The sequence below is a fragment of the Marmota monax genome, unplaced genomic scaffold (genome assembly GCF_021218885.2).
Source record: "Marmota monax isolate L192 unplaced genomic scaffold, Marmota_monax_Labrador192_F-V1.1 WCK01_AAM20220418_F8-fsc00063, whole genome shotgun sequence".
Lineage (NCBI taxonomy): Eukaryota > Metazoa > Chordata > Mammalia > Rodentia > Sciuridae > Marmota > Marmota monax.
In genome coordinates this window covers 7,382,510-7,485,002 of record NW_026693726.1, presented here as the reverse complement: position 1 = coordinate 7,485,002, position 102,493 = coordinate 7,382,510, and the positions used below count along the sequence as shown (strand labels likewise).

The 102,493-nt window shown below is 38.3% G+C and overlaps 1 protein-coding gene and 1 pseudogene across 1 annotated transcript; one reads left to right on the top strand and one right to left on the bottom strand.

Annotated features, from left to right (window-relative positions):
* The first annotated feature begins 1,871 nt into the window (after positions 1-1,871).
* On the top strand, positions 1,872-90,670 carry Ca8 (carbonic anhydrase 8). Its single transcript, XM_046460534.2, has 9 exons — positions 1,872-2,254; positions 3,338-3,529; positions 17,653-17,777; positions 51,432-51,527; positions 54,858-54,920; positions 57,071-57,119; positions 58,823-58,935; positions 68,658-68,825; positions 89,657-90,670. Exons 1-8 carry the CDS (start codon positions 2,155-2,157, stop codon positions 68,790-68,792), a joined length of 873 nt encoding a protein of 290 aa, XP_046316490.1. The 5' UTR covers positions 1,872-2,154; the 3' UTR covers positions 68,793-68,825; positions 89,657-90,670.
* Positions 12,018-14,519, bottom strand: LOC124103868 (mitochondrial inner membrane protease subunit 1-like; annotated as a pseudogene).
* Positions 90,671-102,493: the final 11,823 nt, after the last annotated feature.

The window sequence follows — 102,493 nt, the reverse complement described above, 5'->3', positions numbered from 1 at the left end:
GTGATTTTTCTGTCTCCTGGTTTGGTAAGCATCTTTATGTTTATGTGATACTTTCTTTAAATGTAATTGGTGGTTACACAATGGTTACAATATCACATCTATGTACACCTGAGGAAAAAAAGGAAATTATTATTGCTGTATAAGCTCAGATTGGTAAAGTGATTTTATTTCTGAAGTCCTCCTTTATATGGGGTTCATTAGCTGTAGGGTTTGATTAATGGGTGAACATATTTCTAAAAAGAAACTCGAAACAAGTTCAACATTGCAAAAAATGTTTCCAAGTAAAGAAAAATGAGTGAAATCTTTTAGAAGAACTTCCATGGAAAGTGGTTAATAGTTTTGGTAGTACTCACTAGTTTTAATAGCTATGTCTTTAGGGTAGACTTCGGTTAATCTCAGGCTTACTGACTTGCAAAAAAGAGAGAGAGTGTCCAATGAAGAAGCCCCAGAAGACAGTGAATGAAGATTGGATTTAGTCTCAGACTGTTTTGATCCTGTGAATGAGAACAGCTTTAGTGTTTGCAGTAAGGGGAAAGAGAAATTACACAAATGTTTGAAATCTTAAAATTAAGTTGGCAAGCAGTTTTCACTTACTTTACTGAACTTTCCAGAAAGTGGTAGAATTGATTGATTTGAGTTCTTCTCAGTTTCAGACCCAACCCACTTTCTGGAGAGGTTTGAAATAGGCTTGTGATGTGACTTTCTTTTTTTTTTTTTTTTTTTTGACACTTAGGATTAAACCCAGGGGCACTCAACCTATGAGCCATATATATTCCCAGCCCCCCAGCTTTTAAAAAAAATTATTTAGACTTTTTTTTTTTTTAAGTGAAGGTGCTGAGCAGGCATTGAAGGACAGGAGCACAGAATCCAAACATTCCCCAAATCAATCATCTCTATCCTTTTGAAAAATTAAGCATTCATAAGGATAGCATGATTTAGAACAAAGACTATTCAAATTACTAATAGACATTTTGGCGTGTGCATGGGGGCATATGAAAAACAAATTGTACTTAAGGCTAGAATCTGAGCTTATTAGGCATATAAATCTAAAAATGTGGAGTCAACTAGTTTAGGGTTTACCACCGAATAGGGCACTGGAAAAGGGGGCTGAAATCATTAAGCATGTTCAAAAGGTAACAATGTGACCGCTTTGGATCAGGAAAGTTCCTGTTATGCAATGTGTGCATTTCATTATTTACACGGTTTCACTAAATGATTGGGAGCTGTGTACACAGCAAGGTGAGCCTGTAGCAGCCGAGACTCCGAAGCTACAAGCACTTCACTAGTTTTGCCTTTGAAATAATACTTTTACATGCACAATTTCCCTCCAAGAATATCTTCGTTTCGACATTAAAACTATCTTTTTTTTTTTTCCTGAAATGTTTTTAGGAATCCCAACTATCTCAGAAAAATTTCCACGTTCGTTTTCACTGTGTTCTAAGGATGAATTAAAAAGTAAATGCTGAGTAATAAAAAGATTCTGGGGGAGAAATCCTTTTTAAAAATTTTGTTAAGGGGTCTTTCAGTTGTCATTTCTTCCCTCCATCTTTCTCCTCTCCAAATCTCTTTTGGTATTTCCTGGAGTAAAGATGAAATAAATAAATGAAGAGAGCGTGTGTTCCAGGCCGGGGTATGGGGTCCCCGAGGGCTGACTTTAGGAGATTCGCGGGGGGCTTTGAAAAGAAGACACGGGGGTGGTGGGGACCACCTCGCGGAGAGGAAGTGGGGTGCCCATATTGCTTCTGTGCTTTCGTCCATAGTCCCGAAGCCCTGTTTCCTGCAGTTCGCTCTGTGGGTCCCCAGGCCGTTGAGCGAAGGGGGCGGATCCTCGCGTGCAGACACGCCTCAGCCGGGTTTATAAATCGCCGGTCGCTTGCTCCCAGTCCTGCCGCGGTTCCCCGTCTGCACCCAGAGTCCAGGCGCGCTGCGCGGCTGGTGGCTGCAAAGCTCCGGGCCGGCTGTACGACCGCCCGCCCCGCACCCGCGGACACTCTCTCGCACGCGCTCCCACGCCCACGGCGGCGCGCACACACTCACACCACGCTGCGCCCCCGCGCGCGCACACACACACTCCCACGCGCACCTCGGAGCGCTGGTCCTGCCCAGGCGCAGTCACCTGTGGAGAGAGAGAGCTGAGACACCAGGGACTTTCTTATGGCTGACCTGAGCTTCATCGAAGATACCGTCGCCTTCCCAGAGAAGGAGGAGGATGAAGAGGAAGAGGAGGAGGGCGTGGAGTGGGGCTACGAGGAAGGTAACCCATTACGCGTCTGGGTGTCGGGCACGGGTCGGCGCGTTAGCGTCCCGCGGAGCGCGTGGCTCTGCGCCCTGCGGTTGTCGCGCGCGTCCACACTTTCTCACGGGGGCACTGCAGTCTTTCAGGGCTAGAGGCGCTTCAGGGAGGCGTGCCCGCCGCCTGCATTTTGCTGCCGCCCGCCCAGGTTCGTGACCTGGGAGGGTGTAGGTGTTTGGCCTTCTTGCCCCGTTATGGTTCGCACCTGCTGCTGCCAGGCAGCGGGGACTTAAAAGAGTAGCCAAGAAGAGTCGCGGTACATATTAATATTTTGAGATGGCAGTGAAACTATTTATTGCTTTGTAGTCTTTTCATGACGGATAGTAACAACGCTCAAGTCTTTAGAAAACTTGTCCTAAGTTTCAAACTGGATCTGTGGGCTTGGGAGAAGGGGTTGACTTTTTATCAAAGAGAAATTTAGTTTCCCAAATTTATCCCCGAAGACGTAGGGTTCTCAATAGCTCACCTTTAGCGCTGATGTTTACTACATATACTGAAATATAGAATGTACAGTTTTAATTGTAAAATATTTGGAAGGAGTACATTTATGTATATCTAGTTATCCTTATGCACACTTCACTGAGTTTGCATTTCTGATAAGACAGTGATAGTTCTTGGCTCTCACTAAGCATGTTGAAAGTTCCAGGTTATTTCCTAAGTCCTGAACATAATTGAACTAAAGAGTCCAGGAATTTTTTTTTTTTGTGTGTGGTATTTTTTTGTATAGTCACTTAGAGATGACTTTAATTTTCTAGAGCCATTAATTATTATATCTATGTAGACAAAATACAGATTGTCTTAACAAATTCATTAGTTAAGGATTTTGTATGTGTATTTGATAATATCAGCTCATTTATATAATGAGTGCAAAAATTCACATACACCATATTTCATTTGTAGAGCTGTGGTAGTCAAAATCCTCTTCATAACATCAAAAGTTATAAGACTTTAAACTAGTTTTCACATGTTAAATTTTACTTTAACTTACTTTTTTTTTCTTAACCTGTTCCTGATTTTTTTTTTTTCTTTTCATTGTGTCCTTAGGTGTTGAGTGGGGCTTGGTGTTTCCTGATGCTAACGGGGAATACCAGTCTCCTATTAACCTAAATTCAAGAGAAGCTAGGTATGACCCCTCCCTGCTGGATGTCCGCCTCTCTCCAAATTACGTGGTCTGCCGGGACTGTGAAGTCACCAATGATGGACATACTATTCAGGTTATTCTGAAGTCCAAATCAGGTATTTTAGAAAACATGTTCTTGCCCTCTTGAAACTAGAAGTCATTAGGAAGCTGTAGACTCTGATTTAACTGTATGTTAAAGGTACAGCCAACAAAGCTCTATTTTCAGGAGATCTTTTTATATCATAAAATACATTTTTTGGGGGGGGTATTCTGAAACAATTCTGAAAGGCTAAAAGGGTGAAATTATGAAGATTTCACTTGTTAGTATTTTTTCATGTAATATAACTGGAACTTAGTTTTGTGAACTTTGTGAAATATAAGGGAAAGTGTACCAATTATATTTTGTTTTAAATTGTTAATTAGCTGAAATCATTTAGATAATTATAATTCTGTTTTGGAACTTTGTGAAACTGAAGATAGAACTCATTGACATAATCTGGCACTGGAGATAGACTTTGCAAATTAGTTGTCTCTATTAAACTAACATTAATTAATAGCACTAAAAATCCTCAAAAAACTAAAAACATTTAAATGGCAAATGAAGCTCTTGCTTTTATTTATTTTTTAAATTCCCTCTATACCTGAACCTCTTTGAGATGGATCTGAAATATTTTGTGGAAAAAGAGTAATTTTCAAGGAAATCAGTTTTGAGTATAAACAGATTTATTTAAAAATTAGCATTAATATCATGTTTTTTTGTAGTGAAAAAATAACTATCTTTCCCTCTTGGAAAGAATGTAAAATTAGAGTATTTTGAAATATTAGGATATGCGTGATAAACAGAAATTGTGTTTAAATTAGTTTCAAATCAACAAATTTGATACTTTAAGCCATAAAATGTTTAGATTTATTATTAGGTATGGCAGGTATTGATTTCCAACTATGGATTTTTTATTGATTATGAATGTCTCTGAGGTTTAAGTTAGAACCCATGAGAGAGCTGTAGATCCATGTAGTCTTCCCTGTTGTTTTGATAGTCAACATGGGGGCATCACCCTAAGAGATCCTTCGTTTTGTATATATTTCGTCATGAGACATAGAAAACTTAAGTCAGAATTTTTTTGGGGAAGGTTTATCTATGATGGGACAGTAGATATTATTTTTAAGTATATGGTAAAGTTATTGAATGCTGACTGTTCTGGCATATAAAAATACTTTAAGGTAGTACATGTGTATGATATGATGTGTTGACTGCCTACAGTCTGAATGGGATATCCATTTGTACTTCTGGAAATAAATGTTTATAGATTCATACAACAAAAAGTCATTTCATGTTGGGCACCATGATGAGTTTGGTTGTATACAAATGTATAAGAGCGTTCTTGAGGAGTCATGGTGAAAACACATTGTTAACAGCTCTAGTGTAAACATGATATGAATCTTTTATAAAGTATTGAAGCATAGAAAATGATAATGTACAAATACCACATTGAATGAGTGTGAAAATCAAAAATCAAATTTACTCATCAAATTGGACTTATCTTTCTTTTTTTTTTTTTGTAATTGGGGATTGAACACAGAGGTGCTTCACCACTGGGCTATATTCCCACCCCGCTTTAAAAAAAATATTTATTTTTTAGTTGTAGTTGGACACAATACCTTTATTTTATTTATTTTTCTTTGTGGTGCTGAGGATCGAACCCAGGGCCTCCCTTGCATGTGCTAGGCGAGTGCTCTACTGAGCCACAACCCCAGCCCTTCTCCACCCCTTTTTAATGTTTTATTTTGAGACAGGGGACAGGGTTTTGCTAAGTTGCTGAGGCTGCCCTCAAATGTGGGTTTCTCTTAGCTTCCTGAGTTGCTAAGATCATAGATGTGCACCCCGACAACTGGCAGGACTTGCCATTTTCTTTCTTTCTTTTTTTTTTCCAAAAAATATTTATATTTTAGTTGTAGTTGAATGCAATACCTTTATTTTATTTATTTTTATGTGGTGCTGAGGATCGAACCCAGGGCCTCCTATGTGCTAATCAGGTGCTTTGCCACTCAGTGCTCTACCACTGAGTGCTCTACCACTGAGTCCCAGCCTGTACTTGCCATTTTCTTAAGGTGCCTTCAGGATCTTACTTCTTTACTTCATTCCCATGCAGAGACGTCAGGCTATGTCTCCACCATCTAGCCATGAGATGTTTCTTCCTCACCTACCTATTTTCCTTTCCTCCTTCCCGCGTCCTCTACCCTGTCCACTGAGGAAGAACTCTGTATTTCTGTCTAGGCTGATGTGGCTGCACTTATTCTCTTCCTCCTTGGAGACCTTCTTCCTTTCGATGCTCTGTCACCTTCCTGCTACTTTAATGATTTCTTCCTCATGGTTTCTTCCCTTTCAGTATTTCTGCAAACTCAAAAAAAAAAAAAAATTAACTAAAAATATATTTCTTGACCAGTAGATTATTTTTTTTGCTAGAGTATTTATACTTCTTAAAGAAAACGTCTGTAAGCCCTTTCTCTTTACCTGTCATTCATTCATTTAATTTTTTTAATCAAAATGGAATACAGACATATTTAAATAGCCAAATATTATTATAGTTCTGTCTGCCTCTGCTAGTGCTCTAACCCTCCCCACTGCAATTTCTTTTCTCTAGTGACAACTGCTTTGAACCTTTTTAGCTGTTTCTCATGTAGTTACCTTTGTATTTCCTAATAATGTGGTTATCCTGTTGTGCTCTGGTGCTTAGGATATTTTCGAATGTCCTGCCATGGAAGATGAAACCAGTTCTCTTATTATTCTTTCCTCTTGTAATTTCACTACCCCTATTGTCCTCATATACTTCAATTGTATTTATATTTAAATCAGTTCTCAGTGATTTTATTATTATTTACAGCTAAGACTATATTCTGTTTCCTTTATCAAACAATGTATATTTTTTTTCGTGGAGTTAATGTGGTTTTGTTCCTTTATTTATTTATTTATTTATCATAAATTCATTTTCAAACTCTGACAGATCACAGATCTTCTCTCAGTACCTACAGAAGCATACAAGTCTGTCCTCCATCCACCTTGTCCTTTCTTCTGCTCCTTGTTGTTCTTCCTGTTTGAACTGCTGGCTTCCAAGGCTCCTTTAAGGCCATCACTTGCACTACTAGGACCTCGTACCTTTGAAGTCCCTTTCTTTCCTTTGTTGGATCCCATGTTTCCTGAAGGCTGTATCATCTGTCATCCTCTTTTGGGGTTGCTCTGTCATTTTAGGGGGTTTCTTGGTCTGTTCCCGCCTATGTTCATCTTCCAGGAACTTCCTGAGAAAAAGGGCACATCAAGGGCAAATGATTGGATGCTTTGTGTATTTGCAAAGGTGTCATTATTATACCTCACACTCCATTGCATTTGCCTGGGATGGTGCTGGTTTGGGAAATATTTTTTGGTGTCATTTGATGTTGGACATCATCACTCCATTGCCTTCTAGCTTCCAGTCTTGCAGTGGAAAGATCTTGTGCCATCTGTTTTTCGACTTAAGTCATATGGTGTTTTTTTTTTTTTTTAGTGTTTAGTGTGGTGTGGTTTTTTGATCCCCTCCCCCTGACTCTCTGCTGGGTTCCTTTTGAGTCCTTTCAACCAGAATAATTGTGTCTTTTATTTCTCAGAAATTTTCTTATATTTCTTGTATGATTTCATGAATATGTTTTAACTTTTTTCTTTTTCCATTTGTTTATTCCTGCCTTTCTCTTTACCTTTTTTGTCTGCTTTCTGCTAGATTTTCCCAATTTATACCTTTCAGTTTTTCTGTTAACTTTTATTTTATTTTTTTTTTTGGTTCTCATTTTTAATTTCTAAAAATAGGTGCTGATTTTAGGGAAAAAATATTTCAATTTTTTTAAAATCCGGAATCCAGTATTTCATGAATGTGAGTTCTTTCTTCATCCTTTTCTGTATTGCTCCTTTCCTGAGTCCCAAGTGTGTCTGTTTATTGTGGGTTCCTTCTTCTGTTTGTTTTTGTCCCTCTCTTTTATTTTGGAGGTGTTTATCAAACATCTAGTGATTTTGGTTCTTTGTTCCTATTTAAGAATGAGTTTAAAAAGTAATCTATAAGGGCTGGGGTTGTGGCTCAGTGGTAGAGCACTCACTTCGCATATGCGGGGCCCTGAGTTTGATCTTCAGCACCATATAAAAATAAATACACAAAATAAAGGTATTGTGTCCAAATACAACTAAAAAATAAATATTAAAAAAAAGTGGTCTGTAAACTCTGCATATAAGCAGGGATTGAGGTGTGCGTTGACTTCTTGGTAATGCGATCAAGCAAGGACCTGCCCATGTGGAGAAGGTTTTGTAGGTTCTGACACTTTCTAGGAATTTATCTGCCTTTTGGTAGTGTTTTGGGTTGGGGGATGACTCATACCTGACTGCCCACATTCTGACTGTTGGCCCAGACAGGAGAGTGGCACTGTTTGGCATGTTCACATTTGTTTCATCCTTTGTCAGGGAAGGTGAATGGTAGCTGCCTGGCCCTGGGGAATGAGATCTGGAGGCCTGACTGTTCTTTTTAAATAATTTAAATCTACCTTCTGTTTTTTTCTTTCCCATTCTGTACCTCCACATCCTGAAATCTCTAATGCCTGTACTTCTTAATTCTTTCCTGGTGTCTTACTCCATTTGGCTGCTATAACAAAAGACCTCAGACTTGTCTGGGAAGTTCAAGATCAAGGTGCAGATGAATTCGGTGTCTGGAGAGGGCCCACTCTTTTCTCCATAAATGACACTTCTTGGCTGTGTCTTCATGTGGCAGACAGACAAAAAGGGATGAATGGGCTCCCTGGAACCCCAGTAAGGCACTAATCCCATTCATGAGCACAGAACCCTCATGACCTGATTACCTCCTGATCACTTCTAGCTTTAATGCTGTTGTGTTCGGGAGAGGGCACAAGCATCTAACCATAGCAACCAGATTCTGTGATAGACTTGTCCACCTCTTGTGGGATTCCCCTTCTTATAGCTTTTGTTTTGCTCAATCATTTATCTTTTAGGACACTTAACAGCTCCCTGAAGTTTTTGTTTGTTTGTTTGTTCAGTTTTTGTTTTCTGCATTTGTGTGCTGTTCTCTCTACTCTTGTTCATTTTACTACTGCAAATTTTCACTCTTTTAGTTTAGTGAGGATGGAGAAGGGAGGGAAGATAAATGTTGGAGTACAGCCCTCCTTGTCTAACTGGAGGTGCCCCCTTCAAATGCAGTGCACTGTCTTTTTAAATTAAAAAAATGCATTTTATATGCACAGTTTTTTTTTTAAATTAAGGCCAAATTTGTATACACCACTGTGCTGAAACCTGAGACTGTCAGTGGCCTGGGATCCTTAGATTTTCCTTTTCCTTCCTCCCTCTCACCTTAGCTCTTTTCCTCCTCTCTTCCCTCCCTCTTTCTCCTTCCCTCCTCCTTTGGTCTTTGTGTTCATCTGAAAAAAATCATAGAGAATTACCCAAAAGGGTTACAACAATTGTAGCATATTTTAAATGCGTATACTTGCCAAAGTAAAGCTTGGTTTGGAGATATGGTCTTACTTTAAATTTGAGGCATTTCATGAGCATGTGCTTGCTGCTCCATCCAACTACCCATAGTTCTGCTGGAACTTCTCACACTAAGGTCACCAGTGACCTTAATGTCCCCTAAATCCAATGGGCACCTCAGTATTCTTCACTGCATTCGTTACCTCTGCTGCCTTTGAAATTTTGGAACTCCTCTCATGTTGGTAGCTGTGAAACACACTGTTCTGACCTTTCTTAGTTTTGATTGCCTCTTTTCTGCCAGGTCTTCATCCTCTATGATCCTTAAATAATGGGGTTCCTCAGGATTTGCTCCTTGACCTTCTTCTCTTCTTATGTTGCATGCACTCCATAAGCAGCACTCCCATACAGAGTGTGTGCTACTTTATTCAGACAGTCAATGCATTTAGGAAAGGGTCTGCAGTCACAGATTCTCCATTTGAAACAGGTCCCAGTAGGGCAGTCAATCAGTCTCCCTTCTCAAACCATCTGGCAAGGTTTGGGAGCATCAGCTTGAACAGCTTAGGGACGGAAATTCATTTTGCATTTGAGCAATTCCAAAACTCAGAAAATTCTGTCATCTTTCCTGTTGCTTTCTATTTTAGGACTCTGGACCTACATAGAATAAATATAATTGTACTTCCACACAAAATTCATTAAAGTACTGACCATTGTCATGGTACCACACAGTTGCCACCTTTTTCCCTTGAAGACATGTATTTTGATCATTCAACTGATATGATGGTCCTTCATCCCTCAAAAATCATTAATAGTAGTTAAAAATGGACTTGTCTCTAAGAGCTAGACAGACACTATAAATGTCAGCAGCCAGGCAGGAGAAGATTGAAAATAGCTACTGACTTTCTGCTTCATCTGTGATGTTGGGAGTCAGCATGGCCAGGAGGAGACCGCGGGAAAAAGACAAGCTGCGGAGAGCATGCCTGGTTTTCCAGGTGTTTGATTGCCAGGAGAAGCTGGAGATGTGTACCTGTCTTGCATGTTTCTTGGTTTCCTATGGCCCTGAAGGTTGGAGCTTGCAATCTTTGTTTCACCATATGCAAGGAGTTATATTACTTTGGGTAAGGTAAACCTAAATCATACCCCATACCTATCCTCTGGGAGGTTACACTGGAAGGTCATGGAAGATAGGTATACAGGGAAAGATGATTTTGAGTGGGAAGGATCAGGGAATGGTTTGTGGAGAAGGTAATATTTTGAAATGATCCCAAATGGGTGAAGAGCATATGGACATGGTGGGAGGAAGAGACAGCATGCATAAGAGACATGAATGTGGGAAGGGTCCAGATCTGGACCGTGTAAGGAAAGGAAGATCCTTTAGTACAGCTAGGAGGGAAGACTCATGGTAAAAGGAAATGGTAAAGGTAATGGGAAATGTAATAGAGAGGGTGTGTTGAAGCACATTTATGAGGGGCCCTGAACAGACTCTAAAGAGTACAATATATTTTTTTTCCTGTAGAATAAACTCACAATTAACATGTTGTTTTAGGAAAATTAATGTGACAGTATGGAATGAAATGGTATCTGAGAGAGATTTGGGAGCTAGTTTCAAGTTCAGTGCAAGAGACTGAATTACCCAAGACCGAAACCATCACAGGATCAGTGGAAAAGGAGGGGTGACAGAGATTTCTGAGGTGCAGTTCATAGAACTCCAGGAATTAGCCATGTGGAAAAGGGAGAGGGAAGAATCGTTAGAGGTGTCCGCCTGTTGGATCTTGCCACCTTGTCTTTACCTCCACACTGAGCATATTTTAAGGCAGCTGAGTTCCTCTCAATGTGGAGTTGAACCAATCATTGTGTTCTGGGGGTGACCTGACCACACCATTGGTCCTGTTATCTCCTGGAATTTTATTAAGGTTTATTAAGTGTATTAAAGTTTATTAAGGCTGCCCTATGTGTCATTTTATTTCTCAGTAGGACAGGTGAATCATTGTATGTAGGAATCTTAACACTTAAGGTTCATAGACAAATTAAAATTGAACATATTTATGGTATGAACAGTAGCATAAATACAAAAATACAGTTGTAAAAATATAAAAATTATAGTAATCCTGACTTATTGATGAGTGTTAGGTTCCAAGACCCTCAGTAGATGCCTGAAATGGATTATACCAAATTCTACATATATTATTTATTTCTATCTTATATACCTATGATAAAGTTTAATTGATGAATTAGGTATAGTAAGAGATTAACAGCTTTAAATTATAATAAAATAGAACTATTACAAAAATATACTGTAATAATAGGTATGTGAATGTATCTCTCTTTCTAGAATTTTCCGTTCAGTATTTTCAAGTTGTGTTTGACCATGGGTAACTGATACCACAGAAAATGAAGCAGTTGATGATTGTTACTGGTGTATATATTTCTAGCCTGAGTGATTAGATACTTAGGTAGTGAGAAGGTGGGGGACTGCCCAGGCCTGTGCGGTAGCATGTGATTCCATCTGACTATTAGGAATATGTTAAAGTAATGACATTTTTAATGGGCCATCAGTATGGGAGAATTTGCTGTTCAGGATAGGTCATTTGTTCCCTTTGTGGAAACTTATTATAGAAACTTTAATTAGGAAATTTTACTTCTGGGTCTTTTACAATTCTCAATACTAATTTTAGGCCAGATGATAATTATTAATCACACCCTTCCCCCAAAATGTGACACCTTTTTATGGTGTTTCTTAGCAACCTTGCTGATGCAAAGATGGAGTTGTCAAAGATATTTTGACATTGTTTTTGCTGAAGAGGTTCCAAATTTTTTATTTATATGAGAGGTCAGGGTTAAATTTCTTTGTGACTATCTTATTTATTTGGAGAACTTGAATTACCTGGACAGTTGCTTTAATCTGCTTCACTTTTCCCAGTGTGACCAACTGACCTACTATCCATGCTATTGCTATGATTTCTATTTTTTTTTAATGCTGGGGAACAAATGGAAGGTCTCATGAATGCGACCTTATGAATGCAAGGAAAATACTCTTAACACTGAGCCACACCTTTAGCCCTGATCTCTGCCTTTAAGAGCTTGAATATATGTGTATGTATACATATACATGTATGTGTGTATGTGTGGATACACATACATATATTGCACAGCAAGTAGTTTGTTGGTAAGTACACGTTTTCAATAGCTGTCATCAATTTACTTGAATAGGTAAGTCATAAAAATAAATGCTTTCCAGTCATCAGAAAATCTGTGGCCACTTAGGCTGTCACATGGAAATCCAGAATCGCTCAGAGTTCAAATCTTAAAGAAGTTTCCTTCTCTTGTTCATCCAGGTAGAGTAGGTTTGTAGAACCTGGATTTTTAGAATTCTGTAGATTATCACCTTCTAATTAAATATTGCCTGTTGGTGCATAATTATGGCTTTTAAAGAAATCTGATGGACTAGTAGTGAGGATTTTGTCTTCTTTCAAACAGATCATTCTTTTACCAATGTTTGATTTTGGGTCACTTGGGCTTTTTGCAATCACAGTAGCATCTCTTTGGATACCATAACAATGTTGGCTAAGATTTTCTGCAGGACAGTTTTTGGATTTTGAATTGAAAGCCCCACTGATGGTCTGGAGCACATTACAATACCACCAGCATATCCAATTATCATGGGCTCATAAAGCCATGTTAAATAGTACAGCCAACAAGTTGAAAGGTGTTGCCCACAGTACTATGATGCACAGTTCTGTGTCAGTTCTGCCATCATTTGGCAATAGGTCTGTTCCACAACACATTCAGTTTTTAGGGTAGTTGCAGGGTTTACAGAAAAACAATCTAAAGCATGTTTCAAGCCTGTGTGGGTGATCCATGGTTTCTGGACTCCTCTGACCCCAAAGACTCCTGGGAGATCCTTACACAAGATTCAGACAGGCCTTTCTCTGAGAGCTGAAGATATTTATTCTTTATATGAAATAGAACTATATACTAAAAAATGAGAAGAGTAAAAAATATTGATCTTTGCTTTAAAGACTTAAAATGCTAAAAACAAATATTTCTTTTGGAATGTTTAAGAGCTTGAATATATGTGTGTGTATACATATACGTGTATGTGTGTGTGTGTGGATAGACATACATATATTTTATCTGAGGTTATAAAATCTTTAGACCTATAAAGAATAAAGTGTTTGAGCCTTTGGGTCCTTCAGGGGATGTGTCAGGGACCGGCTGGCATTTCTCCTCTGGTTGGCGTCTGGCTCTAGCAGACTTTGTCTCCTGCCCTGCCGTCTTCACCTGGGCCAAGCAGCAGCTTTCTCACTGGTGAGGCTTGCCCTTTGGTATTCTGATGTGTGTGCAGACCCTGGAGTCGCATTTCACCATGCAAAGACAGTCCTGTTAGTTCCCTGCACAGAAGCCCTCGATGGTTCCCTGCAGGATAAATTCTAGCTCCTAGGCTGCAAATCTCCTTCTGGGGCCCATGTTATGAACCTGCCTCTGACTGTTGGTTACCTCTCTTTTTATTTATTCTTGGAATAAAGTTATGCTGTTTCACAACCCTAAGCCTTTCTAAGCTTCTTCTCTTTGCTTTAGTTGCACTTTTTCACTTAGCATAGCTATTGTCGTCTTCAGAAAGTCTCCCCAACTTCCTGATCCCCATTTGTTTTTGACTTGGCTGGGCTCCCTCTTACTATCTGTCCACATTCCTTTCCTGTCCCTGATGCCTCCTACTTGGACTACTAAGTGTGATTTCTTTAGCAGTTTGAATGCTTGGCTAGTACTAAGACTGGATCCCTTTACTTTGTATATTCAGTGGTCAGCACAGGACCAGGATGGAGTTATCTTGTGTCAAATTCAAGTGAAATGAGCATCAGCCTTCAAATTATCTGGAAAATTTGTTTTTCACAAAAGATCATAGAAGCTTAGATTTAGGTAAATGTACATACACCGAGTCTCTTTGTGATTCTCAAATTTTGCAGGAGATTCTTCTGGGAAACTTCTCTTTTTAAGTCTCATAAGCTTAATAGCGATGCTATTAAAGAGCATTTAAGAAAATGAGGTAGTAGCAAAGACATCAATTTATTATGTAATTCTTTTCACAAATTTGTTATTTTAAGGATATTTAGCATGTTGTTTCATCGTACTTTTATTGAGTCTAATGTTAACATAACTAATAAGTAGCCATATAATAACCAAATATCATTCAGCAAAATTTGATATTCATTCATGTAGGAAAAGAGCACCCCTTTTGGGATGATTGGTTTCTTTATAAAAAAGATGTAAGCTATAAAGAGGGAGAATAATACTTTAAGAGTATGTTGCCAAATGGATAAAAGTGAGCTGCAATTTACTTTTAGTCTATAAACAATCACTCTTGGGGAATGAACAGGTAGTGCTTTTACCTGGCACCTCATAAAACTCTAAATTCCATATTTGTCCTTTTTTTAATGGCTTTGTACAGCTACATGATTTTAGTGTGGTTTAACTTTGGATTATTCATCTGTAGCAAATGAAAGATACCCAGAGCCTGATTCCGGGCTGAAAGCCACCTCATTGTCCCCTCTCTCTGGAGGACCAGGTCTGGGCAAAGAGCTTCCCTTCTCTTCAGCCTCATAGAATGTAAGATCCATAAGGATCTGTTGTTTCGTTGAAATTGTATTGAACATAATAACTTTGCAACTAATAAACTTGTCATGTAGAGACCGAATAATATGCAGGAAAATTTGATCTTCATAAATCGTTGAGTTTACATTTCAATAGAATGTAAGAACCATGAGGTCAGGGATTTTGTATGTGTATCATTGTATCATGTATCAGTGTGTGATTCATGCAGTGCTTGGCACAGGATAGTAGTTGATCAGAAAACATTTATAAATGACCCCTCTTGGGGCTTTGAATTTCTCCCTATCAAAACATGGATCTGTGTAGCCTGAATTTCTAGATATTTCAAATAAAAGGCTTATCTCCCTGCTTTAAACACCTTATGGCTTTTAAAGAATTATTGGGCATTGGGAAGTCAGATGGGAAATATAGTTTTGTAAGGTGGATCTCTTTTGGGTTCCCTGAAATCACTGTTAGGATTAGCTATGACTTCCATTTCCATAAGAAAGTACTGGGATAACGCTCTCTAACAGTTAGTTTCAGAGAGAGATTGAGAGCTAGAGAGAGAGCATGTGCTTGAGTGTATGGGGTGAAGATTTTTTTAAATCCTCTTTCCCATTTCATATGTGCATCATTTGATGCCACTTTTTTCTTTCTGTGCAACATGGAGCTGGACCTCCTCTAAGAGAGTTTTTTTGCTGCCTTTTAAAAGTAGAGGGTTGCAGAACTCACTGGCTGAAGCCCCAGGTCGGGTCATTGCTGTCTGTGATGAAGGGTGTACTTGCTCCTTTTGCTGATGTGGGCTGGGATGCCTTGTGAGGCAGGAAAATCCTCTCCCTCTTTGTTTTTTCTTTCTGGGTTGGGTTGTAATGTGTGGAGGGTAGACTTATGGTCTCCTTCCTGATTTTTCTTAAGACCAAGTTTGGACAGCTATGGCAAAGGAGGAAGTGAGAAAATTGTTCAGAAACTGTGACATTTATTTGAAGTAAAACATTTCACACATTTTTAAGTCCCCATCATGTGATGTTTATTGAAGAGGAAGATGGAGTGAGCCTGCACCGTAGCTATGAATGTGTAAACCTTTTTGATCCATGTATTTAGATATTTTTGGGGGTTGTCTTGGAAAATAAGATGAAATGTAGTTCTCAAAGTAGGAGCTGCAGTTCAGAAATCTAGGCTTCCAGGATTCATTTATAGTTCACACTTCCAGATACTGTCTCTATGTCACCCCAGGACGCAGGCCAGGGGATTCCAGCTTGGGCCTTGGTCCTGGGCTTGCTAGCTGGATGAATATGACAGGTCACACTTTGTCCCTCTTAGCCAATCTTTCTCTTTTGTCCATGGGGATGATAACACTGACCCCTATGGCTTGTCATGTGACCTAAAGCAGGTAAAACATGAGCAAGAACATTGAAATCCTGTGAGGTGATCTGATGCTAATGGCCATACACCTTGCCTTTGTCTACTTGAAAAATCAAAATCAATTTTTCTTATAGATACTGTTTTTATTTCTTGTTCCAGCCACTAGAAAGCTAAGAACCAGAAAGGGTCTTGTTAATAAGGAGTTCATGTCCTTCATTTTCTTTCTTTCTTTTTCTTTTTTGTGGTGGTGGGGGTACCGGGCGTTGGATCAAGGGCATTTGACTACTGAGCCACATCTGTAGCCCTATTTTGTATTTTATTCAGAGACAGGGTCTCACTGAGTTGCTTAGCACCTCACTTTTGCTGAGGCTGGTTTTGAACCTGCCATCTTCCTGTGTCCACCTCCTGAGCCACTGGGATTACAGGTGCATGTGGCATGCCTGGCATGTTCTTCATTTTCTATGATAGATTTCTCCATCTATTCTCAGTTTGCCTTGTTGTTTCCCTCTGTTTTTTTCCTATATAACTTACACTCTGGCTCTGTTTTATGTATATGGATATAATCAGCCTTAAATCCTATTTAGAATAAGTCATAAACTAAGAACCAACCAAACAAATAAATATCTCTTCATCAGTTTGCTTTCTCATCCATTGAATTTGGGGATGAACAGCTGTTCCTCAAGGTCAAGGCTCTTTTTTTTTTCCTTCTCAGAGGCAACTCAAGTGTGAATAATAATCTGTTTCAAAGATCCTACTTCTAGGGTGGTGGTGGTGAAGTTTGTCAGCTCTTTGACCAAAAATAACCTAAAATTCTTAGCTACGACTGTTTAGAATTGGGACTAGCTAGAGGAAACTTGCCCGGAATTAAACCACCTTTATTTGTGTTGAAATTTTGTGTTTGTAATAAACTTTATTTCAAGATTTTACATATGATATTAGGGAGTGTTTAGCTAAAATATGTTTTCAAAACATGTTGTCATGCAAATGTGCTTTTCATTATCATTTGATGTGCCTTTTTTGGGATAAAATTCTGAAACATATCCAGAAATGAGAAATAGGGACAGGGCCCCATAGAACTGTTGTTAATATTTTGCATATTTTTTATGGTTTATCAAGATTTAATTTGCATTTGTTGTCTATATGATAATGAATGGTTATCTGTTTTATAAATATGATTTCATTATCAATTGACTTAATGCTTATTCTCTTCATGAATCTTTTTTTAAATTTTTTATTTGTATGTGGTGCTGAGGATCGAACCCAGTGCATGCCAGGTGAGCATGCTACCGCTTGAGCCACATCCCCAGCCCTCTTCATGAATCATTTTGTTAACCTCTACCTATTCTCTAAATAAACGCCTGCCAGTGCTGATCAGTGATGTGCAAGTGTGGTTTAATTTATTGATAGGTCTATAGCAAATTACTGGAGACTCAGACCATCTTCTTGTCTCCTGACCAGAGCTAAGTTTAAGTTTCAGGAGGTTTGGCTTTCCTTCTCTGCACCTGGACTGAAAACACATGAGAAGTTAAAATATTGCATATTATTACCAAGTTTTTTAGGAATTCTGTATTTCTACTATATCTGAATGAGCATTGCGAGAATTTTGGACCAACCCAAATATGGTAAATGTGCTTCAGAGTTGTGATGTATTTCTCATTTTTGCTTTGTAAATTTAATCTGTAGAGCTCATAAGAGCTTTTTGGCCAAACAAATACTGACAGCACAACCTGAAAAACCTCTAGTGATTATAATGCCGTGCTAAAAAATTTGTGGTGTAATTCAATAAAATTTATTTTTCAGTTCTCTCAGGAGGACCTTTGCCTCAAGGGCATGAATTTGAACTGTATGAAGTTAGATTTCACTGGGGGAGAGAAAACCAGCGTGGTTCCGAGCACACGGTTAATTTCAAGGCTTTTCCCATGGAGGTAAGAACGATGATCATTGTGTAAAAGTCTTGTTGTTCAGAAAAGTATTCAGTGATCGGCTGAGAATGGTTAAGTATAAATGTAGATGCATAGCTCTTGAATTTTGTCAGTTTAAATTAAGAAAAAAAACACTTAACAAGATATAAGCTTGGGGCAGCAATTGAAGCTCCTTACCTGCTTTACTGGGCTTGGAGTGTACAAGTGAGCAGCTAGCCATAACAGTGATCCATGCTAGAATTCTTACTGTTGTAGACATTCTGTGGTCTCGGCAAATTCATGTGGTCACTTTTGTAGCTCTGGGAAGGTAATGAGCTAGAAACACATAACTGTTGGAAGAAACTCAAGAATAATTAAAACTCTAGCTTATTTAAAATTGCTCCCAAAGCTTTTGGGGACAGGGAGATGTAAGGAGAGTGATTCTTTTGTCTAGTCTTCCCTCCCCGACTTAATCTTCTTAGTTGACTCCTGGGCTGTCTTAGTACCCAGTGTCATGTTCCTTCTTCCCTAGGCAGAATTTACCTCCCACTCTTTGTGTACTAGATAGATCATGGTAGGTCAGGGCCATGCACTGATCCCGTGGACTGGCACATGTCATGTCCTCTGTGTCTTTCTTGTTGACTGAGGATTTCTGAGGAGGATCATTTCCCTCTCATTCCCCTGTTGACTCTGTCATTTAGGCCACTGTAGGCATATCATAAATAAGTAGTCCGTGTTGGTAAGGTTGAGAGGATGTCCCTGTTGGTCCAAGCCTTATTGAATTGATGTTTCTTCTTATAAGGAACCTCAGTTTCTCCCAGGAAATTGCCCTTCAGTGGTATGCACAAGTGTGTTTTCCTTTCTTCCCATCTACCTGCCTTCCTTACCTTCCTTACTCCTCTCTTTCCTCCTCCCTCCCTTTTTCCCTCCTCTTTTTCTCTTTCCTGTGTGATCTATTCTATTTCTAAGGCTTTGATTCTCAACTATATCAGCTCCAGATTTTATCTTGATCCAGAGTCCTATAGACAACCATCTAGTGGGTTTTCTGACTTGGGTGCCTAGTAGAGATGATAGATTAAAAACGATATAACCCTTAATAATAATAAAAAAAGAGTATATTGTGGGGGCTGCGGGAATGCCAGTCTTCTGTTATTCCCATCTGTACATATGCTTAATATTAAATATGGAAGTGCTCACGACCAGATAGCAGGTGCAGTATTACCTCCGTGACCGGAAATCACTAATGTACAATTTTGTATAAATGATATGTGTATATTAAAGGATTAGATTGGAGTGTTTCTGAGCATTAGTGTAATGATAATTTTTACAAATCCTTTTGAAGCTTAGGATATCCATTTTATTAAAGAGGCCCAAGTCTTAAAAGTGAAATGTGAGATGTTTTAAGGATGGAGGGGAAGAAAACTGCATTGACATCTGTTGAAGATGAAGACAGAGTGAGGACCCTGAGAGGGGGCAGCTCCTTGGGGGCCTGAGTGCTGAAGGTGTTGATGGTCTTGTAGGGAGCGGCCCTCTTGGTTGCCAAGAAATGTTCTCTCATTTCTGCTGTCTTAAAACAACTCTTGTGTCACCTCTTCCTACTGCCCTGTCCTCAGCCAACCTCAGAAGGAAATGCTTACACCAGAACACATCAGAGGAAAGGGTTCATTTGAACCTCCTGGGTGGTGGAGGGCCAGGGGGCTGGCCAGACAAGCCCTGTCCTCTTCTTTGGGTTTCAAAGGACATTTCATGATTTCGTACCAGTCAGTCCTCAAATAATCCATGAGTTTAGGGAGAGATGGGCATGATGGGGTAGGTAGGAACTTCTGGATGAGGATTCAGTGCCTTTGCTTGTGACACAGTTTCCAGCCTTGAGAAAGTTTAATTAGATTAGGGGAATCAGTGACCTGTGCTCTTGGCTGTGTTGTGAGAGAGAATTTCCGGACCAAATGTTCAGACTGGTCTGGCTACTGGGTGGCATTTTAACTGCTCCAGACCATTAGCACAGGTAATGGATTGTTTTGAGTGAAGATTAAATTCTGGTAGTGAGGCTTTGTGTAGAAATATTTATATTTAGGATAATGGAATTCTGACTGTAATTTTTCCCAAATAGGTAATGAGTAATATTTATATTCTTTGTTATCCCAGATAATCCTTGATATAATCCCAGAATATTTTTTTCAGTCATCTGACATTTGTTTTAGGGTCGTAACTGATTGAATACATAAATGTTGTGAGGGTGCAGAATTAGAGGGAGATTCCTGCAAACCAGCTTTTTTTTTTTTTTTTTTTTTTGAGGCTATGAATACTGAGCTGGGTTTTAAGGCAAATAGAGCTCTCGTGTTGTAATGACAGAGAAGGGGACTCCAGGTGCAAGAACATTCCAGGATTGATAATGAATTAGCAAATACAGAGTTGTTTAGATAGCTGACTGCTGGTCACCTGGTCCTGAACAGCCACCCAGGGTCACCTTAAACACAAGAATGTGGTCAACAGAATGGTGAAGAGTGAGATTTGGACTGGGTATCTTTTTGAACTCATGAGATTTTTCAGTTTTTTTTTTTTTTGAAATACTTTTTAGTTGTTAATGGAACTTTATTTTATTTATTTATATATGGTGCTGAGAATCCAACCCAGTGCCTCACACATGCTAGGCAAGTGCTCTACCACTGAGCCATAACCCCAGCCCAGGTTTTTTTTTTTTTTTTAGTAGAGTGTCCATATTTTATTTACATTTTTTTAAAGAGAGAGAGAAGAGAGAGAGAGAGAGAATTTTTTAATATTTATTTTTCAGTTTTCAGTGGATACAACATCTTTATTTTATTTTTATGTGGTGCTGAGGATCGAACCCAGAGCCCCGCGCATGCCAGGCAAGCGAGTTACCGCTTGAGCCACATCCCCAGCCTTTTTATTTACATTTTAAAACCAACTTTAATGCCAGAACCACATACACATTTGCTTATTTCCCTTTTTGTTGATTTCACTTATAATTGAATGGCTGTTTTGTAAAGCAAATAGTATAAACAAATAATTTATCGTGCCTGTGACCTGTAACATATAGAACAGCTTTTAACAGAAATCTATCAACCTCTTTCCCCTTGACTTTTTAAAATTACTAGCTGAATGTATAATAACAACTCTGAATGCATTTTCCGCTACCTGGAGTCAGCACCAACATTGCTTCAAAAGTTAGCGCAGTTTGTGACTTCTGACCCTTTCAGTGCAGCTCTTCCAAGAACAAGATGGACAAAGCCCACGTGTGTGCTTCACTTTGTAGAGATTTATGGTTTTCAGCAACACACATGCTTCTGCAGCCCTCTGACACTTCTCATTAGGCTCTCATCTTAAACCTGAATTCTGTTATGGATTCCTTAGGTTTATGCCTAACTGACAGTCCCTTAACAAGAGAAAAAACAAAAACATACCATGTTTTCTATCCTGGTACCTGAAAACATGGTGGACATACACATGTTAAATATTTTCTTACAAATGTCTGGGTTGTATTTACCAGCTGGAATTTTTTTTCCTTAATGTGTGTGTATTTTGCCTTTTGCTTGTTGATTTAAGACAAGTTTGAGAGCAACTAAAACTGATTCTTGTCTGTTTTGCTGGCCATGGGTAATTATTTTTTTTGGACATCATTAGATATCTTAGCTTGTGAGGTTCGACTTCAGTATTATGAACTTGGCCATTTCCCCTCACTGGTGTGCTCTGTGCATCTACTTTTCCACTGGAGTTATTTATTCCATTCACATAAATTTTTATTCTACATCTGGACCTTCAGGGTATTCACATCCTGCATTCAGACCGTATTTCTGTACTTTGTGGACACTGTCATTTCTTTGCTGCTTCAAAGTAGCCCAGCTCTGTGGTTTGCATAATTCTTCATAAATGATGACCCGTCTTTTTTTTCAATTAAACTATTTAATATAGAAACATATTGCATTTAGTTTGCATTAACATTATTTTCCTTCACATGTTTATTTCATATATGCATGTGGGAAAATAAAGTTCATCTTTAATAAACAAACCAAAAAAATAAAAACCTCCTCTATTCAAAAAAAATCAGGCTGCAAAACTGATTTGGTTGAGGTGATGTAGTTTGTCAATCATGATGACCATTCTGTATACTTAAAGAGCAACTCTCATAACTTTAGGGGAGAGTGCATTCCACATATTTTGATTTTATAATGGGTCAATACATTTTTTTTAAACTTGGGGAAAGACCAGTGGTATGGCTAGATTTTAATTTTTCTCAGTAAGAATATTGCTCACCCTCTGCTGTTCCCATTATTTGATAAAAGGAGGATCTTTAATAGCCAAATGTAGGAAGGGCATGGTCTCAGAATAAATCATCAACTGGATATTGGATAAGTTAAGCTTTTGAAAAAGTCATGATATTTCTGTTTTGCTCCTTTTACTACAATGCATAATGGTTTATTAGGGACAGCAAAGTAATCCTAGCCACACTAGATCATGTGTGGGAAGTGACTTTCTTGCTCTATGGGCCCAAAAGTCTGGGTTTAAGAGTGACTCACCCAGCAAGAGATTCAGCTCTGTTGCAGGATACTGGCTTATCTTTATTTATATTGTATTGAGAGAGTTGCTATTGCTCTTTGTCCTCTGAAAGCCCTCAGAGATAAACAAGCCACATACCAGCTGTTTGTGGGAGATTGAGTGCATTAGGTAAATAGAAAAAAAAAAAAAGAAGAAGAAGAAGGTCTCCTTGTGCAGAGCAGGGTCTTTTGATTGTGAAGAGTCCAAGCCTTGGTTGCAAATTAGGTAAAAAAAAAGTGATGAAGACCATATTTCATATGAGAGTTCATCATAAACATTCCATTGCCTCTCCCCACTCTGCACTCTCCCCTAAGTGTGCCAGCTTCCCACATGTTCTACATTTCTTTTCTTTTTCTCAGGCAAGTGGGAGTGTCTACCTTAAAAGTGTTCTTTTGGTACAAATGACCTGGTCTTTAGGGTTGCTGCCTCACAGGTCATTTGCATATTCACCAGAAAGAGACACATTTTTTTTTTTCTTTTTTGCTTATTTTACTGCCCTGAGGAGATTCCAGAAATAGTTTACCTGGTTAATACTAAAATTCGGACCTTTTCAAAGTTATTCTACTTCTAGTAACGTCTCAATTAGAACTTCTGGTTTATGAATCTTTTCTAAAAGAGATCCTTCCATTGACTTTCCAAGGAAATGTCATAAGAAAACTTTATGAGATAGAATATGATGAGAATGAGACATATAAGATAACATGATATAAGCATTTTAGATTTAAAAGGAACTTTCCAGATCGCCTTGTACAAGTACCTATTTAGCACAGGAGAAAACTGAGGATAAAAACTTCAGGCCTCCTAGAACAACTTGTAGAAAACCAGGATGTATGGTCTGATTGAAGAGGAGTGCAGGATGGTTAATTATGTATTCCATTTAAGGAAGAAGTATCTCTACTAGTGCTCTTTTTTGCTAATGGATCAGATGAACACAAACAACACAACAGGCTCCATCCCCAGCCCACTGCCCCTGTGAGGGGCTATTATGTCTGCAGGTACCCCAGATGCAGAGGGGGCTTAACCTTGCACAGAAGGGCAATAGTGACACGGACTTTGTGGAGGAACCCCAGGGTATGATGTCACTAAGGTGGGCGCCCTGCTGCTCCCTGAGAACTGGTTGTCTAGTCTCGCCTGCTTTACCCAAGTACTTACCCAGGTCTGGAGAGGGAGGCTATTAGCTCGGAGTCACACCCCTCAGAAATAGAGGTCCATGAACTGACTTCTGTTCCAAGAACATTTTCTTTTTTAATTTTCTAGTGCCAATTTTTACTGGGAAACTCGATTCTAGTTTGAGTTTTTATTTGTACCTGTAGTTATTATTTTGGAATACTTTAGGAGCAAAAAGTGATTGCCATTCAGAGGAAGTAAGATTGATGCTAAAGGAAACAATTTGCAATTTGAACATTCAACTTCTCTGGGCAGTTTTATTATTTTCACCCAAAAGAGGAACATCAGTTTTTAAATATAATAATAATTATGATTATTTTTGTTGGTACCCTGGAATATCCTACTAGGCTGTGGGATTGAACCTCGTGGCTAAGCAGAGGAAGGAATTAGAACCTTGGGCTGTGACCTCTCCAGTGGCCATAGTTGCGGAAACTCTCTCTCTCCTCTTGGCAGGAAAAAGAAAATGAAGAACAAAAAACAAATTTTATGTTTCCTGAATTCTAATGAACACTTGCGTTTTTACTACATAAAAATCATGGTTCCTGCTTTGATTCAGCATGTTTACTTTTTAATTTATTAAAATGAATTTTGTGCAGAAACCTAACAGTTTACTGAATAGAAAATAAATTATGATGTTAAACAAACAAAAATGTTCTTTTAGCTATACCACGTGACAGGGCAGTCTGCCATCCCTACTCAGAGAGACATGGGGATGAGGCCTGTTTGACCTTTGCACAAAGGTCAGTTTGCAGTCACCTTTGATTTTTAAAAATAATTTTTTTGTAGTTGTAGATGGACAGAATGCCTTTATTTTGTTTATTTTTATGTGGTGCTGAGGATCGAACCCAGTGCCTCATGCATTAGGCAAGTGCTCTGTCTCTGAGCTTCAGCCCCAGTCCCTCACCTTTGAGTTTTGCATTTGTTGGTATTTCCTGGGTAGATCATTCTTTGTCATCACTTAAAGATACACAAAAGGTTATTTTGACAAACTAAATTTGAAAGAAGTGTTTTTATTACAATTGGTTTTATAACATAAGGCAAAATCATACTAAAATTAAAAATTAGGTACTACAGGTGAATATGATATTAATTAATGCATGGGTAATTATATACTTGGGTTCTAACAGATCTAAATTCTACCATAAAATATCTAATCTCCCAATATACTTTCAGGTCATAAGCATACACTGATTGGAATATACAGTCTGTACCTTGTGGCTGTCTCCGAACTCAAACCCATCTGTTCATCCTTTTGTCTGTCTATCCATCTGTTCATCCCTCCTTCCCTCCTTCTCTTCCTCCCTTCATCCCTCCATTCATCCAGTAGACAGTATGTCATTACAGCCTACTGTTCAGGCCCTTGACTAGGGAGACGGTGATGTGATTTGTCCCCTCTTCCCCTTTTTCCTAAATAGGTGTCTTGAGAAGATGTATTTGAGTGATTCTGTGTTCTAACCTGTCGATGGAATATGCAAATTGTGGTTACCAGAAGTTAATAACAGGGAGATTTGAAGAGATTTATTAGAACATAAATGTGTCATTAGAGATGCAAGTGATTGTCAACCACATGAAATATTTGTCAGCTGGGATGTCAAAGGCGCTGTGCAAGGTGTAACCCACTCCTGGGTCCTTGTTGGCTAGATTAACTTCAAGTAACCTAATGGTCAGAACCAGTGAGACAGAGGATAGGAACAGCATGATAACAGGGAAGTATTAAGAAAGATGCAGTTCTGGAATGCCCCTAGGAAATGCCGGATCAGTGTAAGTATCTCAGTGAGAACGGTATGGTAGCGAGTTAGAAAACCTGGATTTGATCCAGGCTCTGCAGTCTTGGGCAATCTAATAACTCTCTCTGATTTCTACATTCCTTCCTAAATAAAGGGATAGAATTTAGCTAAGGTGGGTGGAGTCAACCCTTCTGTTTCTTATGACGAGGAAGAGATGGGGAACATCAAAGGGGAGATTATGGTTGGGATGATTAAAAAAAACATGGGAAGATGTTCTGAAGGGGATACAAAAGCTTTTTTTTTTTTTTTTTTGCTACAAATAAGAAATGTGGAGAATTTGAATGGAGAAAACAGTGTGAAGTTTTTTTTTTCTTTTCCTCCCCCTTTAGTTAAATATATTATCTTTTAAAAACTGATATATGGTATTTCCTGATTATGTTTCCTGACATCTTTTCATTATAATTATTATGTATGCGTATGCCATAGAAGTTTTATTACTAGCTTATTACATAGTGAAAGTAAAGTATATGCTGCTTTGAGAAAGATAATTGAATAACTGTATAAAACTTCTAATGGAATCAAATGATGTTGGGATATTTTTAACTCTGTAAGATCTTAGCCACTATAACAGCCATGTGAGTTTTGTGTTTTTGTTCTTAGTGTTTAAGAAGGACATCTTACACCTGTGACTTACGGCAGGGTGACGCGGTGGTAGAGTGCCTGCCCAGCCTGCACAAGGCCCTGGGTTTTGACCTTAGCCCTGTGGGATGGGAGTTGGTTCAGGGATGTAGGTGTTCCTTCTTGTTAGTGCTTTGATGTGCTCGAATACACCTTTTCTTTGAGCTTTGTAGGGCTCCACACAACAAAACTGCATTGGAGAATTCTAGAGCAACATACCATACGTTCTCAGGGGAGATGCTGGACTTTGCTGGGACCCATAGGCATCAGCCTGGGCTGGGAGATAAATTGTTAGATCTGCCTCCTGATTCCCCTTGTCTATGATATTTGCCATCTGACTTATCTTCAGATCTTAGTGGCTTAACTTCAATTTCTTCATTGATACATAAGGATAATAAAATTGTTCCTATCCTTATGAAACCTAGGGAGAGGCTATAAAATTAATAATGTAACATTGGGAATACCATATACCACATTTCTCATATGGTGGTGGAAAATGTTGTTTTAAACAAAATCCAGTATGCACTAAACAGTGCTTTCTAAAAGCATTTTATGGGCATATTTAGGTATATTGGGTATGTTATACAAAATTACATATAAGAGGTTGTGAGGGGAATGGGAAAAAAACAAGGAGAGAAATGAATTATAGTAGATGGGGTAGAGAGAAAAGATGGGAGGGGAGGGGAGGGGGGGTAGTAGAGGACAGGAAAGGTAGCAGAATACAACAGTTACTAGTATGGCATTATGTAAAAATGTGGATGTGTAACCGATGTGATTCTGCAATCTGTATTTGGGGTAAAAATGGGAGTTAATAACCAACTTGAATCTAATATATGAAATATGATATGTCAAGAGCTTTGTAATGTTTTGAACAACCAATAAAAAAATGTATAACAGGGTAATAGGGTTATTTTATTTTATTTTTTTAGAAGCCTTGAAAGAAATAGAAAAAAAGAAATTGGGATTTTTAAGTTGTTGAATATAAAGACATTATTAAGCATAGAAGGAAGACATTTATTCTAAGACTTGACAAACGAAGGGCAGGCCTCTTTTATCCATTAATGCCTGTTCTTGAGGACCCAAAGGCAAATAAATTCTCTGAACCCAGCTTAACGAATCACTTGCCCTCTGGATGAATGAACTTATTCAGTGGAACTGATTTATTTGGCTCCAGCATAATGTATTGCCCGTGGATATTCCTTGGGAACTGTACGTTGGTGAGTTCTCTGAGGAGACTCAATAAAGAAACCCCTTCTCCTTAGCCCGCATTCTGAACAAATTGGGAAATAAGCCATAACTAGAGTCCTCAGATGGAGAGCAGAACACCACTTTTGTTGTGGGTAGGACTGTGTGGGAGACAGCTCTGTGCGAGAGAGGACAGGGTCTCCCCAGCACCCGATGGTTGCGCCCATAGTCATAGTCCATGGGGTGGGTGGTATCCCAAGTAGGATTTATGAGTCTTCTCCCTAGGAGTAGCTTGGATTTCACAAGAGTTAGAAATAAAAGGAAAAGAGGGAGGGGTTGTTTGAAGGAGGGGAGAGAAAGGGCTACTTTGTTTAGGGGAAATCCCTCTTTATAGAAACCTGGAATGGGGAAGAGGCATTTCCTGTTAATGACACTCTTTTTTAAAAATTTCCCCCTTACCCCTTTGTTTTGGGTACTAGGGATTGAACCCAGGAGTGCTTTCCCACTGAGCTACATCCCCAGCCCTTTTTGTTTTTTTTTATTTTGAGACAGGGTCTCTCTAAATTGCTTAGGGCCTCACTAAGTTGCTGAGGCCAGTTAGAACTGCGATCCTCCTGTCTCAGCCTTCTGAGTTTCAGGGCTCACAGGCATGCACCACTGTGCACAAGACACTAGCAAGAGGACAATGAATCAGGAAATGAAATACCATTTCTTTTTATTATAGTTGGGGTCATCTCAATTACTGAGACCATGCACATCCCTTCTTACTTTGCACTATTGTACCTAAGAGTCACACGGTTTTCCACTTTACAAAAAGATTTGGGGGTGGGAAGATTGAGCAGGGATTTTGAATCATGAAAAGTGTTTAGATCCTTTATTTCTCATTTCTTAAGTGGGATTTTTGCTCAATTTGTCACCTCAGCTGGGGCCAATCCCTGTTTGAACCAGGGACATACCTAAGGGTAGTTTATAGACGATTTACTTTTCAACTGCTGTAACTCTACTTCAGCACTTAAATCATTAATCCTCTTCTAAATTTGGGTTGCACAGCACTGGAAATATTCAGCAATGATTTCAAAAAACAAATATCAGCTTGTCCACCTTGTTATGGAGAACAAATATTACAGATTTTAATCAGTGGTCATTGTTCCTAATTAACTTCATCAGCCCTGACGTGCTTTGTTTAATGGTGTTCCTGTCCCTGCTTTTTTTCTCACTAATCTAGGGCTCTCTGCATTAAAGGGTCCTGTGAATAGTGACAGCATGGGGCATAGTGGAGTAAGGGCCACACCACTGACAATGGTGCCTTGCCTTCCTCAGCTGAGCTCTATCCAGCGGCTGCTTCCCTCATAGCTCTTTCTTTCCAGAGACTATTTGCCCCACGATCAAGTGAGAAGAAAAATATTGCTGAATTTTTAGTCTATTAGAGAAGGCAGATGGTGGAGGGGAACACACCATTCAGTTACAAATGTTTAGGTTTCTTTGTTTAAAGCCACACCTTAGGAGAAACATGAAGTGTAAGAAAACAGCATTTGTTTTTGATGACTCCAAAGTCTGTTTGGAGAGATGGAAGTAAGAAACATGTGGAAAAACCTGGACTGAGTGGTTAAATGAAAGTGTGAATAAGTTCAACGCCTGTTTAGCAGACAGCTACTGTGTATTTGCCATCATGCCTCATGGTGAGGGTGGGTGTGACATGGAATGAGAAGTTCATACTCCCTACAGGGAGACAGACCTATGAACAGACCTGAAAAAGGCCTCAGGGGATAGGATTATCAAGGGGAACAGAGATTATGGAATGGAGGATTACTGTCAGGTTCAGAAAGCAATAGAGTTGGGGGCTGAGCATTGATTCTGGAGCAGGAGTTCGCTGGATAAACTAGGCTGGGGAGGCCATTCCACAGTGAGAGAGAAGCATGAGCCAGGGCAGAAATTCTGCACTCCTCACAGTGTGTGGGAAGGGGCACTGGGGTCTTGTGGAGCTTGGCTGGGGAGATCTTACTCCTGCCTGAGGGTTAGACTTCATCTTCTGGAGGCAACACCAGGAAGTGCTAGCACTTTTTTTTTTTTTTTTCAGTACTAGTGATTGAACCCAGGGTGCTTAACCACTGAGCCACATCTCCAGCTGCTAGCACTTTTAAGCAAGTAGATTGTCAAGGGCTAAAATCCAGTGTGGTAGAATTGGAATGGGGGGAAAAAGCATACAAAAAAGAAGAGGTAGATATGAGAGACATGGTAGAGGATAGATGCATAGGGCTGGATAAGGGAGAAGTGGAACTTGTATAATAGAATATCACCAGAATGGAATTTTTAGAATAATGATGGAATTACAAGCGAGTATCCCTTATCCAGAGTGCTTGGGACCAGAAGTATTTCAGGTTTTTTAAAAAACACAATAATATTTGTATATGCATAGAGTGATATGTTGGAGATGGTACCCAAGTTTAAACACGAAATTCATTTATGTTTCATAAACACCTTATGCATATAACCCGAAGGTGTTTTGTATAATAATTTAAATAATGTGCATGAAACAAAGGCTCATGGTGTGGAATTTTCCACTTGAGTCATGCTGTTGCTCACAAAGTTTTGGATTTTGGAGTATATTTTGATTTCACAGTTTTTAATTAGGGATATTCAACTTATAGTAGGAAAAAAACGAAAAGGAATCAGAATGCATATAGGTGCCATGATGTCCACAGAGTGGACAGGGGTGTCATTTCACCCTGTTACAGTCCACATTTTGCTTCCCCACACTTTCATATTACATAAAGAACAATTATAGTTGGGTAAATTTGTAAAGCTGCCCTCAGCTGAAAGTCAGGTGGAGAGATAAGAATGTGTGAAGCTATATTGAGCCTTAAATAATTTGAGTCTTAATCAGAACAGTGCTAATCTCTCTCCATCCCACAGAAGAGTGAATTAAACTAATGATTACTAGATTTCAGCTTTTATTTATTGTTAATTGGAGTTGATTTGAATTCTTAGGGGGAAAAAAATTCAGCTTTGGAATTACCATTCCCTTTTTAGTCCAGTGGTCTTAATTTTACTGATTTTCACAGGGTAATATGTATTTCTGCTCAGGTTTCCTAGGCAACATGCAGCAGAAACTCTCTTATCTGGTGGTGTTTTCTGAAGACCTTTGTGTTGAGATCCACGCTCCCTGAAATTGCCTCAGCTTGCCATTGTCAGTTGCTGTTCCTACAATCTCTTTTTTTGTCATCCACTCCCGTTGCCTATGATATTTTTCAACATATATGTTCCTATCCTGTCAGTATGCCCTGTGCTCTCATAGCTTTCTGTATTTTTATAAATTAAAAAAAGATTTTAGATAATAGGTCTCAAGTATATTGACTCTGAAAGCAACAAATGAAGATGTATCCGATTGCATGGATAATCTGCATTTACATATATCTAAATTTTTATAAAGACTTAATTTTGAATTTGATGTGAAAACCAGTTTTGTGTCAAATAATACAGATTTTTTTTTTTAAGATTATTAGAATTTGGGCTGGGGTTGTGGCTCAGTGGTAGAGTGCTCACTTGGCACGTGTGAGACTCTGGATTTGATCCTCAGACTCACATAAAAATAAATGAATAAAGGTATTGTGTTCAACTACAACTAAAAAATAAATATTAAAAAAAGATTATTAGAATTTGTTTTACTGGCATTATTGATGTGGGGTGAGCTGAAAGCTTTTGGAGTACTAAACTTTTGCTTCTTGATTTCAGTTAAATTTGAATTCTCCTTACAGGAAGAATTATACTTGTGGAGTCTAGTTTCCGAAGCATCTAGATTGTGTCTGTTATTGAATGAACATTGTCTTCTGCGAGGCAAAGATTTGAGAGAATTTCAGATGAATACTCTTCCAACTTTCTTTTCTTGGAGGATCTGGGAGAAGACAATGGGTGTAAAATTGGGATGACCAAATACTCTACGCTGTTTTCGGAATGGATTTCAGTGAGCATGTGTGTAGTGTTAGGCATTAGTTGAGATTTTCGAGTGTGAAGCTTGGGAGCATTGTGTGTTGTTGAATGACATGGATATTCTAGGAGGTAGAGGGAATTGGAGGAAAGTTAGTCAAACACAGTCATGCTGAAGTTGAGATTGATAGCGATTTTATGAAATTAACCTCAGATGTAAATTCTAGTGATTTTTAAATTCAGGAGTTTGCTTTGACTTCTATTAGAATTTTAGTTCCTGGCATGCCGTGAGCTCTAATGAAATACAAGCAAGTGGGTAAAAGAAAGGATGAGAACACTTTTTACATAGTGCCGGGTACTGAGGATGCAAAGAAGACAGAAGTGTCCTTCTCTCAACTAAAGGATTTTTTGCTTGTTATCTTCTGTATCTGGAATGTTTTCTCCCCAGTAGTCACAGGGTTTGCTCCTTCAGCATCATTAGTTCTCTGTTCAAAAGCTGCATAATCAGTGAGGCAAACCTTAATTTCCCTAAACCTTCTTGGAGTCTGTATCCCCTCTCTCTGTTGTATTTTTCTCCATAATCTTTTATAGTAATTTAATGGTACATAAATAGAGATATAACCACAGATAAGTATATACAGTTACATAGTTGCTTATATGTATGCTACGTAGTATAAACCTAACAGCTATTTTATAGTAGTCTATTGTAACTGGAGTTTAGGGCATCTGGAAACTAAGTAGCTGGAGATAAAATGGAAGAATAGCAGGTTGAGGACAAATAGTGGAAGCTTCTGAATGTCAGGTTTTCATTGAGAAGCTGTGCTGTGGTCAGATGTAGGTTATGTAGGTGGGGTTTGACCAAGAGCTGTGGGGTATTGCTGCTCAGCATTTCACAGGATAGACTTTCTCATACATTAAATATTTATTGAGTCCCTATATTCTAGGGAATTTAGGAACTGGGAACACATCAATAAAGAAAGAGGTAAAAAATGCTTCTCTTGTATCACTTTCTTCTGGTAAATTGCAGTGAACTTCTGTGATCAGAAGAGGTGATGCCCTTTAGGAAATCGTTGCTAAAGGCCAGGTGTGATGGTTCATATGGCCTCGGCTGGGATGATGGCTTTGACAAGGAAGAGAAGGGAGCATGAGAAGCAATGTGAAGAGAGAAGCTGTGTAGCTTTCAGAGGGTCTTGGTAGTTCAGAGATCAGGTAAAGAGGAGCTCTTCTAAGATGAGATCCTTGGGAGATAGAAGAATCTTGGTGCTCTTAAGGAATGCCAGAAGGGGGTCTATTTTGATGGGAAATGATTGTAGCATATAATTTGAGATGTTTTGGATTTGATGGTTGCCATTCATCCCGTGGAAATGCCCAGGAACAGACTGGAATTGTAGATTTGTAACTCAGAAGAGAGGTCAGAGACTGGGATTTATTGTAGCAACTAATATTTACTCATTTATCTATTTAAATATGGCTCTAGGTAATACACAACATCTTTTCTTCATCCAGTGTCATGAGGTAACAGTTGAAACTTTAATTTGGTGTCATATCATCAGTGCTTATCAGTCTCAAAGGAATATGTACTGTTCCCATGGTAGGTTAATCATGTGGTCAATACTTTATCAAAGGGAAATTATATTTCTGATCCTGCATAATGTCTATTTTATGTCCTTAGTTTCCATATTATGATTGTGGCTGTAATAGTAGCATATGTTGTCCTTATCCATATCAACAATCAATCCATTTTTGAAACTTATGAAGTTACTCCCAATAATAAACTACTGCTAATAAAATTTACTGCTTGATTATTAGGAAATGTTGATACAAGTGAAAGAAGTTTGTATTAGATTTACACTCTTAAAAATATCCTTAGTTGATGATATATTTTATGGTTTTCAATAACTGACTTAACATTCCTGATGTCTTTTCTTTAAATATTTTGAAGTAATGGTAGAAAATGGTAGTAAAGTAGAAAAATGCCTTTATATCTTTGAGAAAAGCTCTAAATCAGAGCAAAACGAGCTGGATCTCCTTGTCTATTCTTAGATACCACTTTGTTTTCAATAGATCCTACCTTTTGTCTATCAGAAGACCTTGTTTAGATTGTAATGAAATTTTTTCTTTTATTTATGAAGTTATTAATGCTATGTATGCATATAAGATTTGGTATAAGTAATTTAGACATGGAGTGCTTTTGCTCATCATTTTATATCTCTTGCAGGAGTATGTTATTCTCAGGTAAGTAAGAACTAACTGGAAAATAATTAGGACTACTTCTCTCTACATTAGAACTCCTGAAGGGCAGTTCAAGGTTGGTTAATTCAAGTTGCTCAGTCATATTTCCAAAAACCCAGTTTTTTTTTCTTGTTTTTTTTTTTTTTCTGTTTTTCTGCTAAGCCACTTCTGCGCTTTGGCTTTTCCCATTTGATTTGTTTACTTGTGGTTGCAAGATGGCTCCATCACCTGTAAGCATCAAATCCTGACAAATTAGTGATTAAAGATTATGAGAGGAAGGACTTTCTTCTCTTGCATTTTTGTAGTAGGTAGCTTTGTTGAGATATCATTTATACGCTATGGTTTTAGTGTATTTCCAGCATTTTGCTTCCATTACCATACTTTCATTACCCCCAAAAGAAATAGCCCATTTCCATTCCCTCTCTTTCAGCCCGAGGTAATTACTAACCTGCTTTCTGTCTCTCTGGATTTGCCTGTTCTAGACACTTCCTATAAATGGAATCATGTGTTATATGGTCTTTTATGACAGCATCCTTTCACTTAGTGTAAAGCTTTCAAGGTTCATTCCTCCATGTTGGGACCTGTATTAGCACTCGGTTCCTTTGTATTCTTGGAGAGCATTGTGTCACATGAGTACATCATGTTTTACTGATTCATCCATCAATTTTTGGATATTTGATTTATTTCTGCCTTTTGACTTTGATGAATAATGTAGCTGTGAACATTGAGCACACGTTTTTGGGTGGATGGATGCTTTCATTTCTCCTAGATGTGCACTCTCAGAAATGAAATTTCTGGGTCATATGATAATGTATATTTAATATTTTAGAAATTGTTAATCTGTTTTCCATGGTGACTGTGCCAGTTTCCAATCCCAGCAGCAGTGTATGAAGGCTCCAGTTTTTCCAAGTCTTAATTGCTTGTCTTTTTTGGTTGTAGCCATTCTAGTAGCTCTGCAGTGATATCTCATGTTGGTTTTGACTTGCATTTCTCTAATAAGTAACTATGTTGAGCATCTTTTCATGTGTTTATTGGCCATTTATATATATTTCTATTAAAAAACTTTGCTTATTTTAAAAAAACAGTTGGGATGGTAATGTAGCTCAGTGGAAGAGTGCTTAAATGAGGCCCTGGATTCAATCTCCAGCACCCCATACATAAATAAATAGAAATAAAAAATTGAGTTATTTGTCTTATGATTGAGTTATAAGAATTCTTTATTCTGGATACAAGTCTTTTATCAGACATACAGTGTGCAAACATTTTATCTTATTCTGTCCACTACCTTTTCACTTTCTTGATGGTATTAACTTAAAATGTGAAAGTTTTTATTTTGATAACTTCCAAATTACTCAATTTTGGAACCATCTTTATTTAATTTTTTTAAATAGACACAACATTTTTTATACCTTTATTTTATTCATTTTTATGTGGTGCTAAGGATCAAAACCAGTGCCTCGCACATGCTAGGCAAATGTTCTACCACTTAGCCACAACCACAGCCCCATCTTTATTTTTTAAAGTTAAATTTTTATAAATTTTAAATTTGAGTTAAATTTTTGATTATAAATAAATTTGGGCACAGAAAATTCCCTAAATTATAAACATTCAATTCCTTGAAATTTTACAAAGTAAATATACTTCTGAAACCACTATTCAGCCTGAACACAGTCTATATCCCAGCCACTCCCTCCCAGCTCCTTCAAGGTCAATTACAATCTTGAGTTCTAGTATCATTGATAAGTTTTGCTTCTTCGAAGGTTTTATGTGAATTGAATCACACAGTACACATTATTTTGTGTCTGGCCTTTTGTCATTTAGTATTGTGTTTATAGATTCATTTATGTTGTGATATGTGCTTTTCATTTGTTAATTTTCATGTGTAATTATTTTTAGTATGTGAATTTTACACAGTATATTTTTTCTTTAGTTGATAACATTTAGACTGCCTCCAGGTCCTATCTACTAGAATAGAGTTTCTCTGAATATTCAGGTCTTTTAATGAATATATATCTCAAACTGGAGCCTAGGTTATGAAATATTTCAGTGCAAATAGTTAACCCAAGAGTTTGCACTGAAACACATTACTAATAGTGTTATGAACCTTCTTAAGAATTAAGAATCATTTTCCCCAAAGTCCTTATTACTCCATTTCCCACAGAATTTCCCTTATATGTCATTAGCCAGAATTTCTGTACTTGCAGATTCTTTACACAGTCATTTCAAGGAAAATGATGAGGCTGTAATAGTGTGGCTTCATCAGGACCCACCCTACAGGGCTGAGAAGGGGTCTAGCATTCTGTACACACTTTGCTTCTGGTTGTATCAAATGCAGTTGGGGTTCTGGTAGCATGAAGGTCAGAGGAGAGGAGGAGACAGTGGGTAGAAGAGTGTGCTGGAAGAAGGAATATCCAGATTAGATATTTATCTGCAAATTAGATGCGTTTCTGCAAAAGTGACTTTACCAGATAGAGCTTCTGGAATTATTTTGAAAACTACCTGAACTTTTGGTTTCAGGTTAGTAAACAAGAGTAAGTGCTCAATCAATATTTTCTATAATAATTACTTTTATTTATTTATTTATTTTTTGGTATTAAAGATTGAAACTGGGGTGGTTAACCACTGAACCACTTCCCCAGCCCTTTTTATTTTTTATTTTGAATCAGGGTCTCACTAAGTTGTTAGGGCTTCATTAATTTGCTGAGGCTGACTTTGAACTTGTGATCCTCTGGCTTCTGCCTCCAGAGCCACTGGGATTACAGGTGTGCACCACCATGCCTGGCTACGTTTTTCTTATTTTAATTTTTCTAACATTCTATTTCTTTTGAAGCCTGCCATTATAAGTTGGATATCTGCCTATGTACAGTAGAGTAGTCCTCATTTTTATCTTCTTAACTTATGAAAATGTACCATGTAGTGGTCGACATACAGTGGTTATCATTTTCCTCTAGAAATAATGCTTTTTAAAAGACTTTCATTCTTGGAGCTGAGGTTGTGGCTCAGTGGTAGAGCGCTCGCCTAGCACGTGTGAGGCCCTGGGGTTGATCCTCAGCACCACATAAAAATAAGTAAATAAAATAAAGGCATTGTGTTCAACTACACCTAAAAATAAATAAATAAATAAATAAATGACTTTCATTCTTTTAAAAATCTTAACCACATATTTATATACAGAGTTATGAAAATTGTGCATTCCACTATTGTCATGTATTTACAAAAATAATAAATAATAAAAAGTGAGAAAAAATCTTAACCACATATTAGTTAAAAATTTCTAATACTACATTACATAAAAGCAAAGATAAAGTCACTCAGAATTATCTTCTGAGTTACGTTACTGTAAAGCAAGGATGGTCTTTGCTTTTCTAAGGGCTCATCTCTATGACTATATATGTCAAGATATTGCATTGCTCATTGATATATTTCATTTGTCTAAAGCCAAGGTGCAATATATAATAAAAACTTTTGGAAAACAATACATTCATGCACTGCTTAATGATGGGAACACATTCTGAGAAATACATGGGCATGTGGGCCATTTTGTTATTATGTGAGCTTGATAGCGTGTGCTTGCATATACCCAAGTGGAAGGTCTAGGCCAGTCACTAGACATGGCCTCTCCCTGCAGTCAGGAGACACAGCAGACGTGGGATGTGTGAAGCTGTTGCTGGTGTAACACAGCATATACTTTTATGGTGAACTTTGTCTTTTAAATATACGTAGGTGGAATGCTTGGTAACACAATGAGAACTATAGCATAGAAAATGCATGCATTCGTAACAGTTGTTTGTTGTCATCATCAAGTATTATGGGCTGCACACAACTGTATGTGCCACACCTTTATGTCTGGCTGGTGGGTTTGTTTACACCAGCACCACCACAAAGGTGTGAGCAGTGCATCGTGCTGTAATATTATGAGGGCCATGACATCACTAAACAATAGGAACTTTCAGCGCTGCAGTCACACATGCTGTCCATTGTTGATGAAAATGTCATTCTGGGGTGCACAACCGTAATTTTGTTATTTAAATTTATGTAGGGTTTATGAGAATGGTTTGGATGGCTAAGATAACAAAGAGATCCACTAAGGCAGCATATGTACTAGGTAGGCAGCCAGGACTGCAAAGACCAGGGCAATGGAGAAGTGCAGTGAAGACCCAGCCCAACTGGAGGAAGCAGGCCTGGGGCAGGCAGGATCGGGTGTGCGTGCAGAACGCTTCCTGACCCCTGTTCCCATATCTGCCCTCTGAACATTTAAAGCACTTGTGTTGATGATGATGACGATTCATTTTGGATTATGTACAAGATGCAGTCATCTTGTTTTAGAAGTGTTCCTGTCCAGCCCTCTACATCAGTATGAACTGTACAAAATTGAAAGGTACCACCACATAAACGTAGGTAAAATTTCCTATCTGAATTGTGCCTTTCCTGGTTCACGCCCATTGATGCCTTTCCTGTTCCTAGTTGACCTCGATTTTACCCGAGCTGTTTGGGTACAGGTTCCTGCTCAATCAAGGAAAGTGCTGCTTTGGCTAGTCATTACATTGAACAGGAACTGGACTGTGTTTTAGGTCAGTAGTATGTTAAAGTACAGTTTCTTAGAATGTCCATTAAATAACTCGATTAGTTTGGGGTTGCCTAAAGCACTGTAGGAGCAGGAGAGTCTTAGCAAATCTCAGGGAAGCACAGTCCCCTTTAATTAACACTGGGAGTACCCGTAAGTGTGGTTTATGGTGAGTTTACTTGAAGAATGATTCTTTGTGCAACTCTTGAGCAACAAGTAAGTTGGATTAGTTTGTTGTGATTTTAAAGTAGTTACCAAACTTACATAAATAAGGAAGTACTTTGTGGGAAACACATAGGTATAGATTTCTACAGAGCTTTTTGTCTTTAAGATCAGGGTAGCCCTCCTCAGTTTCATGTAGTTGTAGGGAGAGAGAAAAAAAATCCCTATTCCAGGGGAAAATTTTTTTTTTTTTTTTTGGTAAAATTCAACTACATATGTTGCTTTATACACCTTTACTTGTTCAGCCGGTCAGAGTTCACTCTTCTTACAATATTTTTGAAGATAAAAGGGTTTATATTATTGGAAAGTTTCATATTCCTTGTATTCTCTCATGGCCATGGGGTTAGTGCAAGATGAATTCCCCAGGGAACAGTGGGAACAGCATTAATGCTTATGTGCCAGGCACATGCCACATCTTATTTAATCTCTTCTCGGTAGATATTTTAATGTCTGTTTTTCAGTTGGATAACCAGGTCAAGAGGCATTAAATAAGTTGCCCAAGGTTACTTAGGTAATGGCTGAGACCTGGACCAAGTATTATTCTATTTCCTCTACACTCTTCTCATATTTCTGATAAAATGGTTCTGAGCTTTGCTTTAGATAATTGCAGTTCAAAAAGTGAAAGCCCCTGAGTATGCTATGTTAATGGACAAATACCTTTCCAGGTACAATGAGAACTAAATTAAAATGAAATGTTTTCTTTTTTTCAACATTTTTGAGATAAGTGCACTTTATTGTAAGTTGTAATATTTTGATTGTTGCAATTTGGTTTTGAAAATACTGCTTCAGTATTTAAAAATACCTGAAAATCAGGTTATTAGGAATTGTATGAGGTCTAAAACCTTACTTTTTGGAGTGTAAAAACTGATGATGGTATTTCATAAAGAAATGGAGTATTGTTGGATTTTAAATTCCAATTAAAATTGCTTTATATGTATTCTTATTACTAAAAAGAGCTTATTACTGTAATTATGGTCCACATACCTGAAACAGTATAAAATAAACCATATTTGACCCACCTAAAGACCACAGAGAGACATTGTTTGGTGTATAGCATGTTGAGGGATTAGACTGTACCATGCAGGCAGGAATCTGAGGAGCAGATTTGCACTGTGTAACTGCAAGGTAGAGAATGAATATAAGAAACAACTTTGGAGGAAGGAGACTAGCTAAGAGACTTAGGCAGCAAGTCTAGTTATAGATTGTGGCTATCTAAGCTAGTGGGTGAATTTGGGACTAAGTCAAGTGGGTGAATTTGGGAGATTTTATGGAGGTAGACACAGCTCTTGGTTGATTGTAAGGGAGGATGATGAAAAAGATTTCTGATTTGGGTTCCATCACTGAACCAAGCAAAGGAGGAGACAGGCTGGGAGGGGTAATGGAGAGAATTCAGCTGTGGAATGCCAAATATAAAATATCTCTCTGGAGATATATATCTGTCTGTATCTATGTATCTATCTATCTATGTATCTATCTATCTATCTATCTATCTATCTATCTATTTGTTTAGATATAGATATATTTGGGTGGAGTACCAGGGAATTGAACTCAGGAGCACTCAACCACTGAGCCGCATCCCCAGCCCTATTTTGTATTTTATTTAGAGACAGGATCTCACTGAGTTGCTTAGCTCCTCGCTTTTGCTGAGGTTGGCTTTGAACCTGCGATCCTCCTATCTCAGCCTCCCCAGTTGCTGGGATTATAGGTGTGCACCTATAATATTTTATTAAGGAGATATTTTATTAAGCAGTTTAATTAAGGGAGTTAGATCAAAGCAGGGATTTTGGTAAAAGGTGTTGATTTTGGAATCATGGGCATCTTGGTGACAATTGAAGACACGCAAAGAGAGAAGATCACACAACAAGAATATGCTCAGTGAGAAGGGAAGAGAAGCACAACTGAGGGTGGGGGAAGGGAGCCATGGAGGAGTCCAAGACTGGAGAGGGAAACCAGGGGGTGGACACCTTGGAGCCCAGAGGAAGGGCAGTGTGAGATGGACACCAGGGAGTGTAGATACTACAAAGGAGGCAAGTGTGCTGGGCTGGCACTGTGACTTTGCAGGAAGAAGGCCCTGGTGAACATGGTGAGTGGCAATGAGAGAGCAATTGCAGTGGATCCAGTCTGTCCAATTTCCAGGAGGAAATGGACATGGAGGAGGTGGGTGATGGGGAATACAAGAAGTTCTTGATGTCTGCTGTGCAGAGAAGTTAGTAGGAGGGTATATGAGGTCAAGGCAGTATTTTTTTTTTAAGGGTAAGAAACATCTATTCATGTTTAAATGGTGATCAGAAGACACTTTCAGAGAGCGCGACATCAGGCCGAAGACTCAGGAGAGAAAATAACTGATGGACCAAAGACTCTGAAGTGTGCAGCAGCAGAATGGAGCAGAGAGCAGAGGCAGGTGTTGGGAGGAAAGGATGGCAGGAGGTTCTGGTGGGAAGCAGAGATATATCATTTTGGTGGCTTAGTTTTCTCTGAGCTATAAGTGGCCTAGGCATTAGAGTATTAGTGATGAGCATGAGCCTACCTGGTGGTAGGTTTGGGGTGCTAGGTTTTAAGATGGCTTCAGCTGGCACTGGGTTTTATGATTGTTGGAAATCCACACCTGAGGGCAGGGCTCCATCCTTGCAGTTTTTAAAGCTCTCCCCATCACCGCTTCATGGAGGCATTTGAAGTTTTGATTCTGAGGAAGGTGGCAAGCATCGTTAGTTATCTCCACATTTTAAGAAAGTAAGTTAGTTGACACAGCCTCATGAGAAAATACCTGAGGAAGATAAGTGAGTGCACCTCTGTCTTCAAGGACCAAACTCTGGATGATATGACCCTGCCTGCCCGTTATGGTTTGAATCTGGAATTCCCCAAGAGCTCATGTATTGGATGCATGGTCCCCCATGTAGCAATGTTCAGAGGTGAAAAGATTTAATGAATAGCTGTTACCTCATCAGTGGATTAATCCATTTGATGAGTTAATAATTTGCACGAACCACTGTGTGCTACCTGTAGACAGGTGGGCATGGCTGGAGGGTGTGCTCTTGAACTATATCTGTCCTTGGTTCCCCCTCCTCCTCCTCCTCCTCTTCCTCCTCCTTCTTCTTCTTCTTCTTTCTCCCTCCCCACCCCTCCTTCCTGGCTGCCGTGAGCTGAGCAGTTTTCCTATGTCACTCCTTCTGCCATGATATTCTGCCACATCTTGGCCCAGAGCAATGAAGTCAGCTGTCTGAACCTCTGAAACCCTGAGCCAAAATAAACTTTACCTCCCCCTAGTTGTTCTTGCCAGGTATTTTAGTCACTGTGGCAAAAAACGGATTAACACACTAACCTTTCTGCTGTCATTTCCTGCTTTCTCCACTCCAATTAAGTTCTGTCCAGCACACATTCTGTATAACCCACTATATCCTCTGTATTTCCAGAGAATATTCCTTGCCCTTGCAATGCCTTACGTGATACATACTCTGGTCTGTCTTTTGTGGCTGAGTCTCAAAGAGATCCCACGTAGATTTCCTAGGAACTGGTAACCAGAGTGTCTGCTCACCCTGGGCATGCCCTTGGCGTCTGGCACAGTCTTTCTGGATTTCTGGTCTTCCTTTTGTTGCACAATCTCCAGTCCTTCTCCTAGTTTTTCTTGTCTCTACAGAGAACTTTGTCATTCAGCTATGCTTTGAGTAAACATTCATTCTGTGAATTCCACTCTGCTCACTTTTCCTTGATGCTCTTTGTTGGGGATGAAGTAGCATAGAGGAGGTGTTCAAATCCCAACTCTTGTCACTTCATAGCTTTTTGACCCTGAGAAGGTTATTTTATCTTTTGTGCCTTTATTACCTTCTGTCTTGTTAAAGAAATGACTGTCTTAGGTTATTTTCTGTTGCTGTAACAGAATGCCTGAGACTGAGTAATTTATAAAGAAAAGAGTTTATGTAGCTCACATTTCTGGATGCTGGAAAGTCTAAGAACATGGCATTGGCATCTGCTCAGCTTTCTGTAAGTCCTTTGTGACAGGTTACAACATAACAGGAGTCAAAAGGCCAAGTGGATATTTGTGAAGAGGCAAAGTACAAGGTGTGCCCTGCCTTTGTAACAACCTGCTCTTGCAGTAGCTCACCCAGTCTTAGCAGAAGGAGAGCTCACTACTGAAAGAGTTAACCTAATCCACGAGCAAGTCATTAATCCCTCTTGTAGACCTGGTCATCTTTTATCGGCCCCACCTCCTAACCACCTCCACTGTAGCAATCAGATTTCAAAATGCATTTCAGAGCAGACAAACCATGAGAGTGATATTCATAGATGCTACCATTAGAGAGATGTTAATGAGGATTGAATGAAGTCATAATTGTAAAGAACGGTGCCTGGCAGAGAATGCAGTATCAGTGCTCATTAAATCAGTACAAATACCCACAGCATCCTCCCTCATTTTTACTGCATACTCACCCTTTTGCTCATCTTTTTCTTCCACTGTGCTATAATACTTATCTTTGCTTATGCATACCCTGGATTCTTTTTCAAAAATTATTTGAGGTCTCTGAATTTCTGATGTTGAAAGGAATAATCATTAAAATCCTAGATACCGTTGGTGCTCAATAAATGCATAGAGGAATGCTGCCGTTATTTCAGAACTCTTGTCAAATGTGATTCTCATTTGGAGTGGGAAGAGAGGAATCGCAGCCATTATTCACTGATTCACTACACAAAACAAGCAGGTCCAATCCTATAAATGGCTTACTATCTACAACCCCAAGACCCTAAAGTTACCACCCAGTTAGTCCATTCAAGCAAGGGTAAATGGATTAGGTTACAGCTCTCACGATCGAATCATTTCACCTTTGAACATTCCCACATTAACACAGGAGCTTTAGGGGGATACCTCATAGCCAAACCATAACACTGATCTTATATTAAATATAAAATATTTGAAAATGATGCAGTTTTACCTTTATTTGACTCATACCACTCCTCCAACAAGGCTTTCTGAATCTTTCATAGTGAATTTCCTAAAGGAAGATTCATTTTCGGGAGAAGAGCCTTCTAGTTAATGATGCCCTTAGAAGGCACAATATTAAAGTAAACAAAAGGAAATTAATCAGCATACAGAGAGGACATGATTCTGCTTTGAAAGAAAATCTTTCATTATCTAGAACTAGTGCCTATTTAATTGAAAAGTCTACACCCTAAGAATACTACAGATACCCTTTTTTAAACTAATATATTAATGGATGAAGTTGTTCTGAAACACTCTTAACACATTCTCCCATTTCTCTTTTGCCTAGGTAAGATGATACATAATTAAGTTTAGGCAAACATAACAAGTAGGTGACAGCTAGAGATAGAATTTCAAATAATTCATTTTCCATTCCATGCTTTAGAGCACTTTGTCACTGTTCTATCTGTCTACACCTTGAATGTCCTTCTCTGAATAATAGCTGCATAATATATTGACAATGACATCTTAAAGTGCAGCAGCACCTGGAGATAATATGCACTAAATCTCGATTTATCTCCAGATGAATGGGCTGCTTCACATAATTAAGAGTGAATTGGAGAAAAATGTCACTTTCTTTGTTAACTATTTTCCAGTTATTTAACGCTCCAATTTGTTATTCAAACATTTCACTTCCAATTTCCTTTTCTTTTTTATTTCAATGCTTAATATCTTCTTTCTTTCTCTCTCCAGTATCAGAGGGATGAGATGTAATATTTTTTTTCTTTGTAAAAAAAGCTTCTATAGCTCTCCATGCCTAGCAGGTGTGCAGCCCTGGGTTTGATCCACCCTCCAAACTAATTGTACATATCTTCCCGAGTGCACTGAGATTGCATGTTTTGGATGTGGTAGAGCATGGGTGAGTGAGATGACTTGGCTTCTGAAACTCACGATCTGTTGGACACCAGCTACCACTCTCCATAGTTGAATTTCTTTGACTCTGAGGAAGGCAGGCAAATCAGGACACAGAAAATCATAACCTAGCTTTGATGGTTCCTTTTCCTCTTTGAATTTCTTCTGCATAGTGGCCTGGCTCAGAGGAAAGTTTTTAATGACTGCAGATTGTGAGTAAATGTGGCATTTCCGGTTTAATTATTTCAGAGTTCATAGGTTGCCTCGAATGCTTATGATTTATCTAAATTTACAGCAGCATGTGATTCAGGGTTTAATTTTGGTCCATTTAAAGAATAGATGAAAACAATAGTAAAAGTCAAAAGTGCACTTGGCTTAAGCTTAGGCATTTTGATTTTTCTTATTTTTGAAAAAGTCAATTAGCGCTCATTCAACTGCCTTCTGGTTTCTGATAATCTGGCCCACCTTCTAGGATGAGTGGCCTTGCCCCACTTTTATGCGGATGCCCTTGCGTTCTGCCCCTGTGCTTTCCATTGCATTGAAACTGTCTTCTCAGTAGTCTTAAAAATAATACTTGCAAAGTCTTTTTCTGTCCTTGTTTTCCTCTGCTGCTTTGCAGCTATCGTAGCTTTATTCTAGAAAGTCTCTTCTCGTTGTCCCAATAGCACTCTGGAATTTGAGTTTCCTCTTGTGCATTTGTTATTTCCCTTTCCTTCATCTCACCATGTTCCATGTTCAGACGTTCATGGCTCATGGCACGTCTCACAAAGGGGCCCACAGGTGGACTGATGCTATAAGCTGCATCTCTCTAGGGACATTTGCAACCTGCACCTTTAGCCTCTCCTTCTCAAGCAGCTCTAGTTCTGTCCCTCTCTTGAGTGGGTGTTTTAGTCAGCCTTTTTGCTGCTGTGACAACTGTAGAGGAGGAAAAGTTTATTTGGGGGCTCACAGTTCAGAAGTCTCAGTCCACAGACAGAGGGCTCTATTTCCCAGGGTTTGAGGTGAGGCAGGACATCATGGTGGAAGAGTGTGGGGGAGGAAGCCAGCTCATATGATGATCAGAAGGGAGAGAGAGAGAGAGAGACAGACAGACACTGACTCCACTCTTCAGATGCAAAAACTTCACAGCAATGCCCCCACTGAACCACTTCCTCTAGCCACACCCCACCTGCCTCTAGTTACCACCCAGTTAATCCCTCAGGTATTAATTCACTCAAATCATTTCTCCTCCAAACCTTCTTGCTTTGTCTCACCTATGAGATTTTTGGGGTACAACACGTCTAAACCATAACAATGGGGGCTGCAGGTTTAAACTCTTATCTAAAACTGAACTCGCCTTACTTTTGATGTGATTTTGGTAGAAATTCAAGTTATCCCATTTTTCCTCTTCTGTTTCCCTCATGGATATCTATTCTGTATCTCCCATCACCCTCCGTCCCCCACTCCTCATAGCTAATGTCCACTTTGCAACCTTTCTGTCCCCTGTGAAGGCCTAGGGGGCATTTGCACAGGTGATAGGACAGGGTGGGGAATGGTATTCCCAACTGAATGGGGGAAGTTGTGGTGAGCATTTGGGACCAACTCAGGAAGGGAAGGATGGGGTTAGAGGCAGTCAAGCCTGTATGGTAGGAAATAAAGGGAAGTAGAGATTTTTGAACAGAGGAAATGTGGAGAAAGCTGGGTTCAAGAGAGATTAGTTGGGCTTTATAATGCAAATGACCAGAGGGCCTGGGAAGGCCTTGGTGAGTGGGAGATAAAGGGTGGGGGAGGTCTCAAGCCGGGAGGTCTTCTAAGAGTCAGGGAGAGGGCACCTTTGAAGGGAATTGATGTCAGTTCTAGAAATATTTAGCTTGAGGTGACAAGAAGACATCTGAAAGGAAATGTCATTAAGCATTTACAGATAGGCGATTTCACCAAACTTGTATGAGTGCATAGTGCTGGGGAAAGAAATTTGTGAGTCATGATTGCCTTTTCAGTTTTTACTACTTTTTCCATTCCTCATGATTCATTCTTTTGTACTTTAATGCTGTCATGTTATTTGTTAATAATAAACCTCATTTATCTTGAAGATATCTTTCTGTTAAGCTGCCACAAAATCTTCAAACTTATTTTTCTCAGTGACAAATAAATGATTATAAGGCTATGGCTTGTCACAGTTTCATAACTTTGGACAAATTTATCTATTGCTGTGAGTTAAGTATATTAAGATGAACGTTTCCCAGGTACTAATGGTAAAGCCACATAATCAATGGCAGGAAATTTGAATTTGTGAGCCTCACAGCAAAAGCTCAGCCAAAGATTTTCTTGAAAACTGTCAAGAGGCACTTTGCAATAGTTATTCTGTGGTATTATTGTTGTTGTTATTATTATTATAGTAGTAGTAGTACTATGGATTGAACCCAGGGGCTTACATGCTAAGCAAGTGCTCTACCACTGAACTATATTCCCAGCCTTTTTTATTTCTGAGGCTGGAACTTGTGATCCTCCTGCCTCAGTCTCCCAAGTCCCTGGAATTACAAGAGTGCACATCGCGCCTGTCTGGTCTGATTTTTAATAGAAAGGCACTGTGACTGGTTATCCCAGTCAATGCTAGCAACATCATTGCTTCTTTGTAACGCGTTCCTCATGGTGAAGCTGGGGTTAGATGAGGAGGGGGAGAGAGGTGGTAAGGAGTGAGGAAAGGCGTGGCTAATTTAGAGAAAACCCCCTTTTTCTTTGACAGGCCCATTTTGGAAGGAAGCCAAAATGTCTGCCTTTTGAGAGAGAGTCACTGGGGAGTATGGGCCCTGCTGATGGTTCAGTTGTAGAAATCTCACCCCGCAATTCTCAACCACTGCTATTGCAGGACTCAGCAGCCCTTCGGTACCTGCTATACTCTGTTCACAGGGCAAAGATGGTCCAGGCTCCTGATGGCCTTGGTGAAGCTGAGTCCTGTCTGGGGGTATCTTTGGTTCTGTGGCCCCTCAAGCAGTTAGGTGGCCCTGCACAGTGGGCTGTGTCTGGAGACAGTGATAACACCATCCAACCCTTGGACTCCTTAGCAACAGCAAGCAGCGTGGGCAGGCTTGGCTAGCCCCTCTCCCTCCTCACGTTGCATTCCCCAGCTTGCATTTCTTGGCTGGCTACAGACAGCTAATGCTATTGTGAGCAAAATGTGATAGGAATATAGGGATAAAGAGAGTACTGGAGGAAGACAAGCAGGGCGTGAACAGTCTGAGCTTATGAGATGCTGCTCTCCTTGTGCTCCAGAGATGGATGTTCAAAGGAGGTAGTGACTCTGAAGTTCACAGAGCTAAAGAGTTGTGGAAGTGAAATGAGAATCAGGGACCCGTGACTCCTAGCTTGGAGGTCTTCTGTGAGCACGCAGTGCCTCTGAGAATCATCAGTGGATCTGCGAAGGTGTGCAGTGTGGCCGCCTCTGCACTCAGCTTGCCCTAGCTCAGCCACGCCCCAGAGCCAGTCTGCACTGTTGGGCTTTGAAGCCGGTCCTCTGAGGCCCCTTGGCTGGTAATAGCCATCTGCTTGGAGACGGCTGGGAAGACTGCTTCCCTCCCTTGGACTTTGCTTCATTGTTTTCTGAACCATATCCTTAGTATCATATGCTTTTCCGTTCCCATGAATTTGTCTCCATGTGTCCTTGTTTAACCATTTCCATTAGAATAAACTTTGGAGCAGATATCCTTACTATGACTATATTTCAAAATAATATGTCCCTGCATTAATATGTATAGAGCAATCCCCTATTTCAAAAGGGGATATTTTTCATGACTTCCAGTAAATGTCTGAAGCTACAGATAGTACCAAACCCTGTCTGTATTATGTTTTTTTCTATACATGCATACCTGTGATAAAGTTTAATTTATGAATTAGGCAGAGTTAGAGATTAATAAAAGCTAATAAAAGAACAACTATAATAATATACTATTTATTTAAAACTCTTATGAGTTTTTTTCCTTTGACTTATCCATTGAATATTTTGACTGCAGGTATCTAACTGAGGAAAGTGACAGTATTGGTGGCGGGAGGTGGGGGGCCACTCTTATACATATTATGTGTTTTGTGAAGCAAAGGAAAATTGAAATAAAAGGCATCTCATAGAAATACAGTAGAAGGTCTGACATGTTCCTTCTGATCATTTGAGGGATTTTTGTCCCCAGATTCTTCAGTCTAGTCTTAGGGAAATAATGACCAAATGTTCACTTTAATTGTTAGGGGCCTTTGTCTCCCTTCCTGTATATTTAGCCTTCTTCAGGATTGGACCTGCATTTGCCACCAAATTCAGGGTCTGAAGCGGCCCCAAAGAGGGGACCTCTGCTCAGGATGGCCAGGCCCTTGACATAGATTATAGAAGATAATTTCAGGTGGAGGCACAAGCAGATTTATTATGAAAGAAAGGAGGATGCATCCACAGGAGAACATGGGCCATCTCTAGAGAGCAGTGCTGTGGGGTCTTGGGCTCTTCTTTGAAAGGAAGCTTGGGGAGGCGTGCGCATGGGAAGTATCCAGGATGAGCTGCATCAAAGACCTGCCATCCTGAGATAAGAATGTCATCAGTCTGGTGATCATAGATGGTTTATAGTGACCTGGAAATTCTCAGGATCCTAGGTTGACATCCTCTCCATTATCTGATCAATAGATACATTGGGTAAGAACCCTGGGTTTGTATCTGTTCGTTCAGTCTATCCTAAAAACACATGTATTCATGGGCTTATTACAGTGCACAGGAAAGTGACGATATTGGTGGCGGGAGGTGGGGGGCGGCCAGTCTCTTGTCAGGGACAGGCTTAGACATGTGCTCAGAGTTCTTTGTATGCCCTTTGTATCTCAGTGGCTCCACTTTATGGAACAGAACCAATACTAACAAAAGGCAAAATGGGATAAGATTATAGGAACAAGGAAGGGGCAACAGGAGAACAGAAGTAGATTTGGATAATCCAAGGTTTTGTAAGTGGGTCAATTTCTAGTAACTTTAAGACTGTGAGTGAAGATTTGTGGACTTCCCAGCAATTTGGAAGTGACAGGTCTGGGGAAAAACTAGGTTTGGCAGTGAAGATACGAAGAACTTCAGCACAAGGCTTTCAGATTAAAGTTATAGTCTCCTCCTCATTCCTTTTTCCTTCTTTCTACCTATATTTATTTTCTTTTATCCTACTTCACATGGGTCTTCATACATTTTTATTTACACAAGCTGTATTAGTCAGGGTGCTTCAGCGAAACAGGAGGGTTGGGGGAGGAATAAAAAAGATTGGGATTTAAATTAAGGAGCTGGTCCATTTGATTTTATGGCTGAGGCTGGAAATCCATGCAAAAGTTGTTGCAGTTTGAAGGCTGGAGAGTCTGGGGGGAATTTTGATCTTGTATTCTGGAGACAGAATTCTCTCTTCTTTGAGGGACTCAGTCTTTGCTGCTAAGGCCTTCAACTGGATGAGGTTTACCCATAAAATGGATTACAGTCAACTTTACTCAGTCTGTTGACTTACATGCTAATCATATCTAAAAACGAACTTCGCAGCAACATCTAGACTGGTGTTCTATAGCCTAGCCAAGTTAACACATAACATTTATCATCCCATATCCCTATCTTAGTTTTTCAACTGATACTCTCTGGCAGCTTCCTAGCTTATATTCTGACCTCTAATCCATCCCCCATTCTCCAAAAAGAAACTTTGAAAGGAAGGAGGTTATCATGGGGAAGCTTGACTAATACTAAGCAGCATAAGTAATAATACTCACTGCAATCGTATATTGCTTTAGTGTTTTCCAAAATCGAATGATGACAGAATTAAAGCTTTGAGAACTCTGACCTTTCTACTTTTGAAGCATCATCTCTTGTCAGGGACAGGCTTAGACATGTGCTCAGAGTTCTTTGTATGACCTTGTGATTTTCCTACCTCAGTGGCTCCACTTTATGGAACAGAACCAATACTAACAAAAGGCAAAATGGGATAAGATTATAGGAACAAGGAAGTGGCAACAGGAGAACAGAAGTAGATTTGGATAATCCAAGGTTTTGAGATTTGAGGAATGGTGTGTGTGGGGGAAAACACGCTTGCTCTATTTATTTATTTATTTGGTTTGTTAATGTGTTGTTTCAGAAAAGGAAAAAAAAAATAACCCATAATATTGCTATGAGAAGGAAGAAAAATGTCAGTTTGAATTTTGTCATCTGTTGGGGAAAAAAAAAACAAAACACAACAACTCAACCTTGGGCCTAGACCTTCTTTGTTGATTTAATGAAAGCAGTCAGTTCTTATCTGTACCACAAGGACTTCTGTGCTATTGTTGCTGCCAGAGAAGGAAATAATAAAGTTAGTCTTTTATTATTAATTGAGAAGTCATAGGACATTGTTATCTTGAAGGCGGTGCCTTGACAGTTAGCATTTACTGGCTGCTTCCAGACCCTGTGAGCTTTCCAGGCAGCCTGGTCTTGGTGTGTTCTTTTCCTGGGTTGCTGTTTCTATGCTGGACTTTCTTACCTCCCTCTAGTGGTCAGTTTTATAATCTCAGATTCTATTTGGACAAATTCAGCAGTGAAAAAAAAAAATCAAAGTTTTGACAGTCTGTGTGTTAATTTTAAAAAAATTAGATTCTAAATACATAAATATTGAGTTTTATCTATGTCTTTTTAAATTAAGAACTAGTTTTTAAATGTGGGACAAAGTTTTAAGGTGGTAAGGAATTAGTTTGATGAAAAGGTATACTACTGAAGATGGTATTCTAGACACAAGGTTTTTTTTTTAATTTTTTATTGTTGGTTGTTCAAAACATTACAAATTTCTTGATATATCATATTTCACACTTTGATTCAAGTGGGTGGGCACAAGGTTTTAGCTAGCTGCTGTAATCTCTGTGGCCATTTGATTTTTTTAGTGTGGGAACTAGATGTGGCTTCTTGCAAGTATTTATCGCTGCTGTAGGAACAAGCGCATATTCTAGATCAGCTTGAAAGCTGCAAAGCTGTATGAGGTTAGGAGGAAGGGACCTTGAGCATTGATTGTCCTTTCTTCATAGATAAAATTTTATCCCAATTGTAGGAAATGAACTTCTGTTGGAGATTTACATCAGTATTATTTTACTATGGAATACTTGAACAGAGGGCAGTACTTAAATTTTTTTCTATCTTATGTTATCTTTGGATAGTCCTAGAGTTGAAATAATTTACCAGAACTTGAGAGTGGCTTTGCACATTTCCTGATGGAAGTACTGTGGGTTGGTGATGCTGTGTTTGATTATGTGGGTACCCATCCTTCGAGTGAGTAGTGTTTGTGTCCAGACCTGGAGTTTTGTTTCTTTGAGCTCCAGAGGGAATGTCATTTAAGGAAAGACACTAACTCTATGTGAAATCGGTGAGTCTCCCTCACTGAGCTTCTCCTAAGTTAGGACTAAAACTGAGAACTCAAGAGGCGGTGACCTGTTGCTTCTGTTCAGAGAGGTAAAGGAGGGAATTCCTCCAGAGACCTCCTATGGAGGCAGTAACCTGTGTACATTGGTGACCCCCTTGTTGCATAGAAGACCATGTAGATGTAGTGAAGTCGGTGATGTGGCTTTATTTTTCTGAAGAGAAGGACATTAGAAGTAACCTGTGCATTGTTGCCCACCAGCTCCATCTGATCCACTGGAACTCCACTCTGTTTGGCAGCATCGACGAGGCTGTGGGGAAGCCGCACGGAATCGCCATCATCGCCTTGTTCGTTCAGGTAAATGGTCTGCAGTGGTTATTGTGCTGTTCAGAGCTGCTGCTTTCTAAGTCATTTTGCAAGATGGTTTTCCATTCTCTCCCAGTTTTATTACTTCAAGGTGAAATTAAACACCTTTACAGAGAACACCAATAATGTAAAAATAGAAAACTTGATCTTTGGAGTTCATGAGAGTTCAGCCATATTCCTTGATAGAAAAGAGTTCATTTATTTATTAGAAATTTTCTACAGGGTGGCATTCAGCATCTTTGGAGAAATGATTTTGAAAATGTCTCCTGAAGGCAGAATTCATTTTATTTATGAAAAAGCATTTCAGAAAATGTTTTTAGACTCCAGCTTACTGCAAAATCTAAGAAAAATCAATAATATAATCATGTAGTGGATTACTTTATCTCTTCATTATTAATAATTTTCACTTGAAGATGATTTGAAATTCTTTATAGAAAACACTGATAAAATAAGACTGCAAATGATGGAAGATTTAGCTAACATAAATTTTAGATTTGAGCTGTGTGGTGGGCAAAGAATTGTGTATAAATTTAGCCAAACATACAAAAATGGACCATATGTTCACATAGATAAAATTTTAATCCAGTTTTTACCGAGGTGAATCTTTTTAATTTTCTCTTATCATCTATGATAAAAGATTTAGAGGTAAAAGACATCATGGAAATTTTAGACATCCCTTGACCACCAGTCTTAAGAGACATCAAGGCTCAGAGAGGTCAAGTAATTATTTAGTCACACAACAATGTAATCTGCCAATCTGCACCAAAACTCAGAGGGCCAACTCTGCATGGTTGCAGGTTGCCTCTTGTATAAACTGGATTACAGTCGTAATGTTAATGCTATGGTTTTAGTTACTTAATTTTCCAAAAAGAGTTGAGCATTGAGTCCTTTCAAATATGCTTTCTTGTAGCATATATACCATCAGAAGAGGACAGTCCACTCAGAGAAGGACAGCCTTGTGCATGCAGGTCAGAGATACTAAACTGAAGGGCACTGACCATAGTCTCCATCCTGGGAGGCTGCCCAGTTTTTACTGGAAAGGCCTGAGAGCTGCACCTTGGACACACCCAAGGGGTTCTCATAGACCAGGAGGTGGTAGGAGAGCTTGTCAAAGACAGCCATCCTGAGTCCAGGGAGCACAGTGAGAAATAAGGCAAGAGTGAGGCAGAAATGGAAAAAAAATAGATGAAACAGGGCTTCAATTCCAGGAGAAGAGGCTCATGAGAGTGGTTTGTGTTTTTGGTGGTGGTGAAAGATGGCAAAGGGGAGAGGTAAGAAAGTGACAGATCTCACTGTCCTGGAGGACTCACCGGATTGTGTTGGCACAGGAGCTGCTGCAGGATTTTAGCAGTTGGGTGTGGAGACTGTCATGTGTACTTGGATTTTGGTGGTTATGACTTTTTCACATATGAATTTATTTGGTAAAGAAGAAAGGTGATTGAGCAACAGCTGGAGTTTGTTGCGGGATATAAAGTTTTGCTTGTAAAGTGAAGAATCTTCATGAATAGAAAGAGCCATGAATAGTTATGAAGTGCCACTATATGTAAAATCTATTTGATGCTCTACAACACCATGCAGGTTAAGCAGGATAATGAGTGACATTAACTGAATGATAGTGCACTAAGCACTGTTCCAAGTTGTTTGATTTGATCTGACCTTCAACCCTATCACTTTATCCTCCCCACTTATGAGTGACAAAGGATATACAAGTTAAGTACATGTACACACACGTTTCTTTCTTTTTTTTTTTTTTTTGTTTTGGTACTGGGGATTGAACCCAGTGGTACTTAACCACTGAACCACATGTGCCCCAACCCATTTTTTTTTTTTTTTTTTAATTTAGAGAGAGGGTCTCACTGAGTTGCTTCGGGCCTCGCTAAGTTGCTCAGGTTGGCTTTTAACTCATGATTCTCCTGCCTCCACCTCCCCAGCTGCTGGGATTACAGGCATGCACCACTGTGCCTGGTGAGGCTAAGCACATTTGCCCAAAGTCACATAGCCAAAAAGTGGCAGGGTCGTGATAAGAATCCAGGTAGTCCAACACGAGGGAGCTCACTCCTGACAAACTGTTATGTGGCCTTACAGTACTCAGATTGGAATCTTCTCAAAGAGTTCATGGTCTGGCAGGAGCTGCATGAAATGAAAATAGACCACGGCCAGAGGTGCAGGCATCCAAATGTTGCCTACGAGTTAAACCAGTTAGACGAGGAGGGTCCATTTCTTCTGAAGACGGGGTGAAGGCTTTTGCCTAAGATCCAGCCTCCTACACTCATGGGGACATTTTTCTTTTCTTTTTCTTCTTCTTTTGTTAACTTCATGAAATTTATTTTCTGTTTTTAGAACCTATTTCAGGAATTGCAGACACTTCAAAAATAATGGGAATCTGATTACACTGAACAGATTGACCTATCTTATGTTAGGCTTTTCTTGTCTTTTTTTTTTTCCCCCCTAGCATATTTTACAGTCGGTTGATATTGAGAAAAATAGAAAATGTGTGCATGTTGAAAGTTAGTCCAGCTTCTCATAGGTCATTCTTCAAAAATGTATGTGGAAGAGAAGAAGCTGAGGGATAGCAGTGATTGTTTCCTGAGGTGATAAGTGATCTCTGCTCTTACTTTCTCCATTGTCATGGACCACTGAAAGCTTTGGAAGTGTGAATCAGCTGGCACTTCAGATTTGCAAAGTCAGCATCAAGGACACTAAATATCAAAAAAATAGTTCAAATCTCAAATTTCTTTGGAGTACTTTGTATACCAAGGATATGTGTTATTTCATAATAGAAAGCTATTGAAAGCATATTCTTAAGATTAAATAAAATGATGGCTATAACAATTATGATCAGTGGTAATCAAGAAACGTCTTGATTTTGGTAACTTTAATATAGAACATCACATACCTACTCTTCAAAAAAAATTTCAACTTTGAGAAATATTTATAATAATGATCTATAAACACCAGAGGCAAGAATGCAAGAGTTTGGATATGTACTGAGTGGTTTTAATTAAAATATAGGCTTGACACTTTTATATAATAGTCTTGTTTAATTTAGTATTTGAATTATGGCACAGTGAGTGACACCTGTGCATAGAAATATGAAGCCGAACGGGTTCTTGGGTATCATAGCTAATTTACTTTCTTGTACTAGCTGTTACAACTTCAGATACCTTAAGTAGATGTTGACCTGGCCATAAAAGGAAAGGTCATTTAATTCCCCAGAAAGGACATGCAGGTGGATTGGAACCTCACTTTTGGTTACTATTTTGAATAAAAGTAAAGAATTTTAAAATATTGTGTTTGTGGTTTATGCTTTATACATTTCAGATAGGGAAGGAACATGTTGGGCTCAAGGCTGTGACTGAGATTCTCCAGGATATTCAGTATAAGGTAAGTTGTTCTTTAAAACAGAAACTCTCGTGTCTAAGAGGCCCCTGGACCAACTCTTGATAATTCTCTAGAATCCACAGGACTCAGAAAAGCTGTTCTATTTATGGGATATAAAAGTGCAAAGTTACAGTTCAAATCTAAGTAAAGGGCAGAGGCACAGGTGGGCTAAAGTTCAGGGGAAACCTGAAGAAGCTTCCAGGTATCCCCTCCCAAGAAGGTCTCATGGGGATGCCCCAGTTCTCCCAGCAGCCATGCGTCAGGTGCATATTATGTTGCCAAACTGGGAAGCCCACCTGAGTCCTGGCATCTAGAGCTTTTATTAGGGGTTGGTCAGGTAAGCATGAAGGGCTTACCTAACCACTTCAGCTCATCAAACTCCAGGCTTCCTCCCCACACCCTAGGAAAACCAGGCATCCATAAATTATATGGGCAGGACAAACCTGTCTATTCACACTGGTGCAACTTGGCCCAAGGCTCCAGGCATCATTAGGAGTTCACCATAAATACAGCAAGACCCAGGCTCTCCAGGTCTCTTATGGGGTGGAATGTCCCAAGGGCCCAGGAGTTTTCTACTAAGAGCTAACCAAGGGCTAATACTAAAGACAGGATGTGCAGGGTTTGGGCAGCCTTGGCCTACTGAGTTAACCCTTACTGTTACGTATTATAGGAAAGCATTATAAATGATTGGAACCAGACTTCAAAGTATGTATGTTAAGTAATAACAACAACAATAATAATAGTAGTAATAGAAGGACACATAATCCATATGATAATATACCAGAGAAGGCGATTTAGATCAATATGACCCTGTAATGTCATGACACAGCATTGCTGGGAAGTTAAGCTCTGTTTTAAACAGGACCTTCAATGCCTGTGCTGAGTTGAATGTCAGTAATCTTGTGCCAGGTAGTAGTTTAGTCCTGTTTGGCCACTGGAGATATAGAGCAGGCATTGAGCTTGCTTGACTTAGGGGTTCCAAGTACCCAATGCCAATTATGAGATCAGTCTGAGAATCAAGTGTGACTGTGGTTCTCCACTAGCATAGGGAAGGAACAGGTCGTTCTGAAGGCTGTGATAAAGAGCCTCCGAGACATTCAAAATGAGGTAAGGCGATATGTGAAAGAAAATAGAAAGACTGGTTGTATAAGAGATCTCTCAGACCACCTCCAGGGCCTCTTGAATCAGGGAGAATCTCCCTTAAGTTCTGCTGGGTGGGCTCTTAAGGAACCCAGCTACTGATGGAGTCCACACTAGTCAAAAGAAAACAAGTATAAAGAGGGTGAGGACACTTTGTGAACTGATATTTTCCAGTAGAAATGCACTGAGGAAATCTCCCTCATTTATTTAGCTTACAGGACATCAGTCATTATGGAATACAGAATCTGGGGTAGGACAAAGAGGGCTAGATTCCTTAAAGTATAAAATAATCCCATGAAGGAGGGAAGAAACTTCTACAATGTTGTTTGTGTATTAATAGACAGAAATCCAACTGTCCTCCTGCCTCTGAGGCCTGAGCATTTGAATGACACAATTTAAAATAAGGATCATAAGTGTCAACTGTTGAATAAGGGTGCAGATATTTCCCTTAAAATTTAAATCTTGCTTTGAAAAAAGTTGACTGGAATAGAACATTCATATCTGAATTTCATCTCTCCCATTCTGGATGAGAAGATCACCCAGAATAGTTCTTAGAGTTGAATTTTCAAATGCACATGGGACAAAATGACAAGTTGGGTGTCAGAGATTGTAATGCCCAAGAGGTTAGGAACTGTGTTCCAAACAGGCAAGAGGAAAGTTTCTGAGCCAGGGCTCTGTGTTTTATACCAAGTCTTGGGTATGAGTGTGATAGAAGCAGAAAAAGTAGTTAATATGGGACAGATGGACACCAATTGTAAACTCCACATGAGGAATCACAGGGCAATCGGAACTGCAATAGCGAAGAAAATAGCCATAGACACAGAGTAGAAATGTCTTGTTTGCATCTCAATCTTGTTCTGATGAGAAAGCAGAATGATACACCTACAAATCTAGGGGACCCAATGAGGCCATTCAGAAAAGACTTCAATCTAGAATTTTAGTTCGAATAATATTTTTATTTTTTAAAAATTAGAAATTTTATATTGACATGGAGTAAATTTTTTTCCCCCCAGGGGAAGTCCAAGACAATACCCTGCTTTAATCCTAACACTTTATTACCAGGTAAGCAATTTTTTTTTTTGGTACTGCTCATTGAACCAAAGAGTGCCTTACCACTGAGCCACATCCCCAGTCCTTTTTATTTTGGCATAGGGTCTCACAGAGTTGCGTAGGGCCTTGCTACATTGCTGAGGCTGGCCTTGAATTTGTGATCCTCCTGCGTTAGCCTCCTGAGTTGCTGGGATTATAGGCATTGTCACCATGCCTAGCCATAAAATGAATTTTAATTATGAATATAACCATACTATTTTTCTCAGAGTGTATATATATATATGTGTGTGTGTGTGTGTGTGTGTGTATGTAGTTATATATATGGTTATATATATATGTATAATTATATCTTATTAGTTAATAAAGTTTATTTGCAATTGATATTCTCTGTAGTAAATACTAGTTTCAGATTTCTCCAAATATAGGAGTAGAGACTTGAAACAATAAAAAAAAACATTGCTACTAGTTCCATTAATCCATGAAGAACTTCCTTATGTCTGTCATCTGTAAAAATTGATACCTTTTGTGTAAAGTGCCTGCATGATAAAAGAACCTTGATGAACCTTGATATTCTTTTAAGATTGGTCAGTAAAGTACTTATTAATCTCTAGAGTGAAATAAACTTTGTATCTAATTTCATAAGGTTACTTTATTGTAGTAATACTTTTATCTAGACATTATTCCAATTGTGCTTATGCACACAGGTAATAATTATGCACAAAATATGCACAATGAAACTTGGATTTCAAGGTGGTTTTATATTAAATTTCAGTCTTCACATTTCTCTGCCTAAATTATATTCTGTTTCATAGTGTTTCAAACAAAACCAGATAATTTATTTTGTCCTGCTTTCTACATTTAATTGCTCTACAACCAGCCAATTTCTGTCAAATCTTAACATTTTTCCCATTATATTTAATCATGAATTCCTCTAATGCAAAGCTAAATAATTTAATGAGAATGAAATATTTCCTTCTATATTATGGTTTTAATATTTTGCTGTTGAAGAAACAATATAGACAAGGCTAGAACCACGGTTAGAAGCACAGGCTGCAGCCAGACTGCATGGGTTCAAGTCTGGTTCTGTCGGTTATTAGCTGAGTGACCCTCGGAAAATTCCTAACCTGTGGTTCAGTTTCCCCATCTGAGAAATTGGACTAATAGAAGCATCTGGAGTATTAATTTGATGTGAAGATTAAGTGAATTAATGTTACAATGCTCAGAATAATACCTGCCATGTAGTTCAATAAGTATTAGGTACGAGGGCTGGGGCTGTAGCTCAGTGGCAAAGCACTTGTCTAGCATGTGTGAGGCACTGGGTTTGATCCTCAGCACCACATACAAATAATATAAAGGCATTCTGTCCATCTATAAGTACAAAAAAAATAAAAAGTATTAGATGTGAGTCTATGAAGTAAATCCTCTAAAATGAAAATAGAAACATGGATGTTTTCTTCCTAGATTAGTTAAACCTGATAGACACATATAGTAATTTGCTGATAAAAATCACTATAAACATTCATCATGTTTTTCGTTAGTTATTTTCTTGATGATGATTAGTTTAAGAACACGTATGTGAGGCTCTGACTTAAAATTGTTATGCCCTTCTGAGAAGCATCATGGGGAGATTTGTATTTCTGAACACTGCTGTTGGAGTCTTCCAGATCATTGTCAATTAACCTGCCTTTTCCTGACACATCCACGTGGTCACACAGACCCTCTGCTGCGGGACTACTGGGTGTACGAAGGCTCTCTCACCATCCCGCCTTGCAGCGAAGGTGTTACCTGGATATTATTCCGATACCCTTTAACTATATCCCAGCTACAGGTGAGCACACTCTTAAATCTCTCAGAGTGAAGTTCTGCGTTAAAGGTTAAATATTGTTTCTGTAAAAGGAAAATGTCTGTTTTATGTTTTAGCTCCCTTTAGATCAGTCATACCTTTTCAGATGAAAGTTAAATGTCTCAAGCCAGTGAAAGCAATGGAAAGGTCAAAGAAGAACAAAAATCCAGCACTCATTTATAGATAATAAAGTTTTTTAAAAGTTAGTTTTTACAGAGTAAACAGAAGTCACTGAAAGAGCCAAACTTTTGATTAGTCTAGTTATTCCTTTATGATGTTTTCTCAGGTGTGGAGAGGAGAAAGGTCTGGAATAAAGTGAGAATGCTGATTATTTTTGTCAGCTCCTTTTCACTCCTTCCCTGGCAGTAACAGGAGCCTTCTATGTGTGGAGAGGCCAAGAAGCCAAAAGAATGCCTTGGAATGTTCTAGACTGTTCTATGACTTTACTTTGGGTCATCCACTGAGGCCTTGAAACTCTATAAAGGTTCTCTAAATGCTAATGCATACTGGTGCAGTGTGGCACACCTGTAATCCTGCTATGTGGGAGGCTGAGATGGAAGGATCCTTTGAACCAGCATGGGCAACACTGCAAGATGTTATCTCTAAATAAATAAATAAATACATAAATGCCAGTGGATGTATTTATTTATTTATTTATAGTGGATGGGAACACCCAAGTGAATTGCCACTGGGATGTTAGCTGGTTGAACATGAGGCAACATCATTATAAGGAATTTGAACAATGATTTTGAAGGGACTGGGAATATATCTTAGTGGTAAAACAATGCCTAGCCTGGGTTTGTTCCTCAGCACCAAAAAACAAAACAAACAACAAAAACCAACGATTGTGATATTATTACAAGAAAGTTGCTTTAAATATGTTATGGTTTAGATGTGAAGTGTCCCCCCAAAGCTCACATGTGAGACAATGCAAGAAGGTTCAGAGGAGAAATGATTGGGTTATTAGAGTCTTAACCCAATCAGTGAATTAATCCCCCTGATAGGGATTAACTGAGTGGTAATTGAAGTGGTAGGGTGTCGCTGGAGGAGGTGGGTATTAGGGCATGGCTTTGGAGTGTATATATTTGTATCTGGCAAGTGGAGACTCTTTCTCTGCTTCCTGATCACCAAGTGAGCTCCTTCCCTCTGCCACACTCTTCTGCCATATATCCTGCCTCACCTTGAACCCTGGGGAATGGAGCCAGCGTCTTATGGATGGAGACCTCTGAAACCATGAGCCTCTAATAAACTTTTCCTCCTCTAAAATTGTTCTGGTAAGTCACAGTGGTAAAAAAGCTAACGAAAACAAAATATCTCATGTCCTCCAGAGATGCATCCAATGGACATATTCTAGAAAGCTATTTTCTCTTTATGATCAAGCTCAAAAAGGCAATACTCAGAACAAACTAAGTTTTCTTTAGTAACATTTTACAAATTTTTTGATATCTTCCTTTATTTTTAGAAGTTAAGAAGCTCAAGTTTCCTGCCAACACATTCAGGTCTCTTTTTATTTGTCCTTAAATCTTTAAAATTCTTTTTTGAGCATTTAATATTTTTTCTTCTTTTCTAGGGATTAATTTTAAAAGTTCCCCATCCAGCCTTTCCTCTCCATACTCATCATTATCTTATGGACTTTTATCAAATCACTTCTGAGTCTTCATATTTTCCACATGACAAATCCTGATTCCTTTATTTATTTATTCATCTTTGTTATTATATGAAACGTATTCCTCAGTGCCAGCTTGGCATAGAGGGTACAGAGATTAAAACAGATTAAAGTTTTCACTTTCAAAAACTTTACCACAGAGTTGGGGAGGAAAATGGTCATATAGGTAATCATAATTATAGTAAGTAAGGTGGAAGAAACCCAACCCAGACTGAGAGGTTTAGGGAATAATTCCTGAAAAATATTAGAAAGTTAGTCTGGCGAAGGAGAGTGAAGAAGTTAGAAATTTGAGTTTAATAGTAAGAATAGAGGGTTGCGCTAATGATATCTAGATTTGAGATTTCAAAGCAAAGATGGTAGCTGTTAAAACAGATAAAACTCAAAATTTCAGTTATGTACTGTGGATATCTATTTCACATGAACATTTCAACATATATGTTACTGATTCACATAGAAGAGTCCTTTTTTTGTGCAGCCATTCAGGAATCCAGGGTGAAGGAAGTTCGTCCGCATTCAGTGCCTTCCTCTCAGAGTTGCTCTTGGAAGGGGCTCTTAGCCAGCAGGAAGAGTGTGAAGATCTCAAGAGAGAATTTTCAAGGGCTGGTCCTAAAAAATGGTGAACTCCCCTATGCTTACTTTCTGTTGGCTACAACTAGTTACATGATCACACCTACCTGGGGGAAGGCTGGGAATTGCATTTTTATGTCATGTTCAGAAGAATGAACTCAGTGATCAAATCAGCTACTGATTGCTGCCACCATGGCTGGGGTTGAGTATTAGTGGACATTGCCAGCTGGTGAAAAGCATCTGCAAAGACTTGGAGCCAACAGAAAGCAGAGGGCATCTGGGGAGTGCCCATAGTTAGCCTGAGGGCCTGTTCTTTAGAGGAGGTTGGAGAAGAGAGTAGGGGCCTGACTTTTGTTATCCTGCCTGATGCTGTATTGTGGAGGTGAACTTCATCCTGAAGGTACTCCAGAATCCCTGGAATGCAGCAAGGAGGAGACATGACCAAGTGTCAGTTTGAGAAACATTTCTGTAGCTGCAGGATGATGGTGTGAATCTGAGTTACCATGGTGGCAGTGAAATGAAGGGAAGGGAATCGCTTTAGAAATAATAAGGAAGTAGAATCAAAACTTGGTGGCTGAAGACATAGGAAGGATTTGTGGGGAGGAGAGATCCCTCTGTTATTCTCTGGATGTGGCTTGGTGAATATTAGGTGTCACTTTTCAGCATAACATGGAATCAAAGAGCAGGTTCTATGGAGAACTGTGAGCTCATGGTTGTAGACATCTATACATGGTGGGTGAAGCGCTAAGTATGGAAGAGGAGATCCTTCAGGAAGAGAAAAGAGGTGATTCTGGGAACTGCAGACTGGCAGGGTACCAGGGGTCTTCTTTGTAAGAGGTATCCCAGGGAATGGCTTGCGAAGCAGGAAAGTCAGGAGGCAGGTGGGACATCTGGAGGGAGTAAAAAGATCATGAGTAGCAGATTCTGCACACACAGCAGTTAAGGGCTGAAATGCGTGAATTGGGCTTAGCCCCAGGGAGAAGTGTTAGACCTAGAAATGATATAGGTCAGCTGAGTTTCTATAGTGACATTTGTTCAGCTTTACTTTGTTGAGGGATAATTCTATAATACTAGATCAAATCTTTTAGTGAGAAATAAATACTTTTTCTCTGTAACTACAAGTTTCATTTTATTGAAAGTTGGTTGGGTTTAACCTTGTTGAGCCACAGAAATTCTTTGTTCCTCTTAGACCTCTGTGAAGGATTCCTTGCTGGTATAGCACTGGGGATGTTCATGCTGAACTCCTGAGAATGCTAACTGAAGTCCCGTGGACAGGATATAATATTTTACTACCTTGTTGACCCATGGGCTATTCTGAGATCAGGAATAAACCATTGCTTCTTTAGGTCTCTGGCTTCAAAGAGAACATCGGTTTGTTATGCTTTTGAATAAAGGCAATGACCTAAGTCTAACCATATCTTCCTTAAGGGGAGCCAAAGTCAAAGGAATGTGTATTAGAGAGAAAAATCTCTACTGCCTTTGAAAATGGATGACTTTCCAATTAGCTGTAATCATTCAAGAAAAATGATTTAGGTGCTCTTAGCACATGGCACCATTGCAGCATCTCTTCAGAGGGCCAGAGTGTTAAATATAGACAGTGTGCACACACAGAGAGACACAGGTTGATGTATATTAAAATGCAATTTAGAGTGATTTAGAAAAACAGTGTGATCTCGGGAGAGTGTAAATCAGTCTGTCCTTGACTCAAAGGCTTCCCTTGGTGCTGCTGCTCATATCATTTCAGAAAAAGCAGGGCAAAAACTCAAGAGGTCCAGAGAGGGCAATGAAAATGAGAGGAACTAAAGGGAGAGGGTGTGATTTTAGAGTCTAGATCAAGAAAAGTTGAGATGCCTTATAATATTGTACTTAAAGGGAGGAGAGGCAGGAGGCAGACAGGGAATGTGTGTGAGAGAGAAAAAGAGCTAGCAAGAGTGAGAGTGAGAGAAAGAGAGGGAGGGAGGGAGAGAAAGAGAGGGAGGGAGGGAGAGAAAGGGAGGAGAATATATGGAATATGTGTGTGAGAGAGAATATATGAAATATTATAAAATAATATATATATATATATATACATATATACAATAACAAAAAGAATAGTAAATGGTAGGTAGAGTCTCTACCTAGTTGAATAAACTGAGAAAAAAATAAAACCTTGCATTGAATTAGAGGAAAATGTCTCGTATATCGTGGGTTAATGTGTAATTAAGCTGCTGAATGTTGTTACGGAGGCAGTTGGTGTCTTGAAATGCATCATCTGCTGTAACATAATAGTTTGTGCACTAATGACACTGAAGAGGGTGCTCTGGGTCATGATACTTCCTATTAAATGTGCAGCAGCTAAGATTCAAGGAGGAGGAGACTTCTGCTGAAGTACAGTGTTGATAATTAAGCCCCGAGTTAAGGGTTTACATTGTCCTGAGCACCCTGAGTCTAGAATCCAGGACTAGAAGACCTTGCTTAGTTGAATTTTTCATTATTCCTGATTTGCATTCAATATACTCGGGTGGGAAAACATGATTTGATGGATTTGAATGAATGTAATTTTCTTCTTTCTAGGATCTATAACCATTAAATAAATTTAAGATAAATAATGGTCTAAGGATGAGGAAATCAAAGTAGAAATAAGCAAACATTTTCTTTTACAAATGGATTGTTGCTTGGAAATGAGATTCCATGATTAAAATAAAAATACCCAAACTTCATCAAATCTGACAACAGAAATTGTAAGACACATCCTTATTTCCCAGCCATTGAAATGTGCACCAATATTCATCTCAGAATTGGTAGAACATCATTACGGTTTACTCTCCTTTTCCTGCATTTCCCTCCTACTTATCCATTTCAATTTCTTAGCTTATCTGTATTCTCCTATTAGCTATTTGTCTCTGATTTTTCTCTTTCATTCTAAAGTAATACCAGTGCAATGAAGGAACATGAATGTGTTTACTGTTTTTCACAACATGGGCATATGTCTCTTGGAACTCTGTAAACAACTGTTTTTTTTTCTTTTCAGTCTTGCCTTCTCTTTATCCCTTCCCCATTCCATAATTCTATAGGTTGAAACATGGGTCTTTTCATGGCCTTGAGAGTCCAAGTTAGGACACTTAAGTTCCTGGTCTGTGGGTTGGGCTCTAAGCCTCTTCTTTTTTTCTTTCCTTTTTTAAATTTTTATTTTATTTTTTGGTGTTGGGGATCAAGCCAGGCCTTGCATATGCTGAGCACACACTCCACCACTGAGCCATGCACCCAGCACTGTGCAGTGAAAATGTCTTGTCAGCCACCACCAGCACCTTCAAGGTCCTGCTCCCAGTGACCTAAAACTTTCCACTAAGCCTCATCTCTTAAATTTTCCTCCACCCTCCAGTAGTGCCAAGCTGGAGACCAAGCCTTTAACATGTGGGTCTTTCAGGAATATTCCAGAACTGAACTATAGCAAACACAGACTGGGTAATTTTTAATGAATTTGTTTGACTTGTAATTCTGGAGGTTGTGAAGACCAGGAAGGAGTATGGCACACACATCTGGTGAAGGTCTTTGTGTAGAGCAGAAGACCAACGGAGGGTGGGAGCAAGAGAGAGCTGAGCTTACTTTTGTAAGAAACCGACTCTCACAATTACTAACTCTTTCCCATAATAACAGCATTAATCCATTTGTGGGGGAGAGTTCTCATGGCCTGATCACTTCTTATTAGGCCCTACCTCCTGCACAACATAACATATTATTCTAGCTCATTTGTTTTCATTATTAATAAAGAAAAATGGGAATACTGACATTTTTGTTAAAGTATTTTATTAGTATGATTGACATACAAAAAGCTATACGTATTAAATATAAATCATACACAAATATATGCATTAGGTGAATTTGGAAATAAGTAAATATACCCATGAAACCATTGCCACCATCAAGGCCATAGACATATCTGTTAGCTTCCTTCCATATTATGTATAATGGTGGTGGGGGTGGTGGTGGTGATGATGATGATGATGTGTTTATTTGGTAAGATCACTTAATGTAATATCTATTCCCTTAGCACTTTTCAAGTATATAATACAGTATTGTTAGCTGGAGGCATTATGTTATATAGTATATCTCCAGAATTTGCTTATTTTGCATACCTGAAACTTTGTACCTTTAACTATCTCCTCCCCATTTCTACCTCCTTATATCTCTGGAAACCTCCATTCTTCTTTCTGCTTTCATGAGTTTGACTGTTTTAGATTCCACATATAAGTGATATCATAAGTATCTGTCTTCCTGTGTCTGGCTTATTTCTCCTTCTGGAAATAAAATCCAGAACCAAAGGAACTGAAGTCATATCTTAAAGAGGCATCTGCACTCCCCTGTTTATTGCAGCCAAGACATGGAAATAACCAAATGCCCATAGAGAGAAGAATGCCTGGAGGATACTGATTTTCTGTATTTCCTTTTTAATATGATGACACATAAAATATAGTCATAACAACTTGGGACCTCTTATAAGTTAATTTGTGCCAAACTATGAACCCTGGGAATTAACCCATTGAATGCATTCATAAAGAAAGCAGTTTTAAAGCTGAACATGAGCGAGTAATCTGATTTGTTAGTGAAGGTTGAACAAATGTCTTAGATCTGCTAGAGTGCCTGCCTCTCTGATTCAGACAATAGTGATTTTTCAATCTAATACCTTTAGAAAACTTCTTCCTGTAGTGTTGGACCGCTGTCCAATCTCTCTTTCAAATTGGTTAAAAACAAATACTGTATTGTAATAGAGACACCTTAAAAGACGATGCAATTGCATGTTCAAATAGATATAATACTGATGTTTTCTGCAGTGCCCTGACAGTTGAGTTTGTTGGAGACTCTTATCCTGAGATATGATCCTCTTCATTTGGCTCAGTCCCTCCTTTCTTAGTGGGCTAATGCAGCATGCACTTGAAACCATTTGAAGGGACTAAAGGGGTTTTGAAGGGTGGTTACTTCAGAAAAATTGCCATTTCAGAAAGATGCGTTTTTGCCACCATCCCTGTTGACGTTTGAATCCTTCAAAGCATGGCTGTGATCAGAGAACTGCATTTCTTGTGGAATCGTTTTCTTAGCAAGCAATGATTTGAGGCTGACTGTTGATTTAGATCTGCTTTTCCTGAAGTAGTTTTCACAGAGTGTGCCTCAGGTCGAGCCCTGGGGCTTGAAGAATGTGACTTCTGTTAAAAATACGTAAATATAAAACTCACCTAACTTTAAAGTAAGCTTCAAAGTCAATAAAAATGGAGTCTTTCATATAGCACATTAGGGAGTTAGGTGTCTAGTCCACATTGTTCATCAGTGACCGTGTCTATGGTCCACTCCATTGATTCTGGCTACAGGTGTAACTTATGATTATGTATAAAGTGAATGCTAGAAGAGGTGACTTTACATTTTCTCAGTGAATTGGTTTATTATCAATTGTAGCTAACTATTTATCTCAAAATGCTAACAGTTAGACTTCAAAAGAAGTTGTTGTGGTAAGAGGGCTAATATTTATCAAATATTTTCTATGTCTTTGAGACTATTCCAATGATTTTCATGAATTTTCTTACTTCTTATGCTATCTTTGTGAATTTTTAAAATTTTCATTACCATTGCACATATGTGAAAACTGAGGCTTGAAGAGGTAATGTCATGTGGTCATTTGGGTCACAAGTGGCAGAATGAGGACAGGAACCAGCCTGTGAATATAAAACCCATACAGGATTCCCTGACTGAGGAGGTTCCTTTCTATTCCACACTTAGGAAAACTTTTAAGGTGAATGCATAAAATTACAGGGGATTCTCATGAAGATCAGTTCTAGAAATTACCCAGCTGTCACATGCAGTGGGTGCTACCTACATTCCTACTTGAAGACCCTAAGAAGATCTAGTGAAAGCATATTATGTAGATGAAATAGCAACTGACACTGTTGTGTAAATACAGCCCATAGGCATTATAGAAAAATTAAACAGGACAATCCCAGTTGGGTCACACTTATTTATCCTACCTTGGGAAATCAATCAGTATTTGGAGACATGGAAAAAGGAAACATCAGAACTCAGCTTTGTAACTTGGTGTCTGATCTAACAATTTTGTTCCACATCTCTGTGTCCCAACATGTATGTGAATAGGTGGCATTAGAATCTTGTGGAATTCAACTTTTTTGGAGTCATGGAGCATCACCTTTAGAAAATGCACATATGCAATTTTTCTTATCATTTAGGGGTTTCATGGTCTCCCTGAAGTCTAGACTTCTTTTTAGATCCCCTGAATTAGTTGATCTCATTCATTTCTTTTCTCTTTATGAAGGGAAGAATTCTTTGGGCTTTGTCATATTAAGGACTTTTATAGATACGATCTTGTGATACCCAGTTGGTGAACTTTTGGTGGATTGATGCTATTCAAATCACATTTGCTCAATACCTTGGGATGGTCATGTGTAACTAATAGAAAAATTAATAAAAATTAAGATCAAATAGAAAAATTAACACCTTGGGATGTGTGCAGGATACAGGTTATACAGATATGAGTAGAATTTCTAAAGAGGTTGGAGCTGGGATAAAAGGTGGATTTGGAATTGTCTGATTTCTGCTACCAGCTGATTACGAGATCTTGTTAATCTCTATAGCCTCAGTTTCTCCATTCTGTGTAAAGAATGAAGAATGGCTGTTTTATGTGACATAAAGCAGTTCAATGAAGTAACGGATGCTGAGCCCTGCAGGTAACAAATGATTGGAAATGACCCTGGGGAATGCTCATCACATTTTTGTTGCTATAATACTTCTCAGAGAATTCTGTCTGGCCGGCTGTAGGTTATTAGGAGGCTCAGACCTGGCAAGTCTAAGAAACTATAGTGCCTCTGATGGTTCCCTCAGGAATCTTCAAATCTCTTCACATATCACAGGTGAACCACAGGCCTCCGAGAGGCAATCAGAGGAAGGGAGTGAAGTTGGAGATTGCTATTGCTAAGAAAGGAAGTTGGGCTTAAACTTTTAGAAGATTGGAGTATTCTTTGGATCTGTGTCCTCTAAAGATCTAGATAAGCAGCAAAGTATTTTGATGAAGAAATCCTCTAATTCACTTAATAAATCTAATATGTAATCAGTGTTGACATGCAGTTACATCGGAATGTGTTAATTTAAAATATACAAAGGGGAGCATTTAAGACTGTTTACACATTTGATCACCATTTTGTGTTGTGGACAGGCATAAATGCTTTTTTCACATTCACGAATGCAGTGTTTCCAGGGCTACTAGAGTTGTCTGAATACCTCTATCTTTAATTCTATTGTCTTCTCGTACAAGGACTTTTTTTCTAATGTCTGTTTTCAGGTCTGGAAGAATTAATTCTGTTTTTCTCTTTTTGAAGTTTAATTTTCTCTTTTATGTCATTGTAATTTATGCATATTTTAAAGTCATTTGTGAAACCCCAGTTTCGTTAATGTCTGATCAGTGATGAGCCTGTTTTGTTCTGCTTTTGGTTTTCAGATAGAAGAATTCCGCAGGCTGAGGACACATGTTAAGGGTGCAGAACTTGTGGAAGGCTGCGATGGGATTTTGGGAGACAACTTTCGACCCACTCAACCACTTAGCGACAGAGTCATAAGAGCTGCATTTCAGTAACCAGAGAGCAGGAACAAGCCCATCTTCATCAAGGTATGTGCAGATTGAGAAGGAAAATGAGGTGCACAGTTAACTAAACCCAGCATCCCAAAGTCCCTCTTGCGGTTAACCTGCTAATTTAGTAATAAAACAAGTACACTTGATCTTAATAAAATTTAGGACATATTCTCATGCCTCATTAGCAACAAATCAGGTAGTTATTTTAATTTCATGCAATGTGCATGAAACCTATGAGTCTCATATTTTCCCACCAGAGCAGCCATTAATTCCATTTTACTTTAAATATTGGTTTTCACAGGAAAAGCATATGAGAAAAAGAACAGGGCTATGCCAGGAGCTCTTCAGTAACTCACTATATTGCCTCCTCCTGAAACCATAGCCATCTCCCTGTACTCTCCATGATGAAGGAGCACAAAGGAATGGACTAGAAAAGCATGCGAGCCTCTACATTGATCCTCTTGTCAAAGGCAGATCTGACTGTCTTATTTGTTGGGTTATATGGGGCAGATGTAGCATGAACTGAAATACTATCCTATTTAAGTCCTTTTGTCTGCTCAAGAAGCATGTGTTAATCTTCTGGAGAGGTAAATGTTTTATAATCTACATACGTTAATATATTGAATTGCCAGTATATATATTCCTTACCCATTAGTAGCTAACAAAACAACATCACAAACATGGAAAGGAAAACACACAAAGATACCTATGTGCTGGACTATTTCTTTACCTTGTGTGTTGCCTTAGCATCTGAAGCAGGCCCCTGCTTCCCCTGAGAGGAGGTATCTGCTGGAATGATGCCTAGGGAGGCAGGACAGGGCCTAGACAGTGTGGTGAACTGTTGAAGGTGTGGACTTCTGAAACCATGTCCAGAGGAACTTTGGACTGGGGAGTCATGCATGAGTAGAAATCTCTCTCCTCAAGGAGCTGAAAGTTTCATGAACTGGACAAAGCACATGGGAATTTTCACGGGGGGTCATTTCATCCATGTGTTGCCCAAGAATTTTTCTTGCCTCTCTATTATCCCTGTACAGTACTCTATTCACCCTGCCTTTTATCTTTGGTGAGTGAGCTTTGCCAACTGACTTCCTCGCTACCCCAAGGCCTCGCTCCAATACCATTCTCACCAGATATCTCTGCTTCTCTCTTTGACCACGCCTCACATTGCATATTCTTTCTTCCTTGCAGCTAGTTGTGTCAATCTTATTATTCTCTCTTATTTCAAGCTTCTTAAGGGCTGAAATGCATTTATTTTACTATGAATCAGGCCAATTAGAAGTTCCTTAGGACTCTGCAGGTTGTATCCAAGCTCACCTCCTTCCCATTCTGCATTTTCCTTTTCTGAGTTAGCTGGTACCATTTGTCTCCTCTTTCTAATTTTGGACTTGGCCAGGGTCGGGTAAATTTACCTTTGGTAAGAATGAAAAGAAATTTTCAGTAATACATATATGGTAATGAGAAAAATCTAAGGTGCTTTAGGCTAAACCTTATAATGGAGGATAGTCAATCAGAAGTCATTATTGAGCACCTACTGTATGACTGGGTATTACAAAGCTGAGAAGGACAGACATGGTCTCTGCTCTCATGGTGCCCAGGATCATAAATTGTAAACTGTAATGAATTCCATGAATGAGAATAACAAAGCAATGTGGGGAAAGAACTGCCAGATGGGGGAATAATTTTTTTTTTTTTGACAAAGATCCCGAGGAAGTGCTCAGGGGAGAAGAAGTAAGAATTTGATGCATTGTGGTATCTGAAAGAAAGCCCTGTGAGTCTGGCATGTAGAAATAAAAGGTGTGAAACCAGCAAAGCCCAAATCTCCGACGGTCTTGTCAGCCACTTTAAGGCACCTTTATTTCATTACTGTTATATTTGAACTCAGGGGAGTGACCTGATCCCATATGTATTTTTAGAGGTTGATCCTACCTGGAAAATTGAATGAATTTGATTACAGTGGGCCAGGGCAGGAGTAGAAAGATATTTTACAAGTCCATTGAGTAGCCAAGGTGATAGACATGGAGGCTCAGACCCTAGAATAGAAGCAACAGAGGTGGAGGGATGTTAATTTATAGGAAATAGAAATTGTAGGTGGTATCTGATGATGTATTGGGAGAAGGTGCAAGGAAATGAAAATGCGAAAGAAAACTGCTGAGGTTTGGGGCTTAAGGAAGTGAGTGAGTTAAGAATGCTATTGAGTGACAGTTGGAAACCCGGGGAAATAGTCCGTCTTGGAGTTGGAAATATAGAGTTGAGTTAGAGCACATTGAGAGAGAGATGCCTGTCTTTCACAACAGTGAGCTTGTTGTGATTGTTAGAATTTCAAGAGTAGAGATCAGAAAAGTGGTCTGGGCTGAAATATAAATGTATTTAGCATAGAGATGATTTATCTCTCTATGTATGTGTATATATGATATTCTAATGGATCTGGTGGGATTAGCTCATTAAATGTTCATAAAAACTTACATGAGGCTTTTCAGAGGTGTTAATTTAACCAAGATGCAGAAGTTAGGTCATTGCCCAGAGTAATACAGTTCTTGAGCAGCAAAATCTGGAAGCCTGACCCATGTAGCTTGACTTGACAGGGCAAGTTTTCTTAACCAGAACATGGGCAGAGGTCAAAGAGCCCCCCCCCCCACAGTGGTCAGAGCAGCATAACAATGAAGGATGCATGCTGCATCAGGCCGAAGGTGATAGGAGGGAGGTGTTTAGTGGAAGGCTGCAGCCAGGGAGGGCCTAAGATGGGGGGAGGGCTCTCTATTTCATTTTATTTTTGGAAAAACAAAAGAAATACCAGAACTTGTCTATCATGATGCAGAATAGCATGTAGATAGGGAAAGGCTATTAATCCTACCAGTGAAGCTACTGGAGGGGTCTCAGCATACGGGAAGACTTGTATTTATTGAGGGAATAGACACATTCTATGCTGGAACAGGAGGGAGGAAGGAAGTGGTGGTTTATTGATTGAATGTATTCATGAGTTGATGTTATTTTTTAATGAGAAATGGGATAGTGGCAGGGAGGCATGAGCAGGCAGCGTGAACAGTGAACTTGTGAATTTCTCCAGTCCAGAGTTGATTTCTCTCTGTGAATGTCTGTAACTGTAAATGACTCTTTCAAATGGAATAAGATTATTGCCTTCAATGTTTGATCCATATCAGGTCCTACACCAGAGTTGTCTCTCTCTAAATATCTTAATAACCATCACCATTTAATTTCTCTTTCACAACACACATACACACTTAAATGTTGTTTATGAGATTATGTATGTTATAGATACTTCATTCTATGAGAAGGGACTATTGTATAATTTTTTCAAAAATTTAAATTAGTTACAGTTCACGTTTTTTAAAAGAAAGATGAATTTAAGTTCATATCTTAGTGCCTGAGATTGATTAAAAGGGGTAATTCCTCCCCCCCAAACTTGCAAGAATGGCACAAGAATTCTTTCTAATGGGGCTCCAGTTCTGATTTCATCCTTTTATGAATACATTGTTTTTATCCTTTTATCTTGAAATGTGTAATACAAATCTAGTCATAGTTCTACATAAAATTTATACTGGGAAATCAGACTTATGTATATGTGCTTTTTATTTGATATTTAATAATGCCCTAAGGCAGGTAATTCAAATTTTTATTAAAGTGAAATGATTTGACAGTCAGACTTTGAATTTAATGCATGAATGTTTCATTTAAGCTCTTGGAACTAAAAAGGGGAAAAAATTCCATAGTAGTTAGCTCTTCTCTAAAATAATGTTTAAAATATTTCAGATTTATTTTAGCTATGTTTTACTGAAATAACTTTAGTTTTTGGACATAAAATGATGGGGCTTATTTTATTTTTTGCATGAATGTCTGGACATCTGGAGAGCTTTGATAACCAAGATTTACGAACAATCTGAGACTTTTTAATATTACCATTTAAGAAGTATGAACTGTGGTTTTGTACCTGTTAAAAGACTTAGCAAGTAGTTGGCCAATGTGCTAGAAATTCTTTAGCTTAGTATTGGTAGTTTAGTATTTTGGGAGCCACTTGGTATTAAATTATTCTTTATTCAATGAATTTTTATACAATGCAGAAAAAACAAATCATAACAACAAACAACAAATAGTAACACCAAACTTTATGACTGGTTTACAAGTTATACTCGGTATCATAATATTGGTACTAATCTTGTGACAAAGTAGTTTCTATTGGCCTATTTATTTCATTAAGCATTGGCCCATTTAAAAGGCAATTCTGATGTTTAAAAAACTATTTCATCTATGACTCAAATATCATTAAACAATGCACATGCTCACAAGAACTCTATTGAATTATAATTTTTTACTTTAAAAAAAAAACAATGCTACAAGTCTAAATAGTTTGCTTTTCCCCCCTTAAAAGAGGAAAAATAAATTTGCTCCAAATAAATTAGGAGAAAAGAAGAAGAAGGAAAAGAAAGAAGGAAAGAAAGTGGCATGTGCAAATATCTTTGAATATCCCTTGGTCAAAATTGTCCTCTTTTTTCTTTCTTGGTCTTTGAAGTCTGGGTCTTGACTGTGTTGCATTCTTCCCTATAAATACTTTTGCAATTAGTACTACTGTCTTCTAAACTTGAATAAAGCTATACTTAGTGTCAATTTCATGTTCTCTTTTACAACCTAAAAGATCTGTAGGTCAGAAAAGAAGAAAGCATTATAGGAAAGGAGGTGGCTGTGTGGGGAAAATGAAAATGTCAATTCTAAATAGTTGGTAAAAGCTGTTAACCTTCTGGGATAAATGAAAAGCCCAAAGCCACCTTTTCAGTCATTAGAACTTAGACTTTCCTCACTGTAATCATCTAATATGATGCACACCACATTAGGGTGAGAATCGAAAGCTCTACAGATATAGCTGCTTTTTATTTACGGAATTATATAGATGGATGCCCTCAAAATGGAATGGATTTCGTAAGTGATCACAAAATGATTTGAGTAAAATGCTAAAGCACCAAGGATACTCAAATGATCTAGAATGCTTTGATTATGTGATATAAAATTATTATTAACCCAGGAATGAAAAACATCAAAGCTGCCAAGGCTGTCTTCAGAATTACTGAACAAGGAAAATGATTTCTGCTTTGAAATATATCTCTTTTCCATTTTAGTCTTAGAAGTGTTTAATTTATTATGGATGAAAATTCCAAATTGATTTGGCTTTTTCTTGTCTGATGAATTCAAACAAAATTGTGTTTGAAAAGAAGAGGAGGACATTCTGCAGTCATGTACCAATGTGTAAAGTTGAGCATTAATATATCTTGATGCCTTAAATGTAGTAGATTTCATGATTTTCTTCCTAAAGAGTATATATATATTTTCCATAAGAAAACCACTGTGGCCAGTTTATGTCATCTAAAAATATTCTATTATGCCTTTTACCCATGTAGACACTCAAGAGGTATTTATTGATGTAAAAAAATGGCTTTTAAGTATCAGCAAAGAGGATTTGGTGTAGCTAAAGAAAGAATTTAGTCTTAGAGGCTACCTGGAAGACTTTTTAAAATAGAGAGATGGATTGAATCTCAGATTCAGCTTTCAAGGAATACTGTGACATTAAATGCTTCGGGTTCCTGGATGGTTTAGGTGGGAGCCTATGTGGACAGGAGGATGCTCTGAGAGGCCTCCCAAGGTGCCTTTGCTGGCTTGTGTGATGAATATGCTTCTCTCTGTCTCTGTTCACTTTATCATGGAAAAGAAATACGAGATAGAACAGGCAGCAGGTAAATGAGGAAGAAAATGAAATGAATGCTTTCTTATGAATAAGGATGTCTTAGTCTCCAACTGGAAAAGATAAAGCTAAAAGATTGATTTGAAGACATTACCAAAAAAAAAAAAAAAAAAAACGCTTAAAACAAGTGCAGAAATCATTGGAAATGATGTACAATTATATGAGTGTAACGAGATTTCTTTTTAGATAATGAATCTGGTTTTAAAAAATATTTCTGAACCTTCTAAAATGTAGGATGTTGTAGGAACAACAGTTATCATAAAGAACCTATATGACAGCATTCCATTAGGATCAAAAACCTTAAAAATGAAAGTAGAGGGAAAATGAAACCAAAGTAGGATTAATACTTAGATTAATACTTTTTACAATTAGAAAAACTCAGAAGTACCTAGAAATCTAATTCAGATTAAGATAAGGAATTGACTATTAAAAATTAGATTGTTATTAGGCAGATATAAAGAGTTCATAGCAGACTATAAAAGATGAAACAGAAATCTCTGCTGTTTCAGTTATATAAGAATTATGACTATTAGGGGGAAATTACCATTTTCTTTAACTTTCAGTAACATTTTACCTGACCTACAACTTTCTGTTTGAAAGTTTCTCTTTCTTTTTTGTTTCTCTGATTTCTTAGTATTTGACAGAATTTGCCTGTCTGCCTTATTAGATCACTCTAGGAATTTACCATTCTAATGTGCTCCTTTCTGTCTTTTGACTATTTAAATCCTGTTTAGATTTGAAGGACCAGATTTTATTTCCATGAAGTGTTTTCCAGGTTAACTGACCTTACTTCTTTTTACTTAGAGTTTATTTATTTATTTATTTATACCATATTAGTTTAGTTCTTAATTCTTTTTGGTCTCCTAATAATGTACTTGACAATAAGTGTTAGTCCCACTTACTCCACTACACTGTAAATTTCTAGGTGCTAGAGTCAAATTAGTTTATAAGTATGGTTATCAAATTAGTAAAGTATGGTTATCAAGCTTTCTTCATGAAAAGACTTCTTAGATCCTTTAATATGCCAGGTTCCCAGAGAGTCTGGTATTCAACTGTACAAATTTATTAGACTAGAGAGCTATACAAGGATGCAGGATGTGTTTCGGTAAATGAGTGGCTATCCATAGTGTCTGCTGTGATTTTGGAAGACTTGACTTGGAGAGGTATAGGCAGAGCAGACGTGGGACCAGAGTCTCTAAGAACCCTTGCCTCTTCTTCACAGACCTTCAGTGAACAAAGGGAAGATACAGAATATGTCTTGAGATTTGGCTAAGTTAATTTGGACACAGTATAAAGTGAGGGTAAATTAAAAGATTTGTGATTATTCTACACTTTAGTTAAAGCCTAAAACCCTTCATGAAGACCTTCCAGTAGTAATAGTCATCTATTTTCAGTAGTGGGACTGTGCCAAGCTCAATGTGAGGTGGCTCAAGCATGTGTCATCTCACCTCCCAGCAACTCTTTAGGATGGGCATTTCTTTTCAAAAATCTTTTCAATAAAGAAATTAAGATCCAGAAAGTTATCTTCAACCAATAAAATTAATAGAAATACTCACTGAAAAGTGATGTGCTTGAAAGTACACGTACCTGTTGTCCTTGTATCAGTGAACCCTGATCTGTCTAATCAGCTTCCAAGGAGGTGATTATATTTCCATTATAGACCAATGTGAAATTTCAAATTCCCAGCTTAGGAAATAATGAACTAAACCTAACTGACCAATCTAGAACCTAATTGAGTATTTTACAAAGAGTAAATATTTGTTAATTAAATGAAAGTACTTACTTTCTTCTGTGAACTTTATATTTAACTTTGAATCATTTGGAGATGGTGAGTTGCATTGTGATTGTCTGTATATTGTTCCTTGCATATATTAGATATTATCATTTAATGACATGACAAAATAGGTGTCCGTGTTTTTCTTTGCTAATCAATGGTGAGCATCTTTTTAAAAATTGTTTTATTTGTTCTTTTTAGTTATACATGACAATAGAATGTATTTTGACATATCATACATACATGAAATATAACTTCCCATTTTTGTGGTTGTACAGCATGTGGAGTTACACTGGTCATATATTTATATATGAACATAAGAAAGGTGTGTCTGGATTTATTCTGCTGTCTTTCCCATTTCCATCCCCTTTCCTTTTCCCCCAGTCCAGCCTTTCCAGTCCAGTGGACCTCCCGAGCCCATTGTGAGTCACCATCTGCATATCAGAACATTTGGCATTTTGTTTTTTGGGATTGGCTTATTTCACTTAGCACGACACCTCCAGTTCCATCCATTTATTGGAAAATGACATAATTTCATTCTTCTTTATGGCTAATTTTCCATTGTGTATATATACCACATTTTCTTTATCCATCATCTGTTGAAGGGCACCTAGGTTGGTTCCATAACTTAGCTATTATGAATTGAACTGCTATAAACATTGATGTGGCTGCATCACTATAATATATGTTTTAATTCCTCTGGGTATGTGCTGAGGAGTAGGATACTTGGGTCAAATAGTGGTTCCATTCCAAGTTTTCTGAGGAATCTCTATATTGCTTTCCAGAGTGATTGCACCAATTTGCAGTCCCATTGGTGAACATCTAAAGGGCACTAAATATCAAGGACATTTTCAGATCTCATCTTACTGGATCTCTCAGCAGCCTCTAACATTGACTTCTTGTCATTCTTTGTCCATAACACCAATTTTCTTTTTATTTTTCTACCTGGACCATCTTTGTATCCCCTACATGAATGTAGGAGGCCACTTAATATTGTGGTCCTCAGGGTTCTAATGTCTCTTTGGGCGAACTTGTTCTCACAGCTTCAGTCACTACTAAATGTATATGACTTACTCCTTTATATACCTAGCCGAGTTATCTCAGTTAAGTTCTAGAATTGACTCTCCAACTGTCTGTATAACTTTCTTTTTGGGTATGTCAAATGCATCTCAAACCTAACACATGCAAGATGGAATTTATGATCTTCTTCCACAGACCTGACCCTCTTCCAGTTTACTTTGAAATCCGAGTCACGCGTGACCCCTTGCTTGCTCACTTCTCCAGCATTCCCACTTTATCACCCATGTCTGCACATTTGCCTCCTGACATCTCCCAAAGCCATCTGTGGGTCTCCATTTTCACCATCAGGACCCATAAAGTTAGCATCATCTCATCTAGACGACTGCATGTCTTCTATATGAGACAATTAAAGAACAGTTTATAAAAAGACATGCATGAGGGCTGGGGTTGTGACTCAGTGATAGAGTGCTCACCTAGCATGCGTGAGGCACTAGGTTTGATCCTCAGCACCACATAAAAATGAAATAAAGGTATCGTGTGCCCACCTACAACTAGAAAATAAATATTAAAAAAAAAGATATGGATGACATACAGCACTCAAATTTGTCTGCCAGCTCTGATTAGTTGCTATTAGCTCTCTGGAGAGTGTTGTAAGGGATTCTGAATCCACATGTGAACACAGGGGGGAAAGGGTGATGTGACCAAAAGGCAGTCTCTTCCATGGGTGGGAATGGGTATTGCTATTGCCATCAATAACGTAAGATCGTCTTATTGGCATCTGATTTAAATGTCTTAGGTATGAAGTATGAATGAATTTTGGAAAATTGACCTATATTAGATCTAATGATATGTAGCCAGCCATTAGCAGTTACCTAAGGAATACAGAAACATGGCAAAAATGACTCAAGTTCCCCAACTACCCTTGTCAGTCTTTTCTTCTTCTTTGTGTACAGGTTATGATCCTAATGTTTATATATAGCAAATTGCTTTCATTCATCAAAGCTTAGAGAACCTGAAATCTCAGAATGAAAAAGAAATAGCATGAGGGTGAAGGAATTGACCCAGACCTCTTTGTTAGGGATGGAAGCCCTCTCCTGAAGAAGGAAAAGGGTGAAGTATCTGCCATTAAGGTTCTATAACAAAATAAACTGCCTGGCTTCTAAACAAGAAAAATGTGTTTCTCCAGCTTGGAGGCTGGGAGTCAACTACAAGATACGGTGCTACAATTCAGTGCCTGGCGAGGGCCCACTTCTTGGTTCATAGAATGGTGCCTTGTCACTGTGTCCTCATCTGGAGGAAGGAGCTAGCTCGTTCTCTGAGGTCTCTTTTATCAGGGAGCTAATGCTAATCATGAGGGCCCTAGGAAAGATATCATCACCTCTCAAAGCTGTTACCTCCTAACTCTAACACCTGGGGATTAGAACTTCAGCATATGAATTTGAGATGAAATAAACATTCAGACCATACCAGTAAGTTAAAGAAGAAACCTCACATAACATGACCCTCAGATGAGTAAAGTGCTGGGAATCAAACCCAGGGCTTCGTACATGCTAGGCAAGTGTGCTAGTATTGGGTTACATCTCCAGCTAAAAATATTTTTAACAAAATCATACCAAACTTTTTATTTAGCTGTAGGTTTTAATAATAAAACTATAGGTTTATATTAGTTTTTTTATATTAGTTACGTATAAGTCTGCTTCATTCTTTTGGCTACTTCAATTTTATTTAAACAATTTAGTTAAAACATGTTTTGATAATATACAAAGCTAAAATAATTTAGCTAATACCCAATTATTTAGATAGAATCTGAAATATTTGTTAAACTATATGGAGGTTTCTTCAATCAAGAAATGTGCCATTAAGTAATACCTTCTCCAAATAATTTATTGTTAAAATGATTGTTAAAACCATTCTGATTTTGTATGGGTCTGTTTTCCATTATAGTGCTTCTTAAAACAAACCTTTTCAACATTTCTGAATTTCTTATTGTTCTGAATTCCTGTTGTTCATTCTTTTATGAGTTTTATTTGAAACTCGGAAAGGTCTTTAGGGCTTTTCTACAGAAAGTATTTTCAGAGACATCTTAGAAGCATGGTGTTGAATTGGATTTCAAGAAATTCTTTAGTCTTTTGCCTGAAGAGGTCTTCAACTAAATTATTCTAGAGGTTTACTCCCCATACCTAGTGGTGGTGGGGGGAGAAGCAAATAAAATATCTTTTCTCTGAGAATACCTATTTCAGCATTTCCTTACTTCTGTATAATACAAAAATGATTTTAATAAAACCCTCATGAAATACTCTTACTATTCAGTGTTGGAAAGCTATTTTGATGGTAATATTCTTATTTTCTGTAGATAACTATTTTTGATGAATATAATTGGTTATATTTCAAGTAATAGTTTTTTTCCTTCTGTTAGCAGTATGTAGAAATTCCACCAACCTTTATGCAGCAGAGAAAGTCATGTAATTTTTTTGCAGATATGAATGTTCATTCTGATTTTAGTGTAAGTACAACCAATAGTTCTCTAATGGTATCTTTTCTTTCAAGAATGATTATATTCAGAGGGTCCCAGCAATAAAATTACTATAATGGGGGAATAAAGATTGTAAGTAAGAATAACAATGTTATTAATCATTGAAATTAGTCATTTATGGCACATTCCTGTACCTGAAATATTTCTGTAGGAAACAAGACTAAAACCCACATTTACTTATAATTAGACACAATACAAACCTTCTCTCATTATAATAGTTGCCCAAATCCCAATTCAACTTAATTTCATTGACTTTGATTTCTGGACTAAAGCATTAAGCTTGAACTAGTGAAAAATGTGTAATATGTGCATTCAATTAAGAAGTAATTAGATACTCAATCACCCTTACAACACACCAGGGATTAGGAAAGAAGGAAGAAAAATGTGACTCGCTGTAGTGTATAAAACAGTTTTGTTAATTAGTTTAGTGCTAATTGAGATTGAGAAAGTGTCAGAGTATCACATGAGCTTACTTCTGAATAACTTTAAAAGCTAAGTTTAGTGTTATATAATATGTTAGCACAGAATAATACACAAATTACTAAGTTACGTGATTTGGCCCTAAAGATTGGGCCACAGTTTATATACATGAGCTAGTGAACGATATGCATACAGAAGGAAGAGACACTGTATTGTACTTTATCTCATTTAATCCTCATAACAGTCCTATGAGGCTTCTGCTTTTATTTTCATTTTAGAAGGTCAAGTAACTTGCTCAAGGTCACAGCCAGTAAAGTGCAAATCAAGATCACAGACCTAGGTAGGTCTAACTCTAAATGCTGCATGCACCTTTTTTACTATATCACATTTCAAAATAACAGAGGGCAAAAAATATGCACTTCTTTGTATATCTCAGCTTCCTTATCTGGAAATAAGATTTCTGGGAACAAAAGACCATACATGCTTTCACTTTCCGATAATATGTTGCTGATACCTCTATGAGAGGTATGCTGATCTGTGTTTTCAGCATTGATTGAATACTTTACAAAAAGTATTTGAGCCAACACTTGTCAATCATTCAGGATACTTTCTACCTCTTTATCGTTTTCTTCTTACCCTTCCACTTACTGAAATGTATTCATGTCATCAATTGAAATTGCTGTGCTAAAAGTTTCCTTTGATTTTTCTTTGTTCTTTGTTCCCATGGCTTCAAATATAATACCAGTTCATGGTGGAAAATGCATATGGTACAGAACAAAATGAATCAGCAGCATACATCTCTGAAACACTCCCCTCAGGGAGAGCCCTCACCAGCACCCAGTGTTCTGGTGCACATGGAAGCCCTGGCAGGGATAGGTAAATGTCTCCACTTCCATTCTCAATTATCATTCTACCATTAAGAGCTGTGTGACTTTGGAGAAGTTAGTAATGTCTTTAAGTCTCTCTCTCTTTTTTTTAATCACTTATAAAAAAAGGTCATGATAGTGTCTATCTCAGAGAAGATACAATAATATAAAGCAAATAAAGTGCTTAATGTGATTTGGGTCTGCAGTGTAAGTACCCAATAAACATTACCTTTATCATTTTTTTGTGCATTTGATCTGCGTGTGTGTGTGTGTGTGTGAGAGAGAGAGAGAGAGAGAGAGAGAGAGAGACAGAGAGAGAGAGAGAGAGGGAGGGGAGGGGTGAGAGGAAGGGAGGAATGGCTGTGTATATATAATATATATAATGTTCCTTATGAGGTTATACCGTGCATGCTGTCTTTCTGTTGATGTGAGGATATATCCTTTAATGTCATGAAATAACTTTTAAGTAGTTACTCAGCATATGTGAAAGCATGCATAAAGATTTATTGAACTGTTCCTGTATTACTGTACGTTTTTAGGTCATTTCCAGTGTAATGCTATTATCAACAATACTTTAGTTAACTTACCCACTATTTCCTTAAAAAATTCTTAGTAATAAGATTACCAGATCCATGTTTTATTGTAACATGTATGCAAATTGCTCTCCTCACAAGTTGAATCAATTTATGTTCCCAGTAACAGTGCACCAAACCCTTCTCTTCATTTCACTAGTGCTAGTATTTTGAATCTTTCCATCATTGCCAACCTTATTATGATTCCTTCACATGTAAGTCCTGACTTATTCCTGAAGTCTTTCTTTTCTTCCATTAATATGTATGCTCATGATCATGAACCACAAGGTTGGTGGCATTAGTGTCTCTTTCAGTGCTGGGTAGGAAAAAACTCCTTACAATATTTTATGCATAATTTTCCCATATGTAATTTTCCCAGATAAAGTATAGAACATTTTATCAGAAGGAAAGAAGAACAAAAGAGAGGGTAAGAAAGAGAGAATGAAGGTAAAACAGAAGAAATAAAAAGAATCCTGCTAAAATTTGTCATTTACATTGCATATAATTTAAGGGAATTTGTATCTTTTTAATGTTGACTCAACGAAGTAACAATGCATATATCTTTGTTTACTAAAGGATTTTTAAAGTCATCTATACATTTAATCATTTTCTCTTCTCTCTGAATTTACTCTGGGTGGCCTGTTAGGCTCTGGTGTCAGCCTGGGGTATGGCATGGCAAGGAACACAGAACCTCAGCTTGCTGCTCCCCCAGTGGGAAACTAGTCTTTCAGCCTGTTTTCCTCACATATGAAGTGGAGACACTAAGAATCATAACTTCCTAGGGATGTTGTAAGGATTAAATGAGATATGACAAAACGCACAGCACAGCTCTAAGCAGAGGGTTATAATTCACTAACTGTGAACAATCACTATTATTAATGTTATCATTGACTAGTGTCCTTTTTCATTGTTTTTACATTGGTTAATATTTTTTTTAATTTTCTTTTTTATTGTGGTGCTGAAATTTGAACCCAGAGCCCTGTGCATACAAGGCAAACACTCTACCAACTGAGCTATATCCCCAACCCCTATTTTTTTAAATATATATTTTTAGTTGTAGATGGACACAATACATTTATTTTATTTTTATTTTTATGTGGTGCTAGGGATCAAACCCAGTGCCTCTCACATGCTAGGCAGTGTTCTACCACTGAGCCACAACCTCAGCACCCCAAGCCCCTATTTTAATTTATTTTCATTTTTGTCCCTGGCTTTCTTTTGAATCTTTCATATAGTTGCCAGTGGGTTTCTGTTGATTATTTTGAGTTTTCTATATAGACCATGATAGCACCTGTAAATAATGACAATTTTATCTCCTCCTTTCTAATTTGAATGACTTACTTCATTGCACCACTGAGTCCTTGCAGAATAATGTTGAATAAGTAACTGTGTTTTCTGGAACCCTTCTCCTGTTTCTGATAAGCTTTGATTTCTAGTTCCAATGGTTTGTTTTCTAGTCTCTTTCCTTTGTATCTTCAAAAGCATTTGGCACTATCCATCTCTTCCTTTCTCTTTCTTCTCTCTTTATTTTTCTTCTTATGTTTGGATGCTGTTATTAGTAGGTTCATTGAAAAAGGTGGCTACATGCCTTTGCTTTTAATAGAAGGGCATTTATTTTTAACCCTCTACGGGGTGTGTGATAGTATTCTAGGGACTCTGAAAATATAGACAGAAGCAGACATAGACTTTCCCCTGAAGGAGCTTCCAGCCTAGTGTTGGGTCTATAGATTCATAGTTAAATAGGTCCATAGCTGCTCAGGTTCACAGCTAAATCCAAACCTGAGCAGCATGTGCAGACTGCCCCCAAGGAATTGTCCATAGTTCAGGAGAAAGAGTACACTCTAAAAGAGAACCCTCATTTGGCATATTACTGTCCTAAAAGCTTCTTATTTTGGAAATGTGATCCTGAATTGTTGTACTTAAAGAGGGATGCTTTGAATGGGTTGTTTGTTAGCTGATCTGGACTTCCCAGACAACATGAGCCTGTGACCTGCAGCTGCCTCTGGGGGTAGGATGTGTGTGCACATGTGCTTTTTTATTTTTAGTAGCTTTTCAGGAAATTCCCCAGTAGGGGTTTGATTTGCACTCATTCCCTAGGGTCTCTTCATAGAAGATAATTTAAGGTTCAAAACAGTCATATGAAAGATGACATCTGTTATAATTGCACTGAAATAGCTGATGACTTAGAAGACTCCTTAGGATGTAGCCATCCTTTAAGGTCATCATTATGAACAATGATCATTGCATAATAGAAATTTTTATTTATATTTAAGCTTTCATGTTTAGATTTAGATAAATGGGGACTTGGAAGAATTTCCAAAGTGATGAATGTAAACCTTTGTTTTTCAAAATATCATTTTCTTTTTCTTCCTTCCCCCCTCCTCCTCCTCTTCCTCCCCTCCTCCTCCCCCTCCTCCTCCTCTTTTTTCTTTTCTTTTTCCAGTACTGGGGATCAAACCCAGGGCCTCATATGTGGTAGGCAGGTTCCCTACAATTGAGCTACATCCCTAGCCCCTAAAGTGTCATTTCTTTAGATGTTTTACCTAATACATTTATATTCTAGTTTCCATGTATTTCAATTATTGGAGAAACTTCAGAAAATACACAGAATTCATGAAAAGGAACTTCTGGCATAAATAATGGTCATCCATTTAATATAGACAGTTAATTTTGTTTCCACTAAAACCCGCATTAGAATAACAGGAAAGAGATTTTTAGGTACACAAACCCACAAGGATGGAGAAAGCAAGAGGGGAGACAAAAGTGTCCATATTTTGGAATCCGGAAGCAGATGGTTGTGTGGTAATGGATGTAGCAGATGTGAGGAACAAGCCTGTTACTCTGATAGGATCGCTCCAAGTCCTAGGAATTGGCAACAGGTATCTCTAGACGTTGGAATGAAAGGAGGCTCACATCCTCTGTGTTGGTTAAGAGCTGTTGCAGAAGTAGTTACCTCTTCAAATCCCCTCTCAGGGCCTGGCGGATGTCTGGAGATGCTCTTCCTCTGGGGAGAATGAAAAGAATCTCTGTATGAAAGGCACAACTGAAACTCGTAAGACCTCAACACCACCACCCCCGACAAAAACAAAAGGGTAAATTAGTAATTTCCTCAGAATTCATGCTCCCTTCCTCTCCACTTGGCCTTCAGTACTACTCCCCACACAGAAAACTGGATAGAACTTCTGTGCAGGGTCTGACCAGTCAAAGGGCCAAAAGATCCCCATCAGATTCATCCTGTGGTGAGCTCACGACAGACAGGCCTTCCCAGTGCCCTTCATTGTTGCAGTTGTTCTTCTCTCTTAGATATGAGTAGTTAAGGATTGTTTGCAGAGTGTCTGTGCTATGAAATACCCAAATTAGAAAAAAGGCAAGTTTAAAGAAATACATACTTAACAGGAAGCAAGACTTCAAAATGTCCTATTTTCAGAGAGGCGATGAAAGAAATAGCAACCATATAGAAAGAATAGGATGTTTTTTGGGGGGAAAAGGTAGGTAACAGAGATTGGACCCAGGGGTGCTTAACCACTGAGCCACATCCCCAACCTTTCTTATTTTTTGAGACAGAGTCTCACTGAGTTGCTTAGGGCCTCACTAAGTTGCTGAGGCTGGCCTCAAACTTGTGATCCTTCTGAATTGCTGGGATTGCAGGCATGCACCTCTGTGTTTGGCAAGATGATTTTAAAAAAATATTCATGAATCAAAAAGCTTTTGGAAATTGAAAACATGGCAGCATATTTAAGCACTTTACTACAGACTCTTAAAAAATTTGTAATGTCTTAGTATACAGGGAAGGCTAAATGATGGAATATAGTAGAGAATAAGGAGAAGTAGAGGATTAATCAATGTGATTTATTATTAATAGGGAAACTAGAAAGAAAACACAAAATGAAGGAGAGGAACACAGCAACAGAATCAGTCAAAACATTTTTTTTTTCAGAACTTGGGGACGTAAATTTATAGATAAAATAGACCCAAAGGCTTTCTGGCACAGTATATCAAAATATACTCACATCAAGGCACCATCATTGTGATATTTCAGAACACTGAGAGAGAAATTAGGGGAAAAATAGGTAAATATCAAGGAACTAGAATTCGACTTTTGAGCAGAAAAGCTAAAGGAAAAAGTCAGTGATCATGACCCACAGAAATCTGCAGAAAAGTCTAAAGCACCTAAGGAATTCCTTACCCAAACTCCCCATCAAGGGTGTAAATAGCATAGTCATTTTCAGATATCAAGGTCATCAAAAATTTATTTCTCAAGAAGCTACTAGATGTGTCTCACCAAAGTGAAGAAATGAGCCAAGAAAAAAATTGTGATATCCAGAAAACAGGAAATCCAGCAAAGCAGAAAAGGCCAGGGGGAATGTCCAAGATGATGGTAGAGCAGTCCATAGGCATGGAGAGCATTAAGGTGTGAACTAGGGAGAAAGCTCTAGATCAGCTTTCTCCCGTGATACGATGCTGGGTTTGTCTTAACTTGAGAGTCTGGCACTTGGTAAGTAATTTTGGTTTGAATCAGAAAACTAGATATAAAAACCCAAGATACTTATTCATTCTGACATAAACAAAATGTCATTCACGGAAGGGAATTTGAATGAAGACATGTAGTTCAGTTCTAATAATATTTATATTATTACAATAATAGAAATTGAATATTTTTTTTCAAAACAAAAACAACCATATTTATTTCATGTGTCCATTTGTCACATAATTCTCAGATAAGGATTAGGTAAACAAGATTACAAACTAGACTTATTTATAAACATAACAAGTCTCAACAAAAATTACTGCATAACTGTTTGGAGGATGGGGTGACGGAAAGGGTTTATGTGTGTCTGGAGTGGAGTGTGTGTATGGGTGCATGCACACATGGTAAGTGAAGCTGACAGGGGGTAAGGAGGGCAGATCTTCAACCTCCACAGGGAAAGTTGGTATATAATATGAAAACAAATTGAATGGTAGTCAACAACCATGCCATTTGGCTCTAGAGTATCAATAAAATAATCAGAGAAAAGAGTAGAGGAATATGAAATTGGTTGACACATGGTATAGGGAAAAGATAGTTTTTATAGCAAACATGTTGGAACTATTTAAACCTTTAAACTATGTATAATTTCAACACAAAAAAAGCAAAAGTTCAAGCAGGAGTACTTGCTACTGTGTTCTCCACTTTTCTACACACACACACACACACACACACACACACATTTTCTTGGAGTGTTTGCTTTGGATAAGATGTTGTGCTGGGTCTTAACAACGCAGATGAGACCACACATATTTCTATCACATGGAAACTGACTGTGGGAAGTAAATTTCAGACAAATGACATGGGAAATAATGAGCCATTCTTCACATATTATACTTAGCATATTATACCTACTGTCATATTCTCACACACTCCCTAGGTAGTAGCTATTATTATTTGGGGATCCGAAGGGTCATGGGTATTGCCTAAAATCTTACAGCAACTTGGTGGAGGATCTGAAATTTGAACATGGGTTTCCCTGGTTCCAAATCCATACCCTAGAATGTGATCGATTGAAGTGTATTTCCAGGTAACCTATACCTGCAGTAAATGACATCAAGTGTACATTTGGGAGGAGAACTAATATAAAGATCATTCTCAGAAAGCCTTGGCATTGGGGAATGTCATTTTCTCTGTTTAAACAATATCAGAGTATGAAAACTCAACATCATAGTGTATTATTTTTAGTTTTCTCTGTGAGAGAAATTTGAGGAGAGCAAGTATCCAAATTCACCAGCAGATTATACACCCAGGTAAATTAGAATTCCTTCAGCATACCCTGGGAACCCCCTGAATCATGCCCTTGAGCTTCAAAAATGAAAGGGACATAAGTGGGCATGTGTATCTTTTGCCCTGGTATGTGCTAAGTGTTAAAATGTTGCCTCTTTGGGAAGACATGATCTGGTGGTTAGAGTAACTGCACATTTGCCTACCCATCTCTTCACTGATATGGTAGCTTAAGTTTTGAAAGTTTGTATATAGTCTTAAAATGAAATCATGTTTCATAACTTAGAAAATGTACCTCTAGACCAGCCATTCCCAGGCGAGCTCTGCAGTGCAGTGGCCCACCAGGGTTATGGGTTAAATCAGGAGGGACTGGCCATGTGTGTCTGCAGATTTCCAGATAGAATATCCTCCCTGTGGATATTTACAGTGCACATTAGCAGATTATAGACTGCAGTGGTTTTGAATTAACTCTATTTTACCAGAGTCTCCATTTTTTTGGGGGGGTGGGGTGGGGGTAGCAGGGATTGAACTCAGGGGCACTCGACCACCTGGCCACAGCCCCAGCCCTATTTTGTATTTTATTTAGAGACAGGGTCTCACTGTGTGCTTAGCACCTCCCTTTTGCTGAGGCGGGCTTTCAACACACGATCTTCTTGCTTCAGCCTCCTGAGCTTCCTGAGCTGCTGGGATCACAGGTGCATGCTACTGCACCTGGTGACTCCATGGTCCATGGATTTATTTTTTTCAATCAACTTCTTTTGTTATATGGAACACATTTTGGGAAATACTGGGCTCAGGACTGTTTACTTTTGTAGAAAATTCATATAGTGTGACTTTCAGGCTCCATTTACCTCTGAAATGCAGTGATTTTACAATTTGATTATCATTTTTATATCATTTTATAATTTGGGACTTGTAAAAATATATACACAATGTCCTCTTTTACCTTTGAAAACCTCTCTTTGAGGCTCAATCTTACAGATCTGATTCCAGGAGATAAAGTTGGGAAGAGGTTAGTCAAAGTTTAGAAACTTTCATTTAGGAGGAGACAATATTATTGTCTATTCTTGAAAATGCTAAGAGAATAGATTTTAAGTGTTCTCACCACAAAATGACAACTATGTGAGGTAATACATTAATTTGGTTGATTTAGCCATTCCATTATGTACACAAACACATTCATACCTATATATTTCAAAATGTTGTATATGATAAATATATACAATTTTACTTTTTTATTGGAAATAAATTCTTAAATTTCATCAGGACTTGCTATCCTATTTGAAATGTGGTTTGGAAATATATACCCAAGATTATAAATATTTTCTGAGAGATTATTTCACATACACTTATGTACATGTGAACAAGCAAATCCACAGATACACATCCTAAAGTACTTCACTGTATTGTGATTTATTAAGGAAGGAAGCCATTTTTTTCCACTTCTCTATTGTGAATATCTTTTCACATAAAATCTTTGTATGTTTGGATGATTTTATCTGTATTATAACTTGCCAGGCGTATAATCCTAGGTGAAAAAGTATATGCATTTGGAATTTCAGTGGGTGCTTATTGTCTAAAAGATTGGACCAGTTTACATGAGGCATAGAAGTGTCATGTTGCCATTCTCTTTGCTGGTGTTGCAAGTAGAATGTTGTTGAACTAAAATATTAGCCAATGTCCTTTCCATAAGTAGAAAGCATGTTTTTCATCATCTCAAAAAGTGCTGTTGTCTCATATGTTAAGCAGTACTTATTATTTGTCAATGTATTCAATTGAATTTTAAAGTTTGTGAACCAAGAAGTGTTCTTTGTGCTCTTGGATTACCATTTATCTGTGATTCTTATACATGAATTTAATGGCAGTGATTTAAAACCTCATTTTTACTTAATAGATATGAAAAGCAATTTTTTTTTGTTTATAAAACAGTTCAAACATTTATTTATTTTGGTAGAAAATATTAGTTTCTGTGAAATTTTGGACCCATTATCTGTCATAGAAATAAAATCATGGTGAACTTTGTGGAAAAAAAATGCAGAGATAATGAACTTGAACATCAAGATCTTTCTAAATTTCTTATAAATTTGTTAGCTTTTCTTCTCTGTGATTGGACTGTAGAAAGACTTTTCAGTCTGCTGTGGAGGAATGTCCCTAACATAATTGATTCATTCTTTTTGCCTACAGGAGGAAGACAATGGTCCTATGGTGCCCTTGGATGAGAAATGAAAACTTTTGAGCTGCAGCTTCAGTTTATCCTCAAAGCCTGCATTGTTTGTCTTCCTCTAATCCAGTTTTGATGGACATCTATGACAGTTTCCTGTACAATGCTGTAATGAAATATTAGAAATGGCTGTACATTCAAAAGAAATCCCATATTATATATCCACATCACTGCTGCTAGTATTCATATTTTTGCACATACTGTTTATTGCTAATGTGTAGAAGGAATGAAACTAGTTTTCAGAGTTGTTATTAATATGAATATATATTATGTATTAATATTGAGACAGGAAAAATACATTACCAGCGTTAGCAGTCATTCATTTCCGGTCTCCAACAGAAAATTCGCTCATTCAAAGATGAGTACAATTCTTGGTAATAAAATAAGAATTTTGATCAAGAACAGCCTAGAGCTGCAAAATGCATTGTAAAAAATTAGTACAAATCATGTCTCATGTTATTTTTCAATACTCATACCACAATGTCAGACTGGTTGTCATGGAAAATATTTTGGGAATTAGTTCAGCATCATACCTTATGCATTACATTCTTAAAGGATTTAATTGAACATGTGAATGCAGTCATATTTATTTGACATATCTGAAGCTGTGGTTTCTAAGAATTTGAGAAAAGTATAAGAATCATGATTTTAAAAAGGTGGGTACAGTGTACCAGGGTTAGCTTTCTTTTCCACAAACATAAATATAAATTTAATAGTATCCAGTATTAATTTAGTGCTTTACACTTTGTAAAACTTCAGAGTGTTTTGTTCTATGGATTTCACCTCTTTGTTATGTTAAAAACATTTCTTTCAAAAATGAACAACAATATTCTTATTTTAATTCATTTTAAGTACTACTGGTAAATTGAAGTATATACTTAGTTGCAGTTAAATGTGATAGAATTAGAGAATTTATGTAAAGAAGTAGAGTGCCTGATAAAAAGCAAGTACTCAATAAATATTTGTTGTTGTTATAATTGTTGTAAAACGAATGACTTCAATAACAGTTCCAACTTGAAGGCATTTTGTGATATAAAATGTCTAAGTTAGAAAGGTATAGAATAACTATGAGTTCAGAGGTTTGAGATGTGTTGGGTAGAGGTGGTATGAATAGGAGCATTAATACAAATAAAAATCATACCAGCTGGGTACCATGGCGCATGCCTGTAATCCCAGTGGCTCAGGAGGCTGAGGTACACTGATCAGAAGTTCAAAGTCAGCCTCAGCAACCTATCCAGGCCCTGAGCAACTTAATGAGACCCTGTCTCAAAAAAAAAAAAAAATGGGCTGGGTATCTGGTTCAGTGTGGTCAAGCAGCCCAGTGTTCAATCCCTGGTACAAAACGAACAAATAAAACCAGATTTCACTGAGAATGGAAGCAAGAAAGGTTCATCATGGAGTACTGGTCAGGAGCAGAAAGGACTAGAGCCACAGCAATGAGGAGAGCAGAACTTGCAAAGGGCTGGGATATCTCTGTAGCCCTAGACCACAGTAGGGCAGCAGTAGGAGAGCATGTGTAGATGGACAGAATATCTCAATTTATTTATTTTTGTGTGGTGTTGAGGATTGAACTCAGTGCCTCACACATGCAAGAAAAGCACTCTAGCACTGAGCTACAGTCTCAGTCCTGGATACTTGCTTTTTGTAATTCTTGATATTCACAAATGAGGAGTTAAACAAGCATTTTTGAAAAAAATTGTTGTACATACATCTTACAGCCAAGTACTGTAACCACATATGTGCAAACGTGGGCTGCAGAAGGTAGCCTCCTGTGTAATTAACTTCCGAAGACTAGATCTGAAGCCCTACTTGTATGACCAGTCATGTGGTGCTACTCTTTCTCCTTTGGTAGACCCTCTTCAAGACCAGGGAGAAAACAGTGCAGAGATGCTGGTCTCTGCTGCTCCTAGACAGCCAGGGTCTGTGCTTGGACTTAACTTCTCAGGCTTCCTACAGTCTCCTGCCATCTCTCTTTGAAATATACAATACAGACAAACATAACAACAAAAACTAATATAAATGACTTCCATGGCGATATCTAGTTTCCTATATTTCATTCTCCAAAATGTTTTTCTTTTCTTTTCCCTCCCTCCCTCCCTCCCTCCCTCCCTCCCTCCCTCTCTCTCTCTCTCTCTCTCTCTCTCTCTTTCTTTCTTTCTTTCTTCTTGAAACGAACTACTTGATTCAGATTGTGAGATTGTGTGGAGGGTTAGTATTGTTTAATATGGAAAACCTTTTACATCCCAATTGCATACCTCAGACTCAGAACACCAGTGTTTGTAGGAAGGGCTTTGAAAGGGCAATTTGTCTATCAACAAAACCATAAATACTGATTTCTCTTTTGTTTCGATCCTAGGTGGACAAAGAAAAGTAAAAGCTATGCAATGGGACCTGAAACAGGAGAGGGAGCCTATCAGAGCAAAAGGGGAGGTAATTAGCTGGGGATAATTGACAAATTTCACACATCTTGAAATTTGACTTAGGGTGGGTTTTGTTTTCAAAAACAGCAAAAGCTTTTCATACAGCTTGCAGATATCACCTGCATCTGCGTCTGTAAAGTAATATTGTTCTCAGAAGTTTTGTCAGGTCAGATAATTTGAGTCTTCTTATTTTTGTTGTTGATCAGCCTACCTAAAGGATTACCAATTTTGTTGACTTTTCCAAAGAACCAAAATTTGATTTGGTTGGCTTAATCTATTGCATGTCTATTCTCTGTTTTCTTAATCTTGGCTCTAATCTTTATTTTTTTCATTTTCTTACTTAATGTTTGCCTTGGATTTTATGTATTTTTCCAGTATCTTGAGGGGGAAGGTTAGATTATTGATTAGAGGTTTTCTTTTTTAATTAAGGTGTTTATAGTTATACATTTTCCTTAAGCATTTCTTTGTCTGCATCCTGTGAGTTTTGGTATGTTGTTTTGTTCATTATTTCTTTTTTTGCCCAGGTTCTTACCTATAGTTCAGCTATCTTTCTATTTTCATTCATTTCAAGTATTATCTAATTTTTTTTGGCAGTAGGGAATAATTTGTCTTACGGTTTATTTTTGACCCCATGTTGGGAGTGTACTGTTTAATTTCTGCATATTTACAAATTCCCAAAGCTGTATTATTGATTTATTTTTTTTTCTATTGTGATTCTGGTCTTGAATATCAGGATGGGGTCCTTTTCCCCTTGATACTGAAGATTAAACATTTGAGAAGTGCCAAGGCAAGAGTAGAAAGCAAATTTTATTTAAGAATGGAAGACAGAATGGGGAGGTGGGAGGGAGAGAGAGAGAACAGAGAGAGACTGGCTCCTGAGAGGAGCCTGGACCCAGAGGGGGTGACCGTGGGAATGGTGGTGTCTTGCCCCTTCATAGATTTTAGGTTTCCTTTCTTCTCATGACCCCTCCTCCTCTTATCTTGCCTACATGACCACAGGCAGGAAAAAAAGTAGCCCTAGGGGATAATCCCAGGTGTTGGAAAGTGTGATCCTTCCCCTCCCCTGGAGGTGTTAGCAACTGGTCAGTGGGGAAATGCTGTCTAACTTTTTCTTTGATAACCAGCTACCTGTCCTTTGCCCCTGCCTCAGTAGTCAGAGAACATACTTCATATAATCTTGATTTTGTTAAATTTATTAAAGCTTCTCGTGTACCCTAGCATGTGGTTTGTCCTAGAGAACACTAAGTGTGCACTTATGAAAACTGCATATTCTACTGTTGTGGGATCATATGTTCTATAGATGTCTGCTAGATCTAGCTGTTTGATAGTGTTGTTCAAGCCTTCTATTTCCTTGTTAATCTTCTGCCTATTTCTGTTTAATATTGAACGTAGAGAATTAAAGTCTTTATTATTGATGAATCATCTGTTTCTCCCTTCAGTTCTGTCATTTTTTTTCCTTCATGCATTTTGGGTTTTGGGTCTCTGATTTGGAAGTGTGTGTGTGTGTGTGTGTGTTTACAATTGTTACATCTTTTTGATGGAATTATCTTTTATCATTATTATAAAATATCCATATTTTCTCTGATAACACTTTCACTTTAATATATACTTTGTCATATACTATTATAGCCACTCCGTTTCTTATAGTTGCTGTTCACAGGATACGTTTTTAAAATTCAGATTATTTATATTTTTGAATATAAATTGTGTCCACGTAGTCAGTTTACAGTTGGATCATTTTTTAAAAATTCAGTCTTACACTGTCTCTGCTTTACGGTTTATTTAACCCATTTACATTTAATGTTAATTTCTTTGATAGTTGGATTTATGTCTATCATTTTGCCTTTTGTTTTTAACATGTCTTTTTTTTTTCTGTTATCGTTCCTCTGTTCCTCCTCTACTGATTTTTTACATTAAATAAATATTTTTCAAGCATAAGGATTCAATTACTTTTATGACATTTTTCACTTTTTGAGTTTATTTTCTTAGTGGTTGCTCTAGGGCTTTTCATAGATGTGCTAACTTATCAGAATCTACTTCCAATTTATATAAACTTGGTTACAGTGAGCTACTTAGTTACCTCTTAAACAGTTCTATCTTTTCTTCCTTTTTTGTGCTATATTGTTGTACATATATATTTACATATATATGTATGTGTGTATGTATATCATTCAATAATGGATTTTATCATTATTACTGTACATAATTATATGCATATTAAATAAGTTACACAAAGAAAGGAGACTAGGTATATGTGTATAGAGCTTCTTGTATTAGCCTTCTTGTTTATTGCTTCTGGTTTTCATTTGGTCCTGTGCATTGAGGTAACCCTCTGTAGTTGTTTCTTGCTCCAATACTGCTTTGCTCTCAGCTACCTTCTTTATGCTGATATTGTTAAATACATCTGTATATGTTCTAGGCCTAATGGTATAATTATATCATATTGCTTTATACAACTGTTTTTTTAAACAAGAAGCAAGAAATGTGAATTTACTCTTTTATAATTACCTAATTAGATTTACTTTTTTGTTGCTGTTGTTATTGAGAACTCAGATTAGTGTCTGGGATCACTTGGCTTCAGGCCAAAGTCTTCCTTTTGTATTTCTTAAAGGACAAGTCTGCTAGCAAGAGGCCCTCTTAGTTTCTGTTCACATGGAATGGCTCCATTTTACCTTTATTTGTGGAACTTGGTTTTGCTGGATGTAAGATTCTTGATTAACAACCTTTGTTTTTTGATATGACATCCCGCTGCCTTCTGGCCTCCATTGTGTCTGCTCAGATATCATCTTCTAAACTCAATGGAGCTCCCTTCCACATAACAAATCATTTTTCTTTTGCCTGCATCAGAATTTTCCTTTTCCCCCAGCATTCTTACTATGATAGGTTGGTGTGTGAATCTGTGTGTATAGTACTTGGGGTTTTCTGAACTTCTTAGATGTGTATGCTAATGTTTTTCATCAAATTGGAAGAGTTTGGGCCATTGTTTCTTGGAATAACTTTCTTCTACATCTCTTTCTCTTCAACTCACATTAATATGAATGCACTTAAAGGACTCCCATATTTCTGTGAACTTCTGTATTCTTTCTGATCCTTCCCTTCTTCACCTCCGGGGGTTGTTTCTGTTGTTGTTTGCTTGTTTATTTTCTTAGTGACTTAGATGCACTATTTTTTATCAAGTCTACTACTCCTGCAATGTGAAGCCTATGATGTGGTTCCTCAGACACCATATTCCTAGACATATTCATAGTCACCCTGAGTTGATGGTATTTTAACCTGTGTTTTTCCTTGGCTATCGAAAGTATCTGTTAGATTCTTCCAGTTGCTGGCTGGCTGCTGTATTGTTTTGGCAGTGCCTTGAGACATAACTTGCTCCATATCTAATTCTTTTTTTTTTTTCTGATAATCAAGGTAACCCTGTGTTTACAGAGCCTTAGCAGAAATAAAAGATAAATCACCTCTAGAGAGAGCTGGTTCATCTTAGGCATTGTTTAAAATTATTATTATTTTTTTTAATTTTTTATTGTTGGCTGTTCAAAACATTACATAGTTCTTGATATATCATATTTCACACTTTGATTCAAGTGGGTTATGAACTCCCATTTTTACCCCATATACAGATTGCAGAATCACATCAGTTACACATCCATTGATTTACATATTGCCATACTAGTGTCTGTTGTGTTCTGCTGCCTTTCCTATCCTCTACTATCCCCCTCCCCTCCCCTCCCCTCTTCTCTCTCTGCCACCTCTACTGACATTCATTTGTCCCCCTTGTATTATTTTCCCCTTCCCCTCACTTCCTCTTGTATGTACTTTTGTATAACTCTGAGGGTCTCCTTCCATTTCCATGCAATTTCCCTTCTCTCTCCCTTTCCCTCCCACCTCTCATCCATGTTTAATGTTAATCTTCTTCTCATGCTCTTTGACCCTACTCTGTTCTTAGTTACTCTCCTTATATCAAAGAAGACATTTGGCATTTGTTTTTTAGGGATTGGCTAGCTTCACTTAGCATAATCTGCTCTAATGCCATCCATTTCCCTGTAAATTCTATGATTTTGTCATTTTTTAATGCAGAGTAATACTCCATTGTGTATAAATGCCACATTTTTTTATCCATTCATCTATTGAAGGGCATCTAGGTTGGTTCCACAGTCTTGCTATTGTGAATTGTGCTGCTATGAACATAGATGTAGCAGTGTCCCTGTAGCATGCTCTTTTTAGGTCTTTAGGGAATAGACTGAGAAGGGGAATAGCTGGGTCAAATGGTGGCTCCATTCCCAGCTTTCCAAGAAATCTCCATACTGCTTTCCAAATTGGCTGCACCAATTTGCAATCCCACCAGCAATGTACAAGTGTACCCTTTTCCCCACATCCTCGCCAGCACTTGTTGTTGTTTGACTTCATAATGGCTGCCAATCTAACTGGAGTGAGATGGTATCTTAGGGTGGTTTTGATTTGCATTTCTCTGACTGCTAGAGATGGTGAGCATTTTTTCATGTACTTGTTGATTGATTGTATGTCCTCCTCTGAGAAGTGTCTGTTCAGGTCCTTGGCCCATTTGTTGATTGGGTTGTTTGTTCTCTTATTGTCTAGTTTTTTGAGTTCTTTGTATACTCTGGATATTAGGGCTCTATCTGAAGTGTGAGGAGTAAAGATTTGTTCCCAGGATGTAGGCTCTCTATTTACCTCTCTTATTGTTTCTTTTGCTGAGAAAAAACTTTTTAGTTTGAGTAAGTCCCATTTGTTGATTCTAGTTATTAACTTTTGTGCTATGGGTGTCCTATTGAGGAATTTGGAGCCCGACCCCACAGTATGTAGATCGTAGCCAACTTTTTCTTCTATCAGACGGCGTGTCTCTGATTTGATATCAAGCTCCTTGATCCATTTTGAATTCACTTTTGTGCATGGCGAGAGAAAGGGATTCAGTTTCATTTTGTTGCATATGGATTTCCAGTTTTCCCAGCACCATTTGTTGAAGATGCTATCCTTCCTCCATTGCATGCTTTTAGCCCCTTTATCAAATATAAGGTAGTTGTAGCTTTGTGGATTGGTTTCTGTGTCCTCTATTCTGTACCTATTGGTCCACCCGCCTGTTTTGGTACCAGTACCATGTTGTTCTGTAGTATAGTTTGAAGTCTGGTATCGCTATACCGCCTGATTCACACTTCCTGCTTAGCATTGTTTTTGCTATTCTGGGTCGTTTATTTTTCCATATGAATTTCATGATTGCTTTCTCTATTTCTACAAGAAATGCCATTGGGATTTTGATTGGCATTGCATTAAACCTATAGAGAACTTTTGGTAATATCGCCATTTTGATGATGTTAGTTCTGCCTATCCATGAACAGGGTATATTTTTCCATCTTCTAAGATCTTCTTCTATTTCTCTCTTTAGGGTTCTGTAGTTTTCATTGTATAAGTCTTTCACCTCTTTTGTTAGGTTGATTCCCAAGTATTTTATTTTTTTTGAAGATATTGTGAATGGAGTGGTTGTCCTCATTTCCATTTCAGAGGATTTGTCGCTGATATACAGGAATGCCTTTGATTTATGCGTGTTGATTTTATATCCTGCCACTTTGCTGAATTCATTTATTAGCTCTAATAGTTTCTTTGTAGACCCTTTTGGGTCTGCTAGGTATAGAATCATGTCATCTGCAAATAGTGATAATTTAAGTTCTTGTTTTCCTATTTTGATGCCTTTAATTTCTTTTGTCTGTCTAATTGCTCTGGCCAGTGTTTCGAGAACTATGTTGAACAGAAGTGGTGAGAGAGGGCATCCCTGTCTTGTTCCAGATTTTAGAGGGAATGCCTTCAATTTTTCTCCATTCAGAATGATGCTAGCCTGAGGCTTAGCATAGATTGCTTTTACAATATTGAGGTATGTTCCTGTTATCCCTAGTTTTTCTAGAGTTTTGAACATAAAGGGATGCTGTACTTTGTCGAATGCTTTTTCCGCATCTATCGAGATGATCATATGGTTCTTATTTTTAAGTCTATTGATGTGGTGAATAACATTTATTGATTTCCGTATATTGAACCAGCCTTGCATCCCAGGGATGAATCCTACTTGATCATGGTGCACAATTTTTTTGATATGTTTTTGTATCCGAGTGGCCAGAATTTTATTGAGGATTTTTGCATCTAGGTTCATTAGAGATATTGGTCTGTAGTTTTCTTTCTTTGAAGTGTCTTTGTCTGGTTTAGGTATCAGTGTGATGTTGGCCTAGTAGAATGAATTTGGAAGTTCTCCCTCTTTTTCTATTTCCTGAAGTAGCTTGAAAAGTATTGGTATTAGTTCCTCTTTAAAGGTTTTGTAAAACTGTGCTGTATACCCATCCGGTCCTGGGCTTTTCTTAGTTGGTAGTCTTTTGATGGTTTCTTCAATTTCCTCAATTGATATTGGTCTGTTTAGGTTTTCTATATCCTCCTGACTCAATCTGGGCAGATCATATGACTTAAGAAATTTATCGATGCCTTCACTATCTTCTAATTTATTGGAGTATAAGGATTCAAAATAATTTTTGATTATCTTCTGTATTTCTTTCTTTTTTTTTTTTTAAATATTTATTTATTTATTTTTTGGCGGACACAACATCTTTGTTTGTATGTGGTGCTGAGGATTGAACCCGGGCTGCACGCATGCCAGGCGAGCGCGCTACGGCTTGAGCCACATCCCCAGCCCTATCTTCTGTATTTCTGAAGTGTCTGTTGTGATATTGCCTTTTTCATCCCGTATGCTAGTAATTTGAGTTCTCTCTCTTCTTCTCTTTGCTAGCATGGCTAAGGGTCTGTCGATTTTGTTTATTTTTTCAAAGAACCAACTTTTAGTTTTGTCAATTTTTTCAATAGTTTCTTTTGTTTCGATTTCATTAATTTCAGCTCTGATTTTAATTATTTCTTGCCTTCTACTTCTTTTGCTGTTGTTTTGCTCTTCTTTTTCTAGGATTTTGAGATGAAGTATGAGATCATTTATTTGTTGGTTTTTTCTTTTTTTAAGGAATGAACTCCAAGCAATGAATTTTCCTCTTAGAACTGCTTTTAATGTGTCCCATAGATTCCGATATGTTGTGTCTGTGTTTTCATTAATCTCTAAGAATTTTTTAATTTCCTCCTTGATGTCTTCTATAACCCATGGATCATTCAGTAACCTATTGTTCATTCTCCAAGTGATGTATGCTTTTTCCTTCCTTCTTTTATCGTTGATTTTCAGTTCCATTCCATTATGATCAGATAGGATGCATGGTATTATCTCTACTCCTTTATATTGTCTAAGAGTTTCCCTGTGACATAATATATGATCTATTTTTGAGAAGGATCCATGTGCTGCTGAGAAAAAAGTGTAACTGCTTGATGTTGGGTGGTATATTCTATATATGTCAATTAAGTCTAGGTTATTAATTGTGTTATTGAGTTCTATAGTTTCCTTATTCAACTTTTGTTTGGAAGATCTGTCCAGTGGCGAGAGAGGTGTGTTGAAGTCTCCCATGATTATTGTACGGTGGTCTATTAGACTCTTGAACTTGAGAAGAGTTTGTTTGATGAACATAGCTGCACCATTGTTTGGGGCATATATATTTATGATTGTTATGTCTTGTTGGTGTATGGTTCCCTTGAGCAGTATGTAGTGTCCCTCTTTATCCCTTTTGATTAACTTTGGCTTGAAATCTATTTTATTTGATATGAGTATGGACACTCCTGCTTGTTTCCGAAGTCCATATGAGTGATATGATTTTTCCCAACCTTTCACCTTCAGCCTATGTATGTCTTTTCCTATCAAATGCGTCTCCTGTAGGCAGCATATTGTTGGGTCTTGTTTTGTGATCCATTCTACTAGCCTGTGTCTCTTGATTGGTGAGTTTAAGCCATTAACATTTAGGGTTATTATTGAGATATGGGTTGTTCTTCCAGCCATATTTGTTTATTTCTGTTACTAAACATGGTTTGTTTTCCTCTTTGATTATTTCCCCCCCTTTACTGTCCCAGCTCCCACTGTTGGTTTTCATTGTTATTTTCCATTTCCTCTTCCTGTAATGTTTTGCAGAGGATGTTTTGAAGAGATGGTTTTCTAGCTGCAAATTCTTTTAACTTTTGTTTATCGTGGAAGGTTTTAATTTCATCTTCCATCCTGAAGCTTAATTTCGCTGGAAACACAATTCTTGGTTGGAACCCATTTTCTTTCAGTGTTTGAAATATGTTATTCCAGGATCTTCTAGCTTTCAGAGTCTGTGTTGAAAGATCAGCTGTTATCCTGATTGGCTTGCCCCTAAACGTAATCTGCTTCCTTTCTCTTGTAGCTTTTAAAATTCTCTCCTTATTCTGTATGTTGGGCATCTTCATTATAATGTGTCTAGGTGTGGGTCTCTTATGATTTTGCACATTCGGCATCCTGTAGGCTTCTAGGATTTGGGATTCTGTCTCATTCTTCAAGTCTGGGAAGTTTTCTTGTATTATTTCATTGAATAGATTGCTCATTCCTTTGGTTTGAAACTCTGTCCCTTCCTGTATCCCAATGACTCTTAAATTTGGTCTCTTGATGTTATCCCATATTTCTTGGATGTTCTGCTCATGGTTTCTTAACAGTCTTGCTGAGCTGTCTATGTTCTTTTCAAGTTGAAATACTTTATCTTCATTGTCTGATGTTCTATCTTCTAAGTGTTCTACTCTGCTGGTAGTATTCTCCATTGAGTTTTTAAGTTGGTTTATTGCTTCCTGCATTTCTAGGATTTCTGTTTGTTTGTTTTTTATAACCTCTATCTCCCTGTATAGTTGATCTTTTGCTTCTTGGATTTGTTTATGTAATTCATTGTTGAAGTGATCTTTCATTGTCTGATTTTGCTGTCTGATGTCTTCCTTGAGACTCCAGATCATCTGAAGCATGTATATCCTGAATTCTTTATCTGACATTCCATCTGCTGCAGCTATTACCTCTTCTAACGTTGAGTTGACCTGCATTGCTTGTGGTCCTTTCTTTCCTTGTCTCTTCATACTGTTCGCGTTCCTTTCTACTTGGTGAAACTGTTGTGCTATTGAATTTTCCCCCTATATATTTATATTGGTCTTGTATAGTTGCAAAGTCTCCCTCGCAGGCGTGGCGGCAGCTCTGCCCCTCCTCCAATTGGGGCAATGTGCCTACCACGCCGGCAGGCCGCTGGGCCTGCTCTGCCGGTCGGTAGCAGGTCTGCCTACCTTGCAGGCGCGGGCGTCGGCTCTGTCCCTCTGCCGGCCGCTAGGCTTGTTCTGTCGGTGGTCGCAGTTCTGCCTACTTTGCAGGCGCAGGCAGTGGCACTGCCCCTCTGCAGGCCTCTGGGGCTGTTCTGCCAGTGGGTCGCAGGTCCGCCTACCTTGCAGGCGCGGGGGGGGGCGGCTCTACCCTTCCTCAGGCCACTGGGCCTGTTCTGTCTGTCAGTTGCAGGTCTGGCCTGTTCTGATGGTGGTCACAGTTCCACCTACCTGGCAGGTGCGGGGGGTGGGGGGCGGCTCTGCCCCTCAGCAGGCTGCTGGGCCTGCTCTGTGGGTGGTCACAGTTCCCTCTACCTTGCGGCGCAGGGGGAGGGGGCGGCTCTGCCTCTCAGCAGGCCGCTGCTCCTCTTCTGCCAGTGGGTCGCAGGCCCGCCTACCTTGCAGGAGTGATTGGAAGCTCTGCCCCGCCGCAGGCCACTGGGCCTTTTCTGTCGGTGGTCACAGTTCCACCTACCTGGCAGGCGCGGGGGGTGGGGGCGGCTCTGCCTCTCAGCAGGCCGGTGTTCCTCTTCTCCATATCTAATTCAATGCAATCTGAGTTCCTTTGTAGGGGTAGCTTTGAGGCCTGTCTTTAAGGTTTGTTCTAGCCACCTGACCGGGGTGGTAGTGGTGGTTGTTATTGTTGTTGTTCTTTTTTTCTCATCTTCCTCCTCCTCATTGCTACTTACTCCTTCCTCCTTCTTTCTCCTTTTCTGTTTCCTCTTCTTTTTCCCTCCCCTCCCCTTCCCTCCCCTTCCTTCCTTCCTCCCTTCCTTTGCTGCATTATAGTCGTATTTGTATTTGTTGTTACATATTTGTACATGCACACAATGTTATTTGGTCAGTATCACTCCCTAGCACTCTCCTTCCCACCTCCTGGTTCCTCTCCTTTACTGATTTCCTTTTGATTTTCATGAGATCCCCTGCCCACTTCTTTTCCTTTATCCTCTCTAGCTTCCACATAGGAGAGAAAACATGACTCTTGACCTTCTGAGTTTGACTTACTTAGCTTAACCTGATGGTCTAAAGTTCCATCCATTTTCCTGCAAATGACATAAATTTTATTCTTCTTATGGCTAAATAAAACTCCATTATGTATGTATACCACATTATCTTCATCCATTTATTTATTGATGGACACTTAGGCTGGTTTCACAGTTT

Coding starts and splice junctions, on each gene's coding strand:
- Ca8 (XM_046460534.2), top strand. CDS start 2,155: ATGGCTGACCTGAGCTTCATCGAAGATACCGTCGCCTTCCCAGAGAAG. Junction 17,778..51,431: donor TCAAGGCTTTTCCCATGGAG/GTAAGAACGATG, acceptor GTTGCCCACCAG/CTCCATCTGATCCACTGGAA. Junction 57,120..58,822: donor TCCTAACACTTTATTACCAG/GTAAGCAATTTT, acceptor GTGGTCACACAG/ACCCTCTGCTGCGGGACTAC.